The sequence below is a fragment of the Pogoniulus pusillus genome, chromosome 5, assembly GCF_015220805.1.
Source record: "Pogoniulus pusillus isolate bPogPus1 chromosome 5, bPogPus1.pri, whole genome shotgun sequence".
NCBI classification, from domain to species: domain Eukaryota; kingdom Metazoa; phylum Chordata; class Aves; order Piciformes; family Lybiidae; genus Pogoniulus; species Pogoniulus pusillus.
The window spans coordinates 31,797,673-31,941,851 of NC_087268.1; the positions used below are offsets into that span (position 1 = coordinate 31,797,673).

Here is a 144,179-nt window from a genome sequence, read left to right on the forward strand (position 1 = left end):
AAGGTGACAAACCCGAGAAGCAGATCACCACAGGCTAGCCGCAAGCGTCCTGCACCCACATCTCGCTCTGTCAGGCAGCCAGCCAGAGGCTGAAACCTCTCCAGGAGACCAGCGCTGCTCAGCCCTGAAGCCCAACAGTGCAAGGAAGATCTTCGGGTTTCTCCAGATGGACATTGATTTGTAACTGCTTTGTGTAGGAAAGTTACCCATGTGAGAAATATATATAGAATCATATGTTTGATCCGATCAATTCGTGGCAAGAGGTCACAGACAAGGAGGAAGGGGGGGGGTTGAATGAAACTGCATTCCTGCTTGCACCACCATCGCAATAAGCTTAAAGATAAGAGTAATTAGATTGGCAAAGGAGGGAGGCATGTGGAAGAGATAGTCTTTTGCATATTTAAATGGAAATGCATTCCTCCTGGTGCCACCTTTCCTGTATGAGCAAATAGAAGAACCAGGACTTTGAAGTTCATGAAGAAGACACTTAAGCAAGATCCCTTACTTCATCAAAGATTACCAGAGGGACCACCGGATAAAAGGAGACCTGTGTGGAAGAGACATCTCACATTCCTAAGAACTGATAAAGAAAACCCAACCTTTTCTTAGAATTTAGTAAATATGTAATAGAATAGGGTATAAAAAGAGAAAAATGAAGGCAAAGAGGGAGCGTTGGGGTAGATCAGAGTCTCTCCTCACACCCAGGCCTGTAAAATTGCTTGATTCCTGCAACTTTATTAAAGCCTTAACTTGCATGAACACCAGTTTGTGCCTGTTATTTATGACACCCACATATCTTGACTCCCCAAGGCAGTCAATTACAGCCAGTGCAGCCACACCACATCTGCTTATTACTTGTTCACCTGAGGAGGAATGAGCCCCCAGGCTTTTGAGGGGTGGGTGAGAAAGTGTTTATGAAAAACGGAAAGCTGTTGCAGAATGGGAGTTATCTATTTCAGCTTCGGGAAATCTAGGGGACATTTGTGGCCAGGGCTGACGACCACCGCAAGCCTCGCAGCTGTAGCCGAGGCCTGATCACCGTCGCATTCCTTCAGGACGTGGGCCTACCGGGAGCATGCCAGCTCCGGCAGCGGCAGGGCGGCGATGCCTCACACGGAACCTCTCCGCGGGGGCGGCGGCGCGGCGGAGGGTGTTAGCGGCGGCGCGCAGGGGCATTGTGGGTGCTGGGCTGCCGCCGCTGCGGCGTTCGGCGGGTTCGGTTAAAATGGCGCCTTAGGCGGCGCGCGGCTGCAGCGGCTGGGCGGGAGGTGTCGCTGGGTCCTTGCGCTGCTGGCCGGGGCGTGCTGCCTCTTCCCTTCTGCCATCTCGCTGCGCCTCTGGCTCTGCCGCTCGCTGCCCGCCGACACCATCTCTGCCTGCTGGGCGGCGATGGCGACCCCGGACCAAAAATCGCCCAACGTTTTGCTGCAGAACCTCTGCTGCCGCATCCTGGGCAAGAGCGAAGGTAACGACTTTCTCCCGCCGTTTCCCCCCGCCAAGAGCAGCTGAATCTCGCAGGCGGAGGGGCTTGTGCGGTGTCGGGCAGAAGGGGCGAGGAGGGCGCGCCACTCCAGGAGGGGCTGTCTCAGCGGGGCGAGGGGCTGCCGGGGAGGAGGGGCGCCGGCGGAGAAGTGTCGACCGCGCCGGATCGGCTGCCAAGGGCGTCCACCTCGCCGGGGATCGAGTTTCTGCTCGCCTCGGCCCGGCGGGGCTTGAGACAAGGGGGTCGCCAGCCAGGCCGATTAACCCTGGCCCTCCGGGCTGTTTTGATGCCGGCTGAGCATGGCAGCGGTCCGGTTGAGTCAGTGCTGCGGGCGGCCGGAGAGCTCTGCGGCGGGAGAAAGGCTTGAGGCTTCTTCGTGTCCTACTCCGCCCCCAGACGGCCTCGCAGACTGCTAACCGTGCTCCTGGCATGTGGGGAGCAGAGTGTCTCCCTAGGGGTGTTCGGGGCAAAAGGTAGCTCGTGTACACGCTCGGGAATCTCCGCCTTTCTCCCGTGTCTGATCCAGTCGAGCCATTGACATCTGCTAGGTCCTCTACAGGTCCTCTGCATCTTGATGCAGCTGTGATCCTCCAGCAAGGGAAGAATTTCTTGCCTGTTTGCATAAGTTTCTATTTGTTGCAGTCAAGGCAAAGACTGTTTTTAGTAAGCAGTTGGAGGATGAAAAGGAAGAGCTGCATCTGCTAAGTCTCCTTTTAAAGTTTCTCTGTTTATAAGCATTGCTCACGAGACATCCGTGCTGTAGATTTCCTCATACCTGTTTTCTTGTATGAGAATTGACTTTCTTCATTCTTACCAGTCACTGTAAATCACAGTATCACAGTATCATCAGGGTTGGAAGAGACCTCACAGATCATCAAGTCCAACCCTTTACCGCAGAGCTCAAGGCTAGACCATGGCACCAAGTGCCACATCCAACCTTGCCTTGAACAGCTCCAGGGACGGCGACTCCACCACCTCCCCGGGCAGCCCATTCCAGTGTCCAATGACTCTCTCAGTGAAGAACTTTCTCCTCACCTCGAGCCTAAATCTCCCCTGGCGCAGCCTGAGGCTGTGTCCTCTTGTTCTGGTGCTGGCCACCTGAGAGAAGAGAGCAACCTCATCCTGGCCACAACCACTCCTCAGGTAGTTGTAGACAGCAATGAGGTCTCCCCTGAGCCTCCTCTTCTCCAGGCTAACCAATCCCAGCTCCCTCAGCCTCTCCTCGTAGGGCTGTGCTCGAGGCCTCTCCCCAGCCTCGTCGCCCTTCTCTGAACACGCTCAAGCATCTCAATGTCCCTTTTAAACTGGGGGGCCAGAACTGAACACAGTACTCAAGATGTGGTCTAACCAGTGCAGAGTACAGGGGCAGAATGACCTCCCTGCTCCTAAATGTTTCATGTGTTCTTATTCCACCTTGCTGTCTTATGACAAGTTACTCCTGATAACATTTAGGTGTTTTCATGATGGCAACTAATAATTCTGAGTATTGATCTGTTGGAAACAATTGGGTTTAAGCTGATGAGAACATAGCCTGTATGTGAATTACTGCTGTTTTAGAAGTCTAGAAGGTGAATGACTGGGTGCAAATGTGCTTGTGGTCGCTCTCTTTCCCAAACTTTGTTTCCGTCTATTGGAGGCAGCACCTCATAGTCACACACCGTTCTTGTCTCAAAGTTGGAAAGATGCATTTAATGAATGAACTGTTCCATGGATAAGGAACTGGATGGATGGCCACATCCAGAGAGTTGCAGTCAATGACTCAATGTCAAAACCCTGCCTGGAGTACTGTGTACAGTTCTGGAGCCCCCAACACAAGAGGGACATGGAACTGTTGGAGCGAGTCCAGAAGAGGGCCACGAAGATGATTAGAGGGCTGGAGCACCTCTGCTATGAGGACAGGCTATGAGAGTTGGGGCTTTTCAGTCTGAAGAAGAGAAGGATTTGAGGAGACCTTATAGTGGCCTTCCAGTATCTAAAAGACACTACAGGAAGGCTGGGGAGGGACTGTTTACAAGGTCTTGTAATGACAGGACTAGGGGTAGTGGGTTTGAACTGGAAGAGGGGAGATTTAGACTAGATGTTAGGAGGAAGCTCTTTACAGTGAGGTTAGTAAGATGCCAGAATGGGTTGCCCAGGGAGGTTGTGGGTGCTTTCTCCCTGGAGGTGTTAAAGGCCAGGTTAGATGAGGCCTTGAGCAACCTGTTCTATTGAGAGGTGTCCCTGCCTGTGGCAAGGGGTTGTAGCTAGATGGTGCTTGAGGTCTCTTCCAACCTTGACCATTCTGTGATTCTAAAACAGATCAGTAACAAGTGGTGTCCATCAGGGATCTATACTGGAACTGATGCTGGTCAGTATCTTCATTAATAACATGGGCAGTGGGATGGAGTGCATTCTCTGCAGCTTTGCAGATGACACCAAGGTAATCAGTGCAGCATATACACATGAGGGAAGAGGTGCCATCCAGAAGGACCTCAGATGTCTGAGAAGTGAGCTCATGCCAACCTTGTGAAGTTCAGTAGGCTAAACTGCAAGGTCCTAAGCCTGGGTTGGGGCAATCCCCAGTATCAGGAGACTGGGGAACGAATGCATTGAGAGCAGCTCTGGAGAGAAGAACGAGGGGATACTGGTAGGTGAAAAGCTGGATGTGTGCTGGCAGTGTACTCTTGCAGCTCTGAAGGGCAACTGTATCCTGAACTCCATGGAAGAATTCTGACCCGGAGGGTGAGTGAATTGGTTCTTACCCTTCACTCTCTCTCTGTGGGATCTTGTATGGAGTACAGTGTCTAGTTTTGCAGTCTGCAGTACAAGAAATATAGCAACCTCTGAGGGCAAGTCCAGAGGAATATCATGAAAATGATCACAGGACTGGAACACCTCTCCTGTGAATATGTACTGAGAGAGTTGGGATTCTTTAGCTTGGAGAAGAAGGCTTCAGGGAGACATTTGTGTATCCTTTCAGTACTGATAGAGCGCTTATAATAATGACAGACCAAAACTTTTAGCAAGGGTTGAGGGGGCAAGACAAGGGACTGTGGTTTTAAATTAAGAGGTTAGATTTAGATTTGACATAAGGAAGAATATTTTTACAAGGACAATGGTGAAATGCTGGAATAGGTTGCCTGGAAAGGTTGGGGATGCCCTCTCCCTGGAAATGTTCTAGCTAGGTTGGATGGGACTTTGAGCAACCCAATCCAGTGAAATAATTTCTTCCTTGTAGTTGATCAAAATCTATGTATTACACCATTACAGGTTCTTCTTGCCTGTATGTTCACTGGGTTTGCATTTTTTAGTGTTTGTTCTGCTTGGATATGTTCCTTTTCAGCGCTTGTGTTTCATTCAAAGTGGGGTTTGACAGGGCTCTGGACAGCCTGTCTAGTTCAGGATGTCTCTGCTTAGTACAGAGGGGGTTGGACTAGATGACTTTGGAGGTCCCTTCTTAGCCAGACAATTTTATGTTTCTGTTATGTTTGTGAGGAGACTGGCTTCAGAAGGAGCTGAAGTATTTTATTTATATAGTGTCTGTATCATAAAGTGCACTTGCAGCTAATGTGGGATGAATGGTATTGCTTTACATCTATGTCTACTTTCTGCAATCCCGTTTCTGAAGTCCTTCATTAACTCATCAGACAAGCTCTCTCAGAAATTATTTTGCTTCTGCCTGTGATGGCCTTAGAAGGCCCCCATCTTCCCAACTTGTTAAAGATTTATGTTGAAATGAATTTGTGCTATGATAGAATGTGACTGCAGAGGCTCCCAGAGGAGGAGCTAAGGAGCTATCTTCTCTCTCTTCCTCTTCTTTGGAGAGTATCCACAAAGTAGATAACTAGGCTTATGCAAGCCTATAAAAACCTATGCATGGTTTTTATTGGTGTTCTATGCTTGGGGTTTTTTGTTTGTTTTGTTTTGTTTTGTTTTTTCCAAACAGCTCTGCCTCTGAGGAATCCATTACAAGGTCTGCTGAGTTATGTGGAAGAACTTTATTTAAAATAAAATAAAATAAAAAAGTCTATCCACCTCAATTTTATACCCATACCCAATCTTGCAGAGAGCTTGACTGCCTGTGCAGTAGTTTGAGTGAGTTTTTCTCTTGTTTGTGGACCCCAGAATGACACAAAGTTGGGTGCCTGCCTGAACAGAAAATATAATTGTTCTGACAAAAAGCTGCTTGTTCCTAGCTACCTTTCACAAACCCCTTGGGTAATACCAGATACCATGTAGACTGCTCTACAAGCTTGTCAGTTTTAAGAATTCTTAGTGTCTGCAGTGGAATCAAATGGTGTTGCTGTAAATATTCAAGCTATGTCTGTTTGGCTTTGAGTCCTAAAAATGTTTTTCTGTGTGCCAGAGCGCTGGAGATGCACATGTTCTCAAAACTAGTATTTCAGTCTTTAGAGAGCAGTTTGCTACCTCAAGTCCATGCTATGGCCTGAATGTAATTTCTGTAATGTCAGTGACAGTTTTGCTATTGCTGGTTTGTGTTAATTTTGTTTGTTTTTTCTTTAACAAACTCTGAACTGTTGGATTAATGTTACAATTCAGGGGGGGAGTGAAAGCATGGAGTTAATTCAAAAGGTGCTATGGAGAGCTTGTACATCTGATAATGCAGATGACAAGTTGACAAGTTAGGCAAAAATTCACAGTGAAGGAAAGATCTGAGAAGATTCTGTGACTGAGTTGCTGATAGTGCAATGAGACATTCCTCAAGTCTGTTTACTGGCAATACAAGAAGAGCCAGACAGAACTAAGTAATGATTGTCCTGTGCTGTGCTTCAGAGTTTATGAACAACTCTGAAAGTAATGAAACACATGGGAATGTTTGTAGCTTGAGTTTTATTTTGTGTTTTTGTTTTGTTTTTTTCCTCTGTACAAGAGGAGTATGGAGACTGCAAGGGTGGTTACTTAATACATTTCAAGTGCCTTGAAAACTTGCACAAGTGGTATAGTTGTATGTTTACATTTTATAATCTGGTTTGAATTGTGTTTTTCCTTCTGAAATAAATGAATTTATGATAGAGGAAAAAATTTAAGATAGTCAAGAGAAGAAGTTGTCTAATGCAAAATTACTTTTTTCCAGTAATACTTAACTGAGCAGCAGCCTCCCATGGCACTTCTCAAACATGTTTTCTACAGCAACAAGTGGTACACAAAATAAACAAGTGGCCAAACAAAATAGTAACACTGGCAGCATTCCAGACTAGTATTTCAGTTTATCAGTCTGTGACATGATAGTAATGTATGGTGTCATAGGCAATAATTTATAGTAGTACAGAACTACTGATACAGTTAAGAGTGTAAATACAGCAGCATTATTATATTGACAAGCAGGGTATCTGCTCATGGTTATATGTGAGAAGGTTCTCAAGTTCTATGTCTTTCAGGCTTAGTTTTGAAAAAGTGGCACATTAACTGTTTAGCAAACACTTTGTTGCAAGAAAAAAGTGTTTGGTTTGTTTGTCTGTTTGTTTTTTACTTTAGCATGTGTTAGATGGTGGCAACTGTATCCGAGTAGTTCACACAATAGTCGTTAGCAAGGCAGTCAATCCCGAGAGCATTAAATGCAGGTGAGAGTGTAATTGTTTTAGAATAATTTTCCATCTGCCCTTAAGCAGAACTGTTGTCTAGGATGATGGACAGCTGACAGGAAGAAGAGATAATGGAGACAGTTTGCTAATCATAGAATGCTAGAGGTTAGAAGGGACTGCCAGAGATTGGGTTCAGCCCCCCCTCAAAGCAGGATCACTTAGGGAGGTTGCATGGATCCAGGTGAGTTTTGAAGCTCTTTAGAGAAGGAAACTCCACATCTCTGGGCAGCAGATCATGTCTGAAGTCTTTCAGGAAAGTAAGTGATTACTATTTGGTTAAGATAAGGTTGCTTTAGAATTGTCCTGTAGTTTAGAAATCATGCTTATGGACAAATTAAAATAACCAAACATGTTCTTTCCAGGAAACAAGGTTTCTCAAAATCACTGACATTAATGTTTGGAAACGGTTTCAATTACTGCTTAGGTTTTCAGGACTTTGTTTTTTTGTAGTGTCTGGAAACTTCAACTGACCTGTAGCCAATGATGCTGGAAGAACTGTGTCAGACTGAAAAATGAGTAGTAGTTCACTTCCTATAGGTATTTTTAGAAATGTCTTTTAAGGAAAAAAATAAACCAAAACCATGCTGAATTTCAGCCTTTGCTGTGAGATACTGGCTTCTTGGAAGTGTATTGGCCAATTTTCTTCATCTCTTGAACTTTTTATTTAAAATTTACTCTTTGTCCTATTTATTCTTATTTTCATCACAACTATATTATTGCTGTGTGTTGCTCCTACATTTTTTAACATGTGCTACACTGCTGTCTACAACTACGTGAAGGGACATTGTAGCCAGGTGGGGGGTGGCCTCTTCTCCCAGGCAACCAGCAATAGAACAAGGGGACACAGTCTCTAGTTATGCCGGGGAAAATATAGGCTGGATGTTAGGAGGAAGTTCTTCCCAGAGAGAGTGATTGGCATTGGAATGGGCTGCCCAGGGAGGTGGTGGAGTCACCGTCCCTGGAGGTGTTCAAGAAAAGCCTGGATGAGGCACTTAGTGCCATGGTCTAGTTGATTGGATAGGGCTGGGTGCTAGGTTGGACTGGATGATCTTGGAGGTCTCTTCCAACCTGGTTGATTCTATGATTCTATTTTTTTTACAGCTTTAAAATGCTGTTATCTGCCTGTTGAAGTTGTTCAGTTTTAATACTGCATTGTTTGTAGAAAAGTTAAAATGTCTGGGTGGAATTGTTAATTATGAGTGGATTTATTGTTCAACTCAAAGGGGAAGGTTTACAGATTATTTTTTTTCTTTTAGTGATTGACAAGTGCTGTTTTGCTGTCCAGCTGTATGGCTGCTTACCAGTATCATTAATTGTATGTGCACATAACTTAAGGGCTGCGGTCTGAAGGGAAGTGTCTGTTGTTCCCTGCATTCACTGTTCTGATCAGACCTCTGGAAAACAAGTCATCATCAGTTCATTTCCCTTCTCTCCTCCCCTTCACCACACAAACAGCTGCATCAATTCCATGCATCAGATGATGTTGAATTTGCTGTTACATAATAGTGATGCCATAATCACTTTTAAATGAAGAAGGATGTACACATACATAGCTGTTTACTTTATGCCCATCTGCTGTTACAGTGATTGTTCTTTGAGATGGGAAGGGCTGGGTGCTAGGTTGGACTGGATGGTCTTGGAGGTCTCTTCCAACCTGGTTGATTCTATGATTCTAAATGTGTCTATTAGTTATAAACTATGTGAATAATTACTTTACTGACAGATATCCATGTTAAATTGTTTAATCCCTTCAGGTACTGAAGTCATTTTACAGACTCAAAGGAAATAATCTGCTGAAGAAATTCCCACAGTGGGGAGTTTTCATCAGTAAAGAGAAGCTGGACTTGATATGAATAAAACATGAAAATCTGAATAAAATTTAATATAAAACCAGTCTTTTTACAATGCCAGTGTAAATCCATATGTTTAAAGAGCAGATAACTATTCTGTATTGTTAGTAGTGAACAGGTTTAATAATAAGAATGTTTTGGATGGAGTTCTAGTCTTTCAACTAGAGATCATTCCGAGATCTTTTGTTATGGCAGTACAGAAAGGAGTATGCTAAGTTTCTGTCCTTTAACTATGCTGTGATTAGTGTTTTTATAAACAGTTGTATTTTAAAAGAAGCACTGCTGCTTACTATTAATAACATGTATGCTGTGCTTTTTTGCTAAATTGAGAATTAAAATTTATGTCCAGCAACCTATACATGTGTGACTTTGTCTCTCAGTCTTGCCATCTGTTATAGTCCAAAAGTCACGGCAATCTGGTGAAGTCCTCACTGCCTGGAAAAGAGGAAATGTAACCCCCACGTTCAAAAAGAGAAAGAAGGATGATCCAGGGAACTATAGGCCATTGAGTCTCACCTCTGTGCTTGGTAAGACCATGGAACAGATACTGCTGAGACAGAATAATAATGAAGAGGTGACTGGGTACAATCAACATGGTTTCATCAAGAGCAAATCGTACCTGACAAACCTGGTGGCCTTCTATGACAAGATCACAACATCAATATACAAGGGAAGAGCAGCCAATGTCATTTATCTGGATCTGAGCAAAGCCTTTGACACTGTCCCACATGACATCCTAGTATGTGTTTGATGGATGGACCATTCAGTGGATTAAAAACTGGCTTGGAGGCCACACCCAAAGAATGGCTGTCAGTGGGTCCATGTCTGAGTGTAGACCAGTGACAAGTGTAGTCCCTCAAAGATCAATACTGGGAGCAGTCTTGTTTAACATCTTCATCAGCGACTTGAACAAGGGCATTGAGTGCACCCTTGGCACGTTCACAAGAGCATCCACAACCTCTTTGGGCAGCCTGTTGCAGTGTCTCACCACCCTCACTGTAAATAACCCTTTTCTAACATCTAGTTTGAATCTCCCCTCTTCCAGTTCAAACACATTACCCCTTGTCCTGTCATTACAAGACCTTGTAAATAGCTTGTCCCCAGCCTTCCTGTAGGTCCCCTTCAGATAGTGGAAAGCTACTGTTAAGATCTCCTCAAAACCTTCTCTTCTCCAAGCTGAAGAGCCCCAACTCTTGTAGCCTGTCCTCATAGCAAAGCTGCTCCAGCCCTCTGATCATCCTCGTGGCCCTCCTCTGGACTTACTCCAAGAGTTCGGTGTCCTTCTTATGTTGGGGGCTCCAGAACTGCACACAGTGCTCCAGGTGGGATCTCACGAGAGCAGAGTAAAGGTGGAGAATCCCCTCCCTTGCCCTGCTGGCCACACTTCTCTTGCTGCAGCCCAGCACACGGTTGCTGTCTGGGCTGCACATGCACACTGCCCACTCATGTTGAGCTTTTCATCAACCCAGACCCCCAGGTCCTTTTCCTCAGGGCTTCTCTTCAGCCATTCGCCCCCCAGCCTGAGTCTGTGCTTGGGATTGCACCGACCCAGGTGCAAGACCCTACGCTTGGCCTTGTTGAATGTCATGAGGTTGGCCTGGGCCCACCTCTCCAGCCTGTCCAGGTCCCTCTGGATGGCATCCCTACCCTCCAGCAAGTCAGCTGTGCCACACAACTAGGTGTCATCTGCAAACTTGCTGAGGATGCACTCAATTTATCTGTCCATATCACTGACAAAGATGTTAAGCAGCACTGGTCCCAGCATTGACCCCCGAGGGATGCCACTTGTTGCTGGTCTCCAGGTGGACATTGTGATGTTGATCACCACTCTCTGCGTGTGACCATCCAGCCAATTCCTTATCCAGCAGTGCAGCACCCACCAAGTCTGTGTTTTTCCAGTTTGATGACCAGGATGTCGTGTGGGACAGAGTCAAACACCTTACTCAGGTCCAGGTAGATGTTGGTTTCCCTTCCCTTGTCCACTGTTGCTGTGACTTCATCATAAAAAGGCACTAAATTTGTCAGGCATGGTTTGCCCTTGGTGAAGCCATGCTGCTTACCACCAGTCATTTCTGCTTTGTTCTCCATTTGCCTTTGCAGAGCCTTCAGGAGGATCTGTTCCATGATCTTGCTGGGCACAGAGGTGAGACTGACTGGTCTGTAGTTCACAGGGTCATCTTTTTTTCCCTTCTTAAAGATGGGCATTATGTTTGCCCTTTCCCAGTCAGCTGGAACATCACCAGTCTGCCATGACCTTTCAAATATGATGGACAGTGGTTTAGCAACTTCATCCACCACTTCCCTCAGGACCCGTGGGTGGATTTCACTTTTGAAACACTGATATGAAATATTCTATTCAGAAATCAAAGAGTTTTTTGCAAAATAACATAGTAAGTTCATCATTGCTTACATGGAAGAACTGTGTATTGCCATTCAGCGTAAATAAAATGTAATGGTCTGATTGTTAATTTCTTCTCCAGGCTTACTGATAATTCCAGTATAGATCAGCATATAAACAGAAAAGTTAGCAGGGGCAGCTGAATAAATAGTGCTCAATTATAATAGGAGAATTTTGATTTGTGTTTTTTTTTTCCAACAACTACATTTTTCTCTCGTTCAGCACTCTTACTAAGTTAAATATGCTGTAATGTACTGCAAGGTCACAAATATAGAGCAAGCAAGTTCATTAGCTAAAGTTGAATGCCTTTTTCTGTGGATCTGTGTTGCAAATATTCTCTTGGAGCCTCCTGCATTCCTCATCTGTGATACTGCCAGCTTGTTTTCATTCCCTTTAGGTCTCTCTTCCCCCATCTTCCAGGTTGCTGTTTCTTTGTGCTCACAGGCTCTAGTCTAGGACAGGAGGCACTGCCTGATACTGCTCATTCTGCACAGGCCGTCTAGAGGGAATAATGAACTCCTGAACTTTCCCTGCAGACTCTCCCTCAGGGAGAGTTGTTTGCATGTTTATTCTATGAGTCTCCACTTTCTATGAAACTTGTTAAACTTGATATTCCCAAGACCTCTATCCAATTAAATAAAGAAGAAAAGACACACACACTATCTCTCAGGTGTAGGGTGGTGCAGGTGGACATCGAAGTTAATTCCAGAACATGATTTTCTTTAGAAAGCAGATAGAAGGTTTTGTCATGGCTGAGATGTGTAAGTCTGTGTGTTTCTTTGCTTTTGATTTTTTTTTAAGGTCTATATTTTTAAAATAGTTTCTTTTTATGTTTTGTTATTTTTCTATAACTTGTGCTTTAGGTACAGCTTACTGGGTGCACATTCTCTCCTTTTTAGTGGCTAATCAGTGAGCGAATTTGTTATTTAATCTAGGAATACATCATAACTGATAAAGTACATTGGTGCTTTGATCCTTCTAGCTGTAGTCCGCCCTAGATGCTTGAACTGGAACTCTTTCAACATTTTCATTTCTGATTTGTATCCCATGTTAAGACACTATACGACTGTGATGGTTTGGGTGTTCCCTGCCCCCCCCCACTTTAGAAATCACCCAGACTAGACTCAGTCAGCTCTGGGAATATAAATGAAGCTATATATTTACATCTAGCACAATATACAAGCAGATATTTACAGTATATACAGTTATAGACAGAAATATACAAGGTAAAAGTGATACAGAAACACAACTCCCCTCCCAGAAACCTGAGTCCCCAGGAGGGGCTCTCAACCACCCCTGCACCTTCCCCCTGCCCCTCTCAACCTTACCCCAGTCCTAAAGAAGAATAGAGGTTCAGCCAAGAGGTTATGAAGCAAAGGTGGGTTAGGCCAAATGGAAGGTGAGGTTAGGGAGATGCAGCTCAGTCAGAGCCCAAGGCAGAGTGAGACAAAGTGTCGAGAGTGTTATCTAATGTTTTCATTTCTCCTTCCCAAACTCCTCAGCGAGACTCTGAGGGAAGTAGACATCACCATTGTTTTCCTTTCACAGCCTATGATCTAATTCTTCTCACCAAAACATTCTAGCTAGTTTCAAACTAGCACAACAACATGCCAAAATTTTGTTTGAGTTAGTAGGAAAGCCTCACTCTTGCCTAGCTGCTGATAGGTACATAATGAAAGATAAAACTCTTACTGTAATTGTTTGGCATAACTTAATGTCAGTATTTACCTTTAATTGGCTCACAGAATACTTTTGGAAATCTTGAGTTGTGCTGTAGTGATGAGCAGTATATTTAAAAATTACTCAGAGGCATTTACTTACACTTATTTCTTCCCACTTGTTTCATTGGTTCAGTTTAAGTTATCAGTAGCTGAACTATGACATTATTTTACATTTGTATTTTCAAGCCCTTATTGCTAATGAAGGATTGCTTAGTGTAACAGTAGAACTCTTATTTATGGAAAGCATTTAAGCCGTGCAGATAGGTGATCTTACAGTAGTCTAGATATTGGCATTTTCTTCCCTGAAAGCAGAATGATAACCTTGCTCCTTTTTCAGGCCAGTATTGTCAAATACTGTTAATGATTCTGTCTGAGCATGCTTTTTTCCAGATCCTGTGGAGTACTACTTTGTGTGTAGTGGTTAATGTTTGCTGGTTTATAGATATAGTAGATCAGGACCAATGGGTGGTGTTCATATCACAGGACAGTAAACAAATAAGCATTCAAAAAGAATGTAACATATTCTGATTCAAGATTTCTTCTTTCAATAAATTTTCATACATTCAATCAACTGCTGACTCCTATTTACCACCCAGGGGATTTTTTTCGCAGTTGTAAATACTGATTTAAGAGATGATTCCATGTTTAAAACATTTCTACTTCTAGTGGACATTTCCCTGTTCCATTTTTCTGATGGTTTTGTACATATTTGTTAGGGCCAGCATCTTTGCTTTTTCCGTGGCTGAACCATTGTGTTACTGTACAACTTTCTGTGACCAAATAAACCAGGAAGAGTCTAATGCATTTCCACACATAATTGTTATATGCAAAGCAGACCTAATAGGCAGAATTGCTTAGGTGTTTGGGGTTTTCTTCTGAAGTCAGGAAATGTAATAATTCAAGCAACTGACATGACACATTTGCACTTATTTATTCTTATATACCTTAGGTTCCTTATGCATCTTTCCCCTTAAGTTATTTACAGTTATTCCTATACAAGGAGTAAAAACGAATCTGAAATTTCTTAAGGGCACTTGGTGTATCTGTAGAGTTATAGTTTGACTGATTGGATTGGTTTTCAGATCAATAAATGGATACATGATTGTGCTGTAAAGGCATTAATACCTAGCTGGCCTTATTTCAGCATTACCAGACTGTCAATCTTCCCAAAAAACAGAGGTGCTTGCACTAAACCAGTGCAGATCAGCAACAATATTAGAATCATTGCATGAGGAAGGCACAGTGGAGGGAGGTCACTCGCCTGTGACCTCTACGTTGCTATCTAATGTTAGGCCTTGGGATGTGATGCCAATGTCTCTCAGCTAGCTTTGAGCTGAAGTAGTGAAACTTTTTTACAAACCAAACCTGAAACCAACACATAAACTGTTGTGTGTATTGTGGAGACCTGAGTGTGAGGTGAGATAGTCCAGTTTGAGTGCCTAGTGAGAGAGTGTGCCTGATGAACATAGCTGCGTTGCTTCTGTGTGTGACTTTATACCCACAGCACTTCAGTCTGTGTGCTAATGGTCTCTAATGACTGGGTAGGCCTAAGTGTCCTCTCGTGTCAGCACAGAATAAGAAAGGCTTACTCACAAATGTAAGTGCACTTATTTTATGGAGTGTATACAGGTGAGTGTGTTTGATGTATGGCACTGATAATAAGCTCAGGGTAAACTGGGCTTAGCTGTGGTCCGGTTAGATATCTGTTTAAGAATTACAGTATAACTTTCTCCAACCAAAGTGATTCTGTGCTTATCAGATCTAAACTAGGTACATTTATGCTGGGTTCATCTTAACTGAGTTTTCCTTTTTTCTTTCAGCTGATGCAGCCCAACAGTTTCAGTATGCGGTGAGAGTTATTGGAAGCAACTTTGCTCCCACTGTTGAACGGGATGAATTTCTTGTAGCAGAGAAGATCAAGAAAGAACGTAGGTGCATGTTTGTTTCTTTCTTAGAAATAGGAATGGAAGTTCTTCAAGAAGTTATTGATCAGTTTATTCTTCTGAAAATGGGACAGGTCTACCTCACAGAGTTATCTGGCCTGTTGTTAATGTTCATACCCTGAAAATCTTATGATGAAGATTTCATTAGCTCCCTAGCCGGTATTCTTGAGTGGCTACTTGTATTCACAGCTCAGATTTTTCAGACATCTCAACTTAGGTTTCCCTTGCTGCTATTTGTATCTTAGCCACCATGAAAATAAAGAACACTCTTTTCACTTCAGTGGCACTCAAGCTTCACGAATTCATAGTTTTAAAAAGACTAGTATTTTTGTGATGTGCACTTCTGAAATACTACTTTGGCACAATTAATTACTTGGGCACCTGCGTAAAACCTGCTGAATGAGTTTCCAGGGAACTGATGGAGTTGCTTGTAATTTGCTTGATATTTCATGACTTCAGTTTCTCTACAAGTTTTCTGCAACCACCTTCTCAAAACCAAAATTTTGGACCATGACAGTATAAGTTACATTGCAGTTACATTTCATTGTGCTCTATGCTGCTGAGTCAAGTGTTGCACTGCGTGAACCAGTGGAGATGTGATGCATTCTTGAAAATCCAAAGGCTGCTTTCAGCAGATGATCTGCTTTATAGTAAAATGTCCAGAAACACTTACCTGAAGTATGGCAATTAAAACTTCATATTTGAGCTTTGAATATTTATTCAGGGAAATTAAGTTAGGGTACTTGAACTCAGTATTTGTAACTGTTTTAAAACACACATGTATTTTTCACTAACACAGAGCTTCCATGACTTGCTGATAGGTAATTAAGCACATCACAATTTCTGTAGATGCAGCTCCAAAACACTGGAATCTGCAGTAGACACTTTCCACATGATGAATTTCTACATGCTTTGAGTGCTATCAGAAAGTACAGCATATATTCTTTGGGCCTGTTGCCAGGACTTTTGAAGAGTGCCATCTCCCACATCTTGATGCTTCGCAGCTTTTACGTGCACATTGATGTCAATGGCCATGTAAAAAGTGACTGGATATATCCTTCTAATTTTTATTTTGGAGTTACCATTCAGGAAGTGACTTACATGGCAAAATTTACTTAACAGTGGCTTTTGATGATAATTAACATTTCTAACATATAGCAGCAGTTGATTTTATTATCAAAGTTTCTTCAGATATTTTTTCTTTTCTTTAAACATGCCTTTTTCAGATGCCACATACCTTTTCTGAGGAAATCTTAAAGCTTGAAGATGCTTTTCCTCTGAGCTTCTGTAATGTATCTGGCAGTGATTGAGACTGGCATTTTTTGTAATGTGTAGAAGTTGTGCAGCCTTGGAATTCTGCTTGACTTTGAACAAGTAGCAATGCTACATTTATGCTTTTTATTGCCTAAAACCAGGAACAATTACTCTTAGTTTTGTGAAGAGCTTTCTAACATTAAATTAACCCATATCTTCTTTCAGTTATGTTTTAATTTGCTAAACCTACATAATGACAGACTCGACATAAAGAAGGCATGCCAGGGTTTGAGCAGAACTGAGCAGTCTGAAAACCAAGGAAAACAGGCAGGGTAATGCTAAAGTCACTCTGATAAGAAGCACAGCTGCAGGGAAGCTGCCTTGGGAAGGCTAGCAGAGAAGCTGTGAAAGTTAGCTGCTATGTGTAGCTGAGCTGTGCGAGGGGGCCTTGAAGGGGAGCAGGCTGGTCAGCCCTGGGAACAGCTGAATGTTTGCTGTTAGCAAGAGCCTATCTAAAGTATGCACGCATGTACTGAATCCACTATATAAGTACCACTTTCAGCTTCAATAAATGTATTGACCTTCTGTGTATCATATTGGTATAAGCTTGTGTCTTTCTGGTCTCCTGCACAGCCTTTGAGGAACCCAGCAAAGGCACTTACTTAGAAAGTGTATGTTTTGATTGCTCTTCAAAAAACAGGTGCTTATGTTGCATCACTTCCGATGCAAGAATATTCAGGGCCAGAATGTAGATAACATGAGAACAGGCAAAACCATATGTGTAAATGGAGTGAAAAAAAAACCATTAAGCCTTCTTTGTTACGCTTCCCAATTTACCACAGATATATAATTACAGACCTGACTGTTGCCCTTCTTTCAATTTTTTTCTTTTCTTTTCTTTAATAGTTGTGCGTCAAAGAAGGGAAGCAGATGCTGCTTTGTTTACAGAACTCTACAGAAAACTCAGTTCACAGGTAGTATAATAAATACATAAGGAGTAAGGAAGCTGAAAGCATGCATATGCATCCTTCTGATGTTATACTGTTGTTATGGGGAAGGCTCAAATCATTAACTATTTTTACTGAGGGAATCAATCAATACTGTAATAGATTGCCCAGGAAAGTTATGTAGTCTCCATCTTTGGAGACAGTCAAAACCTGACAGGGGCAACCTTCTGTAGATGACCTTGATTTGAGCAGAAGGGTTGGATGATCTTCACAGGTGCCTTCCAATAAAAATAATTTTGTAATATTAATAATCTTCTAGTTATTTTGTTTGGGTTTTGTTTGTTTTTTTTTACTATGAGCTGTTCACAATTATAAGTTCATTTGGATTTAATTGTAACTCAGAATTCTGAGAATTTTTAGTTTGAGTCTGGTTACAGAAAGGGCACTTCGTATTAAGGAAGGAACTCTATAAAAATAGATGTGTCCATTTTACATGTAAAAATGGTGAATTGTCTTGTCATATCTATTACAGCAATGCCTTACAAGTATGCTGATTTTATTAATCTAAGATTCAAACAGTCTTCACAGTTCTGAATGTATTAGTGCTCTGAAATTTTTGTGTTGAAGGTTAAGGCTTTGCTGACTTTGATGGTTCTGCTAATATCAATGTTAGTCAAAGAATACTGCATCTTGATATTGTGACAAAAGATATTACTGTATAGAAAACCCATGATGCAGGAGAGTGGATCAGGTGAAAGGGAAGAAAGATGCAAGGATAGCTGAGGTAGATGAAAAATGACAGCTGCTACTTTGTTCTTGATTCTCCATAAAAATGAGTTCTTAGGTAGAATATGGTGAGCAGTATTGAACTAAGATTCACAGTTGTCATTTGCACATTTTTACAACAAAAATTAATGTAGAAGATTGTTTTCTATGTAATAAAAAAAATCATTGTTTTGCTCTTTGTATTTAGGATAAATGTTTTTTTGTCTCATACTTTTTATTCATTAGTTTATGTACAAATCATGGCTGAATTTTACAGGATAATGCTAAGTTGTTGAGATTACAAAAAAGTGATTCTGTGGATTGTATGACTAGCCAGAGCTTGATTCTGTCCCTCTTTTCATCTTTACTTTACAATTAATTTGTTAGATCTTGAAGCTAAAGCCACTATGTTTTTCTTATCATGAGATTTGTGGGTTTTTTTGCATTGGTTTGTATAGTGCAGCAAGTGTCACTGCTGGTTTGCAAACACCTGTTCTGATGACCTCAGCCATTGAGTTCATTCTCTTCTTGCATGTATTACTCTATGGAATCTTGCTTTTAATACAGAATTGGGGCTTTTTTGGTATTATTTTCTTATGTACTCTGTTCCCATACCACTGCTTTTGGCGGGCAACATAGCTGCAGAGCATGATGACTGTAAACTTTGAAACAAAATGCTTTATCTGTGTTCAATATCAGTTTGGTTATTCTGAGTGTAATACAAGCTTACATCGACTATTTCCTCACATTTTGGCACTTGCTCAAATGCTTGAGGTTCTCTTAACCTTTTTTTTTTCTGTGCTGACATCTTATGTACATGAAATTATATCATCTGAACGCTACCTTCTTTTTAAACTTGCACTACAAATTAATTAATCTGCTGTTAGGTTTATTACAATGGTGGACCATCACTTCTTTTTTCCATGAGCTTAGGTAAGGGCACGGAAGAAATGTGTGTTTTCTGAATCAATGAGGCTTTTTATTCCTCCAGCAATTCTTTTGACAGCAACTAGGAGAAAGGAAAAAAAGCTTGTGTGCATCAGTTTTAGCATAATTTCATACATTACTTTGAATGGAAAAGGAGGTCAGTGCTTAGTGGCAGCTTGCCAGTTGAGCATACCATGCTATTCTGGCCAGTACTAGAAGCAGTAATGTTGCTGTTCCTTCTTTCAGTTGCTAATGGGTTGCTGGATTAGTTGTTTGCAACAGATGCAGTGCTTCTACTTTTTGCTTGTTGTTGAGATCAAAGCAGAAGATACTAGACCACTACGTAATAAAGTGGAATGTTTCCTTCTTCTCTTATATAGCAATATGACAGGTTTGCTTAGTGGGCTCTGTCCTGAAGGAAGAAATATTCTGTGGTCAGAATTCTGATGCTGTGTAACATATACACACAGAACACATAATTTACAGAGAGACAGGAGAAATAGAAAAATATGAGAACGAAAACAGGTTAAAAAAAGAGAATTTCAAAGTGACCTTTAAAAAGCACTTTTAGCAAGACTGAATTGCATTGCTTTACAAGGAATGGAATCTTTGTTGAATCTTGGTAAGACTAGAGTTTCCTTTATTTTCAACGTTGCTTACATTCCAGACTCTATCCTCTTACTGTGTTATGTATGAGTTTGTGTGACTTACTCCACTACTTAATATCCATTATAAAGTTCTGTGTCCCTGACTGATTCAGGTGGTAATGTTGCAGAGCTACAGAGTAACATATCTAGAAATACATGCTTATCTAAACCAAAACGTTTTGGTATTTGCCACAGCTCTGCTCTTCAGAGTGGGCTTTTTTTGTAGCTTAGATTTTAGCATTGTTATGTCTCCTGCTGGTCAGCTTTCTAGTGTAGTCTAAAGCTTCTGAGAATGTTATTCTAACAGTCTTGCTCAAGAATATGACTTTGAGTTGGTCTGTTTGTGTGGAAAATTGGTTTATACGTATGCATGTTAGTACACTGGATAGTTAAAATAATCTATTGTTATCAAAGGAAGCCAAACTCATTTCTGTTTGTCTCCATCTTTTTTAAAGGGCATTTTGAAAAACAAATGGTCCATACTCTACCTCCTGCTTAGCCTTAGTGAAGACCCACGGAAACAGTCTAACAAGGTAGGTGAGGAGCACCTGTGTTATTTCTGAGAAACAGTAAACGTGCCAAGTATTTCAGATGTCATTGGGAATCACTATCCTGACTTAGCCAGCAGTTCAGGTTGTATTCATGGTGTTTGTGTGTGAAGAACATACTCGATGCAATATTTGTGCTCTTTTTCTCTGGGAAATTTTCTTTTTGGTACTAAGTAAAAATGTGAGGTGTCCAACATTTGTAGCTGAAGTTGTGACTTTATTAGATGGATGACTTTTTTGTTTGCTTTTTGCTTGATGGAGTAATGTTTGCTCATGTATTTATGAGTTTAAAATGGAAAGCCAAAATTAATTCTTTGGTTGAAGCTTTGCTGGGAGCAAAGTGCTTTTTGCTGCTATTGCTAATGGCAATTAACAGGCAAACATGAGTTACATTGATAAAAGTACTTTTGCTGACTGTGACTTGCTTTGTTTTGCAATTTTAACAAGAAAGTTTTCTTTGCATACACATCTTCAGTTATTACACTTTGGTTAACTAAAGACATAACTTAAAGCAGCTCACAAATATTTTCTTTTTATTCTTCCCTTTCAAATCCTTTCTTCTTTAGGTATCAAGTTATGCTACACTTTTTGCTCAAGCTTTGCCACGGGATGCCCATTCAACTCCTTATTACTATGCCAGGCCTCAAAGCCTTCCACTGAATTATCAAGACCGCAGTGCTCAGTCTGCCCAGAGTTCTGGTAGCATGGGGAGCAGCGGGATCAGCAGCATCAACCTGTATGCTCTGAATGGGCCAACACCAACTCCACAATCACTCCTTCCAGGGTAAATGAAAATTTGTTAACTTACAGATAGGTTTGGAGGAGACTGCAGAAGGAACTGAAAAACTAGTTAAGGGGTTGGAGCATCTGGCTGTGAGAGCTGGGGCCATTCAACCTGGAGAAGTGAAGGCTCCGGGAATCTTAACTGTGTGATTACACCTGACCAGGGCAGTAGAAAAGACTAAGCCAGCCTTTTCTTGGTAATGCTCAGGGAGAGGACAAGAAGTAATTAGCAAAACTTGTAAGACTGGAAATTACAGTTAAACATAAGAGGAAAAAGCTTATTTTGCAGTAAGGTGGGTGGGTGTATGATGGCAGAGGGAATGTTGTGGAACACTGAAATGAATTATCCAAAGAGATTGTGTAGTCTTGGAAATACTCTAAATGGGACTGGAAAATGCACATGGTAACTTTACCTAGTTGGCCCTGCTTTGAGCAGAAGGGTTAGAGGAGATGATCTCCAGAGGTCACTTCCCACCTCAACTATTATGCAAGTGTGATACAGTATAGAAAGGTATGCCAGTGAGGTTATTCTGTATATCTGCTTGATTCAAAATATCAACAGAACCTACAGTGTCCCTGCCATGTTCTTGGTCTGACCTGTTCAGACTGTTCCATTTTATAGCAATTTCACTCTTCAGTCCTGTAGCTGAAGCGTGTTTTGTGAGAAGGTTTGATAAGTTTAAGGCAAAGGGAAATCGGAGATTGTCTTGGTGCTCCCTTCTTGATCACATCTTCAGGCACTTGATAAACAGTAGAGTAGTGGCAAAGTGAACTTTCTCCCCATCCTCTATTTTCTTTGGCATATAGCTACAGTTTAAAGTAACAACAAACATAAATGTTTCTTGTTTATTAAGAATGTTTAATATTACTGTTGTTTTAGAATCCATCTTGGTATATCTACACAGCTCACTCTTTGGTATAAAATAATTTGCCAAATTTGTGTCTCCTTTCTTTCCTGTACTTTGAGTTTTTAGAAGGGTAGACTTAGAGGAAGCAATACATTGCTTTTATGTTATGCACCCTTTTTAAGGTTCCTTTATTTTCAAAAACCAAACCAAACATCCACCAAATCTAAACTGAAACTTGGGGCATTTGTCAAAATTTGCTTACAAGTGATGAGCATAGAAGCAACGTTTTTGAAGGTGTTTCTTCCTTTTATCCTTTTAGACAATCCTATCAAGCTCCAGGCGTTGGAGAATGTCTCCGTCAGCAGTTAGGGTCACGCCTTGCATGGACTCTCACTGCAAGCCAGCCTTCTTTGCAAAACACTACCTCAAAAGGCTTTTCAAATGCTGTCTCCCGTGGTGTGCCAAGGTCAAGGCGAGAAGGGGACACAAGTGGTGAGCAAAGATGTGTTTGCTAAAGCTAACTTTTTAGAGTTGTTATTTATATCCTCTGTTATTTTTAATGTCTTTGAAATAGTTCATAGCATATTCAGGTTTATTAGGGAGTGTTTTGCTAGAAAGATAGAAGCATATATCCAGGACTTGTGTATTTGACCACAATTTCTATGCCTGACTCTTAATTTGTTTTTGAAGTGATTGGTTTGGTAGTATGTTCCAATCCTCTTAAAACACTGACTTCATTGAAGTGTTTGTCAGAATCAAGTGACTGTCTTGTGAGTAATGATCACTCTGCTGATTATCAGAAGACACTGCTGCTTTTAGAAAGTCAGGATTGCTCAAGGAATAGAACTTGTTGAAACAGATTCATCTATTTACAATTTGTTCTTTTAAAGCTTGGAAATGTGCACTGGAATATAGTGCACATATAGTGCTCTTAAGAAGTATTTTTTCTTTATATTACCATACTATTTACAGTGGTTATATTTAGAGTAGTTGACAAATTATTGTTAAATAAAAATAGATAAATATTACTAATTTATTTTTTTGAAGTGGCTATGAGCTTGTAACTGATGCCTAGATCTATTCTGAATTAACACAAGTGTAACTTAAAGAGAAATTGTTTAACAGGTAATCATTGTGGCAATTGTTCAAGTTTCAACTTACTCTACTAGTGTAAAATGGGAGACTTTTCTGAATAAGAGAACTAATGGCAGATGTTGTCATAGAATCATAGCATCACCAGGTTGGAAGTGACCTCCAAGATCATTCAGTCCAACCGGTCACCCAGCCCTAGCCAGTCAACTAGACCATGGCACTAAGTGCCTCATTCAGACTTTTCTTGACCACCTCCAGGGACGGTGACTCTACCACCTCCCTGGGCAGCCCATTCCAATGGCAAATCACTCTCTCTGGGAAGAACTTCCACCTAATATGCAGCCTACACTTCCCCTGGCGCAACTTGAGACTCTGTCTCCTTGTTCTGTTGATGGGTGCCTGGGAGAAGAGAATGACCCCCACCTGGCTCTACAACCTCCCTTCAGGTAGTTGTAGACAGCAATGAGGTCTGCTCTGAGCCTCCTCTTCTCCAGGCTAAACAACCCCAGCTCCCTCAGCCTCTCCTCATAGGGCTTGTGCTCAAGGCCTCTCACCAGCCTCGTCGCCCTTCTTCCCTTCACTTCTCCTGCAGCTCATTCTAATCTCTCCACTAACCTTGGCTAGCAGATAACAAAGCCTCCTCTTCTCCATGCTAAACAACCCCAGCTCCCTCAGCCCCTCCTCATAGGGTTTGTGTTCCAGGCCCCTCACCAGCTTTGTCACCATTCTCTGGACATGTTCCAGCACCTCAACATCTTCCTGAAATTGCGGGGCCCAGAACTGGACAAAGGACTCAAGGTGTGGCCTGACCAGTGCTGAGTACAGGGAAAGAATAACCTCCCTTGTGCTGCTGGCCACACTGTTCCTGATACACGCCAAGATGCCATTGGCTCTCTTGGCCACCTGGGCACACTGCTGCCTCATCTTCAGCCTACTCTCTACCAGTACTCTCATGTCCCTTTCTACCTGGCTGCTCTCCAGCCACTCTGTCCCCAGCCTGTAGCGCTGCTTGGGGTTGTTGTGGCCAAAGTGTAGAACTCTGCATTTGGCCTTGGTAAATCTCATCCCATTGGCCTCTGCCCACCAATCCAGCCTGTCAAAGTCCCTCTGCAGGGCTCTTCTACCCTTCACCTGATGAACACCTGCTCCTAGATGGGTGTCATCTGAAAACTTACTGATGATAGACTCAATTCCTTTGTCCAGATCATCAGTAAAGATACTGAACAGGACTGTTGAATAGGTGTAAGATCTGACAGTTGTCTTTAATGTAGTTATTTGTCAATGTAGAGATAGAAATTGACTGTATTCAGATTATGAAAGGCTACTGAAAGGAGATATATTTCTATGAATATAAAATTCTTCTAATTATTAAAAGGGTGGGGTGTTTTTTCTTCTAAAGTTGGTTGCTGTTAACTGGAGTTTTCTTCCTGCTACACATACACAAACAGTATAATCGAGAGTGTTGAATTGTTGATATTAATATCTGCTTTATTTTATACTAATTAAAAAAAACTTGCACTTTAATCTTTTACCGTTTCACTAAGTATTCCTAAAAAGTGCTAGGTACTCTCATGAGGGGAGTCTGAATTTTGAACATCATCTTGAGGTGATGGCTACTTCTGTCAAAATAAGATTGCCATTTATTTTTTGTTGCTTTTATTTTTGGAAAGTGGATTGTTGAGGTAAAGTGATGAGACAGTGCTGCCAAATTTGGAAGAAGATGTTGTAGCATCTCAATTTCTACATAGTCATTGTTAAAATTGTTTCATTCTGGAGATCTTAAATGAAATTAAAAAAAGCAGAACATACAATTTTGCCTAGAAAAAAGAGGGCATAGTTGCAGCTGTCTGTAAATCATTTTAGTCTTCTGTTTTCTTTAAATCAGTAAATATCGTAAGAATCAAATATAATGTAACTTTGAACCAGAGATATATGCAATAAGGAAACTGTATGTTGCAGTAGCAAAAGCTTTACTAAATCAAGGGTGTATCTATTCTCAGAAACAGTATTTACGCTTTGCTGTTTACCTGCTCTATAGCTGTTGTGCAGCTGACAGTCTGTTTGCCATATGTGATTGAAAGCAAATATTAAACAAGAAGCTCTTTCTTCTGAATGAACTCTTTTGTTTTTCTAGCTGAATGTAGATGAGATTATTTTCTAAGTCTTATTTAACAATTTAATCATAGATTCATAGAATGGTTTGAGTTGAAGGGGACCTTAGATCATCCAGTACCAACCACCCTGCCATGGACAGGGACACCTTCTACTAGACTGGTTTACTCAAGCCCTTAGCCAGCCTGGAATACCTCCAGGGTGGGGGCATCCATGACCTCCCTGGGCAACCTCTTCCAGTGTCACACCACCCTGACTGTAAAGAAATTCTTTCTACTATCTAGTGTAAATCTGCCCTCCTCAAGCATAAAACCATTGCCTCTTGCTCTATCACAACAAGCCCTTGCAAAAAAATTGCTTCTTGGCTTTCTTGTAGGCCCTCTATAAGATCTCCCTGGAGCCTTCTTTTCTCTAGGCTGAACGGCTCCAGCTCTCTCAGCCTGTCCTCATGGGGAGGTGCTCCATCTTTGTGTCTCTCTTCTGCACCCATTCCAGCAGGTGGGGTCTTGAGAACAAAGTAGAGAGGGAGAATTGTTTCCCTAAGCTGTTTGAAGTAAGGTAAAGTTATTGTAGTGGTTGCCTTGGAACTTGCACTGGTGATTGAATTGAATCAGAAGAGATGACTAGGACTGGCTGAAGTATTGCTTAAAACATAAGATGCCCAATGCTATATAAGGTGACCTGCTGTGAGAGAAATCCAGGTATCAGTAGAGGCACATAAGGGGAATTCCTGGCTATTCTGATAAGCTGTGGAGTGCACTTAAAACATTTCTTTACAGATTATAAATGCAGGCTGTTTTTTTAATTAGCTACTCTTCTAAACAGCTTTTTGAAGTTGTAATCTGAATTTACTGTCCTAACAAATCTAAATACTCTTGTATTTGATTTTTTTTTTCCTAGGCTCTGTTGAAATAACTGAAGCAAACCTTGTAAGAGATGTTTTGTATGTCTTCCAGGGAATAGATGGCAAAAACATCAAAATGTGCAATTCTGAAAATTGCTATAAAGTGGAGGGAAAGGTACTGTATGGTCACTTGCCTTTTTACATGTGAGCAGAAAGCTGAGTAGAATACAGCCATGAAAAACATGTTGAAAAGCATTAATATCATCACTGGCCTTTACTCCCTCCCCCAGCTGTTTTGTTTGGTTTGCTTTGGTTTTTTTTTAGTACAACAGTGTTGTTTCAGTACTAATTAAAATTTTATTTGACCAGAGTAGGTTCATAAAGTAACTAGTTTCAAAACATGTGAATAGACTCCTAGCTATTAAGCCAGTAGAAAGGTTCCTAAGTTATGGTTTAATTTGAAGGTTTCTGTCATCATTTTTATTCTACGCTATGTAAGGATAATCATGAAGCAGGTGCAGGCTTTTGACCTCAATTTGGTTAGATAAATTTAAAAGCCTGGATGCTAGCTGCTGGATGTTATGGTCTTGATTACAGATTATAAGTGATCAGATGGGATTACGCAGACCCAAAAAAGCACTGGTGATAAAACTGAATAAAGTGCTTTCAGCTCCTGTTGTTGGTAGAAAATCCAGTTGATGTGGATTTGAAAGAAGGTGTCAAACAGGGTAGAGGAACAGGAGAAAAGCCAGATATTGCCTTAAACTGGTGAGATGTTAAGCAAATTTCAAATGTGGGGAGAAGAGCCAAGGGTGAGACTGAGTCAGCTAAGCAAAGAACAGCAAGAGAGTAAGGCACTAGCTGCTTTAGCAGTATCTAGGCAGTGCTGCAGCACAGTTCATTTTCAGCTTGCTACTAATTGGTTTTCATGTTTTGGTTTAAATGGAAAGAAAATGCTTCAGATTTGTATTAAGAACTATATGACAATATGGCATAGTCCTAAAATGGCAGGGAATTGAATTTGGGTTAGTTCATTATGTAGCAGGCTGGTGTAGTTGTTCTCTGTTGTTTTTACAGTGATGCTTAGGGCTGCTAGTGAAAAACTTAACTCATTTAACATTTATGTTTTTCATTATATCTTGTTGCTAAACGGATTCTTAAGGATGTCATTTTCAGTGTCCGTAGATACTGCAGTTTGTAATTCCTCAACACTTGCACTGAGTTAATTTACGTTCCATGTATAAAGTTAGATTATATATGGCAAAAGAATGATATTATAATAGATATTTCTAGAGAAAAGTGTAGAAGACTTGTGAAATTTGCATCAGGGGGTTCCTTAGTTTTCTCTTTCATATCAAGTGGGCTAGTTTGAGGTGAAAAACTGATTTCGTTTGAGCTCCTAATTCAGTTAATACAGGGAGTTTATTCAGTTGGTTTGTGGTCAGTAATGCTTTTTCCTGAGAACTTTGTGTCTTCAGTTATTTTAGTGAAGTGTGGTGTCTTCCATCCTTCTTCCTTATTGAAAGACCTACTTGTAATAAGAGGCAGAACTTGATGAAGATGAAATTATTTGACTAACTAGAGGTGCAACTCTAACTTCTTCTGCTGAGCAAGGAGAACCAAGAACATACTTCCTTTAGCCATATTGACTGCATGTTAGACAAAATAGTAGCCAAAGCATTTTTCCTCAGTTACAGGAGGAAAATGTCATTGTAAACAGTCTGTTTTTTCCTTATAGAAACACTTTCCAAACTGTTACTCTTGCTTGAGTGTTTCCTAATACCAGTGTTAATGTTAAGACTGTTGGTGATACTCAGCACTGTACAAGCTAGCAGTTTCTGACTTGATCTAGGAGATACAATGACACTAAACTAATTTTACTTGTTCCTCGTTTGATTCTGGTGGGTGCGCATTGTACTCCGTCGTTGCAGTCTTCATAGTAGTTCCTATGTCATTACTTTGATTTAGCAGCAGGCAGAGTTTCTAATTGTAAATTATGTGTGTTTGGCCTAGAATTTATCCTATAGGAGTTAGTCAAGAAGTTAAAGCTATGACTCTGTAGCTAAACAAGAGGGCAGTGGAGAGAATTATGGTCTTAAACTGAAATGCTGCTACCGGGTTCAAGCCTACATTGCTGTGGTTCACACTGCAGTTGTTTTTTTTCTTAGAAAATGCCTATACTGCTAACTAAAAGGCTTAATGAACAAGCTGAATTTCCAGTTCTCAGCTTGTTAGTGCACTTCCTCTGGATTGTTCCATCCAGCTCTCCAAGTTAAAATTGTTTGTAGAGGTGAGATAGGCTTAAACAATGTGTGGCCGAAGGTCAGTATCTGCCTCTTGGACTTGTGTCAGTCAATGAGATTATTTGGTTGCTTGCTTTGTTTTTCAGTTTTAAAAGCTTGGTGATAGTGGTTTTGAGAGTGTGTCAAAATGTGATAGAAGCAAATCTCAAGTAGGAGCAAGAGGAAGTGTCCTGGGAACAAAAGGAAGTGTTGGTAATTTAATGGAAGAAGTGTGACAGTTCAGCTTAAAATAGTAATAGGAGTTAAATAGGATGTTTGGACTGGGGCAGGCTTGCAGGGTGAAGTGAGTTACCTGATATAAGAAAAGTAGAAGCAGAGTAGTAGCCCACAGTGGCACATGATTAAATAGTTTATAGAAAGCTGTTATTGCTGGATTAATCTTAAACTTGGAATTTGGATTCTCTGAATTTAGATTCTTGATTTCTAGTCTGATGTTGGGTTGTTTGTCTTTCATTAAAGGTTTGATTCACATATAGTAATAAATACTTTCTTTAGATTTCCTCATTAGTCTCAGTCATTGACTCCTAGAGCTCTAATATTTTTAGTCCTGTTGATTATCAGGATAAGATGAACTGTGATTATACTGCCATAATTGTCTGATGTAAAAGCAGTGTATGAGTACTGCTATGTTAAGATTTCCAAAAGTGAAGGTCACAAAGTTGCCAGTAATTCATTTCTGCTGCATTTTCACCATTTCTGTATATAAATTTATGCTAATTACATGTTTTTCTTCTTTTTGACTTTTAGCATGATCTCTGCTGTAGAATGTAAAGTAATTGTTTTCTGAACTGATTTGTTTTATGAGGAACAAGTATTGGCATGGTAGACTTAATTGCAAGTTATTGTTTCTGCTAATTTTATAGGTGAGCTTGTCCAAATCTCTCAGGGATACTACAAGTAGACTTGCAGAGTTGGGATGGTTGCATAATAAAATAAGAAAGTACACAGACCAGAGGAGTTTGGATCGTGCATTTGGCCTTGTGGGACAGGTAGGTCACCTAAAGAATTGTTTTTTGCTACTATATTTTGGTCTTGTTTTCCTTTGAACTGCTGAGTAAATGCAGTCCTTTAGAGCTTCCTGTGGTTTACTCATTTTATAGACTGTTTCTTTTGGTATGGGTTGTAGTCTGAAGGCGAGGGAAAGGCAGTTGCTCTTGCCGATCATAAGAACTTGCCCTGTCACTTGTAGCTGGAATGTCTCATGCATAGATTCCTTTTCTCCTCTTTTTAAAATAAAGATTTTTTTTTTTCAAGCACTGATGCAGGTTTATAAACAAAAACTTTGCTTAAATGCTATGGTGGCATCCCTGAGCTAATAATTAATCCCCAGTTTGTTTGTAAATGACCTATGCAGGAGACACTCATCAGCAAATGTTGATGTTCATGTGTTAATACTACCCTTAGATAAAATGCAAATAGCCCATTCTCTTCTGCCCTTTCTTTTGAATACGGCATCAAAAGAATATTAATTTTTGTTTTTATAGGTTTCATCATCATGATTTGTAGTCTACAGTAACTTCACAGCTGCTGTAATACCCAAAACCACATTTACTGCTAAAGCATTCCCGTTTCCTCTCACTTGCTCCCTCTGTAAAATTGGATATTATCCCTTCTGAGTCGACAGAAATGTTATCCTTGCCTCTAGCCATAACATCCTACCTAATCTGCCAAGAAATTGAAGTGCTTCTCCCTTCAATGTAATTTTTCTTAAGAGGTCAGTAGAGACACTGTAGTGCTTCCTACTTTTCTGATGTTTTATTCTGTTCCCTTCTGTCTCTTATTCTAAATAACTCTTTTAGTTACATATAAATGATTTCCTACTGATCCAATACTAGTTTCCTTGTTTTATGTGGTAGTACTGCTGTATATACATTTTCTTCAGACTCTCCCCTTATATCTGGGTGAACTTTCTTGTACTTTATGCAGTAGCTTCCTGCTTATACTTATTTTTACTGTCTCTGGCTTTAATCTTCAAATTTACAGCAAGGGGAGAACTTTAATTCTTCTTTGAATTTAAATGTGCAATATCTTAGCTACTACATACAGGTTTCAAATCCTTTGCAGTCTGCTGTGCAGTTAATTAGCTGAATCTGCATAGCTCTAATGCTGTTGATTTTACTTGAGGTGTGCTTAAATGTATTTAAAGGGCATAAATGTAGAAATAAAAACACGTCTTCTACTCCTGCTGTCAGTATTTGAGCAAAGAGAGTATATACTGTTGCTCTTCAAGGCTTTTATTGCTGGCAATTTCAGTTGCTATACACTGTGCATTTAGAATTGAACAGAAGAATCTATTGTGCATTATAAAGCATCTTCTGCTTAATGCATTAAAAGAATGCTTGTGTAAAACCCTGTTTTTAAAGCACATGTAGGATAAGATGTCTTTACCTCTTTTATTATGATTCTGGTTATTGGTTTTGCCATGCAACATGTCAGATATTGCCACTTACTAGCAGATATAAGAATATAGTATACTACCTTTGCTGCTTAGTATCTAAGCTTTACTTTGTCTTAGAAAGCAAAAAATAATCAGTAGTGAAATAGAACTTATATTTTGTTATTTTGCCCCTTTAGGTCCAGTTGAAATAGTGGACACTTAATTTTTTTTCTCTTGAACAGCATTTTATTTCTTTCCCGAGTTCTCTTCTGCTGCAAACCAAATAGGAATTCCAAGATAATATCCAGTTTTCTGTAATAGTTTGGGAAACAAAAATCTGTAGTTCATGAAGCAGGAACTGGTACTGGCTGTGAATTTTAACATCTAAAGCTTCAGTGGAAGGTTGATGGCTATTTAGATTCAAAATCCTTTTGTCTGCTGAAGTCGGTGACTATTGTTCTCACTTTTTGAGTAGCTGTATAGTGCCTTTGAATGTTTTCTTGGAGGCTCTACTCTGCTCTCTATCCTGGCAAGTGCTACTTTAATAGTTTCAAAAGTACACTGAAGAAGCAAGTGAGAAGAAATGAAAAGGGGAGTTGTATGTAAGGGGGTTTCCTTTTGCCCTTCAGTTTCCTATGGAATAAAATTAATTTTGAATTTATTTCTAATTTATAAAATGGAAATGAAAAAAAGAATTCACTTTCCTGACAAAAAATAAAATGGCAAGATTAATGTTGTGGTTATTTTCCCTCTGGTCTTCTTAGTCTCTTAGCAGGAAAGATTTATTTGCTCCTTATGCTTGTAGTAATGGTTCCTTCCTTGTACATACTCTAGTGGATATATTTTTTTACTTTAAGGTCTGGAGGTTCTTTTTCCTTATTTTTTCCAAATGATTTTGACTGTCATAATTGTAAAAGAAATTGAGGGGGATGTCCTGGGAAATCACCATTTTAACAAGTTCATTAAAAAGTATATCAAACTCATTAGCTAGAATTGGTTAAGAAATCAGCTGTGAAGAACTTGTGCGTGTGTGTGTGTGTGTATATGGAAACACTCTTCAAAAAACCCAAACAAACAATTTTTTTAAACCCTCAAATACTTTAAGTCCAAAATCTTCAATCCCAAGTTAATGAGCCACATAGTAAATCCAGTTTAGAAAAGATATTGCAGGATATTTTTTAGTCTGTATGTTAGCTTAAGAAAACTGCATAATTCCATGACCCCAAACTGTGGAAAACTCCATTACTGAAAAAGAATTCTCTCAGGATTTGTTTTTAAAATCTCCATTTATACATTTATTTTTAAACCTCCCAAAGCAGCTGTGTTTAAGAGTTGTTTTACACAGTAGAGTCTTTACTTTGGCTCAGGCCTGATGACATCTGCACCTTTTGCAGATTTTTTAAAGACATATTTGGCGTTATTAATTTCCTCTGTGTCAAGTGAAGAGTCATGTATGTCTGTCAACTGCTAAAAGGCAAACATTTAAACTGCTTGATCCAATAGCACTTACTTGAAAATACTCTTTTATGAGCATTTTGTCGTCTTGTTAGTGTTCTGTAGTCTATAGGACTATAAATCTAATGAGCAGGTGTTGATCTGTTGGAAGGTAGGAGAGCCCTGCAGAGGGACCTGGACAGGCTGGATGGGTGGGCAGAGGCCAATGGGATGAGATTGAACAAGGCAAAGTGCAGGGTTCTGCACTTTGGCCACAACAACCCCAAGCAGCACTACAGGCTGGGGACTGAGTGGCTGGAGAGCAGCCAGGAGGAAAGGGACCTGGGGGTACTGGTAGATAGTAAGCTGAAGATGAGCCAGCAGTGTGCCCAGGTGGCCAAGAGAGCCAATGGCATCCTGGCCTGCATCAGGAACAGTGTGGCCAGTAGGACAAGGGAGGTTATTCTTCCCCTGTACTCAGCACTGGTCAGGCCACACCTTGAGTCCTGTGTCCAGTTCTGGGCTCCTCAATTCAAGAGAGATGTTGAGGTGCTGGAATGTGTCCAGAGAATGGTGACAAAGCTGGTGAGGGGCCTGGAGCACAAACCCTATGAGGAGAGATTGAGGGAGCTGGGGGTGTTTAGCCTGGAGAAGAGGAGGCTCAGGGGTGATCTTATTACTGTCTACAACTACCTGAAGGGGCATTGTAGCCAGGTGGGGGGTGGCCTCTTCTGCCAGGTAACCAGCAATAGAACAAGGGAACACAGTCTCAAGTTGTGCCAGGGTAGGTATAGGCTGGATGTTAGGAAGAAGTTCTTCCCAGAGAGAGTGATTTGCCATTGGAATGGGCTGCCCAGAGAGGTGGTGGAGGCACCGTCCCTGGAGGTGTTCAAGCAAAGCCTGGCTGAGGCACTTAGTGCCATGGTCTAGTTGACTGGCTAGGGCTGGATGATAGGTTGGACTGGATGATCTTGGAGGTCTCTTCCAACCTGGTTGATTCTATGATTCTATGATTGCCTAACCTCTGTGCTCTGTTATTAGAGGCTTTCTTGAAATTGAAACCCTATTAATTTTACTATGCACTCTATTTTACATAGCTATCAAAGAGAATTTCTTTTGGGCCATGTTATGATTTGCACATCCCAGTAGTCATTATTAATGTCTTTATTGAGAGTTAGGCTTATCATAGTTTAACTCATGGTGATAGAAATAAGACAGCACAAAATAAAAAGTCACTTGACAATGTATATATATTCTCAGAAAGAGTCCATGCATCTCTAAGGGAAGCACTTAAATATTGGCTACTTTTCTGAGAGTTGCCTTTTGTGCTGAAACTTGTAGCTTGATTCCTTTCAGGAAACTACTAACTACCTTCACAGTGTGAGGATAGAGTAAGAGTAGTTCTAGGTTGAATGAGAGATATTTTTCCTAATTTTTGTTTCTTTTTTCTCCTTCTTCTCTTACAGAGTTTTTGTGCAGCCTTACATCAGGAACTTAAAGAATACTACCGACTTCTGTCTGTTTTACATTCTCAAGTAAGTTAAGTGGTTCTTATTGAACTTTCTATTTTGCTTTGCATTATCTGAATATCTCTTAAAGATTGTATCTGGGTAGCCTGTTAGAAAGAAAAGAATGTACCACAGTTCCTATTGACAGTGAACACAGTTCTCTGTAATTTGTACGCTTCTTTTTTGGATGTATTAAGTAAGGAATATAATGTGTATTGTAAGCCTCTGTCTCTTTTTTGCATCCATTTTGTCAGTTTCATCTTGTCTGATTTCTTGGTCATTCAAATCTCAAACAGCATGATACATCTTTGAAGAGAGAAAAATGAAAATACCTTTCTGTACTTCAGGCATTGCATGGTTCAGCTGCTAGTAACAACTGTTACAAGTTTTTGTTCTGTCTGGGGCATTTTGTGTTTTCCTTGTTCCTTCTGTTGTATTGAGTAAGATGTTTCAGTGTTTTGTTATTTTTCTGTCATGTGTAGACCAATTCAGTACCCATAATCTTGCAGCCTGTCCACAAATCTTTATAGGTACATGCACCAAGAAAATAAAAATTAGTATTTTTTTTTTCTGATTAGGTGTTTTGGTTTTTTTTTTTCCCAAATGGGACTTTCAAATGAGAAAAAAATTATTTGGGGAATCGACCTGAAGTTAAATTAAAATGTTGTTTAAAATTCCAACTTAAAAAAAAATAGTTTAAGTCACAAATTTCTGTAAATGTTTTCAAAGCATTTAATTTTGAATCACTTGCAGTTTTTAACATTCATAACTTTTGGAATGCCTCTCATACATATTTCTTACTTGGATGTTTTGTAGCTGCTATCCAGTTAGAATTTTTATGATTATTTCCTATTCTTAGTTTGCTGGAGCTTTGATTTATTCTAACTTAAAACTTCTCAACCATGAAAATATTTGTGATTTCTTTGAAATGGAGCTTTCTCTACCTTTTACTGTTCTACTAAATCTTTCAAAGAGAGATGAGTCTGGGAGGAGAAGCATGCAAGGCGAAAACGAGAGAAAAGTTCTGACATCACTGACTTTCAGACTGCATTTGCCTTTGTGGTGGGTTGACCCTGGACAGCAGCCAAACACCCACCCAACCTCTTGCTCACCCCTGTCTCAAGGAATGGAAAAAAATAGAAGGAAGGCAAAAAGAGAAGTCAATCAAGTCAGTGTGAGCCAAGTAGGGAAAACAAAAGCTGTGTGTGCAAGCAAAACAAAGTCAGGAGTCCATTCACTACTTCCCCTAAGCAAGGCAGATGCCCAGACACTTTCTGGCAAGCAGAACCTCAGCACACTTAACACTTGCTTGGGAAGACAGACTTCATCATCAAAAATGTCCCCCCTTTCTCCTCATTTTCCTGAGCTTTTCTTCCTGAGAAAAACCTTTTGTCCTCCTTATATTCAGAAATGGTTTCTAGGATTTATTGATCTGGCACCATCCTAGGGAATGAGTTGAGTCTCTGTGATACGTAGTTCTTCAGATACACTGTCTTGAAGGAGTGACATTTGCTTTTACCCAGTGTCAGGGAGGCAGGGAATTAATGTGGCCAAGTCAGGAATTATAAGAATAGAATTATTTTATTTTCCTGAAACCCCACCCCCAAACTATATGCAAAACTAGTTTAGGTTTATTTACAGATTCTAGTTCGATCGAGAATTCTTCAGAAGGATGTTATGGACAAAGTTAGAGATGTAGGAAGTCAGGAAATGGAAAAGGCTAAGCTGTAAATACAGCTTTCCCTCAATTCTCTGCTCAGTCTGATTGACAGTGAGGTAACAGCAGGCTTTACTCACAGAGCTGAGATAGGTATTTGGCAGTGATCCCTTGCTGGATTTCTCTGCTCTCAGCTGCCTCCGGACGCTGCAAGCAATATCCAGTAGTGCAGATCCACGCAGCAGAAGCCCAAGGCGAGTGGCAAAGCTGTCAAACTCAGAAGTGTCTCAAGACACAGCTGCTGCAAGACAGGGATTCATGGAAGCGACACTGCTTCAGCAGTGGCAGGGGAGAGCCAAACTGGGTCTGAGAGTAACTGGGTCTGTGTGCCACCAGCAGCTCTCTCAGAAGGACCCTGTGACTTGCCAAGCCTGCAAGTTTGCACAGAATGGTGCAAAAATGGGGAGAACTGCCCAAAAGCAGGGATGGTGTAAAACAGAGCAGTGTGAAAAGGTAGGAGCCATCCAAAAGTGGGGACAGTCCAAAATGGGAATTCTGTCATGGCAAGAACCTGTGCTGTCCGGAACTTTGTCCAGGTGGGAACTCTTTCAAGGCAGGAATCTCTTTCAAGGTGGGAATCAGCTTGCGCTTTCTTCTTTGCTCTGTTTATGCTTTTCTAGACAGAGTGTCCATTTGCCATTTTATAGTGGGCACAAAAACCCCAGTCAACCACCAGCCTGTTTCCAGCATGGGCTTCCACACGGGTCAGCACACGTGTGGAAAGGCACCTTCAGCTGTTCCCTCTTCATGCCTGCAGGGCCAGGGAGGGAAAGCAGTTTTCGTGCCTTCTTCTCTCCGTTCAAACTCATGTTGGGGCGGGGGGAGAAGAAACTTGGAGTAGTCTGGAGCACCCAGTTGTCAGCAGCATCCCCTGATTGTCATAATATTGCAAACATAATCAAGCCTTGAAGTAGCACTAGTTCCCTCAGCACTAGTCAGTGCATCCCATCAGGTCTCATAGACTTTGGTGCACCTGGTTTGTCCCTAAGTGAATCCCTCTCCATGCAGAGTACGTCTTCCTCGTCACAGACTTTCCCTGTGATTTCAAGTGATATCTGGTATTCCCAACAGCAAATCATAACAAAATCAAGAAGGTACAGAAGTCATTAAGCACCTCAGCCTTTTCCATTTATTTTGAGGCCAGTAGTTGGACCTGTATTTTTCTCATTGCTCTTAATGTTCCTTGCCAAATTCATCTCCATTGTTAGAGTTCATGAGTGTACTGAGCACGTTGATTAAATGCATTCTGGTAGGGAACAGTCAGTATGTTGCCTGTAATGTAAAGATTTGCTGCACTAGCAGATTAGAGTTTCTGGGGATGTTCCTCCCTACCTGACTGAAGGGTATCCCAGAGGAATGTTGTGTTTAGATTTTCAGGGAGCTCCTGGCAAAATTCTTCCCCAAAGGCCGTGAAAGAAAGGAAAAAGATGAAGCAGTGGAGGAGTGATGTTCTTGTGCTTTAAAGGTTGGGAGGCACAAGGTCACATTGCAGGCTGGAGGAGAATCAGTAGCGTGTGCTAAACATAGATGCTGGAGCTGGTTGTAGTTAATGATCTGGAGACTGTAAGGCAGAATAGTATAAAACAGAGAAGAGTATCCAACTTCAAAAATTTGTTTCCCTAGGATGTCGTCATAAAGACATTGCCAGCAGCTCCAAAATGGGGTTATACAAATTTGTGGAAGGCAGATTTGTAAATGCTATTAAAGAGGCTGATCAGGGACACATCCTCTGACATCCTGAATTCTACAAATGGCCTGCAAGGAGCTTGAGGGGGATGGACTGCAGAGGGAGGGTCAACTTTGCATGCTTGTGGACAGCACTGCTAGAGCAGAATACTGTCAAGATTGCATTTCTCATGTTCATAACTGATGGAGCAGAGATCTTTTAAAAAACAGTCAGCATTCTCAGGCCTTGTGCCAGATTTTCCCAGAGGGGAGCTTGGGGACTTTTTGATTTTATTTTTAGAAGTGATGAGGGAAAAAAAAATCCACTTTTTTTGGAAAGACATTTTGATTACAACACTCTACATTTCACTTACTTGAAAACATATCTTGAAAGTTGTCTATTGGAATTGAGTGCATGCTGCATTCTTGTAATCAGGAGAACATAGAATGCACTTAGTTGGAAGACTCTTCTAGAGATCATCTAGTCCAACCCTTCTGCAGTAGGATGGAGCATCCCCAACTAGATCAGATTAGATCAGATTATACAGGCTACTGGTTTAGGAATACTTACCTGCAGTCTCACTTAGCAGTTCAGGCACAGAAGTACACAGAATCTTGTTAAAGATTCTCTGCTGTCTTTCTGTAACTTTATATTAGGTCTTCAGAGGTTCCCCCAAACAGGTTTCTGCCTCTGAAAGTCATCTTGAGTGCATGGTGTCATATTCCAGAAGCTTTTCAGGTCTTTTTCTTGCAGACTATTTTCATATTGTCAGCCTCTTTGAAAATGAACTTGCATGATGAAGATCTAAGTTTATATTCCTTCCCTAAAGACAAAGGAGGTTCTTGCTCATATATCTTTCATCATTACCAATTTCTGACCAAAACAAACACGAACTCAGGAGCATCTTGAAACTAATAGATGTAACTGACATCAAGGCCAAAGTGGATGACACTAGTCTTAAATTTAACTGCTACTTGTGGAAGCACAGAGTGGGACTTGTTACATACAGGAATCAGAACATCTGTTCTAAGAGTTTATCTCTTTGGGCTGCTCTAGGAATTTGCTTTTGTATTCTTAAGTTGTATTCTTGTCCTGCTCACCACATCTCTACTTGTCCAGAATAGGCATTTGCATCTAAGATGCGAATATTTGGCTTTCATTTTCTATGATTTTGAAAGATTCATGGTAGTCACATTGTGACAGATCTTTCTTATCACAGCTTTTAATGTTTTTTTCAATGGTACAACTCCTTAATCTCACTGCATAGGTAAGTTATGATGCCTTCTGGAGGAAGAATTAAACAGAATCTGTCCCATGTTGAACTAAAAGACACTGACTGCACAGTAATAAAAATTTTACCTCCTACCACCTTCCTTTCCTTTAGATGTTTTTCTTTACTCTTTTCTGACTGTCTCTTTGGTTAGTATTTATTGTCTTTCAGGATCTCGGCTCTCTTTTGCTTTGTTCTTCTCTCCTTCTGTGACTGCCACCTTGGCTTTCTTCAATTTTCTTGGCCTTTGTTCTGTGTCTGTTCCATTACACTTCTGCTTGTCTCTGTCCTCTAACCTGAGCTCAAGTCTCTATTTCTGCTTCTCTGGCTCTTGGGTTTTGGCCTCGTGATTTCATGAGAGAAGATACAGTGCTGGGTGTTTCAAGTGTATTGGTAAAAAGTTAACTTCAGAACTAAAACTATGAAGCATCACTACTACTTCAGTTTTGGCAGTTTTATTCCTTGATATGTCTTTCTGTTTCTGATTTGATCAGTTGCAATTGGAAGATGATCAAGGTGTCAATCTAGGACTTGAGAGCAGTTTAACGCTTCGCCGTCTTCTGGTCTGGACATATGATCCTAAAATAAGGTTAAAGACCCTTGCAGCACTTGTTGATCACTGTCAAGGTCTGTTTAACACTGATTACATATTTTTGGGGAAGTTATGTAATTTTAAGTGGTTCTGCATGCCAAAACTGGATTCAGTAATATTGCTGTTAATTTTTTGTTAGAAAATGAAGTAGCTAACCCAGAGGATTCTTTCTCTTTTAGTTTAAGCAAATCTGATGAATTGTAGTGCTCTTTTGATACACTTAGAGTTTTTTGCCTTTTTTAAAGCTAGAATCTGCTTATGAAATTCTTCAATTTTTAAGCATGCACTTTTCATGTTGTTTTCAATCATCCAATTTTAGTCATTTTTCAGAGAATGTTACTCTGTTAAAAACCCCACTAAGACATTGTGGAATGGTTGGCTTAGTCTCTTCGCTATGTAGCAGTATTATACTATTCCTCTCTGTATTATGGCACGCAGGGGTCATTTGTAACTTGTCTGCAAATTCATGTGAAACTGCAAAACTTTACAACTCTGCAAATAGCACATGGCTGTGTTGGCAATCCACAAGAAAATACCTAGGAGTGGCATTGATGTAGACTTTAGCCAGCAACTTAGGCTGTGCTTCTCCCTGAGGGGGCAGTTCAGCTTTGCTGTCTTGGAAAATAAATGGAGATTTTGCTCCTCTGGGAAGAGCATCTTCACTCAGAAAACTTGCAACATCTGTTTTACTTTGACTGTTAGGATTGGTAATGATTTGGAAAAAAAAAGGTGTGCTTTGCTTTTAAGATATTCTTTAAAATTCTGAATGCTACAGCCTGTGCTGCAAGGAGCCTGAAGCCATGCAGCATAACAGCAAAACAATTACTAGTTCTGCTTTTTTTTTTTTTGGGGGGGCAACCTCTTCAATTGCAAGAAGACAGCAGATATTACCTAAAGGAGCAATTGAGGGAACTATAACCAAGAGGCAGAAAAGATGAGATTGTGTTAACCCTGTTAACATTAGAGTTAGAACTTTTGCTGCATTTTAGAATTGCTGTTCAGCAAGCTCTAAGAGACATAAGACTAGCTAAAATTTATTGCCTGCTCAGTTTAGATGTGGGTTTTTTTCTCCTTCATACATTTCTGTTCTTCCCTTTGGGAATCTTGCAGGGAGAAAAGGTGGTGAGCTAGCCTCAGCAGTTCACGCCTATACTAAAACAGGAGATCCCTACATGAGATCTCTGGTTCAACACATTCTTGGCCTAGTGTCCCATCCTGTGCTGAATTTCCTGTATCGCTGGATTTATGATGGAGAGCTGGAGGACACGTACCATGAGGTAATGTGTGTGACAGAACAAATATTTTATTGCTGTTCAGTTGGTTTGTGGGAGTATGATCTGTGGGAATCTCAGAGGAAAATCTGAGAATCAGAGTGTGATGGAAATGTACAGGCTATCAGTAAGTAATATATACAGTAACAAGAAGAACTGAGACTCCCTTTGTGGACTCAGACAGTGTGATGTGTGGAGATTGCAGTGTTGCAGTATGTTGTCTTCAGTGACTCATATCCTGGGTCTGTTAAGTAGAGGCAGAATGGTGGGCTAACAATAGCTGCTTGTTTCTGATGAGAGATGGAAGTCATCTCTCTGTCTTTCCTTGCTTATGAAGAGTTCTTTGTAATTGTTTAGAATACAAGCCTTGTATTTGGAATGAGGTTCAGATTATTGTACTCTGACTACATATTGTTATCCTCAGTTTTATAAATTACTTACATTTGTCTAAGTGGGCAGAAGAGATGTATGGTTCCAGAGTTTCTTTAGAAACTTTACAGAGTTACTGTTCTCACTTCTCTAACAGCAAGTTCTAGTAACTGTCCTTTTTCTTAGAAATTATTTTATGCTTTTTAAGTTCCCCCAAATCTTTTTTGTGTCTCAAATCAATACAGTCTTACTGAAGTGACAGTTGTGTCTTTTTTTTTTTATGGTTCCAAGGAGCCAAATATTTTTTTAAATTAATTGAGCACTTCAGAGACACATCTGAGTAACTTTACTTGAGACTGAAATGCACTGCCTGATTTCTGATACTATCTGGGTCAAAATTCAAATGAGCACAAGTATCTATCACCCACAGCTGATCTTTAAGGTCAGTGTTAGTAAACTTGTGTGGAATGTTCCTGCAGTGTGAAACAGACTTCACTTTTTTCCTCAACTGCTCCTCAGATATGTAAGATGCTATGTTTTGGGAGGTTTATATCATTCATTAGCTTTCAGCCCTTAAATAAAATTACATGTGCACTCCATGTTCTTGATACTGAAATTCATTGTTGGATGGTGTAAACTGAAAGTTAAAATATTCATACCATACCATAGACAGGGTTTTTGAACAAACAGAAATTATTTGGAGGCAGTGAAACAAGTTCTTATCCAAAAAAATGCCTATCTTGTTTGAGAGGGTGAAGAGAGAATCCATCTACAAATAATTTTAACAAAACTTACAGTGTAGCTTTAGTTTCTTATGAATGAAATTGCTCTATTGTATGGAGTTGAAAGACCCTGGCGTTTAGTTATTTGTTCAATTGCCTGATTTCTTTGGGGTCTGTGTTTGTTTGTTTGTGTTTTCCTTACAATTCTGTGTCTGTTAAAATAGGAAGCATTCCAGAGGGGCATGAGTAAAATGAAACCAGTAAAATAAAATCAAGTAATACTTATATTCTGAACTTTATCTCCTACCATACCTGTATAAATAATTGCTGGAAAAGCTTTATGTTTCTGCATTTCATAGTGGATGTTTTATGGATAGTACATTTTACCCTGAGGTAGTTAAGGTTGCATAATGTACACAGGAGATTAAATGATATCACAGTATCACCAAGGTTGGAAGAGACCTCATGGATCATCAAGTCCAACCCTTTACCACAGAGCTCAAGGCTAGACCATGGCACCAAGTGCCACGTTCAGTCCTGCCTTGAACAGCTCCAGGGACGGCGACTCCACCACCTCCCCGGGCAGCCCATTCCAGTGTCCAATGACTCTCTCAGTGAAGAACTTTCTCCTCACCTCAAGCCTAAATTTCCCCTGGCGTAGCTTGAGGTTGTGTCCTCTCGTTCTGGTGCTGGCCACCTGAGAGAAGAGAGCAACCTCCTCCTGGCCACAACCACCCCTCAGGTAGTAGTAGACAGCAATAAGGTCACCCCTGAGCCTCCTCTTCTCCAGGCTAAACAATCCCAGCTCCCTCAGCCTCTCCTCAAGGTCTCTCACCAGCCTCGTCGCCCTTCTCTGGGCACGCTCAAGCATCTCAATGTCCCTCCTAAACTGGGGGGCCCCGACCTGTGGTCTGTTTTGTAACTTTTTTTTTCTTCAGAGTTTGTGTATCAATTGCTAGGACAACTCTGCATGTCAGTTATGATTTTTTGTTTTCTTTTTAAGTTAGAAGAACAACTCAGAATATTATTGCGTTTTTCTGAATGCTGTGTGTTACAACCCACATGTTTTAGTGTTAATATTTGTTTCCATCTACAGTTTTTTGTAGCTTCAGATCCTACAGTTAAAACTGATCGATTGTGGCATGACAAATATACTTTGAGGAAATCAATGATCCCCTCTTTTATTACAATGGAGCAATCAAAAAAGGTATGAAGTCAAAAAGTTGGTTTATTTGCCCCATGCTGCTGTTTAGATTTCTAGTAAGAAAACGGAGACAAAACTTTGTAAAAAATAGTTGTCTTAAGAATTTTAGCATTGTTTGCTGAGGAAAACTATTAAGATTGCTCATAATTTCCATTCTCTAGCTGATAAACTTTGTTTAAGGAGATCTCGGGTGGAAAAAAGGTGGGTTTGAAATCCTTCTTGTGATAGCATTGAAGTTCTGGGTTGCTGTGGTTGGGATTATGAAGCTAAAAGCTCAAAAATGCAACACACTGGTGGTGGTTGTGAGTGTCTTCTTTGTTTGGCATTTTATTTTATGCAAATCCCTATTAAAAAAATAATCCTTTTTTGTTCAGGTCCTTCTCATAGGAAAATCCATAAACTTCTTGCATCAAGTTTGCCATGATCAAACTCCATCCACAAAGATGATTGCTGTGGCAAAATCAGCAGAGTCTTCAAAAGATGGTAGAGTATCAGTGTTAGCTTCTTGCCTTTGAACTGAGTTCTGTGTAATAATGTGGGTTAAACTTCAAATTGATGTGTTGAATAATGGGGTGGAAAGGAGTATGGAAGTCCCCTCCGCCCTGAATTAAAGGTACTTCAATGGATTCTTGCATCGTACAAAAGATGTTTGAAGATGCAAATGTGTAATTTTATTTTCTTGATTTGATAGGTTTGCTGGATGAAACCATTCAGAAACCAGTCTGCCTTCAGCTGACCTTTGTTGAGAGGGCAGGGGTGAGGGCAGGGATATTATTCTTGAGTGCTGCAGAAAGCATTTAGTGCTTCTGCACTTTATTGTATGATTCCATAGTAATACTGCATTAGTTCTACGATTTAAAATAAATAAATAAATCAAATACTTACGAATAAGAGAAGGAGCAACAAAAACTGGCAGGACAGAAGCTGTTCTGTGAATGCATTCTAGCACTGTAATATGTCCAAAGAAAATTGAGTGCACAGAAAGCGTGTAAAATCAGTTTTGAAGATGACTTAAAATTGGAGTTGCCAGCTGTTGAATATTAACCCAAAAGTTAACTGTCAGGATACCTTCAGGTTCTTTCTATTTAGAAGAGATTTCAGTTTTAATGAATGAGACCTAACCATCCGCATTTGGTGGATTCTTTGCAGTGAAATTAGCGTTGTTATGATGAAAGATAGATAATAATAAACATCTAAAGCAAAGAAACTTTATGTGTAAATGCTAAGCAAAGAAGGTAAGGTAATGTCTATAATGCTGCTACATCTGAGAGAAAGAACAATTTGATTTCTTCTGGTGAAGGTGGTACCTTAATACTGTAACTTCTTTTTAGAATCTCTTTGGTATATGAAATTAGTTCTGATTGTTAAGATGCAGATCACTGAGCTGATTTCTCTGATACTATTTTGTACATCGTTTCTAGAAGTTTAATGATGTCCTACTAGTTTATCCAGCTTTTGTCAAGAAAATAGCCAAACATTTGTTTTCTTGTCAAGTTCTTGACTTAGTGAAGACTTTGGAAACTTCAGGGGATGTCACTGACCCAGACTCTGTGAGATTTTCCTCATTAGAGAGTGACTTTTTTACCAGACCCCCATTTTATTTCTTTCAATTCAAAATTTTCTGTTTTATTAATTGAGGTTGCATCTCATCAGAGCAACGTGAAATTTGGGTTTAATTTTTCCTGCCTGCAGTACAGATTGAAAGTAATCCTGGAGCCAGGCAGTGCACTGTTTTACACTAATTTGGTACCTGGATCTTAATTTTTTACCTTTACAGCAAGAGCTGTGTAATTCAAAATTGTGGCAGGTATACCCTTTCAGACTGAGAAAAGTCAGAATCTTAGGTTAGTTGGCAGATCATGGAAAGTACCATCTGGGCACAGATGAAGAATAATAATAATGTTGAAGTATGAGCTGCTTTGGACTTACTTTGCTTTGGCTGTGGCCAATGTATAATATGCAGATCAGAATAAGTAACAGTTTCTCTGCTTCTGGTTTCAATTCCAAAACTTTTTTGCCACAGAAAAATACTAATTTTAACTTTTTTTTTTTTTTTTTTTTTTTTTAGCTGCTGATTTGTTCACAGATCTGGAAAGTGCATTTCAAGAGAAAATCGATGCAGCTTATTTTGAGACCAGCAAATACCTGCTAGATGTTCTCAACAAGAAGTACAATTTACTGGAACACATGCAGGCCATGAGGCGCTACTTACTGCTTGGTCAAGGAGACTTCATCAGGCATTTAATGGACTTACTCAAGTAAGAAACTAGGAAGAATAGTTATGTTGACAGACTGAGAGAGTTGGGGCTGTTCAGTCTGGAGAAGAGAATGCTCTGAGGAGACCTTTTTGTGGCCTTCCAGTATCTGAAGGAGGCCTGCAGGAGAGCTGGTGAGGGACTTTTTAGGATGTCAAGTTGTGATAGGACTAGGGGGAATGGAGCAAAAATAGAAGTTGGTAGGTTTAGATTGGATATTAGGAAGAAGTTCTTCACCATGAGGGTGGTGAGACACTGGAACAGGTTGCCCAGGGTAGAAGCCACATCCCTGGAGGTGTTTAAGGCCAGGCTGGATGACAGCCTGATCTAGTGTGAAATGTCTCTGCCCATGACAGGGGGTAGGAACTAGATGATCCTTGAGGTGTCTCCCAACCTTGACAATTCTGTGATTCTTTGATTTCTGATGCTTGTAGATGTGTGATCAGCACAGAATCTTTTTGCACAGAAACCACTTTTAGAAGCAGACTTTTTAATAATCTTAACTACTCAAAGTTTTAATTCTAAACAATTTCTAAAGAGTTTATTTTTCATTGTTCTAGAAAATATACACAGTACCATTTCACACTACATGGAAAAGTTGCACTAATATAGATAGCTTTACTCTGACCCTGAGGCGACCTCAAAGATGTTAGCACTTCTTTCAGTCCTCTGAGCAAATTTAAGCACAATAGTTCTGCTACTCTTGATGCCATTAGTTAGCATTGCTGTGAATGTTTGGCTTCTGTATTTTGAAGGTGTTTGGTGCAAAACACTGCATTAAAACCTCTCAGTGCACTTTAAAAAATTTAAGTGATGCCTCACCAGTCTCTGCTTTAACCACCCAGGTGCTCCCACAGTTCTAAACTTGCAAGTTGCTTACACTTGCAGGCTCACTACTTATACATGCTGGTGCTACTGATAGTCAAAAATGTCTTTAACAAAGCTTTCCTTGGGTCTAGAAGGCAAGCTTCATAGTTAAGCTGCCCTTAAATCATTTATAAATCAAAATTGGCATTGTGCACTGATGATTTGTATGTGACCATGTTGGTTTGTTAGTTTTTTTTAATGTGAAAATTAGTGTGAAGCAGCATAAAGCTGGTGTATGGAGTCACTGTTTTTACCTGTGAGGCAGAAGTAGTGAGGGCTTTCCAGTGCTGGTGTGACACAGAACAGTATTGCAAGGTGCCTGTTATTTGCATGTTGCAGTTCTTTGGAAAGGGTAAATCACACAGAGGGTTGATTTGTGTGCTTCTATCAGCACTTGTAAGCCCATGAGATGGTTATCAGCAAGTCTCTCAAAATTGAAATACAATTAATGTTTTGATGTGTTAATGATGTAATCTACCTCATTTTAGATATGACTGCAACTCAGATTACAAATTACTGGTACTAAAGGAGGATAAAGTTTCTCCTCCTGCTGATGTTCAGGTGTATAGCCCAGGTGGCCAAGAGAGCCAGTGGCATACTGGCCTGCATCAGGAATGGTGTGGTCAGCAGGAGCAGGGAGGTCATTGTGCCCGTGTACTCTGCACTGGTTAGACCACACCTTGAGTACTGTGTTCAGTTCTGGGCCCCCCAGTTTAGGAGGGACATTGAGATGCTTGAGCGTGTCCAGAGAAGGGTGATGAGGCTGGTGAGAGGCCTTGAGCACAGCCCTATGAGGAGAGGCTGAGGGAGCTGGGATTGGTTAGCCTGGAGAAGAGGAGGCTCAGGGGTGACTTTATTGCTGTCTACAGCTACCTGAGGGGTGGCTGTGGCCAGGAGGAGGTTGCTGTCTTCTCTCAGGTAGCCAGCACCAGAACGAGAGGACACAGCCTCAAGCTATGCCAGGGGAAATTTAGGCTGGAGGTGAGGAGAAAGTTCTTCACTGAGAGAGTCATTGGACACTGGAATGGGCTGCCCGGAGAGGTGGTGGAGTCGCTGTCCCTGGGGCTGTTCAAGGCAAGATTGGACGTGGCACTTGGTGCCATGGTCTAGCCTTGAGCTCTGTGGTAAAGGGTTGGACTTGATGATCTATGAGGTCTCTTCCAACCTTGGTAATACTGTGATATGAATAGGTTTGCTTTGCTCAAATATTTTGGTCATTGATTTGTTTCATAGTTAAGACTGAAAGAGTAATATGAAAGGTTTTGGAAGTCTGTCAGAAAGTATTTCATTGTGTACTGCAGTTACTATGAAATTGCTGCTGTGGAATATCTCAATAATGTGCTGTGTCTGTTTGTCTCATAATCACCAGGCCAGAGCTCGCAAGACCAGCTACAACCTTATATCAGCATAATCTAACTGGAATCCTTGAGACAGCAGTGAGAGCAACTAATGCCCAATTTGATAATCCTGAGATTCTCAAACGATTGGATGTTCGACTTCTGGAGGTCTGTTGTATCATAGTAACTCTGACTTGAAACATAGCTTTTCTGTGTGTACATGCAAATATCTACATGAAACAAAATTTCCCTGTGTATATAGTAGATACCTTCCACCCCCTTTCTGTTCAAACCCATTTTGAACTTCATTTAATAGGTTGTTGTGGAAGGATTTGAGTCTGAGTTTGGGGTGAGATATGAGGCCGATTTGAAGGTTATTGAATTAATATATACAAAGATAATTTCCCCCAAACTTATATACAGCTAACCCACAAAATTCTTTGTACACAGTTGGTGAAACTATTTTACAGAATGTCTACTTACAGCCGAATTAAGCAACTTGGTAGAGGTTTTAGAAACGTCCTGGTCAGAGAGTCTCGCGGCATAAAGTGCCACTGGTAAAGCTAGTAAAATTCCTTAGCAACTTGAATCAAGAGAGTTCGAATACTCACTAGTTGGAAGTCTCAGTATCTGTGGTTCCAAAATATATATAGTGAAAGCCACGTGATTGATTTCACATGGAGCTAAGAGTTCAATTTGAATTTGGGGCGCACTGTCTGAGAAGGTTCCACAGACACGATGGGGCTGATGCAGGGAGCTGGAGCGGCGGCAGCTGGGAATGCCTTGTTTGGTCATCCACTGGATGGGTGCAGAGTGTCGTGGAACAAAGGGTCACGTAAAGCGAACAGAGGTAGTGGCTCCAGGCAGCAGGCAGGGAGAGGTGAGCGGTGGAAGTGGCAAGAGCACCTTGTTTACCTGGATTGCCCTATTTATCAGATGTGGGCCGAGATTGATGGTCCTTTGGCCACAGTATTGTCCAATAGGCTTCTGGCAGTCAGCCAAAACACACCAAATTAGGAAGGGTCCACAAGTCTGGTACCCCCAAATATGGGGATACGGTGGGTGGGCCACATGCTAAACGCGTGGGCTTATGCAACCGTGTTGCACAACCTGAGCCTTGGGCAGGCCAGACTTGGTGGCACCAGGCCTGCTGTGCCCCTTTTGTCCGTTTAATGTGTTTACCTCTGGTTTGGGCAGGAAAACATGTCCAGGCAAGGCAAGGCATATGTAAGCCTATTTGGGCCTCTGTGGCCCTCCACTACATAGGTCTTCTTTTCCTATTTCCTGCCTGTCATCTATTTGTATTTCAGGCTGTGGGTTTACAGCTATTTTATTGGCAATATGAAGCTGAATATTTGGGATCTAGCTGTAATGGATTCTGCAACAGTTCCTACTGTTGTTGCTTTTACAAGAATCTGCAGGGTAGTCTCTTTTTCACCATGAATTACAAAGAACGAAGCAATGAAGATCTCTCATGAAGAGAGATCTCTGGTAAGAAACTTGAGTTAATGAGAAAGCTCCAGTCCAGAAATGGGAGTTAAATTGATGAGCTGTACCATCTGGAAAAAGTCTATACTTTAGACTGACTCCTGTGTAAGAAGTTTTTCTTTCCTTTCATTTCCTTTACTAGCTTCAAGAGAAAAATACTGACATGATGAACATCAGCATTTGGGTGAGGTAAATCCCACCCATGTGTCAAACTTTGATCTTGTTTTTGACAAGGAACTTGTGTGTCTTGTATTGATGTGGAAGCTTGTGTTTTTTGTAGACTCAAGAGTGGAGAAGAGTAAGCAAGAACTGGCCTTCTAGTGCCAGTATGCTCTGATAATACACTGAAAGTAGCATATCTTTTTGATGCAGGTATCTCCTGGGGACACTGGATGGGATGTCTTCAGCTTGGACTATCATGTTGATGGACCAATAGCAACGGTAATGTCCTAATTTGAACATGTCTCGGTTCGCAAGATGATTTGCTAATTTAGTTGTTTTTAATTGAAATAACCCTTTTTATTCTGGAGTGTAAGATCAGAGAGATGAATTTTTTTGCATCTAGGATTCACCCACTGCCAAAGCAGTTCAGCCAGAATCTCAATTCTTACAAATTAACCGTGAGTGATGAAAAGCTACATTTAAAATAATCATTACTGAACATTAGGAATTCATTTGTTCCAAGCAGGGATTTTAGCAAGTACTTAATAAATGGACTGCTCTTCTTTTCCATTGTTACTAGTCTGTAGCTGCTAATTTGAGATAATTTGCAAGGAGCTGGAAGAATGTATTGAGGAGAACCTGCTTGTAATGTCTAAATGAAGTATGATAGTATTAATTTGAACTACTGAGAAAATAGCCACACTATTGATCAGAATACATTTAGCCTCTATAAAGAACTCTTTAAATAGGACATCAAAATATGAATCTAATGAGCAAAATTTTTGGGCTTTATCAAGTTCATCCCTTACACTTCTTGCCATTCCTTGTGTCTACTTGAATGTTGGATAGTTAAATTCAGCCCTTGAAGGAAGGTATTTCCAAAGCTCTGGGGTGTCTGTTTTTTGGGTTTGTTTTGTTATTTTGGGCAATATTTACCAATGAACTACGTGGGTCAGATAAGATGAAATGTGCAGAGGTTCTAGGTCCCTCAGAACACCCACTATGTCTCTTAAATTAGTACTGATACTTTGTTTTGTAGGTGTTCACACGTGAATGCATGAGCCACTATCTAAGAGTATTTAATTTCCTTTGGAGAGCAAAGCGAATGGAGTATATCCTCACTGATATATGGAAAGGGCACATGTGCAATGCAAAGCTTCTGAAAAGCATGCCAGGTGAGAGAGGCCTAAATGGATGACATTCTTGTAAGCTGGATTTAGATGACTGTGTATTATTTTAAAAGGGAAGAAGAAAAGGCTATTGAAACAGACAAGTTTTATATTCTGTTGCTCCTCTTGACTGTTTAATGGTAGATCATAGAATCATAGAATGGTTTAAGTTGGAAGGGACCTCAAGGATCATCCAGTTGCAGCCCCCTGCCATAAGCAGGGACACCTCCCACTAGAATAGGTCCCTCAAGGCCTCATCCAACCTGGTCTTGAACACCTCCAGGGAGGGAGCATCCGCAACCTCCCTGGGCAACCTGTTCCAGTGTCTCACCACCCTCACTGTAAAGAACGCTTTCCTAACATCTGGTTTGAATGTCTTCTCTTCCATTTTAAACCCATTACCCCTTGTCCTGTCATTACAAGGCATTGTAATTAGTCCCTCCCCAGCCTTCCTGTAGGTCCCCTTCAAATATTGGAAAGCCACTATAAGGTCTCCTCAAAGCCTTCTTTAGGCTGAAGAGCACCAACTCTTGTAGCCTGTCCTCATAGCAAAGCTTCTCCAGCCCTCTGATCATCCTTGTGGCCCTTCTCTGGAGTCGCTCTAACAGTTTGATGTCTTTCTTTTGTTGGGGGCTCCAGAACTGATAATGATGAAGATGAAGTAACTTTGGAAATGGAAGTTTCCTGTTTATTATTTTACTTGATCATTCATTGTGAGGTTTCGTAATGCAACAGCCCCATCTCTGACAAAAGATTGTTACGCTTCTGTCTCTCTTTATTCACCTTCCTTGATGCCCACCTACCTGTACCTTGTGTCTCCCTCTTTTTCTTGTGCTGGGAGTAGTAAGTCTCACACGTGCACCCTTGTAAAGTGTACTACTTTTACCTTCACTCATTCTCTGTGCGTTAATATATCTTGGTTAATATGTTTTTAATGATTACAAACTGCTGGGTGGAAGCAGACATCTCTTGGCCTCAGAAGGTTGCTAAGAAACAAGCTTTTGTACAGGATGACTAGCTTTCCTTTCTGCTTCTGTGAGATAGCATTTCATTTACTGTCATTTCCCTGTCCCAAATAAGTGCTTGCCTGACTTCCAAACCAGTGGTGTTTTGCATTCTTGCTTTCTGTTCCCTTTGAAACTAGGGTGCAGTTGACAGATTTTATTCTCATCACCTGATTGTCATCAGTTAAATTTGTTTGTACTTTTGTTTTCAAGAAGTTTGTTTTTTCTTCTTTTTTTTTCTCTTCCCCCTCTCCTCCTTTGGAGACCTTTCTTAGTCTCTTACTCTGCTGTGGAGCAATCTTCTTCTTACTTGAGGCCTTTAAGTTTAGCAGTTTTAAGTAACACATCCATTAAAAAAACTGGCCAAGCTTTTACAGCTGTTGTTGGCAGAAGGAGCCAAGTGCTGTGTTTCTCAGTTTCTGCCTCTGACAAATAATACATTTACAAGTACCTGTACCACCTTCTGCCTGGAGACTCAAGAGTCTGTTTTGCTCATTGACACGTCTAAGTTGAAAGCTACAAGTAGAATTTTTTTTCTAAGATACATTTTTCTCTGTCTTCCTCTAAAACAGTACCTTACCCTTCGAGTCAATGAGCACCAAAGGAACGCAGTAACTAATAGGAGGAAGCAGCTGCAGAGTCATAGAATCATAGAGTCAACCAGGTTGGAAGAGACCTCCAGGATCATCCAGTCCAACCTAGCACCCAGCCCTATCCAGTCAACTAGACTGTGGTCTTTTGCTTTTCAGCCACAATGAGGTCATTCTGGCTTTAAAGGATAGTTTCACTCACAATTTCCCAAAAGTCCTTAACAGCCAGGAATTTTCATGCTCTGAGAAGGAATAGTTCCAGATAGTAGTGTTGAGCTTACTCTTTTCCTGTCAGTAGCTGGAAGAACAAAAATGTATCCAACTCACCAATGTTGAGGAATTTATGTTGTGTAGACAACTGGAGTTTCTCTTCATCTTAAAGTAGATGGCAGTATAGAATGGTTTGGATTGAAAGGAACCTTACAGATCCTGTAGTTCTAAGGTGTCTGCCATTGCCAGGGACACCTTCTACTAGACCAAGTTGCTCAAAGCCCCATCCAACCAGGCCTTGAAGACTTCCACTTCTCTGGGCAATCCATTCCCATCACCCACCAGCTTCATACTTGTGCTTCTCTTGATGTAGCCCAGGATACAGTTGGCTTTCTGGGCTATATGCACATGTTGCTAGGTCACATATTGTTATCCACCCAGAACCCCCAAGTCCTTTGAAGGCCTGCTTTCAATCCATTCATTGTCTGTAAAATCCCATGATACAGAAGTCCTTTTTTTGATTAGTCTCATAGCTTGTCTGCAGAGGCAAATCACTTTGGCATCTTTTTAGAGATTACTTCCTCTTTCTTGATTCCAGAAGGCTGAGTACCTTCATTCCAGAGAATCTTATCAGTTGATGGTAATCTTGATATTTCCCTTCTGCAACAGAGGTGAGGTCATTAGTGACTTACCTGTGGGGGTCTGTCATAGATCAGGGAATGGAACTTGGACCCATGTGAGCCACAAAGTCCCTACCACTACCAAAACCATCCTCTCTTTTGGCCTCAACACAGTTAAATAATGCAGAAATATGCTCTCTGATTTGTAGGCTTAATGTAAAAGACCTAAGAGGCCCCAGAAGCAACTACAAACATGTGGCCTCAGGTTTTCAACCGAAAGAACGCCCTGTGTTTTGCTCTCTTGGGACTGGGAGAGGGTTTTTTTGTCCACTTGTGATACTTAGCAATTTCCCAGCACTGTCTTCAGTGCACAATTGCAATCAGCTTTGGATTACTTTTTCTAGGATTTTACTGTGCAATGTTCTTTGCTCATCTGTTAGCAGCCAGCATTGCTGCTACCATCCAAGATTTGTGACTGTTTTATGAAGTATTCAATTTGGTAGAGAAAACTTTTAACAAGCTGGTTTGATGGCTGTGCCTGTCCTTGTGATCTTTAACCTGCCATCTCTTTGGATTTTTTACAGAGCTATCTGGGGTGCTGCATCAGTGTCACGTTCTGGCATCAGAAATGGTCCATTTCATTCATCAAATGCAGTATTACATTACATTTGAGGTATACTCTATCCACCCAATTAGTTGCTTAAAAATTAAGTACTTTTAATGTTTTGTATGTGTTGTGTGTCTTAAATTTCAAAGAGCTTGTCATCTAGCAAATCAAAACAGCCCAATCCTGAATCATTGCTCCAGGTGCTTGAATGTTCGTGGGATGAACTCTGGAACAAGGTCCAACAAGCACAGGACTTGGATCACATCATTGCAGCTCATGAAGTTTTTCTAGACACAATCATAGCTCGGTGCCTTCTGGATAGTGATTCCAGGGTAAGTCTTCTCCTTTGCATTAAATTGCAGCTTTGTGATCTTGTGTTACGCATTAGGAACCATTTTCTGTGTTGTAAGAGCAAGGGGAAAAGTCACTTTTCTTCTTCCAATATCAGACAGTCTCTCCAGCTGTGTATAAAAAGGTGCAATTTACCCATATTCTGGAGACCGGTAGTAACTTAAAATGCTTTTGCTGTACAACCGTTTTGTTGTTTGCTGATTTAACTGTCTGTCTCACAGGTACTTCTCAACCAGCTTCGAGCTGTTTTTGATCAGATCATTGAGCTCCAGAATGCCCAAGATGCAATGTACAGAGCTGCTTTGGAGGAGTTGCAGCTGAGGCTGCAGTTTGAAGAAAGGAAAAAACAACGTGAACTTGAGGTACAGTTAAGGATATTACTAGAACGTGAAAATTAATGGAGGCAGATACACTTCTCTGTTGATATGAGCAGGATTTTAGATACCATGTAGAGGTGCAGCAAAAGTAAAAATGTGATTGGAGCAAATATAAAAGTTGTTGTCAGTAGCCAGTGAATTCAAAGAAAAACGAGGAGTGGCATTTTACATTTCTGTCTTGCCCAAAACTTTGAGGTGGTTAGGTTCTCTAGTGAGCTTTGGAGTATGAGAAATTTAGAGCTCTCTTAGATGAAGTAAAGGGAAGAGGCATTGATATTCTGAACCTCTTTGCACGAAATGCCATAGCTCCATGCCTGCCTCTCTGCTGTGAGTCTGAGACATGCAGTACTGGTGTGAGACTCACCTCAGGTTTCTTTCATGTGCTGTATGATCACCAAAGGGTCTGATCGTTTCAGTATTCATCTTCATGTTTAGCTTTCTATGGCAGTGGTTGGTTTGTATAAACATGATGGTGTAACTGGGAAGAATGTGGCCTGGTTAGCAGCTTTTATCTTGTGATGCTTGACCTCAACTCATTTGGTCTCTGTGTAGGGCAAGTGGGGTGTAACAGCATCAGAAGATGAAGAGGAGAACAAGAGGATTAAGGAATTTCAAGACTCAATACCCAAAATGTGCTCACAGCTGCGAATACTCACTCATTTCTACCAGGTGCTCCTTAGATTGTATTTCTTTTAAATATATATACTGAGCTTTGATATGTAGAAATCAATTTCAAATGTTGAGTAGCTGTAACTTCTGTATTTGTGTGTGCAGTTTGTGGATCTCCTTTCTCTAGCAGTAAATGTAATAACTATCTTCTAGTGTAATCTGGAAAAAGCCCTCCTTCTGCATTCTGGTTTTTATTGCCATTTTTGCAAGTCCTTGCTATTTAAGACTACAGAAAGGATCTTTATTAATGGCCTAACATTTGGTTTTAGACAGACTGAGATGGGCAGTGTTGGGAGGGACACGTGCACAGGTATATATTTTTTTTAATGGAACTTTGACATTGTCTTAATTTGTTATGTCTGATTTTAAAGGTCCCATTCCTTAGAAAAATCAGCTGTTGTATTTCAAGGGAAGCGTTCCAGAAAGAATGAAAGGGAGTGAGACAGCACTATGTGGCACAGCAGCCTTTTATAGTGGCATATCCACGTTAATGTTTAGTGGAGATAGGGAAGTGAGTCTTCCCATCCTCACGATGTCCTCTCCTTACCTGCATGCTGCGGAGCTCCTGCAGTCACTTGGTTAGAGCTGAATGGCAAGCTGGACTCCAGAAGCACGCCTCTCTGGTGATATGTGCAAGTCCTGTGTAAAAACTACCCCAAATGTATAGTGTATTGCTGTTGAGTTTGTAGTTCTTACTGCTCTCACGCTCTGCTCTTCAGAGCTGCCACTCACTGCTGTGTAACCTACATCAAATATGTATTTTCAAAGCAACCAGTGGTCTAATGATGGCCTGGCCTGCATTGTACATGCAACCTTGAAATAAGGTGATGTCTCCTGTTGGCATAGATTGGATCCTGAATGGTGTCCTAGGTATACTGAGGCTGCCCTGGGAGGGCCAGGGCATTGAGAGTCTTCAGACTGATGGGGAGTGCCAACAGGGTACGAAGGAAGTGATTTAGAAAATCAAGCTGTTTTTACTGGAGACTCTAAAGTGCATGGTAGATACCTGGAGATAAAATGAATGTATTGTAGAAGGAGTGAATCCAGCATAACTGATTTGCTAACAATGCTGCCCTTTCCCAGATTATGTCTTTATTCTTGTCAGGCCTAGGCTCACCTAGCATCTCTGTGAAAAACACACCAGCGATGTCTTCATAGCTGTCTCTTGGGTTTTTCTTTCTCCTTCAGGGAATCGTGCAGCAGTTCCTGGTTCTGCTGACAACCAGTTCTGATGAAAGCCTTCGATTTCTTAGCTTTAGATTGGACTTCAACGAACATTATAAAGCCAGAGAGCCAAGGCTTCGTGTGTCATTGGGCACTAGAGGCAGACGAAGCTCACATATGTGAAACAACTACTAAGGACTGCGCCTCAATATCCAAAGGATGTTGAATCTGTTGTTGGACAAGGCAATCAGTGTAGACATTATACAACCAAATCGTGTGTGATTGGCGTCTACCATTTCTGAAGACAACATGTTTCCAGTCATGTGATTGTGTAACACTGTATAGCAGAAAGCAAAAAAAGTAGGATTTTTTACACTGACGTTTCCAGATTTACCAGACTAAGCAAGTTGATTGAACCTCTTCCAGTCTACTTCAAAAGTCATCCTTTGAAACAAATGCCAATTTTATTTGAGGCTTTCTGAGCTCTCCCCACTGTAACTTATATCTGTGTCAAGGAAAATGAATCTTTTGTTTATAGAAAGCACCATTTCTTTTTTTAACAAGAAAATGAGAGGGTTATTTTTTCTATATGTACTTGTTCTATTTGAAGAGAGAGTTTTGTTAAAGCCAAGAGATTAGGGCCCAGATCTAATGTCCTTGTTAAGAAGCTATACAGCATTTCATCATGCTGATTTTTCAGTGTTGTGATGTGTTTGACTGTGTGAGAAACTTTGTATCAGGAGATTTAAACTTATATTTACTTTTTTTGTTGTTTTCAAAGTTAAATGGAAATTTAAAAATTGGTAGGGAAATTCTATGGTTACTGTACAGGAGAAAACTATAGAAGCAGAGCAGGAGTGTATCTATTGCACATAAGGTCTGAAAAATGAAGTTAAAGCCTTAGTACTGTGGGAAGGACAATGTTGGTTAAGATTGAATTAAATGAAATAATTGATGTTCAGACAAACTGACTTGGCTAATGTAAACTTCATTCTCTTCCCTATTTTTTCATTGTAAATATTTATATATTGCTGTTCAGGTGCTGGGGAGAGAGGATTTTTTTTTGCAAAGTTGTCATTATATCAAGTCATTTATTATGTTCCACAAGTGCAAGCTTAGGAAAATAAAAACACAATTATCTTTCAAATGTGTTCTGCTTTTTGTAGTTAAAAATGACGATTTTTCCACAGGGCAAGAAAATAGAAGCTTTCAGTTAGGAGTGTATTAATTGACAGATCTCTATTCATTACAGGTTTTTCTCTGTACAATTTGTAACTTAACAATTACCCTCAGACCAGCCAGATCTGTGGCCTGTTTCGCCCGTTGCCCTTACACTGCTTAGATACCTGAAAGCCGAAGAACCTTCCTGACCATGCAGGTGAGGCTGCTGAGCCATGATGGAGGTGAACTCTGGTGGGGACAATACACTGTTTTTCAGCCCTAGATTAGCTGGTTTGCCCTCTGGATAGAATGATTCCCGTTATTGTGTGGGCCTTGGAATCATAGCTTTTATTAACTAAAACATGTGAGGCTTTTAACCCTGTACATTTACAGCACCTGCTAGTGCAGGTACCCTCATGGGGTTACTTGACAGGCAGCATTTCAGCTGTAAGAAAATATGGTCTCTGAAGCCAGTAATTTTGTGCTAAAGGAAAGCTGAAGGATGCCTTTGTCGGACAGGAGTACTCTGGTTTTGTGGGAGCTTATTGTTCTTGTAAAGTCTAAAAGAACTACAAAGTGTGGGTGAGTGTGGTTTTGTCTAAAACTGTTGGGAAAAGAAACAACAAAAAAACCCTCAACACGTTAGCTGCACAGGCACCCTTGGTCATTGCCTTGAGAAACATACTTCATGATCCCGCGTGTCATTGGGCAATCCACAGGCTGGAGAGGCGTTCAGAGCTAGGGGACAAGTTTCAGAGCAAGGTTGAGTTCTCTTTGCTGCTAAATTAAATCCAGGAGTGCACAGGGAACCCACAGTGGTGTAGCCTTGCTGGATTCTGTGGAAATCCATCAATCTGGGAAGAGTCCTCACTGCTGCACATGTTGCTCCAACTGGCAAGCTTAGGGGTACATTTCAAATGCAAGGCGCAGAAAACCTGGGCCAGCAAGGACCTGCCATTATCCTCCTGCTCCTTTGTGGGTGGAGACCAGTCTTTTATCCCAGCAGTTGTCGTATTCATTTCAATCTACATGGGTTTTGTCCCTACCTACAGTTAAAACTGATCAGTTGTGTAACATGCGTAACTTTGGGAAGCCAGTGACTCCCTTTCAAGTGAGATAGAGTGATGACAAAAACACTTGGACACAAAGAAGCATCTTTGTAATAATCTGTTAGCCCTACACTTTTAAGGCCAGATTCTCATCAAAATAGTGGATCAAAAGTCATGAGAAAGAAATACTGCAAATTTTCCTTTTGACTTGGAAATAACTAGGGTAGGGTGTCCCTGCCCACGGCAGGAGGGTTGGAACTAAATGATCCTTGTGGTCCCTTCCAAGCCTGACTGATTCTATGATTCCAACTAAATTAGCAGCATCATCAGAATAAATTATTCAAGAATGCCACTACTTCAGACTGGAGCAGAAAACTATGACAATGCATCAATAGATATTTGAAAGGTGATACATAGAATAACCTATCCAGCTTTGCAGGAAAGTCCTCTGGAATTCGGGGGAAACTGTTCCTGAGATCTTTAGTTTCTGAGGCAATGGCATCCATTCTTCTCTCTTTCTCAAGAGACTGCCTTTTAGCCATGTCTGTGCCTGAGGAAGTGCTATCACCACTCTTGAACCTTCTCTGACAGGCAGGCTGAGGGGAAAGTTCTGAATCCCTAGCACAGAGTAACTACACTACCCATGCTGGAAGACCCCCTGGAAGTGGATGGGAGCCAGCGATATTGTCTCTGCAACACACCAAATGGCTTTTCTGAAAGGACATTCTTCAGTGCAGAAGAGGAGACTGATTTTTACAAAGCTCTCACAACAGCAATGCCACAGCTAACTGTGCTCCAGGGTACTGTCTCTGGAAATGCTTTGGAGTGTGGTGCAGATGTCCAACCAAGGATGCTGTGAAAAGCAACTCAAAAAATACGGGAAAATAGTGGGGTAAAGCAATAAAAAGGGCTGGGTTTGTGCAAACAAGGTGATGGTCAATGTTTTTCTAGCCTTGCTCTTCGAATCAGTGCAGCTACCCTTACTAAATCCCTTTCCCTGTCTGTGTGATGAGGATCTGAGTAGCAACTGCAGTGAGAGGGTGGATGTGTCTGAAGGTGGGAAGGAAATGAAGGGACTGAAGGATCATCTGCTGGCTGGACCATGTACATAAGCTCAGCTGCTGGAGAGATCCGTGTTTGTACAGTGACCTTTTCAGAAAGGGTTGTATTCAAGGAGTTTGTGATGTCCAACAGGCATCACTGTTGTGCTAGGCCTTGTAGCTGGGGCTTGAGCAGCCTAAATGTCAGCATGATCATCCACTGTATGGGGAACCTGATCAACAATCCATGCCAGCGTATCAGAAGAAGGAAACCCTCTATGGATGAAACATGAATGGTGCACCATGAGGCCCCATCCGGTGCTGAACAAAGGCACAGTGCCCAGCATCTGAAGTGGAGTAACTTCTACTTACTACCTGTATGCTTCTTTTTATCCTATTTATATTCTTGGGTTTATTCTGTTGTATTAAAACAGCTATTTGTTAAGACATTTGTTGTCAAGTCTTTCTTACTATATTAGTGGGAGATATAGGTGATACATAGATCTTCCACTAATATAATATCTCTATGTACCATTAAGGGACCTCCATCCAGCTCAGCCAGAGAGAGGAGTAGGATGAGGCCATTGGTCCTGTCTGTTCATGTCAGTGTTCTGTATGTCTGGACTGATCTGTGTGGCCAACCATCTGCATTCATGGTGTGTATGTGTGCTCTGTGTGCACCCTGAGGGGTGGTTGTGGCCAGGAGGAGGTTGCTCTCTTCTCTCAGGTGGCCAGCACCAGAATGAGAGGACACAGGCTCAAGCTACACCAGGGGAAATTCAGGCTGGAGGTGAGGAGAAAGTTCTTCACTGAGAGAGTCATTGGACACTGGAATGGGCTGCCCGGGGAGGTGGTGGAGTCGCCGTCCCTGGAGCTGTTCAAGGCAGGATTGGAGGTGGCACTTGGTGCCATGGTCTAGTCTTGAGCTCTGTGGTAAAGGGTTGGACTTGATGATCTGTGAGGTCTCTTCCAGCCCTGATGATACTGTGATACTGTAACCATTCAGGCTTGCCCTATGCAGCGAACCTAGGGGAACCTGCTCTGGCAGGGGGGTTGGATTAGATGATCTCGAGAGGTTCCTTCCAATCCCTGTCATTCCACGATACAGCAATTCTCTAAAGTATTAAGCCAGGCACATTGATACAATATTCTAATTACTCTGTGTATTTAAGGCATCAGAATCATTTACAAGGGTAAACTTGATACTCTCACTAGAAGAACCATGGAGGTGTTCAAGAAAAGCCTGGATGAGGCACTTAGTGCCATGGTCTAGTTGACTGGATAGGGCTGGGTGCTAGGTTGGACTGGATGATCTTGGAGGTCTCTTCCAACTTGGTTGATTCTATGATTCTATAAAAAATGCCTTGGTCAGTATTTATTTTCATTCTTTTTGTTCCAAAGTTCACCTTGGTACTATGATTTGACTACTCAATGTTGTACATTCTCTCACAAAATCATCGGACCAAGACCTGAGCATCACATGAGTGGAAATACAGACTTGAGTGCAGGTGAAAGGACAGAGATGAGCAGAGGTGTATGGGGTCATAAAGAATACAGAGGTCAGGCAAGTCAAAGAATCTGAGATGATGGATAGTTGCTTACAAAGAGAGAAGGGCAGGGAAGAGAGCAAGGGTTCTTAGGACAATAAATGGTGAACAAAGAGATGCCAAAGAGAGAGTAGGCAAAGATAACACATGATGAAAATGTTGAGGAGTGAAGGAGGTGAAATTCCTACCACTGCACACTTAATTTACTTTAACTCTTTGTGGAACAAATGCTGTTAAATGTTTTCCTCCAGAAGTCACCAGAAGAGCAATTAAGTTAGCTAAACGTTGGAGTAAGAAAAATGCTATTGGAGTGATTGTTACCATCAGTCTGAACACTTAAAGACACAGAAACAAAATGCCGTCACAAGGTAATTACCCCACGTATGAAATCTTCCAGTGCAAGAGACAATGGGAACCAACTCTTTGCATCTGAGATACACACCACAAGAACAAGGCAGTTAGGCATCTAGGATCCCTTCATAATGAGAATATTTCCACAACATTGCTTCATTGCCCTTTAATTCATTTCTAAGAATTGCCGAAAGAGAGAAGGAACAGTCTTCTGCTTTGCTTTCTAACCAGCCATTGCATTCACTCCTTGAAAGAGGGTGTTTGCACTGAGTTTTACCTTGTTTCTACTGAACGGTGCTGAAGGGTGTTAAAGAAATAAGAAAGAAGTTACAATAGGCTTACAGTGGCAGCTGATGCAAATGGAACCTTCTTTTAAAAATCCAGTGTATAAAAGTGAGAATTAGTGCAACTGACTGAACTCTTGGATGGAGAGGAATAAAAGTGCACCTGTTAGTGGGGAACAGAAAGCATAAAGAGAACAGAAAAAATTGAGTGACAAGTGCCTGGAACACAAACCCTATGAGGAGAGGCTGAGGGAGCTGGGGTTGTTTAGCCTGGGCAAGGAGAGGCTCAGGGCAGACCTCATTGCTGTCTACAACTAGCTGAAGGGAGGTTGTAGCCAGGTGGGGGTTGGTCTCTCCTCCTAGACAATCAGCAATAGAATAAGGGGACACAGTCTCAAGTTGTGCTGGGGGAAGTATAGGCTGGATGTCAGGAGGAAGTTATTCACAGAGAGAGTGATTGGCATTGGAATGGGCTGCCCAGGGAGGTGGTGGAGTCACCGTCCCTGGGGGTGTTCAAGAAAAGCCTGGCTGAAACACTTGGTGCCTTTGTCTAGTTGACTGGCATGGGCTGGGTGCTAGGTTGGGCTGGGTGCTAGGTTGGACTGGATGATCTTGGACATCTCTTCCAACCTGGTTGATTCTATGAACCTATGAATCTATAAGTATACTTGACAAAAAAGAAAAGCACTCACTGCAACTTTGTTAACACAACTAAAATTTAAGGCAAAAACAGAATATATTTTTTGACATCTCTGATCCAGGTTATCAGAACATCTGTAAATAAACTGCGTATTTCCTTTATTATCTTATAAAAAGAAAGATTAATGCTGTAAAAAATTATGCTATTTATGTCACAATGCATGCTCATAATAAATACATCTACTACCAGGCAAATAGAAATATAATTATTATGTCATTTTATTTGTTAAGGAAAAAGACACGGCACAGATTTCTCAGCTACAATGGCATGGACGAGCCAACACGATTTTTGCCTAGTGCCAGATAGGGGCATTAGATGATACAGAAAATGAATTTCATAAACACTGCAGACAAAGCAAGTGCTGTAGTTCTGCAGGTGTTGCAAGAACAATTGGAGATCAGCATTTCCCAAAAGAACTGCAGAGGAAATGTTTAGTGACTTCTCAAAACTCTGTCATGCTTTGAGCCCACACAGCTGGCGACAAAGTGCCACATAGCCCCTCTCACACTCTGGTGGGATGGAGAGGAGAAAATGCACCTGTAGGCTCGAGGATTGGGACAAAGGACAGAGAAGGCTCACTTACAAATTGTAGTCATGGGCTAAAGGCAGACTCCACTTGGGAAAACAAAATCAGTTTAATTTAAAAAAACCTGCAGGCAAATCCTGCCTGACAAACCTGGTGCTGGTGGCCTTCTATCAACAGGTCACAACATTAATAGATGAGGGGCGAGCAACTGATGTCATTTACCTGCACCTGAGCAAGGCCTTTGACACTGTCCCACACCACATCCTGGTCTCCAAGCTGGTGACACATGGGTTTCATGGGTGGACCACGAGATGGATAAAGAACTGGCTTGATGGCTGCACCCAAAGAGTGGCTGTCAACGGGTCCATGTCCAAGTGGAGGCCAGTGAGAAGTGGAGTCCCTCAGGGATCAGTCCTGGGACCAGTCTTGCTCAACATCTTTGTCAGTGACATGGACAGAGGCATTGAGTGCACCCTCAGCAAATTTGCTGCCCACACCAAGCTGTGTGGTGCAGCAGACACGCTGGAGGGAAGGGATCCATCCAGAGGGACCTGGACAGGCTGGAGAGGTGGGCACAAGCCAACCTCATGAGGTTCAACAAAACCAAGTGCAGGGTGCTTCATCTGTCAGGGCAATTCCAAGCACAAATCCAGGCTGGGCAGTGAGTGGCTGGAGAGCAGCCCTGAGGAAAGGGACCTGGGGGTGCTGGTGGACAAGAGGCTCAACATGAGCCAGCAGTGTGCACTTGCAGCCCAGAGGGCCAACCAGATCCTGGGCTCCATCAGAAGTGTGGCCAGCAGGTCGAGGGAGGTGATTCTCCCCCTCTGCTTTGCTCTGGTGAGACCCCACCTGGAGTACTGCATCCAGTTCTGGAGCCCCCATTACAAGAAGGATGTGGATGTGCTGGAGCATGTCCAGAGAAGGGCCACTGGGTTGATCAGAGGGCTGGAGCACATCTGCTATGAGGAGAGACTGAAAGAGTTGGGGCTGTTCAGTCTGAAGAGGAGGCTCCGAGATGACATAATGTGGCCTTTCAGTATCTTCAGGGGGCCTACTAAAAAGCTGTGGAAGGACTTTCCAGGATATCAGGGAGTGACAGGACTATGGGGAATGGAGCAAAGCTGGAGGTGGAGATTCAGACTGGATGTGAGGAGGAAGTTCTTCACCATGAGAGTGGAGAGAGCCTGGAATGGGTTGCCCAGGGAGGTGGTTGAGGCCCCATCCCTGGAGGTGTTTAAGGCCAGGCTGGATGGGGCTCTGGCCAGCCTGATCTAGGGTAGGGTGTCCCTGCCCATGGCAGGGGGGCTGGAACTGGCTGATCTTTGTGGTCCCTTCCAACCCTGACTGATTCTATGATTCTATCATTCTATGCTATGATTCTAAACAAAACCACAAGCAATTAAAAATTCATTCTGAGTAGAACAGTGATAAATGCAAGTGGATTTAAAGAGCATCTTTCCTCTACCTTTCCTTTCTTCTTGGGCCCAGCTCTGCTACCTTCTCCTCTCCAGCAGCACAGGGGGCATAAGGGTATGGGGGTTCAGTTATATGTGTATGTGGTCAGTTCCCATCCGTTTCATATTGTTCCTGGACTCCTTCCTTCTTGGGAGGAGAACTCATTGTCCTTCTCTGCTGCAGTGTAGAATTTCTCCCATGGAATACAGAGTTCCATGACTTCTCCAACTAGCCTGGGTGTCTTCTGTGAGCTGTGGTCCTTCCAGGAACAGACTGCTCCAGCACAGGCTTCCCTCAGTCACAGATTGCTTTGGGAACAGTAGCCTGTTTCAGCATGGGGTCCTCCATGGCCTGCAGATGGGATTCCTCTCCATGACTGATCTTGAAAGGCTCAAGGGCTCAGACTGCCATCTCACCACAGATTAAAGCAGGCCTCACCCTCTCCTTCCTCACTGACTTTGGTGCATCCATGTGGTTGTCTCTACCACATACCAATCCTCTCCAAAACAAACAAAAAAATCCCTGTTGGAGAGTTCTTGTTAGCAGAGGACACAGAAATGATAAACATGAGCAACTGTGCTGAGAAATGGCCTTGGGACACTGCTAGCCCAGGAAATCAAACTGTGAACAAGTGAGCTCCACACACACAGCTGCAGTGGGCAGAGTTAGATAGCCAAGGGCACTGGAGTAGGTGCTCTGGAGGGCTGACCCTCAGATTGTTATGGTATGCTGACCTATCCATGCCTTACGTGTAACCCTGTACCCTCTGACTGTAACCAATCTTGGTGGAGCACGCCTCTTGCTAGAATGCACATAAGTCACTGTATCATGGAAATAAAGCGGATTGTGACCATCTAACCATAGTGGTGAACAAAGAGTCATTGTACCCATAGCGCTCCACCGACAAATCCCTCCAAAAAAACCCCCAAACCTCATCCAAATAGATTCCCCTCCCCGCCCTTAAGCATGTCATTGAAGAGACACTGATTGGCTCAGCTTTGGCCTGAGGCTGATCTGACCTGGAGCTGTGGAAACTTCTCAAAGCTTCATACAGGAGCCATGCCAGAGCCCCACTTCCCCACTGCCAGTGCCCCCACCAGGCACTAACCTAACACAACCTCTTACCACCTTGCTTTCCATTAAGATTAAGAAATAAAGGAGATGGATACATTTGGAAAACAAATCATGTCACACCTGTCCTTCCACCTTGGTTGCCCACATCACCAGCCTCATTTCCCCCTTTCAAATACCTAGGTGAGTTCTGGGATCCTTGATACAATTAGGAAGGACAGTTTAAAGGATGTTATGAATGCTGTTCTTGACAGATGAAGCTAGTCAAGAATTGCAGGGGAAGTGAATCCTTTGGAAAATCATAAATAATCATAACCACACAAGTACACAGACACCTCTTTGAATTTCCCAGAACACAAACTCTTAATAGCACACAAACACTGAAACCTCCTGTGCTCAGGTTGCCTTTGTGCTCCAGCATTACATGAAATAGGCTTCATAAAAAATATACTCCAGGTCTTTCATAATTCCATCAACTACTTCACCTTATTTCCCACTGGAGCAATTAGTTGATCAGATCTATTCTTTAAGTCCCACTGGGGAAAGAAAACAGATATGCATTTACATACAGCTTTCTGGAGACATAAAGGAAACAGGCAAAAATCAGTTTGGGCATCATGAAGAGGCAATTTTATTGGCAAGGTGCCCCATCAGTAAATCAGCTATAAGAGGTGGAGTAGTAGATGGAAGGGATCTGTTGTATGTACACCCTTGCCCTAGTTTGAACATGTACAGAGGTTCCAATATGTCACAGGCAAAAGTTTTAGAAAGTAAAATAAGCCAAAGCTCCTCCAAACCAAAAAGAGCAAAACAGGCATTAATAGCAGAACAGGAAATAATTACAAAAAGACTAATTGGATGGTTGCCAGGAGCTATAAGAAAAGGAAAAATGTTGCCATTTCCTTAATTAATACCATTAAAGGGCAATACTGTAGGTGACTCATAAGAAACAGCTGCATAGAAGTAGTTTACAGGCATTTGTGACTTAAACTATAGGGCTTCTTAATGAGCAATTATGTAATTGTAGGCTTATTTAAGGCTTGACCTTTCTATGTTACAAATAAAGAACTCCTCAGGAGCACCTTATAAAGGCACTGGTAGGTACCAAACAAGATCAAATCTTCATGTTCTACCTGGCAAGCTGGTTTGGACACACATTGCAGTGTGCACTCAGACATGCTAAGGCACTTCCAAGCCTCACCAGTCCACTGAACTGAATCATGATGCAGAATAATAGAAAACCTGCTGATCCCAGCCCTTGCCAGAGAGCGGATGACAGCAGCACAGTGTCACACACCTCACAGACATGGTTTCTCCTTGTCTGGCCAGACCCATCCCTGGCAGTGACTTGCAGAGTTGCGGCTGAAGCTCTACCTAAATCTGCTTTTTGACCCGCTAGCCTGCGCTCTAGTACGTGAACACAGAGCAGAGGGAATTTGCTGAAATACCTGAAACAGCCTTTAGAGGACAGCGGAGAATTGCAAATGACACATTTTCAGCTCCAGTCTCATAGTCCGGGATCGTTGTGGGTTTGTAGATGAATTACGAGTTCTCATTCAAAGTGCAGAAGATGTGTAACTTCTGGATTAACCTGTGCTGTTCATGTGCTACGGTTGTCTAAGGAAAGGCTGGGAGCCAGCCATGTATTTTTAATCCCATTGTAGTCTTTTCTATTATTAACAATTCAAATTTCCACCCAGCTAAGCTGAAGCCTTTTAGAATGAATGGCTACATTGCCAAAAGGAGATCAGTGTTTCATGTTTAGATCTAATAGAAGAGAGAACAGTGTCTGCAGACAAAAATCTGGTGACCCTTGCCAGATGCTGAAGTGGTTCTGGATTTTGACATGAAGGCTTTAAATATATGGGAAATTTGCTGTCTGGGCCTAGACATTACCCTTCTCTCTCCCTGGGAAAAGTTGGACCCAATCACTTAAAAGCTGTTAGCAAGGATTAGGCTGTAGTTGGATTTTGCTCTATGCTGGCTGAGTCAGCAGCACCAACTGCCCTACTGGCCAGATGCTCTACCATTCTGGGGAGCCACTTGGTGCTGTAGGTATGGCCTACATAAAATATGCAATTTAAAACCAAAAAGTGGCCCACTGCTGGCCTGACCTGCACTGTACACGCAACACAAAAGCAGGGTGAGGTCTTCTGTTGGCATGGATTACATCCTGAATGGTGTCTGAGGTATGGTAGGGCTACTCTGAGAGGTCCAGGGCAGTGGTACAGGAGCATCTATCCTGCAGGCTGGGATCTTTTGGAGGGTGCCAGCAGGACATGGAGGGAAAAATTTTAAAGGTCAAGGTGTTTTCACTGGAGATTCTGATGTGTACGGCAGAATTTGAAGATAAAACTGCTGATGACCAGTTCTGACTAAAGACTTCAGTTTCTTGACTTTAGATGAGACTTCAATAAACATTAAAAGTAATAAGCAAGAGAGCCAAGGCTTCATGTATCATTGGGCACTAGAGGCAGACAAAGCTCACATATGTGAAACAGCTGCTAAGGACTGCATCTGGTAGCCAAAGGATGTTGAATCCCTTGTTGGACAAGGCAATCAATGTTCAACACTAGCACAATACAACACTGCTTCACAATCAGTATCTACTCTTTCTCAAGGCAATGTTTCTATTTGTGTGTTTATCTGACACTGTAGAGCAGAAAGAAAAAAACTCATAAAGTTGGATTTTTACACTGACATTTCTAGAATTTCCAGACTAAATGGGCTTATTGAACCTCAGCCAGCCAGCTTCTTAAATCATCCTTAATCAATACAATATTTAATTTGGAGCTTTCTGAGTTCTCCCCACTGTAACTTGAGTCTCTGCCCAGGAAATTACATTCTTTTGTTTAAGAAAGCACCCTTTACTTTTTTTAACAAACTAACTTCATATTATTCTTCTATATATACTTGTTCTATTTGAAATCACTTTGATTGAAGCCAAAAGTTTTGGACTCAGCCTCAGCCTCTTGTCAAGAAGCTATATAAGGCATATAATTATGCTCATTTTCAGTTATGTGAGACATTTATGGCAAACTGGCATACTATATTTTTTTTAACTTGTGTCTGTTTTTAAGAATACCACTACAAATAAAAGTACTGGGCCCCATCCTCTTTAACATCTTCATAGATGATCTGGATGAGGGCATGGAGTCAGTCATCAGCAAGTTTGCAGATGACACCAAGATGAGGGCAGATATGGCTGGGTTGGAGGGCAGAAGGGCTCTGCAGCGGGACCTTGACCACCTGGACAGATGGGCAGAGTCCAATGGGATGGCATTCAATAGCTCCAAGTGCAGGGTGCTGCACTTTGGCCACAACAACCCCATGCAGAGATACAGGCTGGGGTCGGAGTGGCTGGAGAGCAGCCAGACAGAGAGGGATCTGGGGGTGCTGATTGATACCTGCCTGAACATGAGCCAGCAGTGTGCCCAGGTGGCCAAGAGAGCCAGTGGCATCCTGGCCTGCATCAGGAATGGTGTGGTCAGCAGGAGCAGGGAGGTCATTCTGCCCCTGTACTCTGCACTGGTTAGACCTCACCTTGAGTCCTGTGTTCAGTTCTGGGCCCCCCAGTTTAGGAGGGACATTGAGATGCTTGAGCGTGTCCAGAGAAGGGCGAAGAGGCTGGGGAGAGGCCTTGAGCACAGCCCTACAAGGAGAGGCTGAGGGAGCTGGGATTGGTTAGCCTGGAGAAGAGGAGGCTCAGGGGTGACCTTATTGCTGTCTACAGCTACCTGAGGGGTGGTTGTGGCCAGGAGGAGGTTGCTCTCTTCTCTCAGGTGGCCAGCACCAGAACGAGAGGACACAGCCTCAGGCTATGCCAGGGGAGATTTAGGCTGGAGGTGAGGAGAAAGTTCTTCACTGAGAGAGTCATTGGACACTGGAATGGGCTGCCCGGGGAGGTGGTGGAGTCGCTGTCCCTGGGGCTGTTCAAGGCAGGATTGGACGTGGCACTTGGTGCCATGGTCTAGCCTTGGGCTCTGTGGTAAAGGGTTGGACTTGATGATCTGTGAGGTCTCTTCCAACCTTGGTGATACTGTGATACTGTAATTTAGTAGGGAAATTCTACAGTTACTGTGCAGAAACAAACTTCAGAAGCAGAGCAGGAATTACCTTGCTGCTTTTGAAATATCCTAAGAGCTTAAATTAAAATCTCAATACTGTCAAAGTTTAGTTTATTTAAAAGTTCTGATGTGTTAGAAAGAAAATGGCTTGGGTAATGAAGGCTACTTTACTTCTCTTGCTTGTTTTTCTTTTGTAAATATTTATATATTGCTGCACAAATATTGGATGGGGGGTGACATCTCCTTTTTATTTCCCTTTACAAGGATGTCATTATATCATTTAATTGAAGTACCCACATAACATTTTCCACAAGTGCAAATTTAGACTAAGAGCTGTATTTCAAATGCTTCTTTTGTCTTTTGCAATTGAAAGATTAATACTCGAGCAGGGTAAGCAAGAAGAAATCATCAGTTCAGAGTGCATTTGGTTTACAGACCTCTCTAGCAAAACAAAGCAAAAGCCCCCAATATTACAAGGCTTTGGTACTAGCATAAACTGCAGTTACAGTTGTATGGAATGCACTGATTAAAAATTATCCTCAAATAAACCATGCTTGTGGCCTGTTTTGCCCTTTGCCCATACTCTATGTGAACCCCTGAGAAGCAGAGGCACTTCCCAGGCCATGCAGGAGAGGCTGCTGGGTGTCATGAAGGAGGTGAACATCAGTGAGGGTGATGTTTCAAACACACAGGTCCATGCTAAGAGGTTTGCCCTCTAGATATCCAAATACTGCTGGTAGTGAAAGCCATGCTCTCCAATAGGAAGTGCTTCCCAAGTAGGAAGGACACCGACTTTTCAGTTGCATTGTATCATTAAAAAGGGATGGACCTTGTGCTGGTTTGAGGCTAATTGGAACACTCTAATGAGAGAAATTAGAACCATAGAGCAATTTGAGTTGGAAGGGACCTCCAAAGGTCATCTAGTCCAACTCCCCTGCAGTCAGCAAGGACATTGTGATGGTTTGGGTGTTACCCACCCCCCCACACTTTAGAGGTACCCAACTAGATTCAGCCGGCTCTGGGAATATAAATGAAGTTATTTATTTACAGCAGCACAATATACAAGCAGATATTTACAGTATATACAGTTATAGACAGAAATATACAAGGTAAAAGGTAATACAGAAACACAACTCCCCTCCCAGAAACCTGAGTCCCCAGGAGGGGCTCTCAACCACCTCTGCCCCTTCCCCCTGCCCCTCTCAACCTTACCCCAGTCCTAAGGAAGAATAGAGGTTCAGCCAAGAGGTTAAGAAGCAAAGGTGAGGGGCAGGTGAGGTTAGGGAGAAGCAGCTCAGTCAGAGTCCAGCCAGAAAGTGACAAAAAATGGCGAGAGTGTTATCTAATGCTTACATTTCTTGTTCAGCAAGACTCTGAGGGAAAGTAGACATCACCATTGTTTTCTTTTCACAGCCTATGATCTACTTTTTCTCACCAAAGCATTCTACCCTGCTTCAAACTAGCACAGACATCCTGCACTAATTCAGTTTGCCCAGAGCCCTGATGAGCCTGACCTTGACTATCTCCAGCGATGGGGCCTCAGCTATCTCCTTGTTCCAGTGATCCACTACCTCCACGGTAAAGATCTTTCTCATAACATCCAACCTAAATCTCTTCTCTAGTTTAAAACCACTGCCCTTCATCCTGCCACTTCAGACCTTTGTAAACAGCCCCTCCTTAGCCTTCTTGTTGGCCACCTTTAGGTACTGGAAGGTCACTGTTAGGTCTCTGTGGAGTCTTCTCCAAGCTGAAATCAGAGCATGTTTCTGGCTTCTTGGTGGACATCTCTGCATAACTTGCAAACTGTTGTTCGTGATGAAATGTTACAGAATCTTACTGCTGACTTCTATTCAGTAATGATTTGTATATAATTTTATTACATACTTCGACTTGATCTCCAAAAACACCAAGCAAAAATATTTCTCTTTATCCAGCCTGTAAAAAAAATAAGCTAAGCTGACAAATGTGAGAAAGGCAAAGGAAAAGAAACACAAGGAAAACAGGACTGCCCAGACTCACAGCTCACTTGCTGTGCAATTTAACATTCAAGATGACTGCAAATAGACCATTCCATCTTCCAGTTCTCATCTCCATCCTTTTCCTCTCCATTTCCCTCCCTTCTCCACCATATCCATCTCTTTTTCTCCCGCACAATGCACTTCCCCTTTTTTTCCCCCAAACTCATAACACCTGGGTTCTGTTGAGTCTCCTCCCACCCCAGGTGTCACCACTTTGCCCTCCCTGCCCACTCCCCTTTTCAATCTGGATTCTATTGGAGTCTCCTCCCACCCCAGGTGTCACCACTTTGCCCTCCCTGCCCACTCCCCTTTTCAATCTGGATTCTATTGCAGTCTCCTCCCACCCCAGGTGTCACCACTTAGCTCCCCCCCACCCACTCCCCTTTATAAGTGGCCCCAGGAAAGGCAAGCCCCAAGTTTGCCCATTGTGGGCAGAAGGATCCTCCTCGGATCATCACCGGTGAGTGCTCTGTGGTGCATCACTGGGTGAATGGTGGAGGGGATTCAAAGGCCGGGGGGCCTGGTGGGCCCCCCGGCTAGGTAGGGCTAGGTCTCATGATTGCTCTGACATTGCTTATGTGATTGCTCAAACATTGCTCACGGGTGCTGGGTAGGCTTCCTTAGGCTGAATAGAATAGAATCAACCAGGTTGGAAGAGACCTCCAAGATCATCCAGTCCAACCTATCCCCCAGCCCTAGTTTCTCTGTGTTGAGTTGCTTCTTTCAGCTCACTGAGGATGACCTGGAGTACTGTTTGCTACATCCTATCCTTCATTTAATCTACATATATTTGCACAATCATTGCTGTAATAAAAACAAAACCTAACAACAATTAATTCTCTTGGTGGTCACTACTGACAGCCAGAGGTCAGAGAGTTAAAAGCTTTCAGAAGTCTTATTAAGCAAAAAAAGATGTATGTATAAATACTGTCAGCAAATAAGTTATCACCATGCTGACATCCTTGCCATGCAATTTCAGTTCAGGTCACTTCCTAGTCTATATATATTTTTTTTTACTCTCTAATTTTCTAAAATGTAATAGTTTATCAGATGTGATTTCAAGGGCAGCTTTTCAGACACAGTGGAGAAAATATGATATCAAATTATTTTGCCTGCAGCACCGCATCCTACACACTGTGACAGAATCATAGTTGCTGCTTATTGTGTGTATCTGCCACGCAGAAGTATTATCAGCTCCAGTGCATATGGCATAACTTGGGAGAACAGACAAATGTGAGAGTTCAATTAAAACCAGCATTGATTAGATCTATTAGATCGTTGGTTGTAAAATGTTTTATCATTTATTGGTTTGCTAAAAGGGATAAAAAACTAAAATGTGAATAATTTGTCCCTCTTTGTTCTGGGACACTTCACCAAGGTTGGAAGAGACCTCACAGATCATCAAGTCCAACCCTTTACCACAGAGCTCAAGGCTACACCATGGCACCAAGTGCCACGTCCAATCCTGCCTTGAACAGCCCCAGGGACGGCGACTCCACCACCTCCCCGGGCAGCCCATTCCAGTGTCCAATGACTCTCTCAGTGAAGAACTTTCTCCTCACCTCCAGCCTAAATCTCCCCTGGCATAGCCTGAGGCTGTGTCCTCTCGTTCTGGTGCTGGCCACCTGAGAGAAGAGAGCAACCTCCTCCTGGCCACAACCACCCCTCAGGTAGTTGTAGACAGCAATAAGGTCACCCCTGAGCCTCCTCTTCTCCAGGCTAAACAATCCCAGCTCCCTCAGCCTCTCCTCGTAGGGCTGTGCTCAAGGCCTCTCACCAGCCTCGTCGCCCTTCTTCCCTTCCCTTCTCCTGCAGCTCATTCTAATCTCTCCACTGACCTTGGCTAGCAGATAACAAAGTAAACTTTACTGGTTTGTTTTGTTTTCTGTTTGGGAAAGAGAGGGGGAGAGAGAGGGTGGCTTTGAGCCTCTTCTAGGCAGTTTCTTTGTCCAGAAGGAAGTTTGGATTCCTGTATTATTTCTAGTTTGTATATACTTGTAAATGCTTTTAAATATATTGTGTATATATATGTTTGGAAATTTTGCATTACTGTAAATATAGCTTTAACTTACTTCCCACTCATCTGAGCTGGTCCTATAAATTTCAAATAGCAGGGGAGGGAGTTCCTAACCCACAACAGACCTGTAAAGAAGAGCTACAATTCAGGTGCTGAGTGAGTCCTGGGAGTAAGCACTGAGTCCTGAGGGAGGAACTCAGCACTGATGGCACTTTCTTTATAGACAATTAGACAAATCACTCTTAAGAGGAAGCCATTTAAACCGAAATCAAAAGGGGCAAATTAACTTCTTAGCAGACTGACAATCCCTTGAAACAAATCTGCTGACCTAGACTTTGCAGATTCTGTAGTCGAGGCAAAGGCATTGTTTTGCCTACTGCCAGCTCCAGTGTAATGTGCCTTGTACTTGTCAGAGAAAGAACCTGGGTGATACAACCTGCAATTTACACTGCTACTCTGCCTTTTCCATCGGCTTGCTGTCTCACAGAGAAGGGTAATCTCTCAGCATCAAGTCACTGATTTAGGCCAGCAAGGAGTACCTCCCTGATGATGCAAAGGTCTGGCACCATATACATCTAGGCTAAATCAGCGTTAGGCTTCTAAACCAGTAAAAAATCTCAGTCGAACCTCTAAGGTTAAGTAAGGAGTTTTACAAACATGAGAGAAGGCTGCCCTACGTCAGCTTCTTCCTCACCTGCATTATGGGATGGACGAGCTCTGTCCTGACCTAGGTAAGCCATGCTGAGATTCTGGTTTTTGCTTGAAAGCAGTTATTTTTAGCAAGACAATACAGGTATCTCCGAGTTTTGCAACAGAAAAATCCAGTATGGCAACACATTTGATAAAGCTAACTATAACTCACGTAGACCATGGAGACCTGTAACACTAAATTTGTGTTTTTCAGTGTCACTTGCAGCTTACATCCTTGTGTAATGAAGAAGCTTTGCCTTGTTTTGTCTTCGACTACTTTCCTTCTGTTTTGCTCCCTCTTTGCTCTACTCAGAAAGTGTTAACTGAATTCTTGCTATGTCTTCTCCACTGCAGCTGTGCAGCTCTCTTCTCTTTCCCTGCTTCTTGGAGGTCTGTAATGAACTCCTGGGGGCTTGCTTGGTGCTTCCCTAGGCCTTTTTTTCATCTGAGATCTGAGGATGGACTTGAGAAAGTCTTACTTTTCTTTCTCCTCTGGGGTCTATTTTTTCTTCTTTTTAGCTACAGTTAAAGCTATATTTCTCCTTTAAACCAGAAGTCTGGTCTTTTCCCTTCTTCTTCCCTCCTTCTTCCTTCTCTTCTCTCCAAACCAAGCTCCGCATTTCTATTGTTATTTCAGCAATTCTGGCTTCACCAATTGCAATTATGAGTTCAGACATGTTTTAGGGAATGAATTCTCCTCTCTTGTGAAATAAAAAGTGTCAAGTTTTTATTTATGTTCCACTTAATGTGTTTTTTGTAGGATCACTTGCAGGCAGCATTTTGGTCAAAATAAAATTTGGCCCATGAGGCAAGTGGGGGTTTTGTGTACAAAGGGGAAGGTGAAGAATTCAGAGAATTCTAGTTTAAAGAATTGCCACACTAAGTTGCATCTGGAAATCCAGAGGCACCCGTTTAGAGATGTCTGGCAAACACCCTGAAGGGTTGATTACTGCCTCACTCGCCATCCCTGGAAAGGTGATGGAGCAGCTCATTCTGGAGGCCATCTCTAACCACATGGAAGAAAAGAGGGTTATCAGGCATAGCCAACATGGATTTACCAAGGGGAGATCTTGCTTGACTACTCTGATAACTTTCTATGATACCATGACCAGATGGGTAGACAAGGGAAGAGCTGTGGATGTCATATGCCTTGACTTCAGCAAGGCTTTTCATACTGTCTCCCACAACATCCTCATAGATAAGCTCAGGAGATATGGTGCAGATGGCTGGTCTGTGAGGTGGGTTGAAAACTGACTCCACAACAGGGTTCAGAGAGTTGTCATCAGTGGCAGAGTCAAGTTGGAGGCCTGTAGCCAGTGGCATTCCCCAGGGATCAGTACTGGGTCCAGTTCTGTTCAGTGTCTTTATTAGCTGCCTGGATGATGGCATTGACTGCACCCTCAGCAAGTTTGCTGATGATACAAAACTGGGGGGAGTAGCTGATAGTCCACCAGGCTGTGCTGACATCCAATGAGATCTGGACAGGCTGGAGAGCTGGACAAAGCCTAACCATATGAAGTTCAATACAGACAAGTGCAGGGTGCTACATCTGGGGAGGAATAACAACAGGCACCAGTACAGGCTGGGGTTGCCCTGCTGGAAAGCAGATCTATAAAGAAAGACCTTGGAGTCCTTATGGACAGCAAGTTCTGCATGGGCCAGCAATGTGCCCTTGTGATCAAGAGAGTCAATGGGGTCCAGCAGGTCTAGGGAGGTTCTTCTCCCCCTCTACTCTGCCCTGGTGACACCACACCTGGAATACTGTGTCAAACTTTGCGCTCCCCAGTTCAAAAGAGACAGGGACCTTCTGGAAAGAGTCCAGTAGAGCCATGAGGATGTCTGGGGGACTTTAGCACCTCCCCTACAAAAAGAGACTGAGAAACCTGGGGCTGTTTAGTCTGGAGAAGACTGAGAGGAGATCTTATCAACGTCTATAAATATGTGAGAGGTGGATGTCCAGTGGATGGGGCCACTCTCTTAGCTGATCAGCAGCAGTAATACAAGGAGCATCAGCTGCAAATTAGAACACAGAAGGTTTCACCTCAACATGAAGAGAAACTTCTTTGCAATGAAGGTGATAGAGCACTAGAACAGGCTCCTCAGAGAGGTTGTGGAGCCTCCTTCTCTAGAGACTTTCAAGACCCATCTGGATGTGTTCCTGTGCAGACCACCCTAGGAGATCCTGCCTTGGCAGGAGGTTGGACTGGATGATCCCTGGAGGTCCCTTCCAACCTCTAAATTTCTGTGATTCTGTGTATCACTGTTATAGTAACTGTGCTGTCACATCAGCTCTGGACTTTGCTAAAGCCTCAATATTAATTTAAACACATGTTTAAATAGATTTTTGGTCCCTGTATCTGTTACTATAACTCTTGCAGAAGTCTCTGAAGCCCCAGGTATTTATTCTCTGTGAACTGATGTCACACAGCTAATGCTTGCAACAAGCTCCGTGTTGGTGGTCACCACATTCTATGTTGGTTGCAGCCACCAAGAATGTGTTTCATTGAAGCCAGACATGTTTATTTTGGAGACAATAAAAGAGATTTGGTTAGTTCATTTCTTGCTGCTATGCAAGATGCTCTTAATAGCAATTATTTCTAATATCAGCAGGTACCAAAGCCTAATAGCATTTTTTTTTTAACATTACAAAAGAAAACTGTCTTTCAGTACTTGTAGGGCCAAGTTACAGATGCTAAGCTCTCATAGTATGAAGCAACTGCTATTAAAATTATTAAGTGAGATTGCAACTTCTCCGCTGTTGTGAGGTAAGCACTGTGGTTCTTGAAAGTTTCCATTTCTGAATGGTGACTGTGGATAGCAGCTGTTTGTGAAAGCTGCTCAGTGTTTGGGTGTAGAGTCCAATTGCTTAAGTTTTGGTCTTCTCATCATTGGCTTTTGTTGCTGTGTCAGTGCCTCATAAGCAGGCTGCTCTTCTGAAGCTGCTCAGTCCATAGTATTGCCCTAGGATATCTCTGCTGGCAGCCACAGAAAGTTCATGGCAGTTATTAATGAGATTTAAATTTTGTATAATAATCATATCCTCCTTTCTTATAATATTCCAGAACTTTGCATGTGATCATCTGCTTTTTATTCTCAGTGTAGTAGTTAATATTCACCCTCTGTGACAATAAAAATGTTTCAGAAAAGGACACCTGCTGATATGAATTAAGAGGCCAATTAAAAAAATCCCCCAAACAACACAATCTTACAACTGATCTCAGTAGAGAGGGCATAGTTGACAGGTAACATCACATGCCAGAGTTCAGCAGTGAATAATGTAACTACAAACATTTAATTGTTACTATCAGCCATCTAATAAAGAATTATCTGCATGGGGGAGAGGGCAAAGCAACTGTTTTCTTTATCACTGAAGCAACCACTGATGTCAATGCTGTGCCAACCAACATGAAACCAGAAACTGCTGCAGAGACTATTGTAGGGTGTTTTCACGTGTCTTTGATTTGCAGCCTTTGTGTTCCTCCTGTCTGGAGGGAATCCCACAGTCCATATGTTAAAGAGGGAGATCTCGTGTTACTGATAATCTTACAGAGTGTTTGACGTTCTTGAGTAATCTTGTATAATCTGTCTCAACACTGACAGGAAAGATTCTTTTTCACTTTCTTAGTGTCTCTGAATGAGTGAAAATCCTGGAAGAGCAGCATTTTCTTGATTTCAGCAGCAACAAAGGGAACTTCCAAGCCACTGCAAAATAATGTGCTGTGGAGCCTCTCTGTAGGCTGTCTTTAGAACTTCTTTTATGACTATGGCAGCTCTGACTGTTTTAATGATCTAATTCATTGGGACGCAGACACATTCTCTCTTGTCCTTGCACCCTATTTGCACAGTAACAGAGAGGGGTCACTGCTGTCCTCCTGTGTATGTCTTTCTTCTGTCAGGGGCTAAAAACTTTCCTACTAAACAGTGTGGAACTTTAATATGCACTACTCTGGAGAGTTGCAATTCCAGCATTCAAGTGATATCTGTCAAGCTTTGACAATTTAAATTTGCTGTTTTATTTATTTGGGTTTAGTATCTGCACATGCAGTCTGGGCTTTATAGTGCAGGCTTAAGATCAAAGCTGCTAACCCAAAGTGGATCTTATCTAGATTGGGAGAGGTTGTAGGAGGACAGATCTTGAAAGAGCTTGCATCTTTCCTATTGCTATGGCCTTGTTAAAAGATCTTCTTTCATCAGTGAGCTGAGAGTTCAAGGAGCTTCTGGACAATGCTCTTAGTCATATGGTTGAGTTTAAAGTAGTCATAGAATCAACCAGGTTGGAAGAGACCTCCAAGATCATCCAGGCCAATCTATCACCCAGCCCTAGCCAGACAACTAGACCATGGCACCAAGTGCCTCAGCCAGGCTTTTCTTGAACACCTCCAGGGATGGTGCCTCCACCACCTCCCTGGGCAGCCCATTCCAATGCCAATCACTCTCTCTGGGAAGACTTCCTCCTAACATCCAGCCTAGACTTCCCCTGGCACAACTTGAGACTGTGTCCCCTTGTTCTATTGGTGATTGCCTGGGAGATGAGGCCACCCCCCACCTGGCTACATCCTCCCTTCAGGTAGCTGTAGACAGCAATGAGATCTGAGCCTCCTCTTCTCCAGGCTATACAACCCCAGCTCCCTCAGCCTCTCCTTTATAGAGTTTGTGTTCCTCTGAGAGGCAGAGAGCTGGCATCAATGATGCTTATGGATTCCTTCCAACTTGAGATATTCTGTAATTCTATGATTTTATGAACCTCAGAGCAGTGAATGCTGTTTCTACCAATCACTCCAACCGCTCTGGTGCAGCTCCCTCCCTTCATGGACTGCAGCATGGATATCTGGTCTTCCTTCTCCTCCTTTTCTGAGCTTGATGTTTGCATTGTTACTTTGCACCTTGTTTTTTCATTCCTCTGCCTGTTCAGTGTTTACTACCCTTTTAAAAAGATATTATCATGAAGCATCACCAGCCTCACTGATGCTATCAGCTGTGGCCAGTGGTAGATCCAGCAGAGAGAGCTGGAAATGGCTGCGTCTGGCATAGGCAGCCCTCTTACCGAGGCCACCCCTGCAGTCCACCTGCTGCCATTCCCCTGCTACTTAAACATCATATTCCTTTGGCATTCAAAAATAAGCTTCCAAATGCATCTCTCAGGGTGGAAAAAAAGGAAGAATAAAGAAAAATATTTCAATACAGTAGAGGGAGACTTCTGGGATAAACAGCATTTCTGTTAGGCTCCTCTTCCCTCTATCCAATACAGTTCCCGCCCATGTCTTCATAATCTACCACCTACAAACTAAAAAATCTATAGGCTTCCCGTTGAAGATGTGCTGCTTGAGGGAATTGTGTATCATATGCTTTTACTGCATTATTATTATAATTTTAAGAGCATTACTGCACTTGCTCAACTGTCTTTGTTCTGTAGAACACATTTCAGCTGAAAAATATTGCTCAGCTAGACCCATTAGTGAGCTTTAATTCATAAAGTGTTTTCTTAGGGTCTGTCTGATGAGTTCTCAAACCAAATTTGCACAGCTGGATTTCAAAATTAATGCATCAAATAGACCATTGGTTTTGTGCAGTGTCTCATTTTGAATTCTTGCATATCACTTTGCTAGATTTTTTTTTTTTTTGCTTGTATTCTGAATGACTCAATAACAACCACAACAAAATACACCCTAGTATTACTGTAGCCGAGGTCATACACCAACAGAAAAATGTTTGCTGTCTTCTCAGCTGAATAAAACCCAACTACAAACCCCAAAGGAAGGGTTCAAAGCCAAAATAGTTGAATTCCACTAAATCAGGAAATACAGGACCACAAGGCCAAACTGACACCCCTCTTGTATTAGGTAAGACTCATTTTAATTACACAGCCCTGCATTGCACAGGGATGGGCAGTTCACCATGTTGCCACAAGGTTTGCGTTTCAAGTCCTAAGACTCTGTTTCTGGCAGTGGTACGGTTTACTGGATATGTTTCCAACCAACCTGTAGTTGCCTCTACCATGATGAGGATGTAGCACGTGCCCTGGTGTGCTCATGGCAGTGGCCCAATACAGTCAATCAGCCAGGCCTCACCGTAGCGAAATTCCAGCCACTGTCCTTTGTTCCAGAGAGATTTCACTCTGGTTGCTCATTTGATTGCAGCAGATGTTTGACAATCATGCATGACCTGTGTGATGGCTTCCATGGTCAGGTCCACCCCTCGATCAGAAGCCTGTCTGTACATTGTAGCTCGATGGGCCCATGAAACATCAGGACATCTAGGGAGAGATGCAAACAGCTCACCTTTATGCTCCCAGTCCAGATCCACTTGAGCTACATCAATTCTTGCAGCCTTGTCCACTTGCTCATTACTTTGGTGTTCCTCATTAGTACGACTCTTAGGTAAGTTAGCATCAACACTACGTACTTTCAGAGTCATGTTTTCTACCTGAACAGCAATGTCTTGCAACAATGATTCTATGACTCTGTGATTCTAAGAATAAAGCAGCCCAGATGGGCTTACTCCTGCATTGTCAATTTATCTTCTTCCACTGTCGTAGCCAGCCCCACAGGGCATTAGCTGCCACCCAGGAATCTGTATAAAGTACTGGCCACTTTTCTCTCTCTGCAGTCTTTAGAGTCAGCTGGATGGGTTTCAATTCAGCATATTGACTCTATTCACCTTCTCTTTCAGTGGCCTCAACTTGTCATGTAGGACTCCATACAGCAGCTTTCCGCTTCCAATGGTTTCCTACCATACAACAGGAGCCATCAGTAAACAAAGCAAAACACCTTTCAGTTTTGGATAACTCATTGTACTGCGTTCAGTTCTGGGCCCCCCAGTTTAGGAAGGACACTGAGATGCTCGAGCGTGTCCAGAGAAGGGCGACGAGGCTGGTGAGAGGCCTTGAGCACAGCCCTAGGAGGAGAGGCTGAGGGAGCTGGGATTGGTTAGCCTGGAGAAGAGGAGGCTCAGGGGTGACCTTATTGCTGTCTACAACTACCTGAAGGGTGGTTGTGGCCAGGAGGAGGTTGCTCTCTTCTCTCAGGTGGCCAGCACCAGAACAAGAGGACACAGCCTCAGGCTGTGCCAGGGGAAATTTCGGCTCGAGGTGAGGAGAAAGTTCTTCACTGAGAGAGTCATTGGACACTGGAATGGGCTGCCCGGGGAGGTGGTGGAGTCGTCGTCCCTGGGGCACTTCAAGGCAAGGTTGGATGTGGCACTTGGTGCCATGGTCTAGCCTTGGGCACTGTGGTAAAGGGTTGGACTTGATGATCTGTGAGGTCTCTTCCAACCTTGGTGATACTGTATGGTGGTGCCTCCTGGGCACAAACCACTTCCTCAGGTGACGCTCTGAAATCCCTGCTTTCTGGCCAGTCCAGAATCTCTTCCAGAATCCCTGAGTGGTTGGGTTTCCTCAGTCGAGCTTGCTGTGTAATCAGCTCTACCCACTTATTCCATGTTGTGCTCATCACATCATTCATAAAAGGCATATTCCTTCTGAACTTTCAGTGCAGCACAGGCAACCTGAGTGCTAAGAGGAGAGGTGCTTCTGTATCCACTACTTCTGAAGCAGCACAAACTCTTTCATATGCTGCTAAGATCTCCTTCTCAGTTGGTGTATAGTGGGCTTCTGATCCTTGATATCCTCTACTTAAAAATCCCAATGGCTGACTTTGGCTTTCACCTGACTTCTTCTGCCAGGCATTCCAAGTGAGGCCTTGCACCCTGGCTGAGGTGTAGAGGATATTTTGCACAATGGTCCTGTTTGGATATGCCCAAGTCTTACTGCACATGCTGCCACATTTTTTATATGTTTGAAGGCTTGTTGTTGCTCAATGCCTCACTCAAAATGGTTCTTCTTTCAGGTTACTCAATAGGGAGGACTCACACCTGATTATAACCTGGACCATGCATTCTCCAGAACCACAGGAGGCTGAGGAAATCCTATTTCTCCTTGTTAGATGACAGAGACATGGTTGCTGTCTTGTTGACCACATCCATAAGTACATGACGATGTCCATACTGCCATTTTATTCCAGGAACTGAATTTCCTGTGCAGGTCCTTTGACCTTGCTTTTCTTTATAGCAAATGCATCCTTCAGAAGAATCCAAACAATTTTTTCTCCCTTCTCAAACACCACTTCTGCCTTGTCTCCTCGCACAATGATGTCATCAATATAGTGTAGATGTTCAGGGGCATCACCCTTCCCCAGTGCAGTCTGAATCAGTCCATGACAAATGGTGGCGCTATGCTTCCACCCCACAGACAGTGGATTCCATGTGTATTGCATACCCTTCCCTGTGAAAGCAAATTGTCACCTGCACTCTGCAGCAGACAGAATTGAGAAGTGCACTGGGGACATGGATTGTAGCATACCACTTGGCTGCCTTTCACTCCAGCTCATACTGGACCTCATTGCTGTCTACAACTACCTGAAGGAACATTGCAGCCAGGTGGGGATTGGTCTCTTCTGCCAGGCAACCAGCAACAGAACAAGGGGACACAGTCTCAAGTTGTCCGAGGGGAAGTATAGGCTGGATGTTAGGAAGAAGTTCTTGACAGAGAGAGTGATTGGCATTGGAATGGGCTGCCCAGGGAGGTGGTGGAGTCACTGTCCCTGGAGGTGTTCAAGAAAAGACTGGATGAGGCACTTGGTGCCATGGTCTAGTTGACTGGTTAGGGCTGGGTGCTAGGTTGGAGTGGATGATCTTGGAGGTCTCTTCCAACCTGCTTGATTCTATGATTCCAGCATCTCTGGTACAGCAGCACTCAGTGGTGGAGTCAATTTGTTCAAGCCATGATAGTCCACTGTTAATCTCACCCCTCCATCAGATGGCCAGATGGAACTATCAAAAGGTGAGCATGTCTTACTGATCACTCCCCGGATCTGCTGTTAATGAATCAGCTCATGGATGGGAACCAGGGAGTCTCGGTTTGTGTGATATTGCTGACAGTGCACCATCCTGGTAGCAACTGGCACCTGTTGCTCCTCAACCTGCAGCAATCCCACAATGAAGGAATCCTCTGAAAGGACAGGCAGAGTAGACAGCTGTTTGATCTTCCCTTGATATTTTGGGCACACCAAAAGCCCACTGATAGCCCGCTGGGCCCTAGAATTACCCTCTCTTGAGGTTATCTCAAGAGCATAAGGGGACTCTGGGCCAATCACATGATGCTTTTCCCACTTGTTCCTTGTTAGGCTCACTTCAGCATCTAGTACAGACAACTCCTGGCAGCCTCCTGTTATTCCAGAAATCCAGATGGATTCAATGCCTTTATGCCCTGATAGCATCAATATATACTCTGCACCTGTGTCTACTAATGCTTTATACCCATAGACTTCTGTGGCTTTAATGTGCCAGGCCACCAAATCCACACAGTCTAGTACACCCTGTCACCCCTTTCCTCCTCCTGGCTGAAGACAGGAACCTTCTACTGGTCTTCATCAGAGTATTCACTATCTGGCCTTGGTGATGCCTGACCAGAGGTGATCTCATCAGGATCAAGGGATGTAATCTCAGTTCTTCTCTATCTGAAAGATCATTGATCACCTTCTTGGCTCTATACAGCAGCTACCTTTACTGCTTATTTACATAATCTCTTTCTAACTACCATCTTATATATCAGGGAGTGACAGGACTAGGGGGAATGGAGCAAAGCTGGAGATGGGTAGGTTCAGGCTGGATGTGAGGAGGAAGTTGTTCAGCATGAGAGTGGTGAGGGCCTGGAATGGGTTGCCCAGGGAGATGGTTAAGGCCTCATCCCTGGAGGTGTTTAAGGCCAGGCTGGATGAGGCTGTGGGCAGCCTGATCTAGGGTAGGGTATCCCTGTCCATGACAGGGGGATTGGAACTGGCTGATCCTTGTGGTCCCTTCCAACCCTGATTGATTCTGTGATCTTCTCTCTCAGCTCATGTACACAAGTCTCTGGTTCAGGAATAGGTTCACCATCCCACTTCTTCATGTCCTCAGTTGAGATTTATGTTGTGGAGGGCCTGTAGGCCTGAAAGCAGGCTTATTTATGCCTGCCCTGCCTGGACATGTCTCTGCCTGCACCAGGGGCAAACGAGCACAAAGGGACCTCTGATTGTGTAAGTCCCCACACGCCCAGCTTGGGCCTGCCTGGTGCTGGGCCCATGTGATTCCCATACCTGGAGTCCAGGCCTGTGGGTTTTACCCAGTGTGGTAGGGTTCGGCTGACTGCCAACCTGATTGGTCACTCGAGTGGCCAAAGAGACCATTGACTCTTGGCCTACAGTTGATAAATAGAGGTGCACAGGCTCACGTGCAGCCTTCCCCACATTACTTGCAGCTCCACCACATTGCTTGCCTGCTCATGTGCATGCTTCCTTGCAGCTTTATGCCTGCCTTCGTATGATTGCCTGGTGTGCGCTGTTGCCGCGGGTTGCCAGGAGCAGACTCACTTGTCTGCATTCGATCAGCCTGAGGAGCAAGTGTTGGACCCGTGCTCAGACTGCATGGAGTCCTGCCTCTGCACCTGGAGATCCTGCCTGCGTACCCCTGGAGAGAGCAGCCAGCAAGATCCACCAGCAGTAAGGAGCAGAGCCTGCCATTTCCCCTGATGCTGGAGGATTCCAGCCTAGAAGTCCACAGGCAGAGACCCTGAAGAATTGGACACTTGCAATAGGCTGACACAGCCTGGAGAGTGATTAATAATTGATAAGAATTGAGAGTAGATGCCTCTGTAATTTCTATTACCTCTGCCATAAAGCAGAGAGCAGTTTTCAGCTCAGCTTTGCTGGGCAAACAGTATAAGTCCTCAGGTAGCATTGAGCCACAGGGAAACTCTCTCTCTGTTAATAGTTTGAATGTTTAATAGTTAGGAATAAGTTTTCTGTAGATATATATCCTATAACGTCTTCATAACTGTGTAAAGAACCCTGTAATATTAAAGTTCAGTGGTTGGGAGTGGCAAGAATTGAAATATTGGAAGTGAATAAATATAAATATTTTTATAAATATCCTCTTGCATTAATTAATTTCTCCCCTCTGCCAAAGCGGCGTAGGCACTGGGAATCCCCATCCCTGACAATTTCATTGTCACAGATTAAGGGGTCCCCAAAGCCACCAAGAACCACTTTGTTCCCGCTTGCCAGGAGCATCTTGTGGTAATGTCTTTCTCTTCCAGGCAACACAAGACTTGACCCTTACAGTAGTAGGTATGGTGCACAGGGTCCACATTCATGATCTCCTCCACTGTACTCATCAACACTACGTTGGCTTCTTCCTTCCACTGCTCAACCTCCTGTTTGGGCAACTCGCCCCACCACCTCTCATTGTTAGTCCCAGTAAAACCAGTAACACCCAGGTAGTCACTATTCTCCCCATCATGGCCCCTGATGGGTGCAGCAGCTCAGCCCATTGCCACTTCCAGTTCCAAGTATCCAAGGGAGTAGGTAGACAAAACACCTGTGCTGACTGCCACAGGAAGAAGGGCTACTTTTGTTTGAGAAGGTGGAAAGGAGGAAAGAAAAAGAGGCAGATAAGCAGGGAAGGAAGAGCAGGGGAGGGGAGAAGGAAGAAAATCCTAAGAGGAGGAAGTGGTGGAGATATCTCTCTCCTGAAACCATGTTAAGCAGTCTTGACTAGATGAATTGGTAAATACTCACCCTAGTGAAATGTGACAAGTATTTCAAGCTTCTGCTTGACCTTGGAAACCGAAGGAAGATGAAAAACATCCATATCTTATCTGGAGTGAATTGTACTTGGAGGTGACTGTTTCCCACGTTGGCTGGATGGTGTCTCTGTTGACTGCTTAGCTTGCATGTCACATCTGCAAAACCTGAATTAGGTTGGACACCATGGAGGGAAAGATATGATAAGGAGTAGAAGGTACCTTTCATTACCCTAGGGCTCCAGAGCTGCTAAGCTGCCATACTGGAGTTGAAAATCACAAAGTGACATTTTTGTTTGGGTGCTATTTCAGTGCTGCTGCTGCTGCATGCACTGAAGTGATATAGTTGCTTTTATTGAGGACTAGGAAGAGCTAGTAGAAACTCCCTGACATGATGGGGTAGAGGATGTTGGTGGGCAACAGAGTTCTCCTTCTTCAATATGCCTGGAGAACCAGAGAGTAGATCTTTCTTCTCAGGCATGTCAGGGAAAATGGATCAGAAAAGGCGTATTTCCCTAGTTATTCCTCCTGTCCTCTCCCTTTTTTTCCCAGACAAATGGTTTAAGTGCAGATACTTTGATAGCACTAAACATCCATCCACTGCTGAAGTTTCCATCACAGAAGTGCTCAATTGGGCATCACACCTCCATGTACAACTTACTGCCCTTTTCTCTAGTGAGGAGATTTATTTGGAGTGATTTTCTCTGGAACAAATTGAACTGACATTGGGGCAGAGAGTGCTTTCAAAATGTAAACCATCTTTCTCGATTCTTTAAAACACAAATCAAAAGACAAAACATTTACTGTGCAAAAGGTGCCATTTCTGCAAGTACCCTTTTAAACCAGTATGTAGTACCCAGTCTTCTGGCAAAGTACAAACTGCTCTTAAATTCAACAGAGATGGGTGTAAACAACCATTAGTCCATGTAAGTGCAGCAGAACACAAGTTGTTCTCCAGTGCTAGCCTACACTTTGCCTTTAAGGATGTTAGCAAAATGCCCCCAAGGGTATTCTAACCACCACCTGGACTACAAACAATGCTATCTCTCTCCCACACACCCATGAATGTCAGAGGCAGTCACTCTGGAACTAAGAGCTGGCGTTCTAGCACAGTTTGGATTTGGTATCTATTTTAACAGACTTTTTCAGATGCAGAAAAAAGAAGGCCATTGACAAATTGTGACTGGTTAACTTGCATCAGTAAATCTTGGAAAAGATAAATAGTTGAAAGTAATGGAAAATGATTTGGTATTATTATTTTGACTTAGGTCTCTGAAAGCCTGGATGCAAAAATACTTTTTGTTGGCAGTAGGTTTCAGTAGACAAGAGCTGCTCTAATTCCGTATTTGCTAGAATGTAGATCAATTTTAGAACCATAGAATCATAGAACCATTGAGGTTGGAATAAACCTTTGAGATTGTCAAATCCAACTACTTGCCTAGAGTTTGCAATCCCATCACTATTGCCAAGCCACTGCCACTAAATGATGGCCCTAAGCACCACATTCACAGGTCTTTTAAATATCTCCAGAGATGGTGACTCCACCACATCCCTGGGCAGCCTCCTCCAGTGCTTGATAACCTTTTTTGTGAAAATCTTCCTGTGAAAACATTTTTTCTCAATCTCTAATCCAGAGCTTCCCTGGCACAACTCAAGGCCATTTCCCCTTTACCTTTTACTTAGAATCATAGAATCAATGAGGTTGGAAGAGACCTCCAAGATCATCCAGGCCAACCTAGCACCCAGCCCTAGCCAGTCAACTAGACCATGGCACTAAGTGCCTCATCCAGGCTTTTCTTGAACACCTCCAGGGACGGTGACTCCATCACCTCCCTGGGCAGCCCATTCCAATGGGAAATCACTCTCTGGGAAGAACTTCCTCCTAACATCCAGCCTACATTCCCCTGGCACAACTTGAGACTGTGTCCCCTTGTTCTATTGCTGGTTGTCTGGGAGAAGAGATCAACTCCCACCTGGCTACAACCTCCCTTCAGGTAGTTGTAGACAGCAGTGAGGTCACCCCTGAGCCTCCTCAGTTTCTAACATCTGGATACCAATATATGTAGAGCACAACTCTGAGAAAGAATTGTAAGACTGGGGTAGCAACAGTTTCTGGGGCTCAGCTTGAACTGGATCTGTTAGAAAAGGCTCTAGACCAACTGTGTGACTCACCAGAAAATGCAGAGTGTAACTTGGAATGTCATTGTAATGTGGTTCTCACTAATCCTTGCTTGTAACACAGAGGAAAGATGACACAGAACTCCATGTAAATGATTCTGAAGTAGATATTTGGGTCCACAAACCAATTGTAAACTTGTGATAGGAAATGAGCCTGTGTATGAGGTCAAAAAGAGAGAACTACAAAGGTCTGACATCTGACATAGCATGTCTCTAGCGCTCTAAGGCTGCACGGTTCCACCTACTCTGCAGCAACATAAAGTGTGGTTAAGCAATGCACCCAACTGGAAGAGAAACTGGGACACGAGTGACCTTGCTATTCAACATCACCCAGGAAAAATCACTTGCACAGCTTCTGCTGTGTGCAGTGTCACAATTACTGTGCCCAGTCAGCACTTTCTCACTGACCAGAACATCCCAAGTTTATGGGATTGCTGTGTTTTATTCTAACTAGCTTAAAGAGTGATGTCTTCTTCAGCTTCCACAGTATTATATAAGCATGTACTCATTTGGTTGATTTTCCCCCATGGGAATGAGAAAATAATATCTTCAGGTGGAACCTTTATGGTGACTGACTGGCTGGATGAGTGCATGTCTCCTTGTCCTGAAGTAATGCTTTTTCAAGGTCAGTTCCAACTCCATCTGTAATTTCCATTAAATCACCTAAGGTGGTACTTCCAGTGGCCATTCCTCTGCCTAACTTAGATTTTTGTACACAGTGTACATACAACTTTGCCACTGCTGAGGTAGAAACCTTAGAAATCACAGAAAAGTCTGAGTTGGGAGAGAGTTGTGTAGATTAATTTTCTGCTTAAAGCAGACTCGGCCAGGGCTCTGGCAAGAGGAGTCTTGAATATTTCTGCTAAAGGAGATTCTACCATGTGTCTAGCTAGACTATTTCAACATTTAATTGTTTTTAAAGCAATGCCTTTTTTCTTGCATCCAGACCACAATGCTCCTGAAGCAGCTCTTGTCCATTGCCTTTCATCCTGGTACTGTGCAACCTTAAAAAGAATGGACAGGGCAAACACCTTCATCTCCTCTATAATTCTGTTTTAGATATTGGAACTCTCCTGAGATTTCTTTTCTCTAGGCTTAGAAAATGCAATTCTTTCAACTTTTCTTCATATCATGTTCTCAACCCCCCTAAGAGGCTTTGTGGCCATCATCAGACCCTCCCCAGCTTTTCTACATGTTTCTTGAATTAGGAGGACCAAAACTAGACACAATATACCAACAGCAGTGAAATAATCACATCCCTAGACTTGCTGACTCTATTTGGTGACACAGCCCAGGAGGGTTTTTGCCACCTTTGCTGCCAAGGCACGTTGCTGTCTCAAGTTCAGGTCCTTTCAGGAGACTTCTTTCTAGCCAGTCAGACACCAAACCAACAGCCTGTACTGCTGCTTGGAATTATTCTGTCAGATGCAGGACTTCACATTTATTGTTCTTAAATCTCATGTAGTTCTTGTTAGCCCAATCTTCCAGCCAGTTAAGGTCTAACTCTATGATGCCTTTTTCTCATTTTGGTGTTGTGATGGTTTGGGTGTTCCCTGCCCCCACACACACTTTGTAAATCACCCAGACTAGACTCAGCCAGCTCTGGAAATATGAATGAAGCTTATATTTACAGCTAGCACAATGTACAAGCAGATATTTACAGTATATACAGTTATAAACAGAAATATACAAAAAGTAATACAGAAACACAACTCCCCTCCCAGAAACCTGAGTCCCCAGGAGGGGCTCCCAACCACCCTTTCACCTTCCCCCTGCCCCTCTCAACCTTACCCCAGTCCTGAGGAACAATGGAGGTTGGGCCAGGGGGTTAGGAAGCAAAGTGGATTAGAAAAAAAAGAAAATGGAGGGTAAGGTTAGAGTGTGAGATCCAGCTCGGAGCTCACCAGCAGCAGAGGAGAAGACTCCCTTATCTATGTTTTGCTTTTATTCTTCTACATCTCAGCAAGCCTATGAGGGAAGTAGACATCACCACTGTTTCCTTTCACAACCTGTGATCTAATTCCTCTCACCAAAACATTCTAGCCTGCTTCAAACTAGCACAGGTGTCATCTGCAGTCCTGGCAAGGAGGAGTTTAGTCTGGTTGATCTAACATTGTTTGTAGAATTTTGCATAGTGTTGAACACAGTATTGACTCCTAAGCAACTACACTTATGAGTGGCTGTCAGTTTGACTTTGAACCATTAAACACCACTTTTGGTCACAGCAGTTCAGACAGTTTTCCACTCATCTTCTAGACCATTTGCCCAGTTCATAAATCTCCAGCTTGTCCACAGGGGTGTTTCTGGAGATGCTGTCAAACACCTTGCTAAAATCAGGTTAGTGCTCTCTACAGCTATCCCCGCATCTACCAAGCAAGCTGTGTCAACATGCAAGGCTATCAGTCACCCCACAGCTTTTCTCAGTCACCTTCCTTGGCCTGGAAACAACTTCCATGAGGACTCCATCCACCATTTTCCCAGGGAAAGGAGTGAGACTGAATGGTGTGTAGTTTCCCAGATCTTCCAAGCTAGGAGCAGGTGTTGATCTGTTGGAAGGTAGGAGAGCCCTGCAGAGGGACCTGGACAGGCTGGATGGGTGGGCAGAGGCCAACGGGATGAGATTGAACAAGGCCAAGTGCAGGGTTCTGCACTTTGGCCACAACAACCCCAAGCAGTGCTGCAGGCTGGGGACAGAGTGGCTGGAGAGCAGCCAGGAGGAAAGGGACCCTGGGGTACTGATAGATAGTAGCTGAAAATGAGGCAGCAGTGTGCCCAGGTGGCCAAGAGAGCCAATGGCATCCTGGCCTGCGTCAGGAACAGTGTGGCCAGTAGGACAAGGGAGGTTATTCTTCCCCTGTACTCAGCACTGGTCAGACCACACCTTGAGTACTGTGTCCAGTTCTGGGCCCCTCAATTCAAGAGAGATGTTGAGGTGCTGGAACGTGTCCAGAGAAGGGCAACAAAGCTGGTGAGGGGCCTGGAACACAAATCCTATGAGGAGAGGCTGAGGGAGCTGGGGTTGTTTAGCCTGGAGAAGAGGAGGCTCAGAGGTGATCTTATTACTGTCTACAACTACCTGAAGGGAACTTGTAGCCAGGTGGGGGGTGGCCTCTTCTCCCAGGCAACCAGCAGTAGAACAAGGGGACACAGTCTCAAGTTGTGCCAGGGTAGGTCTAGGCTGGATGTTAGGAGGAAGTTCTTCACAAAGAGAGAGTGATTTCCATTGGAATGGGCTGCCCAGGGAGGTGGAGGAGTCTCTGTCCCTGGAGGTGTTCAAGAAAAGCCTGGATGAGGCACTTAGTGCCATGGTCTAGTTGACTGGCTAGGGCTGGGTGCTAGGTTGGACTGGATGAAATTGGAGGTCTCTTCCAACCTGATTGATTCTATGATTCCTTTTTACCCTTCTGTAGCTGAACATTTTATTAGTTCCTACTCATCTGGGGCTCCCTGACCTGCATGATCTTTCAGACATGGTAGAAACTGACTTTGCAAAGAGGTCAGCCAACTCCTTTGGCTGCCTCAGCTGCCATCTCATCAGGTCCCATAGACTTGTAAATACTAGGTTTGTACAGATGGTTCCTAACTCAGCTCTCCTCTACTCTTGGTAAGAATTGTATATCTACATTTCCTGTTCTTCCAAACCCCCCCTGATAAATTGCACATTGTTAAAATGAACATTTCCTGTCATTAAATCTTTTAAAATGCATGTACTTTTTAATTTTTACTTTCATTTTATTCTGATTATGATTATATAGTTCACTTGTTAAAGAGAGAAGACTTTTGTGCCATTTGACACATCTATAATGCAGCTGCAAATAAAAATACTTTTCTTTTATTTTCCTTTTTTTTTAACATAGAAGTCATTAAAGAGTTTTTGTAGATGAGTGAATCCAAATTCTGCACCAAGAGCTTGTGATACCTGCATATGAATTGCCAAAAAAACCCCAAAGCCCCCAAAACAAACAAACAAACAAAAGCCCCCACCAAAACAAAACCAACCAAACTACAACAATAAAAAAAAACCACAAACTCAAACAGCAAAATACCTTCAGCAAGTTTGCTGATGACACCAAGCTGTGTGGTGCAGCAGACACACTGGATGAAAGGGATGCCATCCAGAAGGACCTGGACAGGCTGGAGAGGTGGGCAAAAGCCAACCTCATGAGGTTCAACAAGACCAAGTGCAGGGTCCTGCATCTGGGTCGAGGCAATCCCAAGCACAAATCCAGGCTGGGCAGTGAGTGGCTGGAGAGCAGCCCTGGGGAAAGGGACTTGGGGGTGCTGGTGGATGAGAAGCTCAACATGAGCCAGCAGTGTGCACTGGTAGCCCAGGGGGCCAACCAGATCCAACCAGAGGTGATTCTCCCCCTCTACTCCACTCTGGTGAGACCCCACCTGGAGTACTGCATCCAGGTCTGCAGCCCCCATTGCAAGAAGGATGTGGATGTGCTGGAGCATGTCCAGAGAAGGGCCACTGGGTTATCAGAGGGCTGCAGCACCTCTACTATGAGGACAGGCTGAAAGAGTTGGGGCTGTTCAGCCTGGAGAAGAGGAAGCTCTGAGGTGACCTTGTTGTGGCCTTTCAGTATCTGAAGGTGGCCTACAAAAAAGATGTGGAGGGACTTTTCAGGACATCAGAGGAGCAGCAGGACTATGGGGAATGGAGTGAAGCTGGAGGTGGGGAGGAAATTGTTCAGCATGAGAGTAGTGAGAGCCTGGAATGGGTTGCCCAGGGAGGTTGTTGAGGCCCCATCCCTGGAGGTGTTTAAGGCCAGGCTGGATGAGGCTGTGGCCAGCCTGCTCTAGGGTAGGGTGTCCCTGCCTATGGCAGGGGAGTTGGAACTGGCTGATCCTTGTGGTCCCTTCCAACCCTGACTGATTCCATGATTCTAACCCCATGCAAGAACTAAATAACTGTAGGAAGATAACAGAAAAGGCAAGTGACCTTTATTTTTTAATATGCTATTCCTTGGTCAAAGCTAAAATTCAATAGTAAAGACAAAGCAGAAGACTCTGCTATAGGTGTGTGTGAACTCTGGATGCGTTGGGATGTTGTGAGTGTTCAGTGCCATCGGCAGCAAGGTAGATGCTGGAGCAGGCAGCCCCAATAGCTGCAGCAGATGTGTCAGTAGCTGGGAATGAAGGATCAGTGCCAGAGCTGTCACTTCTTCCAAGGTGGTTAGGAATAAAAAATCAGCCTTTTCGACATACACAGGCAAAGGCAAAACACAACTGAGTGAGCAAAGGAGGAGAAGAGGGACAAGCACAGGCATGGGCACGGCAGAGGGTAGCCCATGTCGTTCACAAAGGGGAGGCAGTGTTAAGAGGAGAACTCCAGCTTGCCCTCCTGACCCCAGGGAAGATTTCTCTGGACTTCGTGGAAGTTGCGCCAATATGAAAACCAGGAGCATGAGACCGGCCCAGCCACCTCAGCGCACCCGTGCAGAACAACACATTGCATTCAGGAAGGGAATGCAAGATCCAAGACTAAACTAACGACAAAGCTGGTTTTTAAAATGGTTTTAATGATAGACAATCTGCATACCAATTGGCTCATTTGCATACACGATAGCTTGGAACAATACCAGAGAAATATGTAAGGAGTCTGCAGCGCTGTGTGACAATAGCTTCCAAGTACGCTGACCTTCAGTAAATGAAGCACGCAGAAAGTACAGTGCTCCTTTGATGAGGCATTAACGGGGGATTAGGAGCGGATACAGCTGCACCGCACGAGTACTTTGTCAGACAGAGCTTTCGCTCGGCGCCTTTGCCGTAATGACAACAGAAACTTGATGCGAGCACACACTGCGGCACGTTGCTGTCCTACCACGGGCAGGGAGAGGACTGGCGTGACCTAAACACCCACTGACCCCTACCGACCTCTGCAGCACCTACTGGGCGCTCCAGGCTGGCATCTCTCAGATCATCCTCCTGTGGGAAGCAAGGGGGAAGTGGGGATGGCAAAGAGCCCTACCCACCTCCTCAGAGGGGACACCTGACATGCCCACGTTGGGCGCCAATTCAAAATGTGATGGTTTGGGGGTTACCCCGCCCCCCCACACTTTGTATTTGTCCCAGCTAACTCAGATGGACCCTGGGAATATAGATGAAGCAATTTATTTACAGCTAGCAGAATTTCCAAGCAGCTATTTACAATATATACAGTTATATACAATTATATACAGAAATATACAAAGGATAAACAATACAAAAGCACAACTCCCCTCCCAGAAACCTGAGTCCCCAGGAGGGGCTCTCAAACCACCCCAACACCTCCCCCCGGCCCTCTCAACCTTACCCCAGTTCTCAGGAAGAAAAGAGGTGCAGCCAAGAGGTTAGGGAGCAAGGTTAGTAGGAGCAGGGTTAATGAGATGTGTCTCGGTCTAAGGCAAAAGCAAGAGTGAGAAACAAAATGGAGAAAGTTTACTTCTTCTTCCCAGAGCTCTCAGCGAGACTGTGAGAGAAGTTGACATCAATTGTTTTCATTTCACTGCCCGTTATCTAGTTCTTTTACCAAAACATTCCAGCTTGCTTCAAACTAGCACAACCTGTTGTGAAGGGTTTGGGTTTTAGGGGATCAAGTATGAGGCCGAATTTAAAACAGTTTTAAATAATTTAATATTATATACAAAAGGACTTCCCCCCCCCCCCATATACAGTTAACCTCCACAAGTTCTTTGTATGCGGTTGTGAAATTACTTTACAGAATGTCTATTTACAGCAGGAATCAGGAATTTGGTAGAGGTTTGGAAAGGTTTTGGATAGAGAGTCTTGTGGCATAAAGTGCCATTGGTGAAGTCACTTGAGAGTCTATGCTGCTCAAATCGAGATTGCTCAGTTACTCACTGGCTGGAGCCACAGTCTTGGTGATCCCAAATATGTGTAGCAAAGCCACGTGGTTGACCCTTGTGGGTCTGAATAGTTCAGTTCAGGGATTATTGGGGCGCTGTGGTGGTTTGGGTGTTCCCCACCTCCCCACACTTTAGAAGGTACCCAGACTAGACTCAGCCGGTCCTCTAGGAATATAAATGAAGCTATTTATTTACAGCTAGCACAATATACAAGCAGATATTTACAATATATACAGTTATAGACAGAAATATACAAGGTAAAAGTAATACAGAAACACAACTCCCCTCCCAGAAACCTGAGTCCCCAGGAGGGGCTCTCAACCACCCCTGCACCTTCCCCCTGCTCCTCTCAACCTTGCCCCAGTCCTAAGGAGGTTAGGGAGCTGCAGCTCAGTCAGAAGCCCAAGGCAGAGTGAGAGAAAATGGTGAGAGTGTTATCTAATGTTTACATTCTTCTCCAGCAAGACTCTGAGGGAAGGAGACATCACCATTGTTTTCCTTTTCACAGCCTATGGTCTAGTTCTTCTCACCAAAACATTCTAGCTTGCTTCAAACTAGCACAGGTGCGCTGTCTGAGGAGACTCCATGGGCACGACCGAGCTGGGAATGATGGGCTGGAGCGGCGGCTGGCCGGGAGCGCCTTGGTTGATTTTCCCTGGGCCGGTGTGAAGTGCTGTGGGCTGAAACCATGCAGCTGTGGTGGCCCCAGAGGCAGCAAAGAGGCTAGGAGCAGTGGGTGGAGGAGGGTGGCAGGAGCACTGAATTGCCCTATTTATGAGATGTGGGCCTGAGATTTATGGTCCCTTTTGGCCACAATACTGTCCAGAGTCTGGCAGCAGGCCAAAACATGCCAAATAAGGTAGGGTCTGCAGGTCTGGTACCCCCAGATATGGAGATGGCTCAGGTGGGTCCCCACCCTAGGCGTGTTGAGCTCACACAACCTGTTTACCTCAACTTTGCAAGCAGGGCAGGCCAGACTTGAAGGCACCAGGCTTATTGTGCTCCTTTGTCCCCTAAATTTGTTTTCCCCTGGTTTAGATAGAAAAACATCTTTGGAGGGAAAACATGTCCGGGCAAGCATAGACTTGTAAACAAGGCTAGTTGGGCCCATGTGGCCCTCCACCACAGCAGCCCAACCAGCCACACCGTTGCAATGTGGGAGGGCAGAGGCAAGAATACAAAGCCTGGGGAAAAAACATGAATAAGCCAACAGAAAGGACACAAACATTTGTTCAACTGCTTTGTCACCGAGGCTCTGACATTGCGTCTAACACCTGCAGAAAAGCAGGGCTTGTGGAAGAGCCCGTAGGCTGAACTACAGCTTTCCTATGTACAAGACAATCTTCTACCATACAACTCTGCCCATCCATTTCAAGAGATTCTAGCTGTTTGAAGTGGTGATCAAATATTCACCCAGTGACCAGTGTGAACTTAGATCTTTGCACTTGCCTTGTTGCTCCTCCTCAATATCCATCTTTTGAGTAGGGATTTGTGTGACATATATATGAAAAATAAAGTATGGACATATATACTTATATATATATATATAAAAATATATGTAAACACAGTATATTGATACAAAAAAGAGATATGTATCTACACACAACCCTTTTGTTTCTATCATTATACTGTCTTTCTCCCGGAGCTGATTTGTAAGGAACTGAATAAAACTGAAACTGAATTGCCATTGAGCGTTGAAGTTCAGATACTGCAGGACTGCTTCCCAACTTGTCCCACCACCACATACTCAGCGTAACTCCTGGGGGAAACTTGTGTTCCAGGCAAAAGGATTGTCCTTTATGTTATAATTTTCTTTCAGTTTTCTCTTCTGCAGAACCATATGCTTTGTTTGAATCTCAGGCATGGCTCTAAAATACACCATCCAGACACACAAAATACTAACACTTTTCAGCTTGGTTAGTATTTTGTGTGTCTGATTCCATGCTTTGATTTTTCTAGCTTTAAAACACTATAAGTTGTCCAGTTAGGAATCTAATTCTCACTGATATTTCCACTCCATCAAGTGTGGATGATGCTTACCAAAAATCACAGAATCATAGAATCAACCTGGTTGAAGAGAGGAGAAGAGGAGGCTCAGGGGTGACCTTATTGCTGTTTACAACTACCTGAGGGGTGGTTGTGGCCAGGAGGAGGTTGCTCTCTTCTCTCAGGTGGCCAGCACCAGAACAAGAGGACACAGCCTCAGGCTGCGCCAGGGGAAATTTAGGCTGGAGGTGAGGAGAAAGTTCTTCACTGAGAGAGTCATTGGACACTGGAATGAGCTGCCCGGGGAGGTGGTGGAGTCATCGTCCCTGGAGCTGTTCAAGGCAAGGTTGGACGTGGCACTTGGTGCCATGGTCTAGCCTTGAGCTCTGTGGTAAAGGGTTGGACTTGATGATCTGTGAGGTCTCTTCCAACCCTGATGATACTGTGATGCTGTGATACTGTGATAACTAGACCGTGGCACTAAGTGCCTCAGCCAGTCTTTCTTGAACACCTCCAGGGACGGTGTCTCCACCACCTCCCTGAGCAGCCCATTCCAATGCCAATCTCGCTCTCTGGGAAGAACTTCCTCCTAACATCCAGCCTGTACTTCCCCCGGCACAATTTAAGACTGTGTCCCCTTGTTCTATTGGTGGTTGCCTGGCAGAAGAGACCAACCCCCACCTGGCTACAACCTCCCTTCAGGTAGTTGTAGACAGCAATGAGGTCAGCCCTGAGCCTCCTCTTCTCCAGGCTGCCCACCCCCAGCTCCCTCAGCCTCTCCTCATAGGCTTTGTGTTTCAGGACCCTCACCAGCTTTGTCTCCCATCTCTGGATGCATTCCATCACCTCAACATCTCTCTTGAATTGAGGGGCCCAGAACTGGACACAGTACTCAAGGTGTGGCCTGACAATGTAGACACAAAGTGACTATAGCAAGGAAACGAAACCAAAACGTAAGTATTGTAAAGTTTTGTTGTAGAACAAAACATTACTTACAGTGTCAGGAGCCATTTAAGCCATAACCACAAGAATAAGCTTTGACTGGTTCTGTTTCAGACAGCAGTGTTTTACCAGACCTGTTCAGAAAATGACTTCTTGTAGGGTACAGACATGCCCCAAGCCAGTTGCAGTTGTAAGATAAAGTCAGACCACTGAGATGTGAGTACTCAGCATGTTCAATGTATTTGAGCACTTTAACCTTACCACTGCTATTATGTAATAACTTTCTGGTGAGTTTTTCAATGGGAGCTGTTCACATACCTCTTCTCTACACCAGTGACTACTAGTTAGTGCAACTTGAAGAGTGGGCAACTAAATCCTCCACATTGCCACATAAAGTTACATGGACAGGTGTGCATTTCAGACTTTTCCATGCTGAACTCATACACAGCTTTTTCAAGCTGTTCCATGTATTCACAACCAACATTAATGCATTATTTTAATTAACTGCCTTGATATTAAAGGACAACACATGAGTAAGAAATTTTCATAGCACTGAATGTGGGGTATCCTGTCACATGCTTTGGAGGGCAGATTCATAATCTGGAGTGATTTTAAGTAACTGAAGAGATAACCTAATGTTAAAAGTGAAGTACTGTGGTGGTTTGGATGTTACCTGCCTCCCGCCCCCGCTTTGGAAATCACCCAGACTAGACTCAGTGGGCTCTGGAAATTGAATGAAGCTTATTAGTTACAGCTTAGCACAATATACAAGCAGGTATTTACAATATATGTATATATATATATATGCAGTTATATACAGAAATATACAAGGTAAAAGGTAATACAGAAACACAACACCCATCCCAGAAACCAGAGTCCCCAGGAGGGGCTCCCAACCACCCTTCCACCTTCTCCCAGCCCCCTACCTTACCCCAGATGTTGCCTTGTGCCCCAAGGAAGAATGGAGGGTTGGCCAGGGGGGTTAGGAAGCAAGTGCATTAATCAGAGAGATGGTAGGTGAGGTTAGAGAGAAATGCAGCTCAAAGCCCAGGCAGTGCCTGAATAGCTTATCTATATTTATACTCTTGTTCTTATACATCTCAGCAAGCCTATGAGTGAAGTAGACATCACCATTGTTTCCATTTCACAGCCTGTGATCTAATCCTTCTCACCAAAACATTCTAGCTAGCTTCAAGCTAGCACAAGTACTGAACATAACAACAAATCAGTGCACAAATGTGGAGCATGTGTGTTATCTCTCAAAGTAAAATCATCTTAGGGAGGGATGATGGGTCCCCAGGAGATGAAAAGCCTAGTCAAAATCAGTGACAGTTCCTTTTACAGGAGTACCTAATTCCAGATTGTCTTAGAGGAAACATCAAAGGTAACACACTGGAAAATGCAGGTGAAGTTTGCAGTGGAATCATGTGACTGGCTTTGCATCCTAGATTTGAGAAAGAGGTAAGCATGGAAGACTGCCATTGCAATAGTCTTACAGTACCTAAGAGGACAGCTGAGTGTCTTGTCTAGAACCTTAATTTACCATAAAAACTTTGCAGGCTAATTTTAAAGGAAAAGTTCCTAAAATTTTAGGCCTAAAACTTTAGGCAAGTTGCACTTCTGAGAACAGACCAGCGTGGCAAACTGTGACTTGCTGTTGAGGACAGCTGAAATTAATCCTGCTTTGGCATAGTATAGGCCACTCAGTTGCAAGCTCCTGCTTGCTATCACTTCATTTTTATATGCTATGGCCATGCCTAAGCAATATCTCTCTGGAATTCCCACCCTGATCTCATAGCAGTACACAGGGTGACTTCTTAAGTCACATTCCAGCCCAAACCTGATGTTTCTAAAACACCCTTCTCCCAGTGCTAAGTTACTGACCTGAATCATAACTCTATACACTATTATACAGTCTATGCTATATAGTCTGTATTATATAGTCATGCTATGCTATGCTATGCTGAGATTTTTGCAGTCAGTGTAAATTCATCCTGAACTCCTAAGAGAGATGTGAAGCTTAAAACAATCCTCAGCAGTGCAGGTAGCAAAAGGTGAACAACATTCCTATTTTCCCTGGGTTGTCTAGATATAATTGTCTTCTCTTTGTATCCACCTACTTCAACAATAAGAACAATAAAAGACCCTTTATTAACCTAGAGTGTCTGCAAGCCTGTGGCAGACAAGTTTTCTGGCAGATAATGTCAGTTCTCAGTTAACTATTGTTCATAGAATCATAGAATCATAGAATCAGCCAGGTTGGAAGAGACCTCCAAGATCATCCAGTCCAACCTAGCACCCAGCCCTAACCAATCAACTAGACCATGGCACTGAGTGCCTCATCCAGGCTTTTCTTGAACACCCCCAGGGACGGTGCCTCCACCACCTCCCTGGGCAGCCCATTCCAATGCCAATCACTCTCTCTGTGAAGAACTTCTTCCTAACATCCAGCCTATACCTACCCTGGCACAACTTGAGACTGTGTCCCCTTGTTCTACTGCTGGTTGCCTGGGAGAAGAGGCCACCCCCCACCTGGCTACAATGTCCCTTCAGGTAGTTGTAGACAGTAATAAGATCACCCCTGAGCCTCCTCTTCTCCAGGCTAAACAGGCCCAGCTCCCTCAACCTCTCCTTATAGGATTTGTGCTCCAGGCCCCTCACCAGCTTTGTTGTTGTTGTTAAGATATGTGCTGTCTGTGATGTTATACCAGGCAACTATTTTCAGGCCTTCTCTTACTTTTATAGTTGTGTGGGTTTTTTTTTTTATTCACCCTTTTGTACTACCTGCTTTTCAATTCTAACACCATCTCTGTACAGGTGCATAGTTCTGCACAAAAACAAAACAAAACAAAACAAAACAAAAATGAAAGAAAAAACAACAACCTTGCAGTGTCTGTCGTTCTCCATAAGGAAGAGAAAAAAATAGCTATTTTATCTCCTTCTAAATTGTCCTCATCCCACGGTGGTAGCTGTGGACTAAAGTCAGTTTCAATTCCCAGAGCATGTTAAGCTCCTTCATGAACCTTTTAATATGCTGCTTTATCTCCAAGGAAACTTGGAGCCAGTAAGGCTTTTTAGCCTATGAAGAGCTCTTCAGTAAGAGGTGTGTGTGATGCTCTAAGGATATTACTGGATAATCCACTCCCAAGAGAGTTTCAAATCTAGGAAAAATGATCACTAGAAATGGTAGGAATGTAATTTCTGATTTTGACTCAGTTATGGGAGTAGGTAAAAAGTTATCTTGCTGTGAAATCCACTGGGAAATTAGTAAATGAGCTAGAGGCACAGGAAGTTGCACCTCATCATGAGAAAACTTCTTTACTGCAAGGGTCATGGAGCACTGGAACAGGCTCCTCAGAGAGATTGTGGAGTCTCTATCTCTAGAGACTTTCAAAACCCACCTGTATGTGTTCCTGTGTGACCTGTGCTAGATTATACGGTCCTGGTCTGACAGAGGGGTTGGACCTAAAGAACTCGAGAGATCCCTTCCAATCCTTAACATCCTGTGATATTAATAGACACGTTGACAATAAAGACCCCACAAACTGTAAACTTCTGAGTCAAAAATGTGAAGTGAAAAAATCGAACCCATTTGAACTTTCTTGGTAAGAAATTTATTACTAGCCTTATTGATCATGAAGGCTGATCCGGAACATTCTTGTTCTGTCTTAGCAAATAACCAGAACTTGATATTTCAGAAGAGCAAGGAGAAGTCTTAAAATTCAGTCTACCCTATGTGATGGTGAATAAGAAGGGAAGAGATAGCTGTTATCTACAAGGTCGACTGTCTTTTCCCCTAATACATACTTGCACTTAGGCTACCTTTCGTGAATGAATGTCGCTTCTTTTCAAACAGCATGCTTTAAAGAGACAGATGATTTTTCCTCATTTTGTGCATCCTCTGAAACACATTAAGTTGTACTGGCTCAGCCCCTGGCTTCATTTACCACAGAGCTGTACTCCAAAGGAACCATGGAAATGCAGCAAATGATGGCGTCTCACTCAGTGTAACAAAACGAGATGGAGTATAATCAAAGTTATCCTGTGAGGTGTTTGCTCATCCTGTCCTTAAAAAGCTCTAGCAGTCAAAATGCTACAGTGCACTGAGTTGCACCTCTCCAGTATTTGGGTTGGAAAGTTCATTCACTAACCTAAATATTCAGAGCAGAACAATCTGCAGGGGATGTTTTCTCTTGCCTCACTTGGGGAATTTTCAAATTAATCAGGGATTTCCAAGTAATTTTAGCAGGAGGGCAGGCCTGAAAGTCAGTAATTTACATCTGTTGAAGAGTTGCAGGAAGAGATAGTGAGTTGCATCGTTGAAGATGAATGGAAAAAAGGAGGGGTAGAAGTGATTGATTAGAAAAGGGGGTGGATGGGGATTGTTGTGACTGAGACCAGAAACCTTGGCTTTCCACATTTCTTTCCCAGCCCCCCCACACTTGTTTGCAATCATCTGAAGAGAAGCTGAACAAAGCTGTATGGACATGGATCTGGGCTTGCTCACTGTGTTCAGTTCTGGGCCCCCCAGTTTAGGAGGGACATTGAGATGCTTGAGCGTGTCCAGAGAAGGGCGATGAGGCTGGGGAGAGGCCTTGAGCACAGCCCTACGAGGAGAGGCTGAAGGAGCTGGGATTGTTTAGCCTGGAGAAGAGGAGGCTCAGGGGTGACCTTATTGCTGTCTACAGCTACCTGAGGGGTGGTTGTGGCCAGGAGGAGGTTGCTCTCTTCTCTCAGGTGGCCAGCACCAGAACAAGAGGACACAGCCTCAGGCTGCGCCAGGGGAGATTTAGGCTGGAGGTGAGGAGAAAGTTCTTCACTGAGAGAGTCATTGGACACTGGAATGGGCTGCCCGGGGAGGTGGTGGAGTCGCTGTCCCTGGAGCTGTTCAAGGCAGGATTGGACGTGGCACTTGGTGCCATGGTCTAGCCTTGAGCTCTGTGGTGAAGGGTTGGACTTGATGATCTGTGATGTCTCTTCCAACCTTGGTGATACTGTGATACTGTGAATTTTCCTACATACGAGGGTGCTGGTGTCAGGTATAATTCCTGCTCCTGGAAGCTTCTAGTAAGAAAACAAGAAAAGGCCTAGGAAAACTGTCCAGTGCGACAGAGAGTTACAGTTGGTAATTACTTGCACTACCAATTACCGACTTCACTGAGTTCAAGAGTGTACTTAGATATATGTAGGAAGAAGCCTGCTATTTGCCAATATGCACTGCATACAGAGTAACAGCTTGTTTTAAAACACAGATGATGCTGACTATTCTAATGTGAACTGTTTTCCAGATGAAAAGAATTGAAGGTATGTAATTGGAGAAGTGTGCAATAGTGGTTAATATGCTATTATTTGCAAAGAGATATTACAACTTATAATCTTCTTTCAAGGGTTTATGTTGTTAGTGTTTAATCAGGCGTGTGAGTGTATTCAGGTGTTAAACCACTCTATTAGCTAGGAAAATTGCACTGTTATTTACTGTGCTGTTTGTGATATATTGTTGGTGGCTTTTTAACTTTCTCTTTCTTGTCTTTGTGCAGTTTATGCAATTGTCCTTTCTAGTTTTGCCTTGTATAAAGGCTTGTGAAGTGTTGCTAGGGCAGATTAGTCATGTTAAAAATCAGGATTTTTTTTCCTCTCTTTTTTATCATCTGTTATATGAATTAATCTTGTTTCATTGGAAGACATCACAGCTATGAACTGGTGTCTTTGAGGTATTATCAGCTTTCCTCTGGGAAACTGAAGAACCTCTGGCATCCCCAGAAATCTCCAGTACTTGACAGCAATAGTGGAGTGAAAGAAGAAAGGCAAGAAGGGTAAAATAGTGTTTACTCCAAACCCAGGTCATTTGGTTTGTGGTTTGTAGTGATGGGTTAGGGTCCAACTGTGGGTCACCAGCCACATTGCCAGGCAGGGGCAGGGATGCAATGCAAGGAGGACGGACATGCTCAGGGAGTTTCTAATGCAGGGCATCAACCTTATGCTTGGAGTTAGAGTATCCATGGCTGCCTCAGCACCACAATGCATGCAGAGATGAGAGAACTTTGATCAGTCTATGGCTCTGAGCAGGCTTCCTCTCTCCTGGGAGAAAGGTGGTGGGCCGTGTGCACTAATCCTTTGAGCCACATCCTGTTACAGGACAGATGCTGTATTTGGGACAAGCTTGCCTATCAGTGTCTGAATACCAGTGGATTGAAGCATATATTAAATGTTTTTTCTGAATCATAACTAGGCCCTGGGAATTTGTGAATTGCCCAGATAATGATGACAAGATTGCCTACATCCAGGATTACTCAACAGAACTTCTAAGTGGACTTGAGGTGTGTTACTTTTAAAACCCTAAAACAATTACATGTCTCATCAAACCCTTAGATCTTTCTTTGTCCTGAAGGTTGTCTAGACACCTGCAGCTGTGATGCATATCATTCTAGCCCTGTTATGTACCTGTGTCTGAGCTAGCTCAAGGGGAAGCTCTGTCCAAATTTCTAAGAAAGCTTAGGTGGGCAGTTGTGGTCTAAAACATATTTATTGGAACCAGCTACAGTATCTGCAAATGCATTTGTGCCCACTTTTAAAAAAAATCACCAGGGAAGCTCTTGTATGATGAAGAATTTGTGTGTTTAAGAGGAGACCTAAAGAGCCAAGGTTGCTTAGTCTGTCTGAATGAAGACTGGGAAAGGAATTTAAGTGCTTGTCATCACTCTTTCGGGGAGTAAATAACAGGGAAGATGTGAAAGACACCAGCATGTTACCCTGTAGGTACAAGTTGTTCCTGGGTTACTTTAATCTGAAATGAGAAGAATTTTTTGAGTCCTTGGACAAATGAAATCCAGTCTCTAAGTCGGCACCTTACATTTAAGCATAGATACTTGACTTGTGAGTACAAGCAAGACCTCTCATTGGAGTCAAAGCCTACTTAAATTCTGTTGGGTTTTTTCTTCTTGTTTTTGCTTTTAAATTTTTGAATGGCAAGTTGCTTGTTTTGTGAACTCTGATTGTATTTGTGGCATATCTTTCAAATAGAAGCTGTGTCATGTCATTTCTAGTCTAGACATAAGTGACTGAGTGATTTGGTCTGAAGGGAAAGGCAAGGATAGTGATGAGATCTGACACAAAAGGGTCTCTTCACCTTCTCTCTGGCTGGGGTTACTGCAGCTTTCTTCCCTTCTGCCCGATCAGCCTGTAACTGTAGGGTAAGATCTTGCTTCTAACCTTAAGAGGAATAAAATTTCTAGTAAAGCCCCTGCTATATTGGAGACCACATTTCTGTGAATAATTCATGCAGCTGTATTCTTTCACATCATCACATATGATAAATCCCAGGATGAATCCTCTGAGTGGTGAGGCCGGAGTCTTATGAGTATAAACAATTTGATTTGAAACAATTTCTCAAATAAGACCAGTCAGTTCAGGGGGCATTTTTTTGGGGAGAGTTTTCTTCAATACTTTCATTTTGAAAAAAAATACCTTTCCACTAAAAAGAAACAATCAGATACCTCTAGTACTAACACTTGAATTCCCAACCACTCATCCCTCTGAAAGACAATAAAACTGAAAAGAAAGGAGACAAAAATATTTCTTTCAAGCATAGATTTTTAATTTCCACAGGGAGAAAATTTCTATTAGATCTACTCTCCTATGTTTATACATTTCTGGTGCAAAATGGAGGCATGGACAGATTTATAAAATAAACTCATCATTCTGTTATAGCAAAATCCAAAGGATGGACCTAACTGTAGGTGCTCGTAGGACATGATATCATTTATATATCTTTTGAGGAGTGAGCCAGGCAGGGGTTGGTCTCTTCTCCCAGACAACCAGCGACAGAACAAGGGGACACAGTCTCAAGTTGTGCCAGGGGAATTATAGGCTGGATGTTAGGAGGAAGTTCTTCCTAGAGAGAGTGATTTCCCATTGGCATGGGCTGCCCAGAGAGGTGGTGGAGGCACCGTCCCTGGAGGTGTTCAAGAAAAGCCTGGATGAGGCACTTAGTGCCATGGTCTAGTTGACTGGCTAGGGCTGGGTGCTAGGTTGGCCTGGATGATCTTGGAGGTCTCTTCCAACCTGGTTGATTTTATGATTCTATGATTCTATGGTCAGCAGAAGGAAGCAGTCATTTATAGACCATGACTCACCTTATGCACTTTAACAACTGACACAGGGGGTAGACCTCTTACTTTCCTTTTCTTTTTCTGCCTTCTTTCTTTCATGAAGGTCCTAAATTTCCATTTACCTCTCAGTGTTACTTCTCTGTACATTGTGATTTCTCACACACTCAGGAAAACAGATTGGTTATTATTTATTAACTTAATTAAAATTGTAATGTGTTTAAAACACCTCGCCGTCGTTCCAGCAAAGGTTGGAGTATAGACACCTAGTGGTGGATTGTCCGTGCCTGGGTGAAATGTTGACAGAGCAATCTGATTGTGCGGGTAAATTATCTTAGCCGGTGTTCAGTGGAGCGAGTCTTGCAGAGATCACTTCAGGGAATGCTGTCAAGAGCAGGGAAAGATCAGTGTACCACTTTACAAACAGATTCAGGAGCCCATAACCTTCCCGGGAGGAGTACTGGAATCAAGTGCAGCTGCTATCCGTCAAATGCTAGAAGCATCCATGAAGGCAATGAGGATAGAATTCGTCTTCTTGGCCTTTGTTTCAGGTCTTGCCTTGCACAGCAAAAGATGTATGTCACCTAATGTGATGGTTTGGGTGTTCCCTGCCCCCCCACACTTTAGAAGGTACCCAGACTAGTCTCAGCCGGCTCTGGGAATATAAATGAAGCTATTTATTTACAGGTGGCACAATATACAAGCAGATATTTACAGTATATACAGTTATAGACAGAAATATACAAGGTAAAAGTAATACAGAAACACAACTCCCCTCCCAGAAACCTGAGTCCCCAGGAGGTGCTCTCAACCACCCCTGTACCTTCCCCCTGCCCCTCTCAACCTTACCCCAGTCCTAAGGAGGTTAGGGAGCTGCAGCTCAGTCAGAAGCCCAAGGCAGAGTGAGAGAAAATGGAGAGAGTGTTATCTAATGTTTTCGTTTCTTCTTCAGCAAGACTCTGAGTGAAGCAAACATCACCATTGTTTTCCTTTCACAGCCTATGATCTAGTTCTTCTCACCAAAACATTCTAGCTAGCTTCAAACTAGCACACCTAAGTGAAGCCTCTAGTATTTAATTGCTAGATACTACCACCAATTACTCAGAGGCCAGAAAATCTATTCCTCTTCTCGTATTACTTGTTCACAGTTGTAAACAATGCACTCTTTGGGTGAGCTGTACTGCTGCTGGCAGGGAAAATGGAGGGGAAAATCCACAGGATGTGGGTGTACTAGTTTGAAGCAGGCTAGAATATTTTGGTGAGAAGAACTAGATTACAGGCTGTGGAAGGAAAACAATGGTGATGTCTACTTCACTCATAGGCCTGCTGAGAAGTATAGGAACAAGAAATAAAAACATTAGATAACCACTCTTGCTGGGGCTGCTGACTGAGCTGTATCTTACTCTCTAACCTCACCCTCCATTTTGGACCAATCCACTTTGCTTCCTAACCCCCTGGCCAAACCTCCATTCTTCCTTGGGACTGGGGTAAGGTTGAGAGGGGTAGGGGGAAGGTGAAGGGGCAGTTGAGAGCCCCTCCTGAGGACTCAGGTTTCTGGGAGGGGAGTTGTGTTTCTGTATTACCTTTTACCTTGTATATTTCTGTCTATAACTGTATATACTGTAAATATCTGCTTGTACATTGTGCCAGCTGTAAATATAAGCTTCATTCATATTTCCAGAGCTGGCTGAGTCTAGTCTGGGTGATTTCTAAAGTGTGGGGGGACGGGGAACACCCAAACCATCACAATGGGCAACAGCAGAAGCAGTCAGTGGATATAAGCACACGACTTAGTTGCACAGCCTATAAATATGGGGAAAGGTCCATTCTATGACAAAGAAAAGAGAAGTAGTAGTACACCCTATGGTTAACATGACAACATGTCACAATGAGTATTTACTCATTATCAGTCATTTAGCTCACTTGTCTTACCACTTAAAGATGTAACTTGTTGTATACATAGCACTGAAGCCTAAAAGAATGTTTCTTCTAAAATAATTTGATGAGGTAGATTGGAAAGGAGCAAGTGTGATGGAAAAATGAAAGGGCATCTTGATAGATTCAGTACAGGGACAAGAAGTCACATGCCTTAAAATTAATTGTCACTCAAAAAGAGCAATTCTCACTGGATGGTAGGAAGACTCCTATTGCTTTTGATCAAGTGAGGAATTTACCCAAACTAACTGGCTGTTTGTTGGGAGCTCATGTGAAGGAGAAACATTAGGACTGGCTTTTGTGGAATGCTGAACCCTTGAAAATCTTGTGATAGTACACTGACTGGAGATGCACTGAATGCACTGCTGGACAGAGCCTTTTGTTTACCTCTCAAGACTTGCTGCAGAATACTTTTTCAGGGCAGGTTAAAATCTTTGTTCAGGTAAAATTCAATGGAGAACAAGAATTTAATGTTTCCCCCATCAAGGTCATTTGAAATCAGTTGCTTCTGGCCAGATTAAATAGAATAGGTTGGATTGTCTGGATCACATCAAGTTTGGGAACAAGGCTTAGGGTTAAGTCAGGATGCCCCATTACAGAGCTTGAAGTTATGGCATCTGCCTCTTCATAGAATCACAGGTTGGAAGAGACCTCCAATTTCTTCCAGTCTAATCTATCACCCAGTCCTAGCCAGTCAACTAGACCATGGCACCAAGTGCCTCATCCAGGCTTTTCTTGAAGACCTTCAGGGACAGTGACTCCACCACCTCCCTGGGCAGCCCATTCCAATGCCAATCACTCTCTCTGTCAAGAACTTCCTCCTAACATCCAGCCTATACTTCCCCTGGGACAACTTGAGACTGTGTCTCCTTGTTCTGTCACTGGTTGTCTGGGAGAAGAGACCAACCCCCATCTGGCTACAACCTCCCTTCAGGTAGTTGTAGACAGCAGCATTTTACCACTGTGACTGTTATGATAAAAAAAAAAGTGATAACAGGGAAACTTTACCTCCATCAAGATGGTCTAGTGCACTACTTATAGTCTTACAAGCATTAAAGGTAAGAGGAAAACCGAAGATAGTATAAAGAGTGACATTTCAAATGATTAGAAAAAGCACCACAACCCTTATACTACACTTAAAGTAACCATTGAGACCTGTTCTCACTAATACAAGGATTTCTGGATCAGAAATGCTGTTGCTTGTCTCTTTGCTGTGGAGAAGAAGGCCATTGTGAATGTATTTAGTAAACAGAGACATTTTCTGACCATAATCAAAATAAACCTTCGAGCCTGTGAATGGTTTTCTAGCAATTTATATCTCAAAGTGCAATAAACGTCTTGAGTCAGAGGAGAAAGTGTTGGTCAAAGATCAGCACGTTGTTATGGGAAGTGTTTTAACAAAGTAATACTAAGATAGTCTTGACAATCAGTTTTCATGAATTTCAAGCTTGCCTTTGTTGGTAGAATTCCATCCTCACCTGCTTTACTAAGAAAATCTTATCAAATGCAAACATTTCCAGAGATACTGCAGTATTCTTTATAAACTTTAAGTTTCTTTGCTAAATCTCTCTTCTGTCAAATGTGATCCTAATTGTCTGATGTTACTGTCATCCATCAGACCAATTTTTCATTCCTCACATGATGTTTCAAGAACTCTGATCCCTAATTTAATTAATGAATCATTGTTTCTTGACTTACTAGCTGCATAGAATCATAGAATCATAGAATCAACCAGGTTGGAAGAGACCTCCAAGATCATCGAGTCCAACCTATCACCCAGCCCTAGCCAGTCAACTAGACCATGGCACTGAGTGCCTCATCCAGGCTTTTCTTGAAGACCCCCAGGGACAGTGCCTCCACCACCTCCCTGGGCAGCCCATTCCAATGGGAAATCACACTCTCTGTGAAGAACTTCTTCCTAACATCCAGCCTATACCTACCCTGGCACAACTTGAGACTGTGTCCCCTTGTTCTGTCGCTGGTTGCCTGGGAGAAGAGGCCAACCTCCACCTGGCTACAATGCCCCTTCAGGTAGCTGTAGACAGTAATAAGATCACCCCTGAGCCTCCTCTTCTCCAGGCTAAACAGGCCCAGCTCCCTCAACCTCTCCTCATAGGATTTGTGTTCCAGGCCCCTCACCAGCTTCGTTGCCCTTCTCTGGACATGTTCCAGCACCTCAACATCTTTCTTGAATTGAGGGGCCCAGAACTGGACACAGCACTCAAGGTGTGGCCTGACCAGTGATGAGTACAGGGGAAGAATAACCTCCTTTGTCCTACTGGCCACACTGTTCCTGATGCAGGCCAGGATGCCATTGGCTCTCTTGGCCACCTGGGCACACTGCTGGCTCATCTTCAGCTTACTATCTATCAGTACCCCCAGGTCCCTTTCCTCCTGACTGCTCTCCAGCCACTCAGTCCCCAGCCTATAGTGCTGCTTGGGGTTATTGTGGCCGAAGTGCAGAACCCTGCATCTGTTCCTCTTCATTTTTTAAAGTGATTGCAATATTTTTTTCACCTGTGTCCTTGAAAATCAATGCAGCAAATTGGTTGCAATGCTCAAAAGTACTGTTGATTTTAAGCCATTTTCCCCTTCCCTTCCCTTCCCTTCCCTTCCCTTCCCTTCCCTTCCCTTCCCTTCCCTTCCCTTCCCTTCCCTTCCCTTCCCTTCCCTTCCCTTCCCTTCCCTTCCCTTCCCTTCCCTTCCCTTCCCTTCCCTTCCCTTCCCTTCCCTTCCCTTCCCTTCCCTTCCCTTCCCTTCCCTTCCCTTCCCTTCCCTTCCCTTCCCTTCCCTTCCCTTCCCTTCCCTTCCCTTCCCTTCATCATTTTCATGGGGCTCAATGTAACTTCTTCAATGACTTTGAATCTCCCATGGAGTCAGAGTTTGGTGCAAGGCTCTGTAGGCTTTTTTACATGTAATGACATCTGGACCCAAATTAAATCCATGAACAGTTTAACATCTAATGATTTTACTCATGTTAAGGTCAAATAATTAATGCCTGTGAAGCAATTTGAAGCTATACACTTACTTAATATTGTCCCTTTTTATGATTTACCATTCTTAAATCACATGAACTTTGAATCAGAGGAGTTCTGTCCTTGTAATCCAAAATCCATCCTGTCAAAGATCAACAGACTGTTTCCACTTTTCAGAATAAGCCTTCTCAGCTTTAACTTTTCTGCTACTGAATGAAACACTGTGAAAGCCTGACCTCACCAAAGTCAACAAGGACCAGAAACACATCCACAAAGTGTCACATCAGACATGACCAAATTCTAAAGAGCATGCAAGAAAGATTTTGGAAAGCTGTATAAAGAGTCAGGGCTTGCCTTCCCACCTATGAGACCTGGTCAGGCTTCCTGCCTTTTGCTTGGTGAGCCTTGACACACAGCCTTTACTCTGGCACTGCATGGTAAAAGCCAAACTTGGCCAGCTCAGGCCACCATCTGCAGTAAGGCAGCCTGGAGTCAGTGATCATGTTTTTGGATTTACACCTAGTCTAATTGCATTTATAAACTAACACTATAGTACCAGCTTGGGTAAATAGTAGTTTCATCCAGAGTTCCTCCCCCTCTGCTCTGCCCTGGTGAGACCATGCTTGGAATACTGTGTCCAATTTTGGGCTCCCCAGTTCAAGAAAGACAAGGACATACTAGAAAGAGCCTAGCAGAGAGCAAAGAGGATGACTGGGGGACTTGAGCATCTCTGTGAAGACAGAGACCTGGGGCTGCTTAGTCTGGAGAAGAGAAGACTGAGAGGAGACCTTATCAATGTCTATAAATACCTGATGGATGAATGTCAAATGGATGGGGCCAATCTCTTTTCAGTGGTGTGCAGCAATAAGAGAAATGGGTACAAGCTTGAACATAGGAGGTTTCACCTCAACATAAGGAGAAACTTCTTTACAGTGAGGGTCAGAGCACTGGAACAGGCTCCCCAGAGAGTTTGTGGAGTCTCCTTCTCTGGAGACTTTCAAAACCTGCATGGATGCATTCTTGTGCAGACTACTATGGGTGATCTTGCTTTGGGAGAGAGGTTGGACTCAATGATCTCTGGAGGTCTCTTCCAACCTCTAATGCTCTGTGATTCTGAAAACATTATCTATTTCTGTTCCTGCTGAGAAGGGGCTACAAATCACCATATCTAAACATCCTCCCACCTGGAATGTGTCCAGAGAAGGGCGACGAGGCTGGTGAGAGGCCTTGAGCACAGCCCTACGAGGAGAGGCTGAGGGAGCTGGGATTGGTTAGCCTGGAGAAGAGGAGGCTCAGGGGTGACCTCATTGCTGTCTACAACTACCTGAGAGGAGGCTGTAGCCAGGAGGAGGTTGCTCTCTTCTCTCAGGTGGCCAGCACCAGAACAAGAGGACACAGCCTCAAGCTACTCCAGAGGAAATTTAGGCTGGAGGTGAGGAGAAAGTTCTTCACTGAGAGAGTCATTGGACACTGGAATGGGCTGCCCGGGGAGGTGGTGGAGTCGCCGTCCCTGGGGCTGTTCAAGGCAGGATTGGACGTGGCACTTGGTGCCATGGTCTAGCCTTGAGCTCTGTGGTAAAGGGTTGGACTTGATGATCTATGAGGTCTCTTCCAACCTTGGTAATACTGTGATAAAAAAAAAAAAGTCAAGTACTTAAGACTAGAATAATTTTTTATCCAAAACTAGTGACTTTCTTTTAACCTCATCATCTGAGTTGTGCTCCCAGGAGAAAATGAAGTGACGGTGGGGGCGTAAAGAACATTGTGTTTTGGTCTTGCCCCTGAGTGGGTGTGGGACATGGCCACACTGGAACTTAAGACTGTGTGAATATTCCTGGCTCAGACAAGGCTGGGACGAACAGGCACTTCTCAAAAACCATGTTTAGAAATTATCATAATTGTGTCCTTTGTTAAAATAGGTATTTTGTCTTAAGCAGTCATATATTATTATTATTTGTTATGTATATTATCATACTGCCTACTTACACTTGTATGTTATTTGAAAGTTAATTATACCTCCCATCCTTTCACAGTCTCCACTAATGTTCATTTTTAATGAATTAATATGTTCTTCTTGCATGACATGTATCCTGGATCCAAGAATTAAAACTGAAATTGAAATCCTAAGGTAAAAAGGAGATTCGTCTCAGCTAATTAATATTTACCTGGAGCAAAACGCTGACTAATTACACTTGTGCTGTAGGGGAGGAGAGACCTGTAAGGAGCTGGTTACCCATTATCTGCCCAGCCTAAGGAGCTCTTCCAGCCCCTGTGAGCTGATGAGAGTCCTTGAAAGACATCCAGCTGAGATAGCAGAAGCACAGATGCTTTCTCCTGCTGTACCATGCCTGTGCTGCTGAAGAACTAGAAGAGAGCCTGGCAACAGCAACTTCAGGCAAGCCTCTCAAGGCTAGTGAGTGGGCAGATTTTGTGTGGCACCCAGCAGTGCCGTGAAAGAGTAAGCACCTCTCTGCTGCTGGCTGCCACTGTGCTTGGATCACAGCATGCGCTCAGGTCGGTTGCTGTGGAGGTGGATGAGGTATATTGCAGGTCATGCAGTTCACTGAATCGCTTCCTTTGGGGAGGCTGCGTGCCCTGACGCCTGCTAAACCAGTGTGCTTGACTCTTAGCTTGAAGGAGGATGTATCAGACTGGCTTCTTTTAACAAGTTACTGACTCTTGGAGTAAGATCCTAAGAAATAATCTAATTAAGTGGTACCTGCCAGTATGCTCTGGCATCTTTCAGTATTTGTTGGGCCTGGCACCTATTCATTTAAGATAAATTGGCTTCTCTTATCACTAGGAAGGAGCAGTGAGACAGGGAGTCTTGGTGTCACACACCTGGTGATGGTTCTGCTGTCTGTTTGCTATGATCCTCCAGCACCATAGCAGAGCAATGTTGTGGTCCAGCAGACACAGGGACCTGATATTGGGAAAAGCAGGGTTTGTCTCCCAGTGACACTGCTTCCCTGCTGATGTTATCTGGGGCAAATTATTTCAGTTTCTTCTACACCTCCACCTTTCTAGTTGTAAAATCAGATACTTGCGTGTCTTCCCAAGGTCTGATGGTAAACAGCTTGATGGTAGCCCTAGGAACAGGGAGTTTCTTATGCAGATTGACATGTGGGTGCCACTGAGAAGCTGGCTGGTCACCAGGAGAAAACCTGAGTGCATAGCTGTGTGATACCCACATCTGGAACAGGGGCAAATGGCTGCAGTCTTAATGTACTAACCAGTGGCACTACTGAGATAGGCATTCCTTCTCCTTTGCACTTCCCCTCACTGGAACTAAGCCATGCAATCATCACACAACCTAAACAAAACCTATCCTATTTCTATTGAAAAGATCACTTTATATGTATCTCAAGTAGATTTTCTGACTTGGTGGCCTAACACACTTACAGGATTGAGTAGGTATCATTTCTCCGAACCTCTTTTAACAGATCTTCTCATTAATCATTGCTGATCTAAATAGTTTGTCCCACTATAGTATGTAAAGCATGCATTCAGTGATTAATTTAGTTATGGAGTCACCCTTTAGCCCAGAGGTTAAATGCAAAGTTGTATTACACATAGAGTATTGCAAAAATAACCCCAGGCTTTTAGTTTTGATTTCCACTTTATTGATTTGCACTAGGTAAATTTAATTCCAAATCTTACAGACGGCTGAGATAGTCATTCAATTTTGCCATTGTAGTGAAGAAACCATTAGGAAAATGGAGAGGTAAAGGTCACAGTAATCTTTTCTGGAATGAAGAATGAAGTACTGATTTTATTCAGAGGTCAGATTGGTACCAAAAACTCTGAAGCACTCACGCTATGCCATTACTTAAGCATTCACAAAGTTTCATTGATATACAACATTTGTGAAATAGCACTGCCCAACAGAAGACAGCAAAGTGGGAAGCAGCCTATTTCCCTCCATCCAGGCAGTGTGAATTTTGCATGTTATGCAGGCAGTGTAATTATCCTTAGGCATTTTGCACTTCTTCGTCCTGCAGGGGTGTTTGCATTGGTCCCTTGGCCTCTGACTCTCGTGTGGAGAAGGACCTTGAATCTACCTCAAGACACATATCCACAGGCTCACAGATAAGCACTTTTTTCTTCTGAATAGTACTTTTTTTCCCCTCCAGGGATACTTAGAGGAAATACTTTCTGTTGCTTGAGATAAACCTTTTTTTTTTTTTAAATTTAAAATGTCTTCTTTTTGCAAAAGGAAGATATTCAACATGTTTTAACAAAGCCTTTTCACGTTTAGAAGAGGGCACTGTAAGTACAGGAGATGTGTATTTGTTTCTTTTTAAAAAGACTGGCTTTTCCAGCCATGGGCATTCTCAAGTGCCTGAAAAAAGCTTTTTAACCTTTAGCATGTAAATTTTGGGAGAAATTCAGGTGACTAAACACAGGGCTCTAGAGCAACTGCAGATGGCCTCAAGGTGCTTGGCTCCCAGCTGTCCTGTAGGGGTGAGAATAAATCTCCAGCAGGTTCTAGATCGGATCTCTCAGCCTCTGAGATGTCTTAGCTTGTCTCAGCTATGCAGGGTGCTAGATGGCATGGGGCACCTGAAAAACTTTCCCTGGAGTTTCTGTACTGAGAGGTGAGGAATCAGACCTGTGAAAGGTAAGACTGTACAGAAAGCTGCATTTCAGAATCTCCTTCTTCTAGTGTGCTCCATTTGGGAGCAGTTACACTGACAGCAGAGTTTTGACTGCTGTATTAGAAGAAAATGTTGAATCAGCCACAGCTAGCAGCTCCCTTTCAATCTCATTATCAAACATCAACAACAACTGAACTTCATGGCTATATCCAGGCTGTGGTCAGGTATCACCCATGCCACACAGAGGAAGGATCTTGCAGCACCAGCTGTTACAGTACTAGGTTTGTTCTCCCTTGACTGCAATCAGCAAATCATGGCTACAGAACATGCAGTATCTGAAGCCTCCTCCTTGCTGTGGTACTGCACAAAATGCCATTCACTACTGGTTGATTTTACTTGCTCGCTTTATAGAACTCCCCATCAATAGCTCAAGGTATCATTGGCTATTTGGGCTAGAAATGGAGTTGAGTAAATGGAGCATTTTGTGTAAATTCCTACCTCACTCTGCCAGTCTTACAGGAATTATATTGATTTCTCACTTGCTGTTGCTTTAAATTCTTTCACTATGAGCATAACACTCTTTGCATCATTTAGCTGTTTCTTCCAGCTTTTTGGCTTTCATTCAAAATGCTGATATCCTACCTCATACTCCTTACATTGTGTGCCAAATGCCAGCAACTTTGAACCCGTGATGCACTGAACACATATAATATTAAAACAGTGTATATATATATATATATATATATATATATATATATATATATAAAAATATATATGTAATATTAATATTTTTATTGTATATGAAGGTCACAAAGTATTCTGCAGAATTTGTTTCCTTTGGAATAAAGCAGTAATCCAGAGAAAAAACAGTGATTATTTTATCACAAGCATTAAGTTTTAGTCCTATTTATTGAAACATGCTTTTAAAAGCCACATGGTTTATCAAACAACACAGACAGAAGTAAAGGAAGAAATAACTATGAATAGCTTGATGAAGCCCTTCCAAATAAGGTGATAAGCTTTATTATATTTTTATTTATGCATTACAGTCCTCTGACTCTGTTCTAGGGCAATGTGGGGCTGGCAACTCTGGAGAAGGAAAAGCCCCAACTTACGCAGGAAACACAGGTAAAGAAGGCACCTGGCTTGGGAAGAAGTGGCATGTACTTGGAAACGAGGTCTGCCTCCTTTAAGCTGTCCATGCCAGCTGCTCGTGTATCACCTTGTAACCCTGATCTATTCAGGTTTCTCATCACTGTTGGTTGCTCAGTATCCTGCTATCTTGATTGCACTCTTACATTTGCTGTATTGTAACTCTTGGCCACAGAAAGCCTCTGGTCTCAGACGCATCCTCAAGCATGGGGTTACCACTACATGTGTTAGAAGGGGACCGATGAGGAACAAGTCTCTTCCTGGTTTATTTTTGCACTCTGTGTAACTCCAGTTGAGCCCCATGGAGGCTTCATTTCTCCACCAGCCAAAGCACAGATAGCAATGCACCTGTTTTTCCTGACACTGTGATAAAGATTATTCTTTTCTAAAATGAAATTAGTGTGAAGGACTAACTGCAAAGTGTCACAGGTGAAAAAAACACCTGTAACAGTACCTCTGCCTCCTCTTTTCTCACTCAGCCATTACTGAATCCTGTCATTTTAATTCTTACCTAGGTTATTATCATGAGTGGGTAGCAGAAGTAATGATTATTTCCTTAATTGAAAAATTATATTGACTATTTAACTTTCTGCTTACTATCCCTTCTGTCAGGGCCCACTTTCAAGCTTGCATACCACAGGACTTCCCTCCTGATTTCTGTATCTTCTTGGCACTGTTTGTTTTCATCTGATGTGCATTTTAAAAGGCAGTAGATGCATGTAAAGACATGTATTCTACAGAAGGTTGGTGAAAAATTTTTCAGTGGTTAATGTCAGTGCCAAGATCAAGTGCCAGGTGCTGCACTTTGGCCACAACAACCCCATGCAGAGATACAGGCTGGGGTCAGAGTGGCTGGAGAGCAGCCAGACAGAGAGGGATCTGGGGGTGCTGATTGATACCTGCCTGAACATGAGCCAGCAGTGTGCCCAGGTGGCCAAGAGGGCCAGTGGCATCCTGGCCTGCATCAGGAATGGTGTGGTCAGCAGGAGCAGGGAGGTCATTCTGCCCTTGTACTCTGCACTGGTTAGACCACACCTTGAGTACTGTGTTCAGTTCTGGGCCCCCCCAGTTTAGGAGGGACACTGAGATGCTTGAGTGTGTCCAGAGAAGGGCAACGAGGCTGGGGAGAGGCCTTGAGCACAGCCCTACGAGGAGAGGCTGAGGGAGCTGGGATTGTTTAGCCTGGAGAAGAGGAGGCTCAGGGGTGACCTTATTGCTGTCTACAACTACCTGAGGGGTGGCTGTGGCCAGGAGGAGGTTGCTCTCTTCTCTCAGGTGGCCAGCACCAGAACAAGAGGACACAGCCTCAGGCTGCGCCAGGGGAGATTTAGGCTGGAGGTGAGGAGAAAGTTCTTCACTGAGAGAGTCATTGGACACTGGAATGGGCTGCCCGGGGAGGTGGTGGAGTCGCCGTCCCTGGAGCTGTTCAAGGCAGGATTGGACGTGGCACTTGGTGCCATGGTCTAGCCTTGGGCTCTGTGGTAAAGGGTTGGACTTGATGATCTGTGAGGTCTCTTCCAACCTTGGTGATACTGTGATACTGTGAAGTGCCTAGAGGTGCATAAACAAAGCATGCTTATGGTGCTGTTGATAGACTAATTTCTTCATCTACTTCTACTGAATAAAAAGCAAAAATATTTTTCATACCCACACAATTGAATTAGTAACATGTTGCACTATATTTTCTTCTTTAGATTTTAAGCCTATTTATACCATTAATCCACCAGGGATTTTCAAATGTTACTTTGGCTGAAGTACACAGCAAAATAGAAAATGGTTTCAGAATCCTGGATTAGCTGTCACTGATGGCATAAGTCTGTCAATAGCAGCCAGTAAATGTGGAAGGCTGACTTTTTCCTCTTATTTTTTACTTATAAATTCCATGTCAGAATAGCAATAAGACACTGCAGGCCGTGCATTTTGAAGGGATTATTGCACTCCTCTTATGACTGAAGTCACTTGCTCTTTAGCCTTGTGTCATGTTACACCTCCCAAAGTCTTCAGCAGTAGCCCAGAAATATATGGCATGCTGTGTCTCAGAGCTTAAATATATTTAGCTTCATCTTACAGAAAAGTGATGATCAAGTGAGAGAATAGGCAAGGACACCCCCCCGCCCCCCTCAGCTACTCCATTCTTTTTTAATCCACTCATAAGTGAAATAATTTTCAGGTTGGGAACTGTTTGCTGAAATGTGCACGAAACACGGCAGAGTTGCTTCCCTGTTATCATTGTGGCATCTTGCAGTGTATATGAAACACCAACCCTTTAATACGGTTTGGATTGTTACATAATATAGAAATACAGCTAAATTCGTAAAAGGGTTAAACAGTTCTATTCTGCCTTAAATTACCACTGTCATTCAATTCATTACATGAGTTTATGGAGTTACAATATGTCTGTAATTTATAGCCTGCTTACTGACAAAGCTTAATGCTAACATATGCCTAATTTGCCAAGGTTATCTCAAGCCCCATTCATCTCCCCCACTAACAATATGCTGCTGATTCCATGCTTCATGGATGAGGTACATGCGGTTTCATATTTAGTGCTATCAATCACAAGTAATTGCCTCCAGCTCCCCGCCTCAGTGTTCAAAGTGATTTCTCTTCAGCTTCCCAGACTAGATGAAAAGGGGATGCATAGCCAGAGGAGGGCATCCTCTTCCAGCCTTAGCAACTGTCGAGCTGAAGGAGCTGGAAATCAGAAAGGCGAGGCGTACCCGCAGCTGATATTGCCAGACTTTTCTGAGGCACAGGTTTTTTGCAGCCAGGAAGGTCCACTCCTGGGGATATGCTTGTGCAGCAGTGACAACTCTCCGTAGGAAACGAGCGAGCTTCTAGGCTGGCAGCTTTAGGATTTCCCCAGTGATGTGCTGGGCTGACCCGGGACACCTCCGGCTCAGCTACCTCACGCGTTGCATGCTTGCAGCTTAGGAATGCAGCACTCTGCTCCTGAGCCCTTAGTGTGCAGGACCAGGGTCTGCCAGAGGGTACCGCAGTTCATGTGTGTTTTCAGTACCTACAGTCTTCTTGGTGGGATTGTTGTACCACCGACAAATTGTATCTTACGGAGCACAACATTTTTACACTGTAACAGCTCCTGTCCTGTCAGCTCTAAAACCTGTGCCCAGCTTTGTTCATGGGAAGGGTCCTGTCGGTTTGGTTTACAGAAGCGTTTACAGTGTCAGGACCTAAGCAGCACTACAAACTCATGGTTCCTTGTCCTCTTTATCTACTTGATGGTATTTTCTCCAACTTCATGTTAAGTTATGACCCTTTTTATCAGCATGTACCTACCTCTCTCACAGTATCACGGTATCACAGTATCATCAGGGTTGGAAGAGACCTCACAGATCATCAAGTCCAACCCTTTACCACAGAGCTCAAGGCTAGACCATGGCACCAAGTGCCACGTCCAACCTTGCCTTGAACAGCTCCAGGGACGGCGACTCCACCACCTCCCCGGGCAGCCCATTCCAGTGTCCAATGACTCTCTCAGTGAAGAACTTTCTCCTCACCTCCAGCCTAAACCTCCCCTGGCGCAGCCTGAGGCTGTGTCCTCTCGTTCTGGTGCTGGCCGCCTGAGAGAAGAGAGCAACCTCCTCCTGGCCACAACCACCCCTCAGGTAGTTGCAGACAGCAATAAGATCACCCCTGAGCCTCCTCTTCTCCAGGCTAAACAATCCCAGCTCCCTCAGCCTCTCCTCGTAGGGCTGTGCTCAAGGCCTCTCACCAGCCTCGTTGCCCTTCTCTGGACATGCTCAAGCATCTCAATGTCCCTCCTAAACTGGGGGGCCCAGAACTGAACACAGGACTCAAGGTGTGGTGTAACCAGTGCAGAGTACAGGGGCAGAATGACCTCCCTGCTCCTGCTGACCACACCATTCCTGATGCAGGCCAGGATGCCGCTGGCTCTCTTGGCCACCTGGGCACACTGCTGGCTCATGTTCAGGCAGGTATCAATCAGCACCCCCAGATCCCTCTCTGTCTGGCTGCTCTCCAGCCACTCTGACCCCAGCCTGTATCTCTGCATGGGGTTGTTGTGGCCAAAGTGCAGCACCCTGCACTTGGAGCTATTGAATGCCATTCCATTGGCCTCTGCCCATCTGTGCAGGTGGTCAAGTTTGGCGACACTTCTTTTTATACGGCTGTAGTAACCCTAGAAGCTAAACACTGAATGGAAATTTCATACCCAGTGTCTGATCCTGAACTGTTTATCCATATTCGTACCACAGGCCACGGGGGTTGGATTGCTCACATTCCTGCATGAGTGCTGCCATTTGTATTTCTAGTACATGGATCAAAGTCCTTGATTTTATGAATGTGAACAAACACATTCTATCACATGAGATTCTGAGACAAGCAGCTATGTAGCTTCCTGAGGCTTTATATACATTCCAGAGATCTGGATGAAATTCATGTTAGAAAACTGATTAGGGAATCTGTTAGCAAAGATATTTTGTCTCAAGTACATCTCCCACTTTAGTTAAGGATTCAAACAGCAAAAAAAATCTAGGAAAGCTTTATTTTTTTGCTACTAAACTCAGACTTGTTGAGGAGATTGTCCTTCATATTCTAAAACTTCCCCAGGATAATGGAGACTGTTCAGCCAACCCAGTGGAGCTCTCTGTTCCTGTGAACTTACTGTGATCCTGGAGGTCTCTTCTAACCTGGTTGATCCTATGATTCTATGAAATGACTGCAGCTAAAACAATCCTGAGTGGATGAACAGATGTATGCAATTTAAAACTAGAGTGCTATATATTAGGAGCACTGCAACTTTAATGGTTACTTGGGAAATAAAAAGCATTCTGGAGGGAAAGAGAATGAAATGAAAGAAACTGTTGATGCTAATACTGTTTTTTTGTTTGTCTTTGTTTTGGGTTTTTGTTTTTGTTTTTCCTCATGAAGTGAAAATCACTGAGCTGTATGGAAGTGACAGCTCATGACACAAAACCCAGTGTTAGCTTCTCTTAGGAGTTTGGAGGGGTTTGTTTGTTTTCCATGTTGCTCTAGAGCTCAGGAGCACGCCGTGAAAAGGACAGCAGTCATAGGCTTCATGTAAACTTACTTAAGAAAGAACTAACTCTTGTAAGAATCAGAAAAAAACTATTGCACTTGTAGAAGAAAATGTTAGCTCTGTTGTTGTGGGGGTAATTATGAGCTGACATTTGGGTGAAGTTAAAACTGTAGTGATTCTACACTGTACTTAAGCTTTTATTTCTAAAAAATCTGAGGATAAAGCCAAAGAAACTGCTAAAAAATTTGCATTTCATTTGCCTCCTGTCCTCAGATAAAAGGCCAACCATTTTATTTTAATAGTATAGTTCTACCTTGCTAGGTTTACATTTTAGTTAAAACAAGTGAGCAACAGAAATACATGCAACACATTTTCCTGCATCATTTCTAGCCTTGAGCTCTGTGGTAAAGGGTTGGACTTGATGATCTGTGAGGTCTCTTCCAACCTTGGTGCTACTGTGATACTGTGATTTCTATTACCTTTATTTATCATTCAAGAGGAGTGCACCATAAGGGTACAAAAGAATTTACATTTGAAAATGCAACATTAGCTATTAATTAATAGAGGGGTTGTGGTGCTTGATTGTTGGGGGGTTGTTAGGTTGGTTGGTTGTTTTTCAGTTTGGAATACCTGAAATGAACATGAAAAGAAATCAAAGCATTTATTGAAAACATTTCTGTAGTAGAAGACTGTAGAATAATTGTTTTGAGATACAAGTGTTGTGAGGCTTCAGAAGATGCACATTCATCTAAATATAACTTAAGCAGTACTAGCCAGTAGAAGAAAAGAAATACTACAAGAAGAATTCAGGAGACTTATCTTTTTTGTTTTAAAGACTGTTTCTTAATCAGTGGCTGGAAGGAAATGTCTTTGTGAATCTTTGCATATATTTCGAAGGGCTCTAAGGCTAAGTGGCTGCACTTTGCATCATGTCTGCTGACTTCCCATTCAGAGCCTCTCTGACAAGTGGGAGGTGGAGGGATGCTGTGCTGTGGTTTGTGGGAATAGGTTCTTTCAGTTCTGGTTTATTACATGGCTAATTAACCAAGGTCACCGAGCTCTTTTACAAGTCTGCCAATAAAGACATCACTGGTGCTTTAACAGATCTGTTTATTATATTGCATGCCCTAATAATAGAACAGTGATTAAAAAACCTGTGGGGTAGCATCTACCTGGAGCACTGTATAAACATGCTAACATGGGAAACAAAACTGAAATAATAGGCACCACAATATCCTGGATCTGAACATGTTTCATCTCAAAACCATTTCTTTTCTATGTTATTCCACAGTGGGCAGCAAATATGAACAATGTGTTCCAAGAATTTATAAGCTGTAAGAGCAACATGTCACAGTAATAACCTGATTTACCTGTGGCATGGGATCTTTGGTGAGATTACTGCTCTGTATACAAATTAACAAGGAATGCATGGTGAGGCATAATTAGGGATCAAAACAAGAAACAGCCTCTCAGGATTATGCACCTGACTGAAATAAACCTGTGTCTTCAAAACTGCTGTGAATGCAGAAGAGAGCTGATAACCACTGACTCTCCAAGAGTCATCTTAACTATTTAAATAGCCAAGAGGAACTCTTTAAACTTATGAGAGCAATGCTGTCTTCTGACCTAAATGTTCAAAGATCAGAAGCCACCTCAGTCTATCCTTGGCATACATGGCATCCTCACTTCTGCTTCAGCCCTGTATATGGAACCAGGCAAGTGTGAGGTAGTCCCTGCATAAAAGATAGGTGCAACACTTCCCAGGGAAGCTTTGGCCACAGCTCATCAGCCCCCCAACACCCAGCTTGTACCTGCTTCTAGAAGATGGTGCAGCAGCTGGGCATTTCTCCTTTCTCATCTACCAAGGCTAGCTCATAGAAGTACAGCTGCTATGTGAGAGTATACCTCACACCAGCACGGTATTACCACTCACCATGGCAGCCTCTCCTCACCCGTGAGAAGAGCTGCAGCCACCATGGCTGAAGTGGCTGAGTCACTGCTCATTGCTGATTCTTTAAGCTGCTCTGTATGGAACGTGTTCGTTCATGGCTACATGGATGTGAACATATTCCTTCAAACACCCATTTGACTGTTACCTGGGGTGATTTGGTCCCCACGTTGCCACTGACTGAACCAGAATGATTTCAGGATGACCTTCGGGAAGGCAAGGAATGTGCAACAAAATCTTGAGTGAAGGTAAAGGAAACATCCTGAGCAGTCTTTTCTGAGGAGTGCTAATCTGCAGCTATGGCAATGCCGGGTCTCTGTAGGGCCCTTCTGTTTCTAGGAGAAGGGTATCAGGATAAGTTCCACACTCCAAAGGGCCTTTAGAAACGTGTGTAATGTTGACAGAAGGTGGAAGTTGTATTTTGGTTCTTGGTCCCAGATGCAGTTTTCTGAGCTGTGATCTGAGAGGCCAGGTGGCCTTTGTTGCCCAGCTGCAGACATCATACTTCCAAGGCCTCCAAAGCAGGCAGGTGACTGTCATTCTCTACTGACCTTTCCTATATTTCCTCCTGTGGCCTCCAATGTGCTGTGTGAATGACCTCTAGATTGACCTCCTCAGTATCGCTTTACGTACCATTCCCACCTTCAACCTCACATTCTTACTTGGTATCAACATATGAGCTGTTTTCCTGCTATGGAAGGAAAGAATTCTGAAGACTAGTATGTAGAGTACTGGAAAGACAGCCTCTAGGACCTCTCCCCACTGACTTGCACCTCCTTCTGTGGCTATTTCCCATCTTATTTGGCACTGCTAGGAAAACTCCTACCTTCTTTATTAATTTATTCAACATTCTAACTGTCATCTTCTTGCTTTATTCACTTTGAAGAAAGTTACTCCTAAAAATTTGTGGGTTATCTTCTTTTAGCAGATCTCTCTTGAGGCTCATCTGTTATGCCTACAAAGATTCTGAAGGTGGATGCTGGTGTATAGAAAACATCATCTTCTAAGCGATGCAGAAAATGCCATCCTCTCCTCATCTACTTCTCATGCCCACTGTATTCCCCTAGACTTACAGGATGGAAGGTAGCTCTGGATCAGGATACCTCTACTTAGACATGTATGTGTAGGTTCCATGTATGGACTAGGAGCCCAGGGCTCCCTTATGGTCAGCTGTGTCTAGCTGATGCAGCCAGCAAAAATCTCAGAGTGATTCAGCTTTCTCAGGCACAGACACTGAGAGAGTGATTCATCTACCAGAACTCCTGGTGAAGAGCCAGTACATAAGTGGGAAGCCTACAGGAAAACATGTAACAAATAATTATAGCTGTAAAGGGATCCTAAAACCAGGTGAGACAAAAAATAACCTTAACAAAATAGGAATGTCTCCTATAGTTATCTGGCCAGATAACTATATGTAATGCCTGGAGAAACTGAAGAATGATTATCAGCATCTTTTGGACTAAGTGACATCATCACTGAAGCTGATGCTGGTCATCTGCAGTAGTTACAACCAGCAGCAGTCATCACTATAGTCCTCCTTACAAGGACCTAATGCAGCACTAGGCAAAATGCAAAGAATGACCGGGACTTTCCATGGTCTTTACAGTCCTTTACACACCATTTCAGATCACATCTATATAAGCTGCTTTCTCTTTGTTCATAAGACCAATTCTGTCTCGTCTTTCAGACACAAGTATGCTCTGTAAACATGTGTTTCCAGAATGAAAAGAGAAAAAGCATCAAACCAAAAGACCACCACTACTACCACCCTAACTCAAACCAACTAACCAACCAAAATAACCAGAAAACACCTTGAAACCTCCAGACTCACAGAACTATGCCCTGTCAGAATGAACTGTCAGTAGGAATCATGTCTGACTCCATGAAGACCAGGCAAGGAGAAAACCTTTTTTCTATTCACTATGCTTTGCATACCTCAGCAAATGAAGCTGCAACTGTATTTTGCTGTTTGACTGTTTGATATCTTGCTAGACTCTTTTCAGCAAGGGTTAAAATATTATTCTTTTAATTACTCTATAGTTTAAGATAGTGTCACAGACAGCAAGATATAGAGGCGTGCTAGTAACTTGTGCTAGATTACAGAGAGGCAATTACCACTTTACAGCTTGTGTCACAAATAGGTTTGCTTCCTCGCTGCCAATAAAGAAATCCAAGCACATCATGTCATAGGTGAGTGAGGAGGCTCAGGGGTGACCTTAGTGCTGTCTACAACTACCTGAGGGGTGGTTGTGGCCAGGAGGAGGTTGCTCTCTTCTCTCAGGTGGCCAGTGCCAGAATGAGAGGACACAGCCTCAGGCTGTGCCAGGGGAGATTTAGGCTGGAGGTGAGGAGAAAGTTCTTCACTGAGAGAGTCATTGGACACTGGAATGGGCTGCCTGGGGAGGTGGTGGAGTCGCCGTCCCTGGGGCAGTTCAAGACAAGGTTGGACATGGCTCTTGGTGCCATGGTCTAGCCTTGAGCTCTGTGGTAAAGGGTTGGACTTGATGATCTGTGAGGTCTCTTCCAACCTTGGTGATATTGTGATATTGTGATACTGTGAATTTCTCACATGTTTTATAAAGGAGAAGAGTGATGGGTTCTCCACTTTTTAATGAAACAAAATGCAATGTGTCTTATTTGGTCTTATTTGATCTCAAATGTAATGATAACATTACTGGCTAGGGCCTGAGTATTTCCACAAGCAGTGAAGGCAAACAGACTGTTCCTTTGAAGTGAGGGCTACAAGGCCACAGAGAAGTTCCCTGAAGACTTGTATCCTGTAACATCCGTGTGATGGCATCAAAGGTTTAGCCCATTGGCTAACTGTGGTAACTGACAAGAAAGTTTAGGAGTAGTTTAAATTGGGAGTAATTGTTCAACAATGGCTTGTTCACCACCACTGTAAAATGTGTTCACCTTCTTGGGATGATTTTTTTCTATGATGTGCCATATTTTTTATTGTGAACACTTGGAAGTAAAGACTGAATCGAGGCACCTTTTTTCATGTCAGCACTACAAGATCAAGCAGTAGTACTGAATTCATTCTGTTCTTACTCGCAAAGTGTAATTTGAAAGAGGATCTCACTCTTGCTGCCACTCCAGTTGTAAGGGCAGCGTGTTTGTAAACATTTAATTACCTACCTTGTAAAACCTGAACTAATGTTTTACAGGACAAATCTAACCATGAGGTTCCTGGGGAGAACAATGCTAAAACTTCCACTACTTTTATTTCCTTCCAACAGTGTCTAATATCTAAATGGTGTATATTTAAGTTGCTTCCACAAAGCTGTTGAATTGAGAAGGTCAAGCCAAACGTTTTACCAATAATCTCTTTTGTTTTCACATCTGTTATTTTTTCCAGCCACATGAAATCTGCTCTACTTGGTATTAACTTTCTGTAGTTCTTTGGGTACAACTAGCTACAAGCTTCTTATCCTCATCATCTTTTCTCTGGAACACATTTGTTCCTGCCTGCCTAATAGTGCGGTATGAAAACTTAATCAGTTAATGTCTGTTACCAGTATTTCTCAAGAGTCTTTTTTCCTTTTAGACACCCACACATGGTCTCCTTTTGTAAAAAGGGGTGCTTTTCCTTTAAGTCTCCACACACTGTTTGCTAAATCCTTGGTGAGCTGAACGATTTATAGCAGCAGGATAGGTAAACATAGTCCTCTGAAAGCTGCCACTACAGCACTTCATAGTTGTGTGGTAAAGGCATTGTGGGCTGCAAAGTATCTCCATTTCTTGTATTTTAGAGCTCTACTAAAGCACTCTCTAACTGTAGTTTTAAATTCAATAACAAAAGTTCAGTAACTACTTTAACAAACTGCTGAAAGACCTGTGTTGAAAGTTCTTTAAGCTTCTTGGTCTGTAATGTTTGATCTTTTCTTTTGGCAAAAACCTGTCACATCTGTCGTTGTTCAATGCATTCAAAACTACAGCTGTGCTGGGGAACTGCTGCATATCCAAGGTGGGCTTCCCAGTCTGCAGTTCCCAAACATTACTTTTGCTTCTTTTAAAATATATGTGAGTTTTCTTGTGCAAAGTGGAAGCCAACCTTCTGTTTGTTGGCTGGTCAAGGCTTCTCTATGTTCATCTGGCTCTTTAAAAAACAGAGCTTCTGTCTCCCAAAACTGCAGCAGGTCAATATGAAATTCTTTTTAATGACAGCATCTCTGTAGCCAACATTGAAGTGTATTTAGCTTCTTGAAGGAAGGTTAAGCTCAGTGTCAAGTGTTTCATAAACTCATGGAATGTCAGGAGCTGGAAGGGACCTCGAAAGATCATCTGGTCCAGCCCTCCTGCCAGAGCAGTGTTTCAGACCTTTAAGATCATCCAGTCCAACCATTAATCAGTGAGTGGAGCAGTCTCCTCCTGGCCTCAGCAGCTCTGGGAGGACAGAGAGCATGGCAAGCAGGGTGCCCTGCACTGACTGCCAGGTCACTGGAAGGAACATTGCTAAGACATCCACAGATTTGTTGAAATCCTCAGAAAGAATGTCTGGAGCATCTCTTCTTGAAGACTGGGAGGTGTCTGTGTGCAGCTTGAGAAACAGAAAAGACATTTGCAGATTTGTTTGCTTTGATCCAGAAGGTAAAGCTCAGTGAGTTGGGTTTGTGCTTTAACCCTGAGAGAGAAGAAGGATTTCAAGGTTCCTGTTTGTCTTGATTGAAAAGACATGGAATTTAAACTAGATAGGCCTGAAAAACATGTCCAAGTCCTTTGTTATTAATACAAAATATTGTTTTCTATTAATAGGAAAGGAAGGCTATGGTTAGAAAAGGGAAATAGGTGAAGAAATGTTTCAGCTCCTGGAGCAGATTCCACTTAATGAAGCAGAAATGTCTGTAGTACCTTTTACTTTTGCCTAATCCTTTCCATTATATAACATTATTTTTTTCTGTCCTCATTTTGGCCAAGCTTTTGAGACCCAAGATGAAATTTTCTTTGCCTACACTCTGTCAGTCGCCGAATTTCCTGGGTATCACAGTATCACAGTATCACAGTATCATCAGGGTTGGAAGAGACCTCACAGATCATCAAGTCCAACCCTTTACCACAGAGCTCAAAGCTAGACCATGGCACCAAGTGCCATGTCCAATCCTGCCTTGAACAGCCCCAGGGACGGCGACTCCACCACCTCCCCGGGCAGCCCATTCCAGTGTCCAATGACTCTCTCAGTGAAGAACTTTCTCCTCACCTCCAGCCTAAATCTCCCCTGGCGCAGCCTGAGGCTGTGTCCTCTTGTTCTGGTGCTGGCCACCTGAGAGAAGAGAGCAACCTCCCCCTGGCCACAATCACCCCTCAGGTAGCTGTAGACAGCAATAAGGTCACCCCTGAGCCTCCTCTTCTCCAGGCTAAACAATCCCAGCTCCCTCAGCCTCTCCTCGTAGGGCTGTGCTCAAGGCCTCTCCCCAGCCTCGTCGCCCTTCTCTGGACACGCTCAAGCATCTCAATGTCCCTCCTAAACTGGGGGGCCCAGAACTGAACACAGGACTCAAGGTGTGGTCTAACCAGTGCAGAGTACAGGGGCAGAATGACCTCCCTGCTCCTGCTGACCACACCATTCCTGATGCAGGCCAGGATGCCACTGGCTTTCTTGGCCACCTGGGCACACTGCTGGCTCATGTTCAGGTGGGTATCAATCAGCACCCCCAGATCCCTCTCTGTCTGGCTGCTCTCCAGCCACTCCGACCCCAGCCTGTATCTCTGCCTGGGGTTGTTGTGGCCAAAGTGCAGCACCCTGCACTTGGAGCTATTGAACCCCATCCCATTGGACTCTGCCCATCTGTCCAGGTGGTCAAGGTCCCGCTGCAGAGCCCTTCTGCCCTCCAACCCAGCCACATCTGCCCCCAGCTTGGTGTCATCTGCAAACTTGCTGATGACTGACTCCATGCCCTCATCCAGATCATCTATGAAGATGTTAAAGAGGATGGGGCCCAGCACTGATCCCTGAGGGACACCACTAGTGACTGGTTTTAGGGGCCCAGCACTGATCCCTGAGGGACACCACTAGTGACTGGTTTTATTAACAGCCTTGTAAATGTTTTAAAGATGAGTGATAATATTCAATGTTTATTTGCTCAAATTCTCAATTACACTTGAAATAGGGTAAATATCCACTGAATAGGAAGATAGATATTTCATTGTGCAACCAGTGATGGTGATGCATTCATCTCTGTGAGCCACAGCAGAACATTTGAAACCCATTTTCATGCTTTTTTGGTGATCATGGGCAAAAGGCCTTTGTATGCTTCAGAAAACTTTTTAGAGAGGGGCCATTGTACTAGCAATTGAGATATTTGGTTTTAAGACTTTTATTACACCACTATGTTGAGAAATCCTCAAAACTGGCACGTGGAATATTTGAACCGTGTCACCATTTATCGCCTTATCTGCCTTAGCAGTGATTTACAGGTGGCATTGGTGTGCTACTGTCTTGTGGCCTGAAAGAAATATTTACACACTGGATGCTTCAGAGGTGCTATTCTCAAAAAGCTCCTGTAGGTCTGTTTGCTCAGTTCTGTATGCAAAGGGAGGACAGACTCAGATTTTCACTCTGTTATGTGTACACTTACTAATTGTTTATATTCGCTGTGCTTCTGCTCTGGGCTTTTGTCCAATACCCTTTAGTAGCAGTATTTTTTTGTCTGTCTTTCCCACTCCACATTCTATTTTTTATTTATTTTACATTTATTCTTGTACTTAATTTTTTTTTTTAAGTCATTTTATTTAATTCTTTCCCTCATCATGTCCTGCAGTCTTTCCTGTTGCTTGCTGGAGATGTTTCCTTCTTGAAGTCCCTCAGCAAGGGCACTACATCTCAATAACAATGTCACAGAATCGCAGAATCACAGAATGTCAGGGGCTGGAAGGGACCTCAAAAGATAGTCTAGTCCAACCTCTCTGCCAGAGGAGGATCACCTATACCAGATCACACAGGAATGCATGCAGGTAGGTCTTCAATATCTCCAGTGAGGGAGACTCCACAACCCCCCTGGGCAGCCTCTTATGGTTTTCTGTCACCCTCACAGTGAAAAAATTCCTCCTCATGTATATATGGAACTTCCTATGCCTCAACTTCCACCCCTTGCCTCTTGCCCTGTCACTGGGCATCACCAAGAAAAGCCTGGCTCCATCCTTTTGCCACTCACCCTATACATATTTATAAACATGAATGAGATCACCCCTCAACCTCCTCCAAGCTAAAGAACCTCAGCTCCCTCAGTCTCTCCTCGTAAGAGAGAAATTTCACTCCCAAAATAATTTTTGTAACTCTTTGCTGGACTCTCTCATGCAGTTCTATGTCTTTCTTGCACTGGGGGGCTCAGAACTGGACACAATATTCCAGATGCAGCCTCACCAGGGCAGAGTAGAAGGGAAAGTATATGTCCTATATAAGCTCTATGAAGAAACTTAGTCTTGTTATCCACTGACCAAGTATCTCCCTGTCTTAATGCTTTGAAATGGAATGTGTTGTGGTATTGTGCTTGATGGTAATTGTACAGCAATAACCTATGCTGGGCTTTCTTATTTAACAGAGCTCTTTTCCACCTTCTAATAGTGTACTGGAGAAATATTGCAGCCAAGCCTGACACACTGATAATACATTTTTGCTATTGCACTACTGGCCTGACAGATTTGGTTCAGTTTCACTTCCAACTTAGACAACCAGAAAGACCAGCCCATACTAACAATCCTAACCATCTGCAGTTAGTCTCCATCCACTGTTAGGCCCTCTTTTCATTTTCTTCCGTGCTAGGAGCACCTGTAACAAAAGAAACTATAGGGATTTGAAACCTTGTGAACTGAAAGACATCACCACATAGGCCTGGAAAGATACGAGCTCGCCGGATACCGAAGATTGTCTCATTGTGACAAGCTAAGCCATCCTTCTTCATAAAGATGGCCTTTGTGGCAGATGATAATAGGAAGGCTGCTGTCCTCCACAGAAGCACTGTCTCTGTGGCCTGGTACCACAAGCATCTTTTGAGTCACTGGAGAAATTTCCAAGAACAGGAAGACAAGCATCTCTCTGTCTCAGGTGTCTCTTCTGTCCCAAGTCTCTTCTTTGGTTGGCATGGGGCTCTCTGTCTTGCAAAATCTGCAGTCAGATGCCTCTCCAATCCTGTGACATGCTGCCTGGGTGTATATAGTACTAACATAACTAAGGTTGGTGTTGATGCACTTTTCCTGTGAGATTAGGGCCCACAAGACACCTGGGTCTTTGATTGCTACCCCATGTATAGATGCAAGCATCCACATTTCCTTCAGTCTGGCAAGAGCCACATCTTGCACACATCCAGCTAGAAAAGCACTTGAGAGCTCTAGGTGTCAGGGGCTTTTTGGTCATTCTGCCTCACAAAAGATGTTGTTTTAGAGGCTGAGTGCGGTAAACAGAGGAAGGCATAGTTTGCTCCTACGCTCTCATTGATTTAAATTCTAACAGTCATGAGTACCACTGAGCACAGGAGAAATGGAAGCAGCAATGCCATCAGCACCACCATGCCTGTCACCTTGGCTAGCATTGTGTTTCCCATGTTCAGAGGCTTGTGGGAGCATGTAAGAGACCAGAAGTTTCAATGAAAACTCTCCTACTTTCTTTGGAAAACTATCTACAATGTATTGACCTCTCTTCAAATTTGAGCAGCAAAACAACAGAGAGCTGCTGGATCTTCTGGACTTGTGAAGAAGCTGGAAGGCTTCTGAAGAGGATAGAGAGAGGTAAATAACCTGTTTGCATCTGCCTTCCATACAGAAGATACTACCAAAATATCTGTCTTATCAAATAATAAATATAAAACAAGTTAAGAGGTGTCAAGAGAAGATTCTGGAGCACATTAAGTAGAAAGAGTTGCTTAATATAAATTCAGCAACCCTAAGCAAGTGAAACAGGAGGTACCTGAGCTGGTAACCAAACTATGGGGTTTTGTCATTAAAATGTATTCCAGAATGGTAATGCCATATGTTTTCAAGAAAACCTTTCAAATGGGCCAGGGGAATTGTGAACCATTCCTCTCCAGTACCAGATGTGGTACTGTCAGGGCAATGGCTAAGGGCAAGCCACATTATACCTCTAATTTGTGACAATGGATAGAAAAACCTGACATGGTTCCCCTGAAATAAATACTGTGCTATTCAAACTTGAGTCCTCAAAGGTAATCAGGAAAACGACCAACAAATACACTTAAGTATTTGGACTTCTTAAAATGTTCCTACAGAGTTTGGCACAAGTTACCAAAAGACACAGCCCTTTCACAGACATCTTATGCAGTAAATACAGAAAGAATAAGCATGAGGGGAATAAAATAACTGCTAGATAAATACTTTAGCACAGCATTACATTTTTTCACTACTGTTTTATGCAAGACATTTCAAAGGATGCACAGGATCATGACTTGAACATAGTGTGAGAATGGATTATAGAGAACGAGGCCCCTTGACTTTAAATTCCTGAGTTCTGGTGCACCAATTCCACAGCTTCTCAGCAGTCCTCCACGTCATCCTGTAGATTGTTGCTGCCATCCTTCTTTAGGTAAAATATCTATTTCTCAGCAAAAGCTAAAGTTCTTGAGAAGAGTTCTTGACTCTACTTTTTTTTTTGTGTGGGAACTCTCTTACTCCATCAAATACAAAATAATAGAATCATATTGTTGATTTGGTTGTAAAAGACTTCTAGGATCATCAAGTGCAACCATCAACCTAACACCACCATGGCCATTAACCATGTCTCAAAGTGACATGCCTACATTACCTCCAGGGCTGGTGACTCCACCACTTCCCTGTGCAGCCTATTCCATTGCCTGCCCACTCTCTCAGTAAAGAAATTTTTCCTAATATCTGATCTAAACCTTCCTTGGTGCAACTTAAGGCCATTTCCACTCATGTCACTAACCACTATGTGCATTTTACTTACCCACTAATTGGTGAAATTTGCTGAATTTTCCATAAAAGTGAGCTCCACACTTTTTGACAGTGAACTGCACTGTCAGCTGTATCCATTCCTCTAGACCATGGCACTAAGTGCCTCAGCCAGGCTTTGCTTGAACACCTCCAGGGACGGTGACTCCACCACCTGCCTGGGCAGCCCATTCCAATGGGAAATCACTCTCTCTGGCAAGAACTTCCTCCTAACATCCTAACCTTCTCTGGCACAACTTGAGACTGTGTCCCCTTGTTCTGTTGCTGGTTGCCTGGCAGAAGAGACCAACCCCCATCTGGCTACAGCCTCCTTTCAGGTAGTTGTAGACAGCAGCTAATGTTGTGATTTCCTGTGTCCTGCTTCTAGTAAGGAAGGTGGTGAAACAATTTAGGCCATTGTGGCAACATTGTCCAGTCTAGCAGCAGTTTGTCTAATCCAGGAGAAGCAGCATTGTTGTCTATCAGAAGCCTGACTGAACGTGAGAGTGAGGTCTGATCAGATTCAGAGTTTTAATCTTAATAGGATGGAGCTGATGCTGAAAAGGGCTGAGCAGGAGCATATATAACCTGGAGAAAGGAAACTTCTTTTCTCAGCGAATGTTTGCCTGTCTTTCCATTAAACATTGTAGGTACAAGAGTGCATTTTCACCCTAAATCCAAACTGAGTGATGTGTGGCCTTCCCAACCTCTAGAGCAGCATATTTCCTATTCTTAGGCACATGGTTGGGGACAGAGAGCTGTCAGGGAAGGCACTAGCAGCTATGCCACTTGAGATATCTTGTGACAGAGCACTCCCTGGGGCATATCCATACTAGCACAGCTCACCAGTGCTCCTGATGGAGTGCAGCAGTTGAACGGTTTGAAATCTACCTCTTCTTCTTCCTCCCCAGGACAGAAGAGGTTAACAGGCACTTGAGCAGGAAGTCCCTGGGTTTAATTGTCTAGCAGTTGATAGTGAGACGTTTTCAGTGGAGGACTCTTGACTCTGGAGCTCTCTTCCAAGGAAGCCCAGAACAGATTCATTGACCTATGGGGCACAACTGGGCTTTTACCCGAAGAAGACATGGGTAAGATGGATTTGTTTCGGAATTAAGCACAGAGGAAAGAGAAAACTGTTGTGCAGCAGTGATTTGGTGAAATTTGTGCATCTGTTTTGTGTATTATATATTAAATAGAAATTACATGATTGGTAACACGAGCTGCATATTAGCTCCCCATCTTGATCTTTTGCTTTATTTTGACCTCATAGTTTTCAAAAGTAAGATTAATTTTGTGTTCCCTGAATTCATTTACCCATCTTATTACCACACCCAAGAACTCATCCTCTCAAAAATGGAACAAAACCCAGATGAACACCTTATCCATAATGACCTTATTAGTTTGCAATTAGTTGACCTCATTGGTTTGCAATTTGGACAACAGTATCAGTGCTTACTGTTCAACGTAAACTAGTAGATGAGTATGTTTCCATAGCCTGTGTGGCTGTGATGTCCCAGTCTGAACATAACCTTCTGAAATCCATTGGTCTTTCATGGACTCCAAAGGCAAATAGTGTTGGAAAACACGTTCCTCCTATTTTTCCTCAGATTTTTCATTGCCACAGCTAACCCAGAGAAAAATCATTCAGTGTAATTTACTCTGTGATGAATAGACTGCACAAATTTGCTGGCAAGCTCTTCTGTTGTGGATCATTATTGAATTAGACATACAGACAGAAGAATCTGAATGCCAAGCAATGCCAGAATTTACAATCCATCATTGGGTTGCTCTTGCAGCCCAACCTTGTAAGCAAGTGTATCTCTGGTGCTTTTTTTTTTACCCTGGCTTCATCAAAGAGAAATATGTCTCATTCACCCTGGCAGGAGCTTGCAAACAATAGCAGACAACTGATTATCAAAGATGCAGCATGGGCATCAAACAGGAGGAGTTGGAAGCTACCATGCTGTTTGAAAGCTACAGTACAGTGGGCATTACAGAAACTTGGTGGGACAAATTCTGTGATTGAAGTGTGGCTGTCAAAGTCTGCAAGCTGTTCAGAAAGGACAGAAGGAAAAAAAGGAGGTGATGTTGCCTTCTGTGTTCAGAAACTGATAGAGTGTGAAGAGATGTCCCTAAAGAATAGCCAACAGCAAGTCAAAAGCCTGAAGGCAGGAATTAGACTGAGGAAACAAACCTTGTGATTGGTGTCTGCTACAGGCCACCCAATCAAGGGAAGCCTATAGACAAAGCCTCCTTACTCCAGCTACAGAAGATATCACTCTCACAGGCTCTCACATCCTTCTGAGAGATTTCAGCCAGCCTTATATCTGCTGGAAAAGTAACACAGAGAGTTGTAGGTAATCTAGGAGACTCCTGAAGTGCCTCAACAATATCTTCTTAAGACTGGAAATCCAAGGGGATAGATACTGGATCTGATGATCACCTATGCAGGTGAGCTCATCGGGGATGGTCGAGATTGGATCCAGCCTGGGCTGCAGTGGTCACACAGTGCTGGAGTTTACTGTCTTAAGGGATGTAAGTCAGAGAAGGAGCATAGTCAATATCCTGAATGTCAGGAAAGCAAACTTTCATTTATTCAAGATTAGTAAATAGGACTCCCTGAGAAATGGTCCTCATGGACAAAGGAGCAGAACAGAGCTGACAGATTCATAGATTCATAGAATGGTTTGAGTTGGAAAGGACCTTGATGATCACTTATTTCCAGCCTCCCTGGCATTGGCAAGGGACACCTTCCACTAGACCAGGTTGCTACACTTGGGAGGAGTGTAGGAATGTCATTCAGTTGTGGTAGAGATGAGATGAGGAAGGCCAGGGTGGTGCTGAAACTGAACTTGGTAAGAGATGTGAAGAAAAACAAGAAGGGTTTCTACAGGTATGTTAACCAGAAAAAGAAAGTTAAAGAAAATATATACCATCTGTGTGATGAACCGTGAGCTACTAACAACAAAGGGAAGGCTGAAGTTCTCAACAACTTTTTTGCCTTGATCTTCACGGGCAGCCTCTCTCCTCACACTTCTCAAGTTGAAGGAACACAAGACGGGAACCAGGCCATGAAGTCTCTTCCACTGTGCATGAAGGCAAAGCTTGTGACCCTCTGATAAACTGGAACATACACTAATCTATGGGACCTGATGAGATGCAGCACAGAATCCTGAAAGAGTTGGCCAGTGTAGTTGCCAAGCCACTCACTATGATGTTTGAAAGTCATGGTAGCCAGCTGAAGCCCCTGGTGCCTGGAAGAAGGGAAACATTGCAACCAATTTTTTTAAGAGTAGAAAGGAGGACCCTGGAAACTACCAACTTCTCAGCCTCATTTCTGTGTCTGGGATGATCACGGAACAGATCCTCCTAGAACCTCTGATGAAATGCATGTGGGACAGGGAGGTGACTTGAGACAGCCAGTATGGTTTTACTAAGGGCAAATCCTACCTGACTTACACAATCAGGCTGAGATAGTGGGGGTTGTTCAACTTGGACAAAGGAAGACACTAGGGAGACCTTATTGTGACCTTCCAGTACCTTAAGGGGGCCTGCAAGAAAGGTGGGGAGGGACTATTTATAAGTGTGTGTAAAAACAGGCCGATGGACAATGGTGTGGAACTAGAAAACAGTAGATTTAGATTGGACATTAAGAAGAATTTCTTTAGTATGAGTGTGGTGGAACACTGGAACAGGTTGCCTGAGATAATGGTGGAAGCTCTGTCCTTGGAGATATTCAAGGTCAGGCTTGACTAGGCTTTGAGGAACCTGATATAATTAAAGATGTCCCTGCTTGCTGCAGCAGGGTTAGGCTAACTGACCTTTGAAGGTCCTTTCCAACCCAATGCACCCTATGATTCTGTTCTGTGATTCTATACGTTAGAATCTAATGGAGAATAACCCATGCAGGTGCCAAAATTGAAGCAGAAAATTCAGCTTAAGTTACTGCAGTTGGCTTTGCTAAAGAGTACAGGTGTTTGGAGAACTCCTGGGCTACAGCTGTACTGGATTACCCAGAAGTGTTCCCGGGCTGGGATGTAAACTGCAGTGACATTTTTACTTCATGTTGGAGTGAGATGTATGTGCCCATCATAACACTGTTCCTTCACAAGTAAGGGACTTTTTGTGCATGGGCTGAACAGGAACTACATCAAGTTCTATGAGATGCTGTGTGCAAAGAAGAGGTGTCCAGTTAGAACACAGACTTTATCAATGCAAATGGTACAGAGATGCAAGTTGTGGCTGCTTTCTTCACAGCGTATTTGTGGGGTAATGTTATTTTCAATCTGCCTAGCCCCCAGTAACTTAGAGGAACCTGGGAGTTAGGCCTAAAAGAGTTGGAAAGGGGGAAAATCCTTTGAATTACTTAACCAATGATTTGAATTAGCAGGTACTGTCAAGTATGATGCCAGCAGTGTTGCTTCCCATTTATCAAACTGTTCATATTTAACATGTCATAGTACAAAAATATACATGGAGAAGGTTTGGGATCACATGCAAGAGAAGGCATGGTGTGTGCAAGGCAGAATTCCCCCAAACTGTGTCTATAAGAAAGCACCCTGGGATTGATCTTTCTCCTTTCACACTACAACTCCAACTTGCCAAGAACCCTCAAAACCCCTTCTAAATGAAAGGATGAAGCTGCAGAGATTTGGTTCTGGATGTCAGCAGCTCCTGCCTTTGTAATCTCCACTGATGCCTGGTTTTGGAGCAATTTGCATTCCTGAGTGATTAAGGGATGCTTTGTCCTTCAGGTTTTGTAGGTCATTTCATTATGAGAAGCTTGCAATAATTTTTGCCAGACTCTTCTCTCTTCCTCTCTAAAAAGAAGAAAAAAAAAAGGAGAAAATAATCTTTTTATCTGGGACCTTATAAGAGTAATTGATGAGCTCAGAAGCTTTAATGGAGTTGTTTATTTTAGTTCAAATAATCTCTAGCGGCAGCTTCCTGGAGCTATAACAATGGGAGGGTATTTTATAGCTCAGAGGCATAATAGTGCTCTATGGAGCAAAAAAAAACCTATGTTAACTCAAACTCTCTATCTCAGACTTAAAAAGCACACTAGAGAGACTTTTTTATATATATCTTTAACTCGGTAAGTACAGAAATAGACCAAAGAACGATTTGTACCTAAATTACTGAGCCTACAGGACTTTTTCCCTCTCAGTGTTTGAATGTGCATGGACGTTCTGAAAACAAGCCACCACTCCTGAGATGAATAATAATTTTAATCTTTGTCCTGGCAACTTACTGCGTTTGATTCTTTGATTGCAGAGAAACCCCTCAGGAAACTTGGGCAGCCCAAGTCTGCTTTTGAAGAAAAAGTCCCCGTGTCCTGTATGCTGATCTTTGGCAGGAGCCCATCAGACACCTGTGCTCCCAAACCTGGCCTGCTAGAAGTGCCCACTACAGATGTCAGAGCTCTTTTGTTGACTTCCTATTAGCTGCCACTTAATGGATGTGAGCCTAACACAGCTTTGTCTAAGCACTTATCAATAGACAGCAAACATTCTTCTTTCAGTGGGCAAAGGGTCAAACTGTTTCGCCTGGCTATAAAGCTGTGCCAGATAATTGCTGGTGATTAGCAATTTTAATTACCAGGTGCTAGAGGTCGTTGCTTGTGAAGCTTTTTTTTTGCTGTTGTTGTAATTGGGCAGATTGTTAATAGGTATGGCTTATTGTACACATGGTGTATATTTTACAGATACATCATGCATCCTTTTAAAGCAAGTAAAATAAAGACAGTAACATAACCCCCTTCTGTTTGCATCTGATTAGCCACATAGTGCTCCAACAGGTTTTTTTTTTCTTGATAAAACTTGTCTGATAAAGGAATCTCTAATGCAATTCACTAAAGCAGCTTTTAATCCTCTTGTAAACACTTGTATGTACCATTGTGATTGAAGAGAGGCAATGATTTTAGAATCTTTTCCTGCTACATTGGTCATGTTGGAACTAAGCTTGTCAAACATGTTCTACCTCATTGGTTTTGCATGCAGACTTTTAGGGGGTTTTCGTAGAGTCACAAAACCAACAGCACAATTAACAGTGAACTAATCTCTTCCCATATTCAGCAGTGAAATGGGTTCGAAATAAAACTAACACAAAAGACTCTTCTCTGATCTTCCTCACAGCAGTGAGAAAGTAAGCATCCATAATACTTCAATTTCAGGTTTTTGTTGTGTTTGGGTTTTGCTGGGGGTTTTTTGACCCCAAAAAAAAAAAAAATCCATTTATTTCCTTTACTTATATTATTTAACATCACAAGCCCCATAGACGTACTGAAGGCCTCTGAAAGCTGAATGTAATGTTTACTAATCTACTTGGGTTAGTAGATTAGGCTTGTTCTTTGAGGGAACACAAAGGATGAATACCTCTGCAGCACGGAGTGCTAGCTCTGTTTGTATTTGTTCTGCAGGAATAGCTCGTGTCTAAGCTCAGATCACAGCTTCATTTATCTGGCAATAGCCAGCCTGTCGGCTGCGGGCTGCCTCTTGGTCAACCGAACAGGGCTGTGCAAGACGCTCCCCAGTATCTCCTCTCCCGGGGAACAAGGAGACAAGCTAGAGCTGGGCTGAGGTCACCCTACTCATACCAAACACTTTTTGCAGTGATCACAGCCTGCCTCCAAAGTCCCAGGTTCTGTGCTCAAGTAAGTGCAGATGCCAGCAGATGGTATATGTATCAGGTATGAAACAATCAACAAGGATCTGCATGTAATGGCTGGTTTGCTTCCTCACACTGTCCGTAGAGTAAACCAGGTTGGAAGAGACCTCTAAGATCACCCAGGCCAACCTAGCACCCAGCCCTAGCCAGTCAACTAGACCATGGCACTAAGTGCCTCATCCAGGCTTTTCTTGAACACCTCCAGGGACGGTGCCTCCACCACCTCCCTGGGCAGCCCATTCCAATGCCAATCACTCTCTCTGGCAAGAACTTCCTCCTAACATACAGCCTATATTTCCCCCAGGACAACTTGAGACTGTGTCCCCTTGTCCTGTTGCTGGTTGTCTGGGAGAAGAGACCAACCCCCACCTGGCTACAAGTTCCCTTCAGGTAGTTGTAGACAGTAATAAGATCAGCCCTGAGCCTCCTCTTCTCCAGGCTAAACAACCCCAGCTCCCTCAGCCTCTCCTCATAGGGTTTGTCTTCCAGGCCCCTCACCAGCTTTGTTGCCCTTCTCTGGACACATTCCAGCACCTCAACATCTCTCTTGAATTGAGGGGCCCAGAACTGGACACAGTACTCAAGGTGTGACCTGCACCAACTCGAAATAAGAGTTTAGCTGTATTCGTAAGGCAATTCCTAAAGAGAGTGGATTATGGCTAGAGTTTAAGCCTTAACTTTGAATTGCTTTGCTTTTGTTGATTGAAGTTAGACCCATACAATATTATTTGAACATAGTCTCTGGTACTTTGTTGATATTAGTTACCTGCTGTGACACACAGCACATGGCAGTTTCATTTTTGTACTCTGTAAAATACAGGTATTGTACACCTGAATTATAATCTTGCTGTGATAATGTGCCTCTATTGATTCAACAAAACAAGTTGTCTATTTTGTCTTCACTCAGACGTGGCTATGAAGGAAAAAAACTGACAAGCAGAACAGTAAATATTTTGGACTTCACATTTCATGGCATGATGAGAAAGATAAAAGTGCAATAATTTTGAGATGAGACCTTGCAGACAATGCTGCTTCAGTTGAACCAGTGAGATGAACTTCTTATAAAAAGTGTTTATTATAGAGCAGCATTAAAATGCTGTAGCCTAATCACTCAGAAATGTATAAAGTGAAAAATGGTCTACTTAGTGATACTCTGCCATCTGAGGTATAAATATGCAAGCATCAAAAGTGTAAAATAAGGCTGAATTTTAAACTTTCACAAAATGGACAGTCTCTTAACCAGTGAATGGCAATGGTTATCAGTCCACATACAGGAAGAGACAAGTTTATTTGGATTAAAATTTAAAATAAAAATTGTTCCATGCCTCTGGAGTTACTGTGGTGAGTTGCTGTCTACAGCTACCTGAGGGGTGGTTGTGGCCAGGAGGAGGTTGCTCTCTTCTCTCAGGTGGCCAGCACCAGAACGAGAGGACACAGCCTCAGGCTGTGCCAGGGGAAATTTAGTCTCGAGGTGAGGAGAAAGTTCTTCACTGAGAGAGTCATTGGACACTGGAATGGGCTGCCCGGGGAGGTGGTGGAGTCGCCGTCCCTGGGGCTGTTCAAGGCAGGATTGGACATGGCACTTGGTGCCATGGTCTGGCCTTGAGCTCTGTGATAAAGGGTTGGACTTGATGATCTGTGAGGTCTCTTCCAACCTTGGTGATACTGTGATACTGTGATACTGTATTTTTCTTATTAGAGATTTCAGTCTCATTTTGCAATGCCTTGAGTTAAAAAAATTATTTCCATACCTTCACAGTAATGTGGTGTTGTCCTGCCAGAGCACCCAATAGGGGACCCTTAGTAATGCTGATTTCAAAATACCTCTGTGTTCAGAGCACACAAATTGAGCTGTTAGAAGCCAGAATTCGACTCGGACAAGTATGTTTATAAGTATCTGAAGGCTGGCCAGGAGGGGGGACAGGCTCTTCCCACTTGCTCCCTGTGATAGGACAAGGAGCAATGGGTGTAAATTGCAGCAAAAGAGGTTCTGCCTCAACACAAGGGGGAACTTCGTTACTGTAAGGGTCACAGAGCACTGGAACAGGCTTCCTGGAGAGGTTGTGAGGTCTCCTTCTCTGGAGACTTTCAGGGCCTGTCTGGATGTGTTCCTCTGTGATCTGTGTTAGATAGTATTGTCCTGCTCTGGCAGGAGGGTTGGCCTGGATGATCTCCTTGGGTCCCTTCCAACCCCTAACATCCTGTGATCCTGTGACAAGAAATATTGCAGTGCTTTTAAGAAAGACTGGTGAAGCTATGAAAGGATGTGTCTTCAACTGTATTTTCTACCTAGAACTTTTACTACAAGGGTGGAGGGGTAGCTAAAGGCTACACAGCAGCACAGATGAAGGCTGCACAACATGTATGTGCACAAAAGAGTCTGCTACAGGCCCCAGAGTACTCAGATTTCACAGTATCACAGTATCACCAAGGTTGGAAGAGACCTCATAGATCATCAAGTCCAACCTGCTACCACAGAGCTCAAGGCTAGACCATGGCACCAAGTGCCACATCCAATCTTGCCTTGAACAGCTCCAAGGACGGCGACTCCACCACCTCCCCCGGGCAGCCCATTCCAGTGTCCAATGACTCTCTCAGTGAAGAACTTTCTCCTCACCTCAAGCCTAAATTTCCCCTGACGTAGCTTGAGGCTGTGTCCTCTTGTTCTGTTGCTGGTCACCTGAGAGAAGAGAGCAATTTCTGCCTAGGGTTGCCAGGTTCAAAGACCTATGAGGAACACATGGGGCAGGTATTTGATTTGGCCCCGCTACCACCTCAAGGGCCATCACTGAGCCTATGTGGCTTCAAGAAATACCTGTTTTTTTCCTGTCTGACACAACCCTATGCACAGGCTGCTAACCTTTCAGTAGTACTGCTAAGGCTGCAGGGCAAACCAGTTAAGTTCATCTTGCAGTGGCTGTTCGTGCAGTGTTTCACAGACTTTTTCAAGCTGTTACTTAAATTACATGAATTCAGGAACAAGTGTCCTGGAATAAAACTAGAATAGGAAGACCAGGAAGAATAATCCAATAAATACATTTGTAAGATTTTCAACAAGGCAATGAATTAAATGCTGATGGTCTTTACATACCTGAAGAAATTGGTGTTCAGGTCTTGTGAAAACAAGGAGGGCTCAAGACCTCTTCAAAAACAGAGAGAAGCCCAAGGCAGGCTTAAGAACCTAGAGAAAATGGAGTGCTGATATGTACTTTGACTTAAGAAATGTCTACTGAAGTTCACTTATGGTTCTCAAGCTTATGCTCCTTGGTACTAATTCCTACAAAGTAGAGGGAGAATATTTGGTCTTGAGCTCTCCTCCACATCCTTCAGAATGAACAGTGACAGCCTAGTGGCAAGCCCAGGTTTTTGAGCAAGGCTTCAAGAAGGGGTAGAAGGATGCCTGCCTCTGTTATGCTGTGAGAACTGGTGGAATATTATAACACCTGTGGCAGGATAGCTTACACTAAGAAGACATTATTTTTGGTTGCTCTGTTCTTGTTTTATGCCATCATTCACCGAGGTAATTCCGATGGAATGTACATACTGTGTTACCGCCACCACAGATCCCCCCATAAGAGAATGGTGCCATGAGATTTTGAGCTCATGAGGTGTTAAAGCTGGGAAAGAGCTCATGTAGCAGCAACCTGTACAAGGTATTGTGCTTGTATGGGGGATTGAACTCTAAATCCTGGCCTGTGGGAGCTACCCCAGTGAGATGCAGGACTGTGAATAGTTGGCATGAAAGTGTGCCGAAGGAGAAAGTGCCGGTGCCTGTACATACCAAAGTAAAATAAAATCATCCAAACACAGTTATGTAGTGAGGTGCTCAGAAGACAACCATGACGTAGTAAGCTCAAGTGAATAAACTGGGTTAGAGAAACGAAAGATGCCTTCTCTATATCACAGCTGAACAGGGCACCAGATGCTGGAGACAAGTGACTTGAGAATGATGCCTGTGTCCACAGCGTAGCAAATCAACAGAAATTAGTTAATATGTTAATATGAATTTCAGGGATTGGAAGAGGAAGGAGAGTCTGTGGTATGCAAACATGACAGTGATTTTGTGATAGAGGTTAGTGTGGTAGATATCTGTGAGAAAGAATAAAGGATGTAAGTCTAAAATGAGATAGCCACAAGATGTAATAGTGATCAATACCTTACAAAAAAACCCTGCACTTCTAATCAAGGGTTTTCCTGAAACAGTACAAAGACCACAGAAGTTTGTATGCAAAGGCAGTGTATCAGTGACCCTTTAGAGCTTACAGATGTGTAAGCCACAGTGATTACAGGACAAACTGTGAAGTGCAAGGAGTTGCCTTAAGACATATCTACCATATACATCAAGGACAGGGTGACAATATCTAGAGACCTACCCATTGCCCTGTTTATTGCTCTGTCCTGGAGCTTGCATTTCTGAAAACTGTTGATCAGTGCCCTCAATCTTCCTTCCTGGCCATTGCAGTTCCTCCAACTACTCATTTGTTATGCTCCTGGTTGGGGGTCATCTCCCGTTTAGACTCTTTCCAGCTTCAGTGAAAATCAGTCCAGCAATTAGCCTCAATGGTTTAGCTGAGGTTGTATCAGCCTCAAGTAAAGCAGAAGGATTATTTCATGTGTCTTACAGATGACCCTCCCGTTTACACATTCTGGCACATCAGGATTGTTTTTGCTGCCACATGATGTCTTTGGCTGACATTCAGCTTGTGATAACTCCAGATCCTGCAAAGCCGCTAAGTAGTTATTCATTTCCTGCTCTGTATTTATGCAGCTGAGATGCAGAAATGAATGTAGATCCTTGCATCCGAGTTGCTTTAGATTATTCCAGTTTCTCAAAGCTCATTCAGAGCTCCTGTCCCCAAAATCACTTCCAGCTCCTCCCAATTTAGAGTCCAATGTAAATTTAAAATAATACTCTCTCTATTCCATCATCCAAGCTGATAATGAAAATATTGAGTGGTGCCAGACACTGGACAGACTCCTGGGAAACCCCTCTCAATGCATTCTTTTAATGTGATGGTGGACCATTGATAACTAATTTCTTAGTACAGCTTTCTGGCCAGTTTTGCATCCACCCTATGGCTGCTCTTTTGTTACTGTCCTGCAACTGGGGGCTGCTGGTGTAAGCACCTGCTCTTTTGTCCAAAATGCTTTCCCTCACTGTACTTGCATGCTGGTAACCACAGGGAACAGTAGCCAGAGAGGCATCAAGCACATAGTGCCTGAGAAGCTGCTCTGGGCCCTTAGACAGCCAATTATTACAGGATGAAAAGTTGGGGTACCCATATG

General features: G+C 42.9%; 1 protein-coding gene and 1 long non-coding RNA gene across 2 annotated transcripts; both read left to right on the top strand.

Moving 5' to 3' along the window:
• Window positions 1-1,182: 1,182 nt before the first annotated feature.
• On the top strand, window positions 1,183-56,194 carry TUBGCP3 (tubulin gamma complex component 3). The gene is made up of 22 exons (XM_064143733.1): window positions 1,183-1,465; window positions 14,855-14,962; window positions 17,138-17,205; window positions 19,973-20,050; window positions 20,632-20,849; window positions 22,016-22,188; window positions 25,801-25,919; window positions 28,911-29,036; window positions 33,325-33,393; window positions 38,514-38,646; window positions 39,722-39,888; window positions 42,070-42,180; window positions 42,552-42,660; window positions 44,246-44,435; window positions 46,669-46,804; window positions 48,497-48,565; window positions 49,326-49,461; window positions 52,464-52,552; window positions 52,687-52,818; window positions 53,059-53,199; window positions 53,767-53,883; window positions 55,072-56,194. The coding sequence occupies exons 1-22, from the start codon at window positions 1,390-1,392 to the stop codon at window positions 55,228-55,230; spliced, it is 2,724 nt and encodes a 907-aa protein (XP_063999803.1). The 5' UTR covers window positions 1,183-1,389; the 3' UTR covers window positions 55,231-56,194.
• Window positions 56,195-81,795: 25,601 nt separating this feature from the next.
• Window positions 81,796-83,982, top strand: LOC135175702 (uncharacterized). Its single transcript, XR_010302441.1, has 2 exons — window positions 81,796-81,859; window positions 83,359-83,982. It is a non-coding gene; the product is annotated as an uncharacterized LOC135175702 (long non-coding RNA).
• The last annotated feature ends 60,197 nt before the right edge of the window (window positions 83,983-144,179 follow it).

Bases quoted from the DNA above. Each gene is read 5' to 3' on its own strand.
- TUBGCP3 (XM_064143733.1), top strand. From the start codon at position 1,390: ATGGCGACCCCGGACCAAAAATCGCCCAACGTTTTGCTGCAGAACCTC. The intron at 33,394-38,513 runs GTAAGTTAAGTG...TGATTTGATCAG, and splicing joins TGTCTGTTTTACATTCTCAA to TTGCAATTGGAAGATGATCA. The intron at 52,819-53,058 runs GTAAGTCTTCTC...TCTGTCTCACAG, and splicing joins TTCTGGATAGTGATTCCAGG to GTACTTCTCAACCAGCTTCG.